This window comes from Falco peregrinus, chromosome 3 (genome assembly GCF_023634155.1).
Source record: "Falco peregrinus isolate bFalPer1 chromosome 3, bFalPer1.pri, whole genome shotgun sequence".
Classification (NCBI taxonomy): Eukaryota; Metazoa; Chordata; class Aves; order Falconiformes; family Falconidae; genus Falco; species Falco peregrinus.
Window position 1 is genome coordinate 117,685,238 of NC_073723.1, and position 115,978 is coordinate 117,801,215.

Sequence of the window (115,978 nt, forward strand, 5' to 3'; positions counted from 1 at the left end):
CTGGGGTGGTTTTTCTGTCTCTTTTCCTAAATTATAGCTGGGTTCTCATCCAGCAGCATTGCTGGTGCTAATTGGATTTGTGGTTTGTTTGGAGTTACAGCACTTCGTGCAGCTGATGCTCCGAAAGCAATGCTAATCTAGAAAAGGAATAATAAGTTATGGGAAGGGGGTATCTTTTGGATGAACTTAAGTGATTTTTTTATCTGGCATTCAAGTAAAAAAACTTTAATATAATTAGGAGCAGGTTAATTCTGCAGCCGAGTGGTGATCACACCTGAAATGGACACAAAAGGCTCAGAAGCCAAATCTGTTTTATGTAGTTAAGAAAAAGCTTTGTGTGGCACAGCAGACTTTCACTGCTGTAATACTACTCCAGGAAACAGAGTTATCCCTTTCACCAGAGCAGACAATTAAAATCCTCTCCTCCTCGAACCCCAACAACTGTACAATTCCAGTTCCCCTGCCAGCTCACGCGTGCCAACGTGCGCCTGCAGTCCTTCTCTTCCAGCCTTTCTTAAAATGGCTGCCACGATGCTGCACGGCCGCTCCCGGCAGATGCACCGAGCACAACGCAGCTGTGTCCCGCTTGACAAACCATGAACAAGCTTAGAAATCAGTGCAGACCCCAGCACACACATTTAAAATACCTTTTTTTTTTTTTCTCTCTCGGGTGGGGGGGGGGGGGGGCGGGGAAGGGGGGGTTGCCCCCCAAATGAATAGGGTTGAATACCCCGCTGGATTTGGAAGCGGGTCACTTGCTTTAGCTTCCCACTGGTGGGAAGAGGATGGAAAAACTAAAGAGTTTTTGCTGTTTCCACCTACCTCGATGGTCCTTGCCCCAGGCCCTACCTTGCCAGGGTGGTGCCGGTTGGGCAAACAATGGTCCTCGGTTGGGCAAACAGTGGTCCTCGCTTTTCTCCAGCTTCTTCACCAGCCAAAACCAGCAGGGGCAGGTGATTAGACGGGAATTAGGAGCAGGTCATTAAATAGAGGGGCTGTGCGCGACTGCTGCAGCCTAAGCTGCCAGAAGGAGCTCTCGTAGCCTTCGTGCTCCAAGCTGCTGGAGCCAGGCAGCCTTCCTTCCCAGGGAGGTAAAAAAAAAATAAAAATAAAAAATTACTAAAGTCACCTCCACCCCTGTGCAGATGATAGGAGTGATGGGGGGCACCCCTTGTGCCTTCATTTTCTCTTTGACAGTCAATCTTTGCACAGTTCTTGTGCTCTAGCATGTCTTTTCAGGAAAGAGGAGTCAAGCCTAGTCTAAGGAGACTAAAAAAAAAAAAATATGGAAGAAACCAAGCTTAAAATGGGAGTTTCTCCCATTAGCCCCCCTTTACTCGAAGGGACTCTTCCCCCCCACTCCCCCAGAAAGAAAATAAATGGGTTAGAGCTAAGAAAACAGGTACAGAGCAGGCAGCTGAACAGCAATCCCAAGGTAGCGACAAGAGGCTGGTGTGAGAAAGTCCTTTGTGGCTGTAGCTCTACATCTGCTGCAAGTCAATTAACTGCGAGCAGAACCAGGGCTGGAGTGATTAAATGCAGCAGCTGTTGAACTAAATAAGCAACTGCTATCTTCCCTGGCCCTCGTCTGGCATCCAGGACAAGAAGGACTCAAGCTCACCCATGAAGGGGTCACCATTTATTCCTTTCAAATGTTACAAGAAAGCCCATACAGCTCTTTTTTTTTTTTTTTTTTTAGAAGTTAGAAAATTGCAAATCAAGTGTTTTGGCCATTAAAAAATTATTTACAGAGAAAACAATGTTGCTTCACATTATACAGCTGGCAAGCCCCCTCCCTCCACCCCACACCCTAGAAGTTATCCCTTAGAAGCAGAATTAAACACAGCGGACTTACAAGCTTTATGGTTTTAAGCCAATAGTAAGACATTATAAAAAACTAACCAGATTAGCTTTTAAACCATCGATTTCTATAAAAAGCACAAAATACTTTAAATGAAGTCAGAACCAGGAATGTAAACTGGGGGGGGGGGGGGGCGGAAATAAATCCATTGAACAGTCCCTGGCTTGCTGGGCTTTGCAGGCTGCCAGGAGGAGAGGGGACAGCCAGGACACCAGCAGGGACACCAGGGCGCGATGGGAGATGGGGGTTCTCGCAAACTGTAAATTCCAGTTACATCCAGGATAGTCTTCCTCCGTGGTTTTTAAGGATTCAGGTAGAACTACTCCCAAGTGGTGGTGGTGGTGGGAATCCAAACCAGCTTTCTAAGAGGGAGGGGAAGAAATAACTGGGGGAAGAGGGAGGGGTGTCGGTTTTAGAAAGTGGTGTCAGTTCTAGGTGGGACAGGGAGGTGTGTGGGCAAGGCAGCGAGTCCGTGGTGTTACCGGGATGGAGAGGATGGTGTAAGAGTCTTAAGTCAGGACGATGCCAAGCAGGCTCTACTCTTCCTTCTGCTCCACCGCCGCAGCTGCTGTAGGCTCAGGCCCCGCGGGGTTTGAGGGCTCCCCCGCTTTGGCCGTATCCCCGTGGCTTTCCCCTGGCTGCTGCTTCTCTTCTTCCTTGCTTTCTCCAGCTTCTGCATCCTCCCTCTTGGGCTCGGCTCCCTGCTGCCCATCGGCAGCCGGGCTGCCCTGCTCCTCCGGCGTCCCCTCCGCCGGGGGGGGCCGAGGGCTCCGTCCCACCGGCCGAGCACGCGGGGTTCTCCTCTCCCTTGGCCTCTGCCTTGCCTTGGTCCTCCGTGGGAGAGGACCCGGAGGAGTCCCCGGCTTCTTTTTTGTTCTTCCTAAACGAGATCCCGCTTAGCTTGAAGGATTTCTTGAACGAGAACTTCTTCTTCTTCTTGGGGGTGTCCTTAGGGGCTGTGGCACCTTCGGCTTTAGCATCCCCCCCTTCGGTGGGGGGAGCAGGCTCGATGGCATCCCCACCGCCCGGCTCGCCCTTGCTCTCCTCCTTGAGGGGCTCAGCCGAGCCATTCCCATTCAGGGGGGGCGCCTCATCACCCACCTTGGGTGTCACCTCCCCGTTGAGCCTCAAATGGCCATTCTCCTGGGGGGGGAGGGGGGGAAGCAGAGCATCAAATTAGACACAGCTGGGACCCCCTCCCCAAAACCCCACACCCAGCTGTGTAAGGGGGGCACAGGGCACTGGGGGGGATGTACTGGGGGGGGAAGTACCGGCGGGGGGGGGGGGGAGGGCACAGTGCAGGAGGCACCAGGCATGGGGGGGACATGGGGAGGTGGGATGCACACAGGCATTGGTGGGGGGGTGCCCCAAGCCCTGGGAGCGGGGGGTGCTCCGGGCATTGGGGGGGCACACACAGAGAGGCAGGGGTGCACGGGCATTGGGGGGCAGGGGGACTGTGCATGGGGAGGCAGGGGTGCATTGGGGGCTGCTTGGGGGGGGAGGGGCACCGGGGGAAAAGGGGTGCATGGGGGGTTGCACCGGGCATTGGGGTGGGGGATGCGCATGGGGAGGGGGGGCACCGGGCATTGGGGTGGGGGGAAGAGGGGGTGCACGGAGAGGGGGGATGCACCGGGCATTGGCGGGAGGGGGGTGTCAGAGCGCTACCACCGGGCGGCGCCCGCGCTCCACGCCGGCGGACGGGGCGAGGCGGCGGACGGGGCCCCCGCCCGGTGCCGGGAGGGAACCCGGGGCGCGGGCGGTGCCGCATCGCTCGGTGCCCGCCGGGCAGAGGGTCCGGGTCCGGGTCCCGGTCCCCCGTCCCTCCCCGCCCCTCCCCCGCCGAGCGGCCGCCGCCTTTGTCTGCCCGCCCCGGCGGGGTGCACGGCCGGTCCCCGGTGCCGCCCCCGCCCGGTGCCGGTCCCTACCTGCCCGTTGGCCTTGGCGGGCTCGGCGGCGGGGCCGGGCGGCGGGGCGCTGCTCCCCGCCTTGGCCGCCTTGGAGCCCTGGCTGCCCATGGTGCGGCACGTCGGGCGGACCCCGCCGCGGCGGCTGCGCTCGGCGGGCGAGCGGCGCCGAGAGGAGTGGGGCGACCCCCCGCCGCCCCGTAATAAGGCGCGGGCCGGGGGCGGGCCGCCAGCGAGCCCGCCCCGGGGGCGGGGGCCGGGGATGGAGCCACCGCCCCGGCGGGGCCCGGGGGGTGCCCGTGGCCGCCGGTCCCCCGGCAGCCCCGGGTGGGGCGAGGCCAGGCGGCGGGGGGGCGGGGGGCAAGGGGAGCGGCTCCCCCCGGCCCCGGCACCCCGGTGCTGCTCGCCCCAGCCCCCTCAGAACAGGGGTGACCGCCCCCAGCCCCCTCCTCCCTGGGGTGCTGCTCCCCCAGCTCACTCATCCCTGGGATGTCATTGCCCCCGGTCCCCTCACCCCTGGGATGCTGCTCCCCCAGCCCCCTCAGAACAGGGGTGACCGCCCCCAGCCCCCTCACCCCTGGGGTGTCTTTGCCCCCAGGCCCCTCACCCCTGGGATGCCTGTGCCCCAGCCCCCACACCCCTGGGGTGCTGTTTCCCCCAGCCCCCTCACCCCTGGGGTGCCTCTGCCCCCAGTCCCCTCATCCATGGGGTGCTGAGCCCTCAAGGCCCCTCAGAACAGGGGTGACTTCCCCCAGTCCCCTCACCCCTGGGGTGCTGTTCCCCCCAGCCCCATCACCCCTGGGGTGCCTCTGCCTCTAGTCCCCTCATCCATGGGGTGCTGCTCCCCCCCACCCCAGCACCCCCGAGGTGCAGCTCATCCCAACCCCAGCCCCCCTGGGGTGTCTCTGCCTCCAGCCCCAGCCCCCCTGGGAAAGCCCCGTGGGTACCACTCATCCCAGCCCCCCCCCCCCCCCCCCCAGGACAGAGCCACGGCACAGCTTGCTTCTATCCCACCCCCCGCGGCACTGCCCACCCTGGGGTACCCTCACCCCAGCCCTCTTGGTTCCCGGAGGGTCCTGCTGAGGGGGGGGGGCAGGTTGTGCCATGGGTCACACGCTGTGCATCCTGGCACACAGACCGCTATGTTTTCCTCCTCCGGTTCTTCCTCCTTTGCTTTCCTGGAAAAGGAAAGTGGAGGAGAAAAGAAAATGAGACTAAACCGGAGTGGATGCTAACGCTGGCGAGGGGCCAGCTCTCCCGTACTGCCAGGGCCACCGGCAGCGTGGAGCCAGCGGTGACTGTGGGGGTCCTGCTCCCGGGGCTCCCTTGGCACCCAGGCACAGCTGATTTCACTGGGGGGGGGGGCCCAAAATCGAGACCTTTTTCTGCCTCTCCATGCCAGCAGCATCCCCTGGCCAGCCTGCACCCCACTGGCAGCTGCAGCGGGCCATGCTCCTGGGTGCCATGTCCTGAGCCCCACGGCCCCGGTGCCCTCCAGGCACCCTGCACCCCAATCCCACCGGAGCTGCCACAGGCAGGCGGGACCCCCCAGCCCCCAGCACCCAGCTGCGCCACGGAGCCAGTGCAGGATCAAGGCCAGCATCTCCGAGGGGAAAACAATGTGCCGCTGTGTGCGCTCCGCCAACAAGGTCATGTTTTGTCTCTGTCCTCCCTCCCCTCCGGCACACATCATCTCACCCCCGTTAGAGCAAAATTTCTGTGTTAATTAAAACAGGCGGCATCTTCCTTATTGACTTTTGGTTGCCAGTTGATAAAGCCTTTGAGCGGCTGCTGGTCTGGCCGCCCACGCCTTTGGCCAGCTGCAAGATTGAGAGTTGCCCGAGCGGCTGTCAGGGCTGCCAAGGGGCTGTGGGGGACGTACCCCCTGTAAAAACACCCGCTTTTCGGAGCGTAGCGAGGCTGTTTTGGGAAGACAAACAGTCTAAGCACGTATATTGAATTAGTCAGAAAATACGCTCCGTCTTCTCTGACTTGTTCCCCGGGGTGAGTGTCCCCCAGGCTTTACCTGCCGGGGAGCAAAACCCGGCAAAGCCACGGCTGGCGAGCCCTTCCCTCTGCCCCAGCGGAGTCTGGCGTGGGGCAGCATCTGTGCCCACCCCATGCTTCTCTTCCCACCTTCTGGGAATGATTTGCTGTCTTTCTGTCGGGGGTCATTTTGTCCTGGCTCTTCTCTGTAGGAGTGTAAAAAGTCCTCATGCTGCTGTCCCATTGCATCCCATCCCATCCCACCCCATCCCATCCCATCCCATCCCATCCCACTCCATCCCACCCCATCCCATCCCATCCCACCCCACCCCACCCCATCCCCATCCCCATCCCATCCCACTCCATCCCATCCCATCTCATCCCACCCCATCCCATCCCATCCCATCCCATCCCACCCCACCCCATCCCATCCCCATCCCCATCCCATCCCATCCCATCCCCATCCCCATCCCATCCCATCCCACTCCATCCCACCCCATCCCATCCCATCCCACCCCACCCCACCCCATCCCCATCCCATCCCACTCCATCCCATCCCATCCCATCCCACCCCATCCCATCCCATCCCATCCCATCCCATCCCATCCCATCCCATCCCACCCCACCCCATCCCATCCCCATCCCCATCCCATCCCATCCCATCCCCATCCCCATCCCACCCCATCCCATCCCATCCCATCCCACCCCACCCCACCCCATCCCATCCCATCCCACCCCATCCCACCCCATCCCCATCCCATCCCATCCCATCCCATCCCATCCCACCCCATCCCATCCCATCCCATCCCCATCCCCATCCCCATCCCATCCCATCCCATCCCACCCCACCCCATCCCATCCCATCCCATCCCATCCCACCCCAACCCCATCCCATCCCATCCCATCCCATCCCATCCCACCCCACCCCACCCCCATCCCATCCCATCCCATCCCACCCCATCCCATCCCACCCCACCCCATCCCATCCCATCCCATCCCACCCCACCCCACCCCATCCCATCCCATCCCATCCCACCCCATCCCATCCCATCCCATCCCACCCCATCCCATCCCACCCCACCCCATCCCATCCCCATCCCCATCCCATCCCATCCCATCCCATCCCATCCCACCCCATCCCATCCCACCCCACCCCATCCCATCCCCATCCCATCCCATCCCATCCCATCCCATCCCATCCCCATCCCAGCCCCATTCCATCCCATCCCACCCCACCCCATCCATCCCATCCCCATCCCATCCCATCCCATCCCACCCCATCCCATCCCATCCCACCCCACCCCATCCCATCCCATCCCCATCCCATCCCATCCCATCCCACCCCACCCCATCCCATCCCATCCCATCCCATCCCATCCCACCCCACCCCATCCCATCCCCATCCCCATCCCATCCCATCCCATCCCATCCCATCCCATCCCATCCCACCCCACCCCATCCCATCCCTATCCCACCCCACCCCATCCCACCCCACCCCATCCCATCCCCATCCCATCCCCACCCCATCCCATCCCACCCCACCCCATCCCATCCCCATCCCCATCCCATCCCATCCCCATCCCATCCCATCCCATCCCATCCCCATCCTATCCCCATCCCATCCCATCCCACCCCATCCCATCCCATCCCATCCCCATCCCCATCCCCATCCCATCCCATCCCACCCCACCCCATCCCATCCCCATCCCCATCCCATCCCCATCCCCATCCCATCCCATCCCCATCCCACCCCACCCCATCCCATCCCCATCCCCATCCCATCCCATCCCCATCCCATCCCATCCCACCCCATCCCATCCCACCCCATCCCATCCCATCCCATCCCACCCCATCCCATCCCATCCCCATCCCATCCCATCCCATCCCCATCCCCATCCCATCCCATCCCCATCCCCATCCCATCCCATCCCATCCCACCCCATCCCATCCCATCCCATCCCCATCCCCATCCCATCCCATCCCCATCCCCATCCCATCCCATCCCCATCCCACCCCACCCCATCCCATCCCCATCCCCATCCCATCCCATCCCCATCCCATCCCATCCCATCCCATCCCATCCCATCCCACTCCATCCCACCCCATCCCATCCCATCCCATCCCATCCCCATCCCATCCCATCCCACCCCACCCCATCCCATCCGTATCCCACCCCATCCCATCCCATCCCACCCCACCCCATCCCCATCCCCATCCCATCCCATCCCATCCCACCCCACCCCATCCCCATCCCCATCCCATCCCATCCCATCCCACCCCATCCCAGCATGCTGCCCCACTGCTGCAGCACGACCGCGTTTTGCCCATCCTGAGCAAGCCTGAACGAGCACTGGCCTCTGCAGCGCCTGCCCGAGCCTGACCATCCATGCAACAGTCCCGAGACGCTCCCATCCAGTACCAAATCCCCAGGGAAACCACTCAGGTGAGCAGCCCCGCAGCCCACCGCCCGCCTGCACCCCCCCTGCTGCGGGTGCTGGGTGCTGGGAGCAGGCTCTGGGGGCGCAGCCTTTGGGGTGACAGTGGCAGCCCCGCTGCAGCGGTGTCTGTTGGTTGTTTTGGGGTTGCAGTTGTGTACCCCGTGCTGTGAAGCAGCCCGCGTGCTGGCGAGGTGGTTTATTCCACAGTGGGCTGGATGAGCGGCCGAGCTGGCTTAGTCGAGGGAGGATTTATTGGGCCGGGGTTGGGGCTGGGGGTGGCAGGGGAGCTGCGTCCCCAGGTCTCTTCCACATTTTGCTGCAGGGAAAAAGTGCTTTACACCCCGCTGTGCCCCTGCCACATCGGCGGGCAGCACCGGAGCGATGGGAGGTAGATGTGATGGCTCTAAAGGGCAAACTTGAGTGTGATTAGACAGCTCAAGATGTGGACCTGCTGGGGGAGGGGGGGGGGGCACCCCCCGTCGCCATCAGTGTCGATGAGGGAAACCTCATGTGCAGTTTTCTAGCGGCTTTCATCTCCCAGGAATCCCCAGTTGCCACATCTCTCTTGATCCCAGCTTTTCTTGAAAACCCTCTTCTGCAGCGCTGCGTAAGGGATGTGTTTATAAATAGACCCGTTCCCCTGTGGATTCCTGAGCGTGCCTCCCCTCCCAGGGCCTGCCTGCGCTGCGGATGTCTGTCCTGATGGACCGATGGCAGCAGCGCCAGGAGCGGGGCTTGGTGCAGCCATGCCAGCAGCTGCCGGAGCCCCGGTGCTCTGTGGGGTGAGCGTGGGTCCCCCCCGGGCAGACCCGTGCCCGGTTATTCCAGCTCTCAACCTGGGAAGAGGCTGTTTGCCTCTTCTGCATGGCACTGGGGGTGCTGGTGGCGCGGAGCAGATGGTGCTGCCAGGCAGGCGCCGGGGCAGATGCGGCTACACCAGCAGAGTGGGCGCAGCGCAGAAGCCGGCTGCAACGGTGGGTTTCCAGCACTAACCAAACACCAACCCAAACCCTCCCAATGGAAACCAGTGTGACCATCAGCGCTGCTTGCACTGGGTCCCATCCCTCCGCCGCTGCCTCGGCTGCAGGTCAGGCTCTTCCATCCCCAGGTGTCGGGCAGGGAACCGGAGTGGGGCAGAGGATGCTCCGGCTCCACACGGGCTCTCCGCTGGCTCCCGGGGCTTTGGCTGATCGGGAAGTGACAGGGATTTGCAGGCTGTGGGCAGACGGACAGATTACGGGTCTGTCTGCTCCTCTAGCAGATGGACGGGCAGACAAATCTGTCTGCCTCTCCGCACACTGCTCCTGCCTAAAAGGCCTTGGGGATGCAAGATCTTGCGGATGTTGTTTTCCACTTTCCAGACCTACTTAAACTGCGTGCTGATTATTAATTTATTAGGTGTTAAGCGCTGACAGGCTGCAAGGCAGGGCGATGAGCGCAGCCCCTGTGCCAGGGGGTTGGAGGGGGCAGTCCCCAGCCCCTTGCCCTGCCCCTGCCACCCACCCTATTCCCCCAGCCCTTAACAAAGAATTAATGCAATTATTTATTCCCATATCTAGAGCCGTTCACCGGCCTCTGATCATCTGCTCAAGGATTTTAACTGAGTTAGCAGGGGCCCAGCCAGGGCAACCAACAGCACTGGGAATAAAGCAGAGGGATTTCCATATTGATTTATAAATAGCAAAGGAATAAGCTAATTAGATCTCTCCAGGGAGAGAATTCCTGCAGGGAGAGTGTGGGGCTGGGCTGTGCCGTACGCAGGGATGGACAGGAATGGCTTCTGCCACCACGGCAGCACTGGCACAGGAGCAGCCCTTGCAAACAGCCCTCAGTTAAAAATAGTAGCCACAGGTTAGGGCTGGGGGTCAGCCTCTGCCCGTGCTGCATGTGCTGCCCGTGCTGCCCACACTGCCTGTGCTGCCCCTGCTGCCCATGCTGCCTGTGCTGCTGTGTCCACCAGCCGTGCCTGCCTGTGGCTCAGCTTTCCCCAGCCCCGCAGTGCAGCTTCAGGAGGTGGCCACCCGCCTGGTCCCCGGGGGCCAGTGATGCTCCAGCTGTGCAGCCCACAAGGGGACTGGGTGAAGGGGCTGGGGGGGGTGCAGGCACTGAGCGATGCTGTGTTCAGCTGCAGAAGGAAATCCTGCTGAGCATCACGCCGGGGGATTTCTGCAGGGGACGAGGGCTGGCCAGGGCTGGGCAGGCAGGAGGAAGAGTGGGGCTATGTGGTGGCCAGGGGGATCTTCCCAATCCTTTGCACAGGCAGAAGTTGGTTCTGCCGAACCTGTTCATGGCTGTGCCATCACTTGGGCTGGCTGCCGAACTGGTGCCAAGTGACTCTTTGACATTTGCACCAGGAAAAAGCATCCTAGACCCAAGGAACTTCTGCCCAGGACCTTACCGGGGGTCTCCCTGCTGCCCGCACAGAGTCGGTGCTGCAACCGGCATCCCCGAATCCTTCTGACCTGGGAAAGGCTCCAGCCCGGGAGGCTGCAGCGAGACGCTGACTTCCCATAGAAACACATGAAAGGGCCCGTTCTTGTATTTGCCAGAGCCCCGTCATTTTTGGTTGTGAAGATCCCATGGCAACCGGCACCTTGTGTAACTGCGTTTGCTATTTCTAGGCTTGCTTTTCACTCCGGTAACATCCTCCCTGCATCCCACCCTGCAGGACCAGCCCTGCTCTCCCACCCCAGGACCTTTCTCCCCCTCCATCACCCCTGTTCCTGCTTGCGCCGGGGCGGCTAGGGGCAGAGGTTGGCAGCTGTGAGTCATGGCAGAGGAAAGAGAGCGCATCCCCTCAGTCTCTTATCTCGGAGACCATCTGCCCTTCTTTTTGGCCAGGAGCTGGAGCATTTGCAAACAAAGCCAAGCCAGATAACCTAAAACCCTCCAACCTCATCAGCTGGGTGAGCTGGGCTGGGCTGCTCAGGACCCCCAGCCCCACTTCTCCCCAGGGATGAGGCTGGGGACCAGCACCCTGAGGGGAGCCCCTGCATCCCCTTTCCCAGCCTGCTGGTTTCTCCCAGCTCTTGGAAGAACAGGAACCCGCCTCAATGCCCTTGCCCAGGAGCGATGCTGATGCTCTTCCCACACGCCTTATCTCCCGCATCCCTGCCCTAGCCTGCATTTCGGTGCTGATAAAGGGCTCGCTGACCCTGAGCAAGCTGTGTGCTGCCGGTTCGGTTGCATTAGGAGAGCAGGACGGCTGCCAGCGGCTGTCCGGGGAGAAAAGGGGCCACAGGATCCAGCTGGCAGCAGAGATGGGGGGGGGGCAGCTGGGTGCTAACGCACACCAGGCTCTGCTCCCCCCAGCCCCAACCAGGGATGCTGGCAGGGTCCCCCGGCCGGGGGCTGAGCGGGGAGCGTGTTTCAGGGCCTCCTTCCTCGTTATAAGGGAAGTTTATAATGGAAACAAAAGCGACACTCAGTCCAAGTGGAGCTTTTCCCGTCCTGTTTCCTCCAGAGCTGCCTGCGGAGGTGCCACGGGAGCGTGCCCGCACGCCACAGCGGGGGCACGCAGTGGAGAAGCATGCTGGGGGGCATGTGTGTGCTGAGCATCACCCCGCCGCGCGGTGCCCACAGGAACGCAGCCGGCCACAGCCGTGTCCTGGCACGGCAGAGCCGAGGTGGGTGTGTGGTGCTGCCCTTGGGGATGGTGACACCCCCCAGGCAGTGGGAGCCTGTGGTTGTCCCCAGGGTGGGCTCAGCTCCCTCCATCCCTGGTGTCACTGGTGCCATGGCTTTTCACAGCCTTGGAGATGTGCCACGCTGCCCGGGTTGCTCCGGTGCAGGTGGGCTGCTGGGGGCTGCTGTAGCTCCCAGTGGGGCTGGGGGTGTGTGGCAGCCCCACAGACATGGGTTAGACACCTGGACCGAGCTGCACAGAGTTGTGCCTGTGTGACAGCAGCGGGTGAGGGTGTCACGTCCCTTCTGCACACGTGCGAGGCAGGCAGCACCACGCTCCTTCCCTGTTCTCCAAGGGTACAGCCTTGGGCAAGCCCTGCTTCTCCTTGGGGGGGGTGCTGGGGGGGGGCAGCCTGTGTGTGCAGAGTCTGAGAGGGTCCAGCCCGTGCACGCACACCCAGCACGGCCACATAATGCACATGCACCCAGCATGGTCCCAGCCCCTGCACGTGCCTCATCATGGGTCCAGCGAACATCTCCCGTGCGCAGCCGTGATGCCGCTCCCAAGGACGTCCCTTGGCGATGGGGCATGGCAGCCCGTCACCTCCACCGCCAGCTCCCTGCAGCCCAGCGCGGTGGGTAACCCCTTTTGCCTGCGTCCCTGGGGCCGGTGGCAGCCAGCCGACCACGTCGCGGCTGGACCCAGGACAGGAAAGTGGTGCTGGGATGCTTTGGGGCAGCGGTCCCTCCCCCGGCGAGCAGCCGGGGATGTATGGGCCTCTTTTTCCCTGCAAGTCAATGTGTCTTTTTGTTGCGCTGCTGGGTTTTGATGCCTGCGAGCAGCGAGAGACAATACGTCGCATTGTTCCCTTTCAGCAACATCTGACGGGCCCAGGCAGAGAGAGGCCAGTGTGTGCGAAGGATGGCCGTGGGGGAAGGGACCGGGATGGACAGGCGGGCAGCAGGAAAGACGCAGGGACACCCAGGCCAGGCCTGGCTTCTGGCTGCCGGGATGAAGGGCTGGAGGGATGGGGAGTGCCGGAGGGGTGCTGGATGCTGCGGGGGGAGGGGATGTGGGAGAAGGGGGGGCACCATTATCTTCTTTATCAGCTTTAATGGTTGGACTTGATGATCTCAAAGGTCTTTTCCAACCGCAATGGTTCTGTGATTCTGGTACCCAAACAGCCCTAAGAGATGCAAACCTCCAGCCCCACTCATCTTAATGGACTATTAACTTTAAAGCCTCATTAGGAACCTGTAAGTGTCAACCAACCTTTTCATTGCTGCTTCCTCTGCCAGAAGATCCTGGCCGATTTACTGGGGCTGTGTGACCGGGAGGACTTGTTCCCGGTAAATCCTGGGGTGCTAGGAAAACCCTCTCCCCAAAATCCCACGCCGGTGGGATGGGGCAGGGGCTCGGTCCTGCTGCGGGGGAGCAGGGCTCAGTGGGGGAATCACAGCAGCACCAGGATTGTCTGCAACTTTCCATCAGAAATCCCCTCCTTCCCTCATCCCCTGCTCGCCCCGGCTGGGATTGCTTAATTGCCAGGAATAGAATTCCCCTCTGCCTCAGAGCAAAACCGAAAGTGTCCCCAGGGCCACCGCAGCCAGGCGGGGCTGGGCAGGAGTCCATGGGCCACCAGAGCCCAGAGACCGTGGTGATGGGCTCTGGGGGGCTGCTCTGTGCCCCAGCCTGATGCTAAGGTTATTGGGGAGCACTTTGCCTCCCAGGCATCCCCAGCCGTGCCAGTTTGGCTCTCTGCCTCTGGGGAGCTGGTGGGATGCGGGGGGGGGGGGCATGTGGGGGTTTCACACGCACCAGAGGCGGGCACCACTCTCCAGCCCCCCGCCACCCCCCAGCTTGCCCGGAGCTGGCAAACCTGCACAGCTTGCAGGGTTGGGGGAGCGTGGTGGACCCCCCCATGATGGACCCCATCCCACTGCAAAGAGGGTCTGCAGCCTCTCTACGGTGGGGGACTGGTACCCCCCGTCCACCCCCTGCTCTCCCACCACGGCTCTTGGCAAAGCTCCTGGGAGGGGGCAGCAGCCGGCCATGGGCCTGGGGGGGACCCATCGGGTGGGGGGCTGGTGCTGTGGCCCTGGCTGGCGGCGGTGCTGGAGCAGCGGTGCCCTCCCCGCCCCCACGCCTCGGCAGCCTGCAGCGGCAGATGCATTTCGCCCAGACTTGCATGGCTGTAGCCATGGCAACGGCTGAGCGGTGGTGGGATGCGGGGGGCTGCGGGCGCAGGAGCGATGGGCTGCATCGCTGCCATCGCACCCCACGGCTTGGCCTCGCCCCACTGCCCGCAGCGCGGCGGGTGCACGTCCCTCTCCGTGGCACACTCGCGTGCTGCATTGCACACGCTTGTGCAAGCATGGACACAGGCACCGGTGTGGCTGCACCCATGCATGTGCTCCTAGCGGGGTGACGGTGCTGAGGTGGGGGCGGGGCCGTGGGCAGGGGCTGGGGGGGTGGGGACGGGGCCACGCACCCCTTTATTGGGGCCGTTCAGCCATAAAGCCGGGGCTGTTTGCATTGGTGCGGCCGCACTGGCATTACCATCCCGGCTCTGCTTTGTCTCCACATTAACTTTTAACCGCGGTGGCTTTTCCTCTCCACTGTCACCACCGCACCCCGACAGCCTCGCCGGGCCCCGTGGTTTGGGGGGCTGGAGCCCCCACACCTGGCAGCCTTGCTGGGGCTCTGCAGGATGGGAACTGCTCTGGCCGCATCCAGCTCCTTGGATGCCTCCAGGGGCAAATGGTGGCTGGAGCTGGTGGGGGACCCAAGGGCCATCGCAGCCCTGGGTGGCTGCAGCCGCAGCGTCACCACCTGCCTGCCCGCACCGCTGCCTGCCCCAGCCCCCTTGCCGCTGCGGTGCGGGCAGCCGCCAGCCTGGATGGGTTTGGCAGCAAAGCAGCTCAGCTGGAGAAAAGCCTCCGGCACTGGAGTGACCCACTAACCTTGTTCTTCTTAAAAATGCATGAAATGCAGGCAGCTGCCTACAGGGACTCACATATGCACGCTCGTGCACGGGCCGGGGGCACGTTTTCGGCGCTGCACCCACGCAGCCGGCTCAGGCAGCAGCGGTGGGGACCCTCGGGGAGCCCGTTGGTGCACGCTGCCCAGATTTTGGGGTGCCTGCCTCTACGCCCCCATTGCTGGTGCGGTTTGATGCCTGGTGCCCCCCGCCCCATCCCTGGCGAGGGGTTGCACGCCCGTGGCACAGGCAGGTTTCCTGGGAGGCACCCAGGCACGGTGCAGCCCTTCTGCTCTGCTCTGCCAGTGCTGCCAGTAACGCCACGGTGGTACAAAGTCCACCTGGCATGTCCCGGCACTGGGGCCAGGAGCCAGCTGTTGGCCCCAGGGCTTGCTCTGGGCTCCTGTTGGGGGTCCAAGGACATCCCAAAGAACCGTCCCTGCTCTGGCTGGTGCCACAGTTGTGTCCCACTGGAGGGTCCCACTGCTGGGGAAGGTGTCCCATCCCTCGGCTGCCATTGCAGCCCTGACCTCCTTTCTCTCCAGCTTCTCCATGCCTTTAATACATCCCAGCCAGATGGCTGCAAGCCAGGGGAGCTGGGGGCAGCGGGGGGACCGTGCTCAGCCCTATCGTGGGGACATGGACCCTGCTCCCCACATTCGGCAGCAGCCCCCCACTCCAGCGTGGCTGCAGCTGTGGTGGGTGACACGTGCCCTGGCCCCAGTGTGGCCCTCGCTGCTGTGGTGGTACCAGTACCTGGCAGGGGACACGGCTCCACTGCCCTGGTAGGGGTTAACAGGTTTTTCTCCCATGCAGCTGATTTAATTTTGGTCTCGTTTGCATAGCTGATGGGGTGGCTGCAACACCTGGCTGGCATGGTAGGGGCACAGGGGCTATTTGTAGCTTCTCTGGGCTTGAGCTGGGCAGCCCGCAGGAGCAGCATCTGACCCTAACATCCCATCGTGGGCACCTGTCAGGGGACAGGCATGTCCAGCCTGTGCCACACACCAATGCCTTCAGCAGGAGCAGCAGAGGATTTGCAGGATTAAGGTTTTGCCTTTTTTTATATTTCTTTTTTCCAGTTGCAATCCTGTTTTAAAAAGAGGAAACAAACCCCAGAAGGCAACAGCAGTGCAGGCTGCGATGCCCATTAACCTGGATTGAGTAAACTGTGGGGTGGGGTGAGATGGAGCAGCTCTGTCCCCTGCTCAGCACCCCAGCCTGGGGAGGAGCTCGCTCCCTGGCTGGATCTAGCCACAACGTGTTTCCCATCCTCTTCCCTCCTTGCAAGCAGAGCCACGTGGCTCCTTCACCCCCAGAACGGCTGCGTTCCCACCCAGGAGGAGGGGGGAAATCACAGTGGGCGGCCAGTGAGGTGGGGAGTTTTTCTGAGCCCTTTTGGAAATCCCTGCAGCTCCCGCCGGGTTCTCAGCCCTTGCTCGTACAGCAGCAAAGTTGAGGAAGAGTGTGAATCACCTGCAGGGAACTTCACATCGCTTGTGCCATCGCTGCCTGTGGCTGAGCCCACCCTGTCCTGCCCCAGGGACGTGGCTGCCCTGTCCCTTGTCACCCTCTTTGCCTGCTCGGGGCCATCCCAGCATCAGCCCCCCGAGCCGTGACGTTGATGTGAGCTCAGCTTTCTGGAGCCACAGAAGTTCCACGTGCGTGCACGTGTGTGTAGGTGCAGGCGTGCACGAGTGCGTGGGCAGGTGTGCACGGGTGGCTGCGCACACACACACATGCACACACAGGGTGTATCAATGGGCACGCACCCAGGTGTGCGCACACACATGCACCCACACACATGTATGTGACACCCCCCCCCAAGGCCCTGTGCATGCGGGTGCCAGCCAGGTGGCAGAGCAATCAGTCTCTCGACTCCTTGGACTAATTAACATAAATTGACACTGACTAATTAACCGTCCTGGCTCATTAGATCCCGGATGCCGCGTTGCTGGGAACAGCAGGCAGCCAAACCCTTGCTGTCAAAGCACCGTGGCCACGCTCTGCCCTGCGCTGGGCACCGGGCACCCCTGATCCCCCCCACCCATCGTGTCCCCATCCCTGTCCCCATCTCTGTCCCCATCCCACAGCCCTGGGCGAGGCTGCTAGCAGCGATAACGAGATTGATTCTTAATCCACTTATTCCTGGCTGGCGCGGAGGCTGGCAACAGCCTGTTTCCAATGCCCAGCATGTAGTGAACCCCCCAGCGTCTGCGTGGGGGCTGGGGAGGACCTTGGGTGCTGGGTGAGCAGCTGTGGGGCAGGGAGTGATGCTTGGCAGCGAGTGAAACGTGTGTAAGGCCCACGGAGGGATGGTGGCATCATCCCTGCAGGGAGGGTTGGACCTGCGAAGGAAGGTGACAGTGTCAGCGTCACCTGCCCCGCAGTGGGGTGGCCCTGGGGAGCAGCAGCGATGAGCAAGCCTTGCATCAGCTGGGAAGGGAGATACGGAGCCCTTCCCAGTCCTCACCCAGTGGGATGCCTGGGGGGACACGGGAGGGCTGCGTTAGGGAGTGGGGTGCAAGGGCAGGTCACCCCAGCATGACGACACCTGCTCTGCAGCTCTGAAGGAGGAAGGAAAAGGAAAATTTTCGCTTCCCTCTTTGGGAAGGGATCCGGCGTGGCTGCCCAGGAAGCGGGGGCCTCCGCGCAGGTCCCATCCTGCCGCAGCACCCCCTGCCCTCCGCCGGCCCCCCCGGGCCTGCTGATGCACGCTGCTCCCCGCCGGCTGACTCGGGGCTGAGTCACGGCTCCGCACGCCCGACTGGTTTGGGGGAGACACTGGGGCTCGGCGTGGGAACCGCCTGACCTCGGCAGCATCGTGGCACAGAGCCGGTGCCAGCCCAGCCGAGCTGCCTGGGGACCCTCAACTCCCTAAAACCAGGCGGGGGGGCTTTGCACTGGGGGGGGTATCCCTGCTCCTGGAAAGCCCTTGCTGGTTCCTGCCAGCTGAAAGCAGCCCTGCATGCAATCCCTGCCGCCCGTGCACAGCAGATTAAAAACTAGGTCACTGGTAGATCCCCAAAAGTGATTGCAATCGGGGAATTGCTGCTCCCCGGGTGTGAGCCTGGGGGGAGACTTGCTCCGGTCAATACTTTTATCACTGAGCTGGAAGGAAACAGCTGGTGAAACATGGACCCCCTGAAATCGCCCGACTGAGCCGGGTCACTGCCGCAGCGGTGTCAGGGCCAGGTCCTGCATGGGGACTGGTGACCAGAGCATCCAGGGGGGCACAGGGTCCTGGGACAGCAGCTGGGGACACTCTCTTGGAGCCAGTTCCCGCTGTCCGAGGCTTGGGAAGGAGCCACAGGGAGGCTGGATGGTGCTGGCCTGGCGGGGCGAGCGGGGATGCTCGGTGCACGGTGGGGCGGCGGGGCAGGAGGCAGCCAGCGGGAAGGAAACTGGGCGGCAGTGCCGGGCCTGGGCAGGAAGGCAGCCGGCGGCCCTGGGGTCGGCGGAAGAGCGGCGGAAAAGCTTGGGGCCACGGTGGTGGCAGCCAGAGGAAGCCTGGCCCCGGTGAGGGTCTGCCCTGCTGCACGTGTGTCCCACGAGGGCACTGAGGCTGCAAGAGGGGGCACCGGCCGTGCCCACCGTGGGGCCGAAACTGCCTGGGTGCTGGGAAGGGCTGGATCCAGCTGGATGCTGGACGAGCCTTCGGCTGCAGATGCCTCTCCGCCGCCCGTGGGGCTGCAGGCTGCGGCGTGCCCCACAGCAGCCGCGTGCCGGGACTCGCAGCTTCGTGCTGCAGCGTGGGAGATCCTGCAACCGGCTCTGCTCCGCTGCCGGCCGGGATGTGGACCCCTGGCACCCCCCCTGTGGTGGCTGCCCTGGCGGGGGGCTGACCAAGGAGCTGGATCCCCCTTGGTAGATGGGTGCAGGTATGGGTTTGGGGGTGCTTATGGCCCCTTGGACCTCTGCGAGGGCTCAGGGGTGCTCAGCCTGCCTGGTGCCTGGGATGGGGCCACCGCAGACCCTGACACCTGCCTGGGAGGTAGGCGACCTGCTCCCCCATCTCGTCTCCAGCTCTTGGGAAACATCCCCGTGTCCCCCAAAGTCTCCATCCACCACCTTTCCAGCCCACAAGCATTTCCAGCCCAGCTCGCTGGCGTGATGCTCAGACCCAGAGCAATGCTGTGGGGAGGGGGCCGTGCCCCCTGGGGGGGGTCTCAGCCCAGCAGCCCCCAGTGGCACAATGGGACCCGCCATCCCTCCGGCTGTCAGTTCAGTGGCGGAGCAGAGGATGGAGCTGTTAAATATTGATAGCTGCTGGTTGAGCTGGTGGGGTAAAATGGCAGCAGGAGCCAAGTGGGGGGTGAGGGGGCGGCTCTGCTCCCCTGGGTCCATCTGGCCCCCTCCCCCGGGCAGGGCAGTGCTGCCAGCGGCCATCTGCTCTTTGCCCTGGCCTGGGACCACCAGCGGTGCCGGGGACTCGGGGTGCTGGCGGTGCTGGCTGTGCCCCCCGTTGCACACGTGTAATGAGTTTAGCAGTCTCGAGCGATGAGCTGAGCGCCAGGAGAGGGTGGGCAGCTCGGAATCTGGCCCCGCTGCCCCATGCTTGCCCATCCCGGCTCCTGGCTCCCCACCATGGATTTGTTCAGATGAGAAAATGAGGGCGTGTGTGTGTGTAATTGCTAATGAGGATGTGCATATGCTAATTCAGGGCTGCCAATTATGGCAGGTCTCGCTGGCTCAGGGCTGGGCCTCGTGGGCTGTGTCCTGCCCCGGTTTTGGCCAGGTGAGCCCTGGGCAAGGTCAGGCAGGGGCTGTGGTGGCCAGCTTGGCTCGGCTCAGCATCACTTTGGGTGCCCAGGCCCCAGGGACACCCCACGGCTCTGGGTCTGGGGGAGCGCAGGGTCTGTGGTGCTGCTCAGGGGTCCCTGGTTCCCAGCTCCCAGCCCAGGGGAGCAGGGATGCTGGTGGGATGGGCACGGGGGAGGATGCTCCCACCACCTCCCTGTGTTCTCCCGCCCCCCCCCCCGCCTTGATCTCACACAAAACTGCTGCGGTGTGGGATGGCAGTGGGCAAACAAATCCTTAATTAGCTACTTCAGGGATTTGGCTTTATTAACGGCATAAACGATTATTAAGGAAGAATTAAAGCTACCAGCCTCCAGATAAAGGACAACACGGCCCAGCTGGGATTACCCGCACGCATCGCGTGCCCAGCATGGGGACCCTTGGCTTCCTGGGGTGCTCGTGTGCCACCCCAGCCCCCGTGCCCCTGTCCCCACCCCAGCCTGGACGCTGGGTTCAGCAGTGCACCAACGCGGGGCCAGCTGGTGTTTTTTTGGGGACAGGGGGGAGCTGGGGGGTGTCTGTAAGGCCCCCAGTGGGGTATCACTGCTGTAGGCTCACCCAGCAAGCCGGGACCCTGGACCATCGGTGTCCCAGCACCATCTCTGCGTGGGTGCTGGAGGGTGGCAGTGGCACTGGGGGAGAAAACAGGCATTTGCAGGTTCAGGTGTGAAATCTGTGCTGGCTCTTTCTGCCCCCCCACCCCTGGGGGCAGGAGCTCAGCGGGGTGCAGACGTAGGGCAGGTTTGTGGGTTGGGGGCTGCCAGCAGCATGGTGCTGAGCAGCCGCAGCCCGCAGCGCTGTGCAGCATCCATCCTCTGGCTGCACTGAGCCGGGGTGGGACCAGCTGGATGGAGGTCCCAGGGACGGGGATGCGGGTGGCAGACATGGCCTCCTAGGAATGTTCGGATGGGCTCTTTGGGAAAAACAGCCACTTCCCATCAGCTGCATCCAGCGGAGCGATGAGGGGATTCCCCACGGGCAGCAGGAGGCCAAAGCTTATCCCCTGTGCACGTGCCCTGTTTCAGGTCTGCACAAGGGAGGGCTCAGCCGTGCCCCCAGCAGCTCTGAGCCCGGTGTAGGACATTTCTCCCTGGCTTTTTGCTCTGTGACCCCACCAACACGGCCGTTATGCTGGGGTCCCATCCTTAGGGCACCCAGGACGTGTCCTCAGCACACGCAGGCTCCTTGTCCCTGCTGCCAGCGGGGTCCCCACCGCGATGCAAGGACCAGCGGGTGCCTGGTCCTGCTTGGCACCGGCAGGATGGCTGCGGAGCTCGTTGGGCGCAGGTGTGGGATGAGCCATAATTGCTGCATTTTGATGTCCCCAACCTCCTCCCTGAGGGATCCTCGTTACCTGCAGCAAACTTGCGCCTGGCATCTGGCTGCTAATCCCGGGATTAGCGGCTGCGGGGGAGGTGGCAGATGGAGCCTGGCCAGGCCGGGACCCCCGGGGTGCCATGCTGCCCATGGGCTGGGCACCGTTTGGGTTGCTTAGGACCCCTGGGGTCACCAAGGCAGTTGGGTCCCCAGTGAAGCCACATCCGAGGAGCACCTGGCTGCTCCCAGGGGAATTCCCACCGGGGATCTCCCCTGGGATGTCATCCCCTCCGGGGGCCCTGGAAAAGCCCCTGTGCGCTCACTGTCAGATGATTCAAGTGGGGAGTGTCCCCTGAGCCCCACGACAGCCCTTCCCAGCTGCAGGAAGAGCCTTTTCTGGGAATCTCGTCATCTCCGTGCCTGGGCCAGGTCCCTGCAAGGAGGAGGGGGCCAGGGGTGCAGCAGGGTGCAGGCACCCAGCGGGGCTGGGGGGCTCTGCCTAGAGGTGGCCAGTGCCGAGGGTCATGTTGCTGGAGCCAGGGGGATTCCCAAGCCCTCCCGGTGTGACTGGGACCCTAAAAATTGCAGTCAAGGGTGGCTGTGGCTTGGCCACCCTCTGTTGGGCCACCCAGAGGGGAGATGGGCTCCATCGCCACAGGGCTGCCTGCCCTGCCCAGCTGCTGCTCACCCCCCAGAACAGCTGCAGCCACTGGGGCTGGGCAAAGGGGAGGGGGTGAAGCCATGGGGGGGGGGGGGAGAAGGAAACGGCCACACGTCTCCATCCCCAGCCTCCCCAAAGCCGGCTCCCTTGTCCCTCTGGCTGCACGGGGTCCCGACCAGGCAGGGGGAGGGAAGAGTGGGATCCTGCCAGGAGCTGCACCCAGGGCTGCGTGTCAGGGGGGGGTCTCTGCCCCCCACCTCCCAGCCAGGCCCCCCATCCTGTGGGCTGAGTGCCCCGCAGCTGCGTGCTAACCTCAGAGTCCCCGCTCAATGGGAGGAAGGAAATCCTCATCCTCGGGAAAGGCTGGACATGGCCGTTTCCTCCTGCCGTGGTGAGGAGGGGGCCAGGGCACAGGCACACCCACCCGTGGCGCCCCGACATCACCCCCCACCCCGGGCAGTGACCCCAGCCTGGGCAGTGAACCCGGGAGCTGGCCCTGGCTGGGGCTGTGTGAGCCACGGGGCAGGCTGGGGGGGTCTCTCCATCCCCTCAGGACCTGCTGGGGGGCCTGGGGGGGGGGGGGGCTTCGTGCAGCCTTCCTGCACTGTGAGCCCCTCGGCCTTCCAGTGTGGGGGTGGGAGGCTCAGCTCCGTCCCTGTCCCCTTGTGCTGTGCCCCGGGGGTGCCCCGATGCCGGGGTGTGTGTGTGTGTCCCAGCTGCACCCCAGCCCACAGGGCTCCCCGCCAGCCCTGGGCCTTGTTTTTACCGCTTGTCCTTCCTCTTCCTCACCGTGCCCCGGTAAGGGACAGGCGTGTGGCGGTGGCCTGGCTCCCTGTGGCCTTTGGCCCCACCGCGTCCCTGCCGCCACCGCTGCTGGGGCCGGGGGAACGCTTTACCGGGGGTCAGACGCCCGGGGCTGGCTGAGGGGCTCCGCCATCACCGAGACCCCGCGCCGGGCCCGGGGCCACTCGCTGCCGCGGCCGCCCGTGGGACTCTGTCCCCAACCGGTGCCGCTGCGGGCACGGGGGCTGCAGGGCCGGGCCGGGGCCCGGGGCCCCCCGGGGTCTGGTGGCCGGTTTCATTCGTGAGAATCCGCTCCCGGGGGCGGACGGTGCGACCGCGGCCCGGGGAGCGGCGGCGCTGCCGGGGCTGGACCGGGAGCGGGGCTGGAGAGGGGCTGGGAGCGGGGCTGGACCGGGAGCGGGAGCGGAGCTGGGAACGGTGCCGGGAGCAGGACCGGGACCTGGGCTGGATCGGGAGCGGGGCTGGGGCCGGGACCGGGAGCGGGAGCAGGAGCTGGAGCGGGAGCGGGGCTGGGACCGGGGCCGGGACCGGGAGCGGGGCCGGGAGCGGGAGCAGGAGCTGGAGCGGGGCTGGACCGGGAGCGGGGCCGGGAGCAGGAGAGGGAGCGGGACCGGGGCTGGGAACGGGAGTGGGACCGGGGCTGAACCGGGACCGGAACTGGGGACGGACCGGGACCAGCACCAGGAGCTGGACCGGGAGCGGGAGCAGGAGCGGGGCTGGACCGGGACCAGGAGCGGGAGCGGGGCTGCGCGCTGCGGGCGCCCCCTGGCGGCGGCGGGGCCTTGGCGGAACAAAGGCCGCATCCGGCACCGGCGGCGACCGGGAGCCCCAACCACCGGCCGGGCCCCGGGCACGGCCGCAGCCCCCGGCAGCAGGGACGGCCCCGCTGCCCCCCAGCCGCGAGGCACCCGGGTGCTGCGCTGTGCCCCTTCCTCCCCCTCCTCCTCGCCCCGGTGATGTCACCCCGCTCATGTCACCCCGCTCCCCCTCCCGGGCCCAGCCCCGGGCAGACCTGACCGGCAGGTTGGTCGGGAGCTGCGGCAACGGGGTGTGTGTGTGGGTGGGACCACCCAACCCACTGCGACAGGGCAGGTGAGAACAGCCAAAGCCCCGGTCCCCATCCCCCTCCCCGGTGGGTCCGCTCGCTTGCTGCTGCGGACCCTCAGCCCTTCACCTGTGCGGCTGCACACAGCTGGCTGCAGTTTTGGCGCAGCAATTAAACCCTCACATTTTAATGAAAGGCAGCTGGAGAGTTCGGGGGGGTCGCAGGTTCCTCTGGGATCCTTGGAAAAGCCAGGTGAGGGTTCACCCCCCTCCCAAGGAACCTGGGCTGGAAGCTGTGAGCTTCTCCGGACCTGTAATTCTCATCCTCCCACTCAGCGCCAGCACGAGTGTTGGAACGAAGCACCATTGTTAATAAATCACTCCGCTCAAACACAAACAGAAGGAGGCCTTCTCGGGGGATTTTACCAGACAACAAACACGCAAACAACTGTTGGGAGTAAAAAAATATGTTTTTTCCTTTTAATTACATCAGTTATCAAAGAAAAAAAAGCAGTGGTAACAAAAATACAAAGCTCTGAGGGTTTCTTGTTTTGTTTGTTTTGTAATAAGCTGAGCATCAGTGCAATTGTTTTAATTTAACTTCTGCTCTGAGTCTCTGCTGGCAGAGTATGAGTAGGCTTTGCCCAGCACCAGACGGTCACGCAGCAGCTTGAAGAAGGCGTAGTAATTGCTGAAGAGGATCAGAGCCAGCGAGATAGTCTGGTGCCACTTCTCTGACGAAATCAGCGAGTAAAGCTGGTAGAAGATGACGGCTCCTTCCAGCAGAATCAGGATGTTGAGGATTCTCAGTGGTTTGCTGAAAAAGAACTGTAGGAGAGACCACAATAAGTCACCGAGGAAGGTCAGACAGACCCTTTGGGATGTGTGAGGCAGAGGTCTACGACAATTCCTCTGGGATTCCCCTCTGGAGACGCAACATTCACCCATGAAGGGCTCCAGACAGAGCCCCGATTTGCAGGGGCCAGAGTCGCCCTTCTGGCAGCACCGACGGGAGATGTGGGACTAACATGAAATGCCGTGCCAAAGCCCACTTGTCCCACCACCCTGGAACACCCCGTGGGCAGCTATCCTGCTCGGAGCGCCAGCTCACGCAGCCCGAGGCGTTCAGGACAAGGGGACCGTGCCCCTGCCGAGCCACCACACCTCGGTCCCCAGAAAGGAGGCGCGATCTTACGTGAAAACGGAAGTGCGAGACGTCCGAGGGCACTGCCACGTTGTAATGACCCACAGCTTTGTACACGTTCTTGCTGTGTTTCACTAACACTCCCTGTGGCCACATGCACTCCTCTGTCCACCTGCAGGGAACGAGCAGAGAGCCCTTATTTCTATCTCCACAGCTGAAGGGGGGGGGGGTGTCTGCTGCCTTCCCACCATCAGCCGGGATAACGCCCGCGCTATTTCCGCAGCGTTGGCCTGCCATCATTTACCGGGGCAGAATCTGGCCTGCTGAGGCACGTAACTACGGCAGTGACAAACGGCAGCTACCTGTGCCCAGAAACAGCAGGCATCTCGCTAAAAATCGTATCTGCTTGCTGCGCTTGGAAGTGGACAGTACAGATAGCGTCTGCGCGCTGTCAGATGTGTCAGCCGACAACTCTGCTTTCATTTTTCTTTCTCTCTCTCTTTTTTTTTTTAAGCAACAGAAGGAGGACAAAAGATAGCTGGAAAGCTGAGCTCCCCCATCCAGCCTCTGCTCACGCCAACAAGCATGCCAACTAAGAGAAAACTCCAGCCCTAGCCCCAGGAGAGAGTTCCTTACTGATGCTGCAGCACATTGGAGCAGAGGGCTGGATCGACCTTCTGCCAGCAGCCCAGGTGTGCGGCGGCTTTATGGAGCAAGTCACAGTAGCGCGCGGGTAAGAGGTACTGCATCAGGATCACAGACGTACTGATGGAAACCAGAAGGAAGAGTTCACACGACCAGCGTTTGTCATAGTACTGAGTGTTCTGTGAGGGGGACAAGAAGAACGTGGGACAACGTGTTTGGACAGCCTCACCTAACAAAGCCATCAAAACACAAATCACTCAGGCAGGTAAAACAAGGGCTTTTTCACGGAGCTGTTCATCTGGCTTGAAAAAGAAGCGCCCACATAGGACGGCTGCTGTACAACTCCTGAACACGCCACAGCGAAACATTTATGGTATCATCACCCACCGCCAAAAAGAGGGAGATAGTTCCTGATGCTCCCCCAGCTCAGCCGACAATGGGTGGGAGCACCAGCCCCTCAGGGGAAGGGGACTTGGGCTCACCCCCGAGGTCTGACATATTTACTATGTTATTCTCACTGTGAAACATATTAGGAACTTCAATAAAACAGCTAAGAAACCTAGCAAGGTTCTTTTATTAAGGTCTGCCTCCCCTATTAAGGTCAATCCCCTTGTCCTGGAGCCCCGTCCTCACAGAAGGTCAGCGTGCGAAGGACTGGCTGGCCTGGAGTCCTTCTAGCTTCACGGGGAGGCAGGAGGAAGGCACCGCTCCCTAACAGATGGATGCACACCCTCATGACAGAACACACCTCATCAGGACAATACTATCCTCTGTTTTCTGGAGCTTAAGCACAGCTAAACCTGGTGGGTTTTACTTCTTGCTTTTCACAAAGCTTCTGTGAACGGGTTTGTGACAGCCGACCAGCCCTCCGACTAACCTTGCCCACGCTCCAGTGAAGCAAAAAGCGAGAAGCAGACCTCCTCCACAACCCAGAGCCCACCTCCCCGCAGTCCTCCCCATCTGCAAGAGCCATGACGGCCCTTGCTCACCTTCACAAACCAGACCGGCACAAAGGCCACGTAGTAGGCACTGAGCATGGAGCTCACCAGCACCTCTTTCATCCGCCAGTTAAAGTCCATTTTCAGGTATTCCACCTCATTGCGGATGAGATCTGGGGAGAGGCAGCAGGCGTGAGTGGGCATGGCTTCCATGCCGTACATCTGACGAGTGTGCTGCTTCCAGGTTTCCTTTAGGACAGTCAGGTAGTCCCGGCCCCTGGAGTTCACCTCGCCGGTCTCTCTGGGACCGATGTTGGCCACCTGGGAGAAGAGGCCTGTCTTCCGAAAGTCACAGTTCAGCTGAAGGAAGGGAATGTACATGCCAAACCTGGAGCAGCAAAGTGCAGAAAGGCGGTTACTTCCCTACGAGCTCCCCATGAAACGCCTGGCAGCGCTGTGTTCACATCCCCCTCCTAAATGGCATCTAGTACCTACATAAGCTCCAGGAAAGAGCTTCACCAGTCTGATCTCAAACACAAGCCCCACGTCTCAGATCTTTATGAGATGCTTTCTCCTGCATCTACCAGAAAGAAGGGAGCTACTTCCTCTACTGGAAATAGAACTGGCTTCCTTTTGTTAGTTAACGTGAAGCAGGGAAGCTGTTTGATTCACTCCACCTGGCAGAGGCACCTAAGAACTAAGGTAAACCGAAGACACGGGTTCTCTCAATACCATGAGAAAAGCATACAATCCTTTTCAGAGAACACCAGAAATCTAGTAATTAATGCTTTCATTAAAGCTGAAATATAGGTAAATTAAAGATATGCCCTGCCACCGAGAAGAAATGTGACGCAGCAAGAGGGAAAAGGGTAGTTTAAGTTCTGTTACCAGGTAATTGAGTGTTTATTTACTTTCAGGTTTCATTTCAACTGAGCAACACTCGCTGCAGGGAAGCAACATTAGAAATCACACACAAGTGACAGAAGAGATACTTACGGGTAACACAGGAACAGGAGATTAAGGAAAGAGTAGGTTCTGAAAAGGTGAATTATTGATCGACACAAACTCCAGCCTGTGCCAGTGAGAACAGCAAACCGAGTGATCACGAGGAAAATAGAGCGTGGCAGGGAGACTTTGCCACTCTGTGAAGCCTGTGGGAAGAGAAGAGAGAGCTGGGCAGAGGGGAGACCAATTCACTCTTCCTACAGGGAGCAAACGGCAAATGAGCAGCACTCAATCTGTAAAATCAACTCCATACGCATGAAGGAAGAGCTAGTGAAAGGCTCTGCTGGACTGCCACCAGGAAGGGGAGGCCTTCTTGTAGCTGGGAGTCTGGACTCTCCAAATCCCAGGGCCCCATTCCTCAAGCTGGAGTGAGGAGAGCTCTCAGGGTTTCTTGTTAAGGTCTCGAGTTATCGGGGTGACCAGCCTACTCTCCTGGACCTGCTCCCCGCAGAAAGCTTCCGCAGTCAGCAGAAACCAACCTACACCAGCTCCTCCTTGCAAGAAAGCTCAAGTAATTAAGAGAACAGGAGAAGAGCCAAATACTGTTCTTTGCAAGAAAGCAAAGCAGAATTACTACAGTCTAGTTGAGACAGTAATTCAGAAACAATCACAGAAGGACAGAGTCACAAGCAACGGTTTGAGGTGCTCGTTTCTGGTCTACGTTCTTCCCGTTAGAAACCGTGCCTAGGTTTTTGACTTGGCCATAGCACAAAGTTCTTTAGAAAGGGGCAAAAGAGTTTGGAACTGCAGAAGGGACACACGGCTTTACATTTTGCCTGAGAGGAAAGAACGGTTCTGAGATCTGCTTGGGGACTTTACCTCCTTCACAATAGCACCGATCAGCCGGCGTGCCAGGACGATTGTTGTCACTGTCAGCACGTTGAAGTCAATAAGATGAAAGTTCTGCGGTGACAAAAACAAAATGATTCCACTTTCCATCAGGCAGCAGAAACCCACATTCACCAGAGAAGCTCCCAAGTTACTCTCTTCTCCTCGGACTCTCTCTTCCAAGACCAGAAAGAGAATGCCAAGCAGACAGCCAGTGCCCAAAATTCGCCAAATAACAGTCACGTGAGCAACCCTCCAGGGCTGCAGAGTCACATGTGGTTTGCATCAAACATATATAGAAAATTTTATGTCTAACAACCCAAGAGACAGTCTGTGAGTATCACCGGACAGCAGCTGTCCTTTGGTGCTTACCAATGACGTGTGCGAAGGCGGATGGGAGGGTGGGTACCACCACACAGTTTTGTAGATGTTGATGTAGTGGACAAACAGAGCAACGAGATGACAGAAGAAGAGCTGGAGTTCAAACAGCACACTCCTCTCCACAGGCAGCTCTGGGATCTTACAGTGCCGGAGGGGGACGACTGTCTGAGTTGCCAACGGTGGGCTGGAAAGGCCTGTACCTGAACCGCTCCTACCAAGGAAAACCAAAAGCCTGCAGTCACTTCCCTGAGATAAACACAGCGCTGCCCTCCAGCCCAGTTGGTGGCCTAATACTGACTGAGAAACCTAAGCTGACTGTCACGGTCAATGGCTGCCACAAACCAGAAGTGCCAACACCCTGAAGATGGCTAGAACGCCTGCTACAGGCAGATGTGAGCAGGAATTTGCCCAGCGAAAGGCAGATTTGGAACCAGGCCAGCCTACAGCACCAGGTCATTCGATATTAAATCCCTTGCATTGAGTCAGGTTCAAAAGCTGTGGCTGTGTTATGCTATTCAAGGGGCAACCAGTGGCCCTCTTAATTAATTGGAAGCTTTTAGGCCTCCAGTTGCTATTTAGATTTCTAAGAGCGCTTGAACATGAAATACAGAGCAATTAAACACAAGCCCTTTCTCATTCTTCAACTTCTATTCAACGGTGGAGGAAAAACAAGTTTAGTCAGAGGTGTGTACTCCTGTGTGAGCACGCACACAATCCCAGACAGCAAACCTTTTAATCAAAGGGAAGGGAATTAATATATACTAGATATATCTCCCCTGATTTGCAATCTCTAAATAACAACAGTCAAAGGAATCTGGGTGTGGGTTTCAAAGGAATTACAGAGCACAAACTCCTATTGAAAATCCCAAAATGAAACCACAAAAGTCTCCCGAGTGTGACTGCAGAAAGACTTCTAGCCTAGGGGTGGACACAGGTGGATCAGTCCGTGCTTTTTAAAACAGAAGGCTGGCAGCCTAAAACAAGGCCATGCGTGAGGGAAAAGCTTTAGGAACCCAAGCTGTCTCTCCAAAAGCCCCAGATTCCCAAGCTGACAAGACTGATTCACCTCCTCGGGATTGATACATCCACCAATAAACTCCGCTCCTGTACACAGAGCAAGAGTTCCTGTTCTGGTCCTCCAGAAAAGGGCTTTAAATATAAATACAAAGCCTTTTCTGCTTTGAGCAGACACAGGAAATCTAAGGGTGTCCTTGCAAGAGCAGCAACAAGGCTCTCATATCCATAAAGCACTTTGGGACTCCTCAGCCTGGACTGCCATGTAGTGACGGGTATCAGAGGGTACAGCTCCGGAGAAAAATCATTAGGGGGAAAGTGGGGCATGGACTTGTACTGCCTTAGCTACTGGTGGTAAGGGCCTATATGCATGCTCTCACAGCAAAGTATGTACAAGGTGGATTGCTCCACCTTCTGTGGCCTTGCAATAACTTGTTTGAATAACTGTATCCCTGTAAATTTCTTGGCCTAGGGCTGTAAGCAGGGAGTATGTTAAGACAGATCTAACATTTTCTTTGCAGAGAGTTCATAAGGCACCTCCTGTTTACGCATTGCTGTCGGTGCTCTGCTTCTCCTTCCTCTTCTCTACCTCAGTCGCAGAAATGCAACCAGCCAGCTAGGCTAGAACCCGGAAAAAAACCACAACCAAACTCACAGCCTACACAACACCTGACCTAGCTAAACTCTACCCCAGAAATGCCTCACCTGACATAAACTTCAGGGCACAGGAGATGTAGAAGCTGAACCCCAGAGTCAGGCTTTGGATAAAAATTTGTCTCTACTCTTACTTTCCACTAAATGGTCACTAAAAGCTTTTAACGCTCCTGGAAGTCTGTCACAGTCTGCTAAAGCATTTAACAGTCTCAGGCAAATTAGAACCCACCTATCCCCACTACATGTGGCATGGACACTGCCACATACAGAAAAAGGATTTCAGCTAGACACTGGGAATTAACAAACTGCTGAGCCACTGGAAAACCAGCAGTGTGTGAGATGGGGAGATACAGGTGGCCTCACACCCGCCTCGGAGAGGAGCAGCTGGCTAGATGTGAAGACGTGGAGAGCCAAACGTACCTGGTGCGTGAGCGCACACCCGTGACGGAGGAGCTCGTGGAATGGCCGGAGCCGCCAGCGGCCCCAGGTTCACAGAGGGGATTTCGGCAGTAGGAGGTACGGTTAGGACCCCGCCTTCCCCCTGCCATAACAACAGAGGGTGCGAAGGCCTGTTCTTCAAGGTGGCTTCTCTGCTGTTCACTGCGTGATTATGTCTTCAGTCCTTAAAACTGAAAGGAAAAGATTTATCATTTAAGGCTCATCCTGCTTACCACACCCTGGTGACCGGCAGTAACCTATCGCTCCCTCTGCCAGCTTGCAGCACAAAGCAGAATAATGCAACTTTGCTCAGCCCTTTTCTCTATCTCTTGTATTTGCCAGAGGCTATAGATGCGGCCCCAGATAGCCCCTGACGCTCCTAGGACATGCAGCAGCTTGTTAAGGTACTGCAAATTCATCGAGAGTTTAAAGCCTAACGTATGCAGACTTCCACGGGAGCAGGAAGAAGCTTTTCAGGCCTCCCTCCCAACCCAAGGCAGTTTACAAAGAATTTAATCTGCCTTGCTGTGGTGTTATCCCTGTTTTACAGGCAGAGCGATACACTTACCGAGATGCTAAACACTTCGCTCAAAGGATTCGGTAAATTGGGGATATTACCTAAGTCCCCTTTTGCCCAATTTTGTGCCGGAATCAAAGATTCACAGCTCTTTTAAAGGGACGCTGCAAAAGCGCACAAAAGGCCTTCTTTTTTTTTTTTTCTCCTTTAAGACAGGGAAAAAGAAGCATTTTTAGGGTATTTGTTGTTGCTGTATGTTTGCATGACACAGAGCTCAAGAGGACGTTAGCCCAAAGTTAGCTTTTCTAGAGCTTGCTTGCCACAGTGTAAACAATAACACGAATACCAAGGTTTTAAAAACCTTCTCTGAATCCTGTTAAACTTTAGAGGAATCTACACAACTTAGAGGAACGACAGGGTGATGACATGCCATTTACTAGAAGCGCAATCTGAGCTGTGAAGGATCTCGGATCAGTTCGTATCAATTGCTTAACATTTTCTGATCACTAATTTCCAGTTTGCATCACGGAGCAATCAGCATCTAGAGTAAAAAAAATAAATTGCTTAAGGCTTAAGAGACTGTGCTTAAAGAAGTTTTAAAGCTTATGCTGAGCTCCGGAGTCCTCCAGCAAACTGCTGCACTAGCGCCAAAGAAAGAGGGACAGGGAGCAAGGGGGCTGCACCCACAAAAAGCAAAGATACCCCAAAGATGGGTGCTATCACACGGGCCAGTGGGGCACAGCGGTGGCTGCAGCACTGGAGAAACTGGTGGGGACAGAGCAAAGGGCAGAAAGCCCAGTATGTGTCACGGCACACGGAGCCCTTGTGACACAGAGGTGCTGGCAAACAGGGCAGGCTGTGCATGGGGGGCCCCCCCAGGGTACGACACGGGCTGTGTTGGGGGCACCAGATGGGCAGGACTTTGGAGGGAGGCGAAGGCAGCGGGTTTGAGCCCAGGACACCAGGAGAAGAGAGTCTGACAGGGAAAAGTGGTAGGATGCAAGTGTCGGGGCCGGGAAGAGAGCAGGGGAGCAGAGCCGGGAGCTGCAGGAGCTCCGAGGGGGGCTCTGATGGAGCAGGGGCGGCTGTGGGGGCGCAGGCCAGGGGCTATGGGGTCTGCAGAGGCGCTGGCAAGAGCCACAGACCCTTCAGGGGCGCAGGCACAGGCTACAGGGGACAACTGGGGATTCCGGGGGCACAAGTGGCTACTGTGTGGGGGCCGCAGGGCCTCGGGGGGGGCAACAGGGTAACGGGGGCTATAAAGGCCCCTGGGGCGCAGGCCGGGGCTGCGGTGGAGCTGTGGGAGCTCCGGGGGCGCCGAGCCCCAGCAGAGCACCGGGGGGCTCTGGAGACCCCACCGGGGGTCCGAGAGAGCGGCGGGGGCACACGAGGGGCTGGGGGCCGGGGGTCCGGGCCAGGCCGCGGCGCGGAGCCGCCCCCCTCAGGGCGGCGGGCGGGGCCAGCTGCAGGCTCCCCGGCGGCCGCTCGGCCCTCTCCCCCCCTCCCCTCCCCCCGCCCGCCCCTCGCCCCCGTCCCGCCGCCAGCCCCGGGGCCCGGCTCCGTCCCGCCGCTCGGCCGCCCTCACCCATCTCCGGCCGCCGCTCCGCCTGGCGCCGGGCACAATATGGCGGGCGGGGCCGGCGGCGCGATGGCGGCCGGTAGCGGCCAAACCTCCTGCGCGCCGCCCGGCCCCGCCCCGCCCCCGCCGGCCCCGCCCCCGCGTTTCGAGGCTGCCCCCCCCCCGGGTACCCCCCCTGGGGCACAGCACCCCCACCCCCATCAACGCCGCAACAGGGAGAGAAGCAAGGGGAAAACCTGATGCCGTTGAAACCCCACACCCCAAATTAAAAATAAATAATAATAAAAAAAAATTCAATGCCAGGCCTTTATTACAGGGAATGACTAATCACTTTCAACATCTGTCGGATGCTTCTCGCTAAATACCAGCTGCAGAAGGGCTTGCCAGTTTTCCTAGACAAGTTATTTTAACGCCGTGATTCACCTTGATACGTTTTCCCCGCAGCATCCTTCCTCCATCCCCTCCGCTCGTGGGTGTCGGTACGGATGGCGCGTTACACAATCCCAGATCCAACCTGCCTGGGCTGGAGGCAAAGCTGTCTCCGAAATGGATGAACCTTCACAGGGCTGATCTTTCCATTTCCTACGTCGGGCAGGAGCCGTCAAAACCCAGGAGCATCCGGGCACCTGCGGCTTTAACAGTCTTCCAGCAATAACAACAGAGGTAACAGGTGGGATGTAGTGATGTCAAGTTAAAAACAGGTTTGTGGAACACCATGTAGAAGCCTTTGGTTGCATTTCGGCCTAAAACCAATAGTAAAAGTAATAGCTTCATCAGAAAACTTTCTATTTCACAAGAGTTACTGCTCTCCAGCGAGGCTCCGGTGTTCCAACGCTCAGCCGGAGCTGGCAGGTTCCTCCCGCCCATCCACAGCAAAGCCAACGGCATCTTCACCAGGTTCCTTTATCAGCTCGTTGGAGATTCATCCCGCTTTGCAAAAGGAGCAAAACGAGTGTGGAAACAAACATTTCTATTAAAACATATGGTAACGATGGAAGGCTCGACTGAGCAGCAAGAGCCAAGGTTTCTGTTCTGTGCTCACAGGAACGGAGCTTCCCAAGTCGAGAAAGAGGAGGAACATCCACATTCGAGACGGGAATTCCCACGGGCCCTGACTAACCTGCAGGAATTCCTCCCCCTCAAAGCTTACAAATGGGGCACGTGTCCAACATCTCATCCGAGACGCTATAGGTTTATCAACGAAAGAAGAATTTCCCCCAGCCCTGCCTTCCTCCCCAAAAGCACCACATGTACTTGCTCCTCGCAGCCCAGCCAGGAGCCGTGCGAGCGGCAGTGTCTCTTTTCCCCTGCGTCTCCCAGCAGACAGGGCACAGCTGGTCTCCTCTCCGCTGGGATCGCTTGGAGGGTCTATCGGAGACTGCAGGACCCCCCCCAGCCCCAGCGTTCTTTAGGAGAGCAGCAGCAAGGGAAGACGCATACGTTTAAACTGTTTCTCTTGGCTCTGTTCGTGATAGATGCTCTCATACAAATTTAAAAACTCATTCTGTACAAAAAGAATCATCTGCTGTAACAGCCGAATGGGGAATCCAGCTGTGCACTTAAACAACTTCCCAAATACGGCATTTTACAGAGGGTCACATCAAGGTAACGTTTTAGTCTTACTGGAAGTGTTTGAAATGAAACATAAAAACACCATAGGTTAAGTTGTAAAGCTTGTAGCTACTTGCTTGGTTTAATAATCTGAACAGCAACTTGAAACCAGGGGTGAGGAATGGGCAGGGTAGGACAGTCTCCTGCCAGGAAAAGCTGCTGGGGACATCTCTGCAATACCAGCTGGAGCATTTTTCCTACAAGCTCCGTTTCACACTCCTGTTGCTGTCCAAGCTACTACGGACCGCTACGCATGGCGAGACCTCACCGAGGAGGTGTAAAGTCCAGGTCTGTACCAGCTCCAAGCAGGGTCAGCCTGAATATTTATAGCAAAGGGCTGGACCAGAGGCTGAAGCAGCTGCGGCCACTCGGAGCAAGGGCCGGAGCAATGGGGCTGCTGAGGCACGGAGCGCTCTGCAGCAGGAGGATGTTTCTAGAGCCAGGCTTCTCTTGGGAGAAACGGTATTGTTGGGGAAACACTTCCACAGAGGAGACGTGACTGCTGCTGTACATCACACTGTGCAGGACAATATGTTCTTTACCAAAATCCTACAAATAAGATAATGTGGGTTAGCCCTTTGGGGGAAATCAGGAGATGAAAGGTCAGTGGCGCTTGCGAGCGCACAGCCAGCAGAATACTACCTCCAGTGGCTACGTGTCAGCAGAAAAGGGAAGGTTATTTAGGTGACTCAGACTTCAAGTACTCAAAGGAATCTCTACCCCTCACAAATTTCAGCGAGCCCTGTGTCACCCCTGGAACGTCTGGCTAATTAGAGCATCTTTGAGAGACGTATCTGACGCTGATGGCTATTTTGGGATCTCAAATTAGCTTTTGCAACACTCTAGGCTAAAATCTGAATATACTAACGCTATGAGAGGGAGGAAGATGTTTGATGCAGGGCATGTTTTCAAAATACTTTTAGCATATACAGTTATTTCAATATATTAAGATTTACATTCCTCCATAACATTAAAATCTTTCACATAACCATGCAACAAATGCAACGCACAAGCAAGCTGTATTACTCCAAAGGCAGTGTCATAAGATCCGCTTCTACTGGTAAAAACCTGCATCATAATAGATGATCTCTATCAAATCTTTTCCACTTGATATAAAAGCTGTGCCTATTAAGAAAGAAATGGGAAAGATTGGTATAACACCATATAAATTGATGTTCCAATTACATTGTAAATGAAGATGCATTCAATAAACAGGCCACAAATCCAGACACGCTATGAGTTCCCCTAGCAGAAAACTACGGATCCAATTTTCAAGTTATAGTCAAAGAACCGAGGCTAATCTCACGCTCTTGTGGCATTTCCACATATTAGCACTTTCTCGTTCCTCATACTCCTAAGATAAGAGAAGCTCGTTTGGTAGCTTTACAATTCCAAATAAAACAAGACTTATGTCCTTCTATGTCCTACGCCCAGGGCCTTTCATGGCTGTCTTTTGAAGCCATTAGACTTCTTCAGCATTGCAAGGGTTTATTTCTTTGTTTTTTTATTTATGGAGCTCAGACTTTCAGTGATCTCCAGATTCGAGAGAAAGTGATTAGCTGTCCCCAAAGGAAACGCTTATGGCTGCTGCCTTTGGGCCTGGAGGGAGATGTGTCCTTGCTGTGTAAGCAGGTCACTCCACCGATGCGTGATAATCTCCTCAACCAAGGTACCACTCGGTTTGCAAGCACTGGTGTGCGTTTTTTAAGGTATTGATTGGAGAACCAGCCACCAGTGGGGCCACAGCAGCCGCCAGAGGGAGCCCCGCTGCTGTGGGTGCTGATCAGCACCCATAGGTGCCAGGGGTCCATCACCCCTGCTGGGGGTCCATCACCCCTCCCGAGGGCTCAGGGCGTTCACTTGCCATGGGTGCTGACCTGCACCCAAAGGTGCCGGGGGTCCATCACCCCTCCCGAGGGCTCAGGGCGTTCACTCGCTGACACCAGGCACGCAGCCCTGCGGGGCTTTGAGCTAAATGTGTTCCAGCCAGGATGGCGCGACCACAGATGGAGCCACGTCAGGCCACAACATCAGACAAAAAGCCATAAAAGACCAGCCAGTGGCCAGATCACATTTCAGAGCCCGTCGATGGGGGTGTGGAAAGGTTAGAACTAGCAAGGTCTAGCTGGGCAGCATCTGGTCTAAAAATCTGTGGTGTATGATTTTAATGCATTATGGACTCATAGAGGAATTCTTATTGAGCCATTCCTTGAGCTGCTCCGTTTCTGGAGCGCTGGGTAACAACTTCGACGCTACTCTGATGCTGAGAGCACTCTCATGAAGGTCAGCACCCCAAATGGGAATCAGCTGCAAGAAACACATCTTACTACATTTTCCTCCTCAAATCCACTTAAAACCTCCTTCTCCGTGGGCTCTCGGTGGGAGAGCTCTACACAGGTACATACTGAAGCCTCCTCCACACCGCGACCTCTGCAAGAGCGTCAGTCGTGCAACTTGCCTTTCGCAAGAGTAATTTATTTGTGCGTCTATAAAGAATGGCTTCAATTTAGCAGCTCAGATGGTGCCGCCCTTCACTTCCCACACAGAACATGTTAGCAGCTTGCAAGGGGTTGCAAAAATAAACAAACTCACCCACTTCGTGTTGCCCCTGCTCATCTTCACCCAAGTGATTCATAGCGATGTACTCTTGACTCCTGCAAATTGAAGACATTTGTGAGTCTCCTTAATGCAAGCACAAATCAAAAGAAAAAAAAAAAAAAAAAGAAAAAAAAGATTCCTGCATGCAATTACACAGGAAGGAAAACATGCAACTTAAGCTGAGCTTTGAATATTTCACAGTAAATATCAATACTGGGGTCTAAAAAGGGCCATCATTTTACATTTTTAAATAACTGAGCAGAATTTTTTTTTGGCAGTAGCAGGACTATCTATATTCGTTGTCATTTTACATCTTTTGATATTTAAGCTCGCCGATTCCTTTTTGCCCACATTACATTACAGTGCATTTTCAAAGGGCACATTATTAAAGTTATTGCTAATTTATGCAGAAGCATGTTTTTTTTTAAATGTTTATTTTAAACATTTTTTGCAAATTTTTACATTAAACTTAACATCTGAAGAATTGTTTCAATAAAGTTTATGCAAGTTGCCGTCACAGTTTATGTAAAAGAGAAATGTGCTATTAAAATCAGACATTTAGGTTACCTTTTGGGTTTTGCGATGCATGTTAGCTTTACACATCCTGATTCTCCTGCGATAATTTTCCTTTAAAAGGGGGGCAATAGGGTGATCTTTTCATCAAGCAAGACATTATGCCCTGAAAGCTGACTCCAAACCATTGTTGAAAATTCAGTTATTTACACTTTAATAACAATCTACAAATACAACTTTTTGTTTTAAAAGTATTCCCCTCAATCATGCACTGCTACGAGCAGTTTGGCTCCTAATGCTCTATTTTTCACCCCCGAGCAGTTTAATTCTCTCCCCCTAGAACGCCAGATTCACCTGGCAGAAGGGAAATACAAACCATTTTTCATGTCTCTCTAAGAAGCAGTTTACTTTAAACTATTATATTATATATCTAGACATACACACCCTCTCAGAAGGATATGAGGAACAACTGCAGCATCCTTCTCAAACAAAGATACGTTTTTAAAGCGGCTTTCCAAGTAAAGGCCACCGTAAAGTAGGAAGGGCATCATCTCAGCCAAGGGGGTTAGGGGTGTTTACATAAAGCAGAAAGCAAGCTTCCTTCTCCTCCTGGTGGCAGCTAAGCCGGGGATTTTTTTCAGCATTCATTTTGTCACGCTACGTTTAAACCAGCCATTTCAGACTCAATCTGGAGTCTGCAGCCTGGCGTACACTGCGAGGCCACCTGAAATCTGAATCAGTAATTCAGCAAAGAACCATAAACACTTTCCAGCAGACTGAAGTCAGATTTCTGCCACAGTCCAGGATCAAACTGCTTTCAACAACTTCCAGGGGGTGAAAAACAATTTTGCTTGCCTTTTTTTTTTTTTTTTTTTTTTAAATTAAGCTCATCCAATGACCTTGATAAACTTTTTGTGAGAATTACAAAAACCACCATTTTTAGAATGTCTCCATGTTTTAAAAAGACAATTAGCTTTAGCATTAATTTAAATTTATTTGAAAAAAAATTGCTATTTTATTGCTCAACAAACAAAATGACAATTCATCACATTTACTTGGATTAAAAAAGGACTAAACTTTATTGACAAACTGCGGCAGACATTTTGACAAGTTTTAGCTACCTATTTAGGCAGACTTACACATGTAGCATTTAATCTTCAAGAACAGAGTGGGAGGACAGTGTACAAATCCAATTAGGACTTTATCCTATGTACAACGTGAAATTTTTCCTCTTTTTCAGCTGCAGTGTCCCTTTTTATGCAAAGCTAGTGTTGAGATACACTTGAACAAGTCAATGGGATTGCTAATAATGACAATTTTTTTTTGTCAGTTTTAAACTTGCACTGTGTTATCTGCCCCAAGCACTATAAAAATGAGAAGACTGTAATTTTACAGAGTTCAGACCTACTCACGTAATACTCTGTTTTCTAATATCAAACACTGGGCAATTAGAGCCATGCTTTAATTTGTTTTTCCCTTAAAAGTTCTTCATATAGAATCAAACTAAGAACCCCTTTACACTGAAACATCTGCTTCCCAAGCATCTCTCAACACCGCATGTTCGGGGCTAGATTTCAAAACCCACATAAGAAAAGTCAATTTTACAAACCTAATTTTTTTTTTCCTTTTAAGTCAATTACCTTTAAAAAATGCTATTTAATTTGTTTGAGGATCCTTTGTATTAAAATATAAATTTAAGATTCACCAGCAATCTGCTTTTAAGGAAAGTTTGACATCTGAGGTTACTTTTAAACGGTGGCAGCTACTACCGTTACATTATGATTTTAAATTCTTAAAAACAGCCCTGAATTTTGAAATGTAGCCTACTTTGGGATTCTGCAACTACAACTTTTATGGGTTCCTTAAAACCAAACTTAATAGGTTAACAAAACCTTAATTTCATAACTGCTAAGCAAAGCATGTCACTTTTGAAACTAACATTTTTAACTCAACTTTTTTTTTATTAAAAAAGGTACAGTTGTGTTTATCTAAACAACAAAGAAAGAAAAAGCCATCTACACACTTAGAAAAAAAAAATTAAAAGTCGGTCCTCTAAATCTATTTAACTCATTTTAAGATACTACGTACAGAAGCCAGAATGCAGGGTGAGGATGGAGTGGGAGAAAAAGGGCCACGAAGAAAAACAGTTAGACAATTACTTGTCTGGTGTGGGTAAAGCAACGGGAATCCTGGGAGATACAAGAATCAGTAACAACTGTTTGCTCATAACTGATATTTTTCCCTCATGTTTGTTTTTTAATAACGTCCGTATGGGTGCTCTCTGTAGGCCCCCTTCACTGGCCTGGCCGGCGGGGCCTTCAGGGAGGGCCTGGTTCCATTCCAGTCATCTTGCCCTGCGGAAAAGAGAGGGATAATGTCAAGGATGCGCTGTGAGCCCAGGGGCACAGAGGAAGTGGTGGTGCCGGCCAGGCTCCCCTCCGGAGTCGACGCAGAGATGTGGGACATCTTCACAGCAGTTTCACCCCAAAACCAGTCTGCAAAACACTCCGCTGTCCATCAAAACCTGTCATTTCCAGCACGTCTGATGTTACCAGAGAAAAAGCCCCTTGCGCGGGATCCCTGGGAAGCGTGCAGCTCCAACAGCCCGGCTTGGTACCAACTTGGACAAACCCAGTGCCTTTCAGCAGTAATTAATTTCAGCAGAGCTGAAGCCAGTTCACGGGGTAGCTCTGGCAGCCAGGCACGGCAGGTTGCAGCAGTCACGGCCCCTCAGGCTAGCAGCCAGCAGCACCTATAAGCCCGGGGTATGTATGGCTGGGGGGGGGGGGGGTTGCTACAGGTAGCGCTTCTCTCCTTCCCAGGCGCCCAGCAAGGCAGCTCCTGGATAATTGTGCCAAAATAATTAAGTGCCTACGCTGCTGTAGGATGGCAGTGCGTCTGACTGAACTTCTGACCTGTCTGCTTTCTGACTGTGACTTGCTGTTCCTTCACCTCCACGTTTAGAGAATCAGGAGATTTACAGCCGCAGCTCACGTAGCACCTGCTCATTTCTTCGGAGCAGACATCACCTGCTAGTGCTGTCCCAGCATCAACTCCTGATGGGACAAAGCGCTCGACAGGACAGCCCAAACCCTTCTGCTACATACAACTGCCACCGAAGCAAATGAAGTTCACACCCCTATTGTCCCTGAGCTAGCTCAAGCCCCAAATATCCAAGCTCAGCTTTCATTACGGCTTGTGCTTGCAACATTCAGACCTGCATGCCTGCCATTCTCTCCAAGGTCACCAGTTTACGAAAGCAAGTGTCTGAAGCCCAGAAGACAGCCGAGCCTGTTCCTACCACCATGGAGCACGTTTCCATTTTCTCAAAACTGTCTCCAGCCTGGCTCAACAATTTATTTCGCTAATTCTGTTTTCATGAAAGCAGAGACCAAAGGAAATTACTGTGGATAAACAGATTAGCTGTGGCAACTTCATGCCAAGTATACAATGAGCATTTTGGCCTTCATATCCCAGACAACACCACCGCTCTCCTACCAAGTAGGAGGCACAAAAGCCTCTTTGTGCTGCGTGACTAACACAGGCAACAAACCAAGCCATTGAAGGCAGGAAAGATAGCCAATGTTACTGACAGCAGCTGTCTACTCAAATGCATCTTGCATTGGAAAAGCATCCCAGGTTAGGCACCTGAATTTGAACTTCTCACGACTTAATCCCAAAACAGGGAACACCCTGAGGCTGGCACAGGAGACAGGCACCATATTAACAACTCTGCTTCCCTTTTACCGGCATGACACAGCAGAGGGTATTCCCAGTTCCTGAGGATCCCAGAAAGCCCCTCCAGCTGGTCATTACCTTCACTACCTGCATTCATTCACACCTTCAGGCAACTGACACTGCTAAAGGGACCGTTTTCAGTCCTGTGGATTTGCGTGCCATTAAGCAGCTCGCCGTAAAGCTTCCGTAACTTGTTTATAGTTCAGCTTGTTTACAGAGAAAGGCAAATGAATCTTACTCCTTGCCACACACAGATGTCATTCATAAGCTGGGCTATATGAACTGGCTTTAAAAAAACCCACATGCAGTCACCTAATCCTTTATTGCCAGCACCTCAGATGTAAGGCTTATTGTTTTCAACAGTTGGTGATTTACACAGTTCTGGCTAAGCCGGTCTCCCACACCCCTTAGTCTAGCCTAAATTGATAGCTTTACATAATTCAAATTAGCTAAACTTCATAGAACACTTCCAAGTCATATTGACCAAAATTTTTCCACCTAGTCAAAGGGAGGCCTTCATACAACATTTAAATCCGTTTTTCAAGCAAATGCATAGTGCAGAGTCAGTATCAGCTAGTGGGTTTTTGAGGATAAGGAAGCAGATGGAACCATGCACTCATCCAGCTCAATGAAATATAATCCGTGAAAACCAGACTGCAGCAAAAGTAGTGCTGTGGGTGGAAATCCAGAGCTCTTAAAATATTCTAAAGCTATAAGGAAATTAAAAGATAGTTCCTTAGTTAAAAACCGGAATTTTAAAAGTGTCACCTTTGAGACAATCAAGCTAGATAAGAACCAAAAAAACCACAGAACGCCTTTGGTTTTTCAGACCTGGATAATCTGTAGGGTAGAAATTTCTACCATGAAAACTACTTGAGGCCCTCCTCAGTAAGTTTTTGCTCGGAGGGTGGTGTGGCACTGGAAAACAGCTGGTTGGCCACAAGCAATTCCCAATTATGTGCAGCCCCCTTCCCTGTCAAAAGAACAGTATTCCCAGACATACCATAAGCTTCATAGGTTTCCTGTGCCTCCCCGTGTCCATAATCATAGTATTCTGTGTTCCTGGAAGAGTAATTATGTTGGTTATATTCAATGCTGAAATTGTATTCTTGAACTGACACAACTTGCAGAAAACACTAGAAAAGCAAAAATGCCCAATATTGCTCGTGGCTGTGGTGTGTCTGACCGCTGCTTTTACAGAACTGTCAAGGACACTTGGACACTCCCAAAAGTTATTTCTCAGGCACTCCTGGATTCCAAGAGAATAGGGCACTTTCCCTACAGCTCAAACTGAGAAATGAGTGCTTCCATTCCCTTATAAGAAAACAGAAAAAAGATCATGCATAATTTTCTCAGTAACAGACAGGAGACAAACTTACCCTTGGCCCTGGCTGTAGTAGCCTTCATACCCCTCATAGCTCTGGTCTGCATATGCATCATCATAGCCCTGAAATGGATGATGACAATAACGGCGTTAATGGAAGGACCAAAGCATAATGCCTGACCATGAGTAATGGCAAAACTGAATTCTGACTACAGCAGCTTTCAGAGGAGCCTGTGGCAGCAAAGGTGCTCAATCGTAAGATCTGCTTGTGTCCTGTGGCTAGGGAGGAATGAATATTTACATACTAATATTTACAATGCATTTGAAAGTCATTTATGTGTCTAAGGCTGCAGTTTTTCTGTGGTACAAATCCATGTGCCACGAGGCCTGTAACTTAGCTAAAACACAGATTTACAGGTAGGCAAAACCCAATCTATTAATTTATGATAGGTTTCAGTGGAAAAACTAGGAAGTTTTACCAAGAAAAGAAACAGATTCAGAGTATCAGTATTTGTGATGATTCCTAATAATGCTGTTGTGCATCAAACAGTTGTCTTGTTTTTCCTTTAGACTACCAAGAGCACAGATGCCAAGATAAGCTTGGCAGGAGGGTGGTGCTTAGTTCTGCGACTTGAAACATCATCATGTTAATTAACATAATTACTTCAAGGATTTTAAGGGAAGTAAGAAACTTTTGGTGTTTCTTGCTTAAAGAATTTTCTTGCAGGAAGAGAACGCAATGAGGACTACATCCATCTTTGTGATGTCATTTTTCTACCATGACAGTTACAGCAAACTTCAGTCTTGGGGCACATTTCAGCTTTATAAAAAACACCCCTTACCCTGTTTTTAGGACACTAGCAGTTCCCCTCTTTGAGGGCTGAAGAGGCAGAGCAGGTCACCCACCCAGCACCACAGCAGTGTCTGCACCAGCAGTCCCTTCTTCAAAGTGATCTTCCTGTGGTCACCCCTTATTTCAATAATGCTGAGTATCTAATAGATGGTCAGCTAGCTGGAATTCAAAACCCCAAAGATAGATAGTTTCTTACATATTCCTCGTAGGTTTCTGGTGCGGGAGGAGGAGGAAGCGGTATTCTCTGGATGCCAGTGGCACGTGCTCTGGGTGCAGGCGCACCCCGTACTGCTGGGGGAGGAGGAACTCCGCGGGCTACGGCAGCTCCCCTGGCAATGGCACCCCGCACTGGGGCTCCTCGCACAAGGGCCCCCCGAGGAGGAGGAGGGGGAGGACCGACACCACGCCCCCTGGAAAGGAGATGAAAAGGATTGTGAACAGCTACGGCCGTGCTGAATACTGAGGGCAGCGCATACGCTTCTTACACCTGCTTTAAAATGCAACAGCTTGATAAATAAATACAGTTACCAGCAACTAAGCCACTTCATCAAGAATGAAAGCGCAAGAATTCGTAGCATTGTTGTGTCACAGGATTTACAAAACCTCTTCTGGTATGAGAACTCTACTGCATTAGATGTTGTACAGACAAAGAAACAAATCTGATACAGAACTCTGGGCAAGTAATTTCTCAGAGTTCATTTTAAGCAACCCTCTATCACTAACCTGTAATGACTGCCAGACCTCCAGAACTGTAAAGATCAATGATGAGATGAGCAGGGATGCTTCTGGGCTAAACACTCAGAAGTAAAGACTTCCCCTGCATGAAATAGGTAGTGAAGCAAGAACTACAGTAACGGAGTTTTATCGCCAATTTATCCCAACACCTTGACAGCAGTGACAGAATAATGCCACCCTATAACTTTCAAGGGATGGTCAGTTTAAACTGAAAATGCTTATTCTGCTGAAGGCTACAGAAGCAAACATGACACATCTGCACGATTTTGTAGGCCAGTTTCTGATAGATTACTTTGTGAAGCTACCCATTTCAAACATCAAAAATAATACAGGAGGCATTCACCGTGCTAGATCGCACCTTGAAACATGCAAAACATTTGATGCCAGCTTGCTAAAAGCAAGCCTGCAACACAAGGCTAGAAAGCCTTGGCCAAAAGCCAAGGTCAAGGCCAACAGCTGATATGTAAGAACAAGTGGCTTAACCTCATCTGGCAGGACGACTCTGAGCAAGACACAGCATTTCCAGGTCCCTGCTTTTGGGAAAGGTACCTTGGAACAGGTGGAGGCGGCGGTGGAGCAGCTCCCCTTCCTCGCACGGGGACTCCTCGGCCGCGAGTTGGCTCTGGTACACCGTTCAGATAGGAGAGCTCCAAGAATTGCTCCTGACAGATATCATCCATCATATCCTAAGAAGAGGAAAGAGTAAACTCCAAAGAACAGCTAACTAGCCAGTCTGTGCTCCTGGATATGACAGGCTACCGTGCTGGAATCAAAATAACCTGATCGTCCTAAATTAAAATTTGCTGGTTAGTTTTACTGGGATTTGCTCAGCAGGCAGCACTGGACAACTTCCAGCTTTCTCCAAACTGGCCAAGACAGGCACATCACCTGCATGTCCAGGAGCTGCTGTGAGCTCTACAGCTGGTTCCTGGGGAGGAGACCTCTCTCATAGGTGCTCTAGAGGTACCTGATATTTGGCATCCCAAGGGCGTCACCAAGATTTATTTACAAATAGGTGAAGTCAGGCAAGATGTATCTCACCTCAAGCATCTTACAGCTGCCATTGAAAGGCCAGCAACTGGCAAGAGCCCACAGGAGGTAACAACAAACCGCTGTGCTCCTGACACACTAAAAGAACAGGGTAGGATGCAGCCTGACGAAGAGCAAACACCCATTTGCAAATCCAGGTCGTCTTTTCAAATTCTTAGGAATGCAGTATGTTTCTGACTCGGTGTATTTTTATGGTCTCAGGGGGATCTAGCTTCAGGAATTGGTACAGATCTCTGGTGACCCCACAGAAATCATCGCACCCCACCCCTCCCCTCAACACACAGGCAAGCTGAGCCTTGCACCAGCATCTTCACGATGCCATGGCAACACTACAAAGCAAGGAGTCTCCTACCAGATGTGTCTTCACAGCACTGCTGGCTTCCATAGTGACTTCTCTGTCAATTTTCACAACTTTAACACATTGTTTGAAGGCAGTGATAGATAAGACACTTTAAATAGCAAGGCCGCACACTTGCTTTAGCAGGCTGAGGTTCTGTACATCCCAGTGGCTCCTTGAAGATGACCTCTTTCCTTCAAAGACACTTCACAGCAATCTCTCCTCCTCTCTGTCTCAGACTCACAGAAATCACACAGTACCCATCCCTACTACCCACTGCTCTCAGGTTCCACCCGCCCCTGGTACTGCAGGCAGAACAGCTCAGCTCTCCAGGCTCAGCTGCAGAGCACGGTGCCAGGGTATACTCAGCTCTCTACCTGCCAGGTCTCTGAGCCAAGCCAGCCAGAAGCAGGGGGCTCTGTGCGCTTCTTTCCCATTTTGTTTTTTCCTAATTTAGCGAGCAACACTGTTGTTTTAATAACCTGTGAAAGACTCCTTCAAGTTCTGCAGTTCTTGGAGGGAATACTCTAGCATTGTCGTGTTACATACTGGCACAAAACTGACATAGATTTGACCACAAGGTCTTACAAGGTTCACCACTAGAAGACATCCCCAAACAGATTAACAACCATCATTGTATAAATGCCTGGTTAGCAAAAAGAGGTTCCTTCACATTACTCATGTTTAAAACGGTAGAAATACTGATTTAACAGGTGTGTTTCAAAATAGCTACAACATGGAATACTACTACTGAGCTGCCTGGGCAGTCACCCACCTCATCTTCTCACCACCCCTTCAGAGCAGAGCAAACACCTCTGTACTTAGCCTCTGATCCGACCAATGAAGTTTTCTAGCCAGATTTCTACACCGTGGGTCCAAGTCAGAGGCACCCATCCACGAAGTCTCTTCTATGCCAGGCACTGCTAAACTTATTCTCCTGCTAAAACCGATGCCCAGAGCCATACAAGCTACCCACCCTCCAGTGTCCACAGCTAGTACTGGGTGAGAAACACCTGCTTCAAGTGTTCTATACAATCACCCTGTAAGTGTATGTCTTTCTACTTACGGTTAGGGGAATAAGACATGCCTTCATGCAAGATTAACGGGGTCATCTTCAGCTGCCACACACACTTAATACTTCAGGCTTCTTTAACTACACCAATTCCTGTAGCACGAGCACTGCGCAAATCCTACCCATCCTTATAGCCAGATTCCCAACCCATCCACGTCCCTCAAAAAGGAGAGAACACCAATATACATACTGGAACCAGGAACTTCTTGACTTCTTCCATGGCGTGAGCCATTAGAGCGTATGCTTCGCAGGGGGGTCCAAAAACTTCAATGAAGACATGCAAATCCATATTTAGATGAGCATATTTAGGATCTCCCCCTTTACGCAGTTCTTCCTCCTGAAACAAAGCAGATTAGATTCCTAAAGCTAAGTAAGGTGCAGAGAAACTATTCTTCTTTTACCTGTTTTCTAAGCCTTTACAGGAAACGTCTGTAAAAGCATTTTGGCCATGCCTGGACACAGATCATGGCAACATACGATGGACATGAGCATATAGTATTTTAAAAAGCCACGTGCAATCTATATCTTCCAGCCTTTTATAGCTGCCTTTTCAGGTAACCGATGTTTTCGCTAATGCATTGATGCCAGCCACTTTTTCCAGAAAATTAAGCATATTTAAGCAGTGTTGTTCTTCCTCTACACCACCTTTCTGCCCGAGGTGCTCTGTAGCTACCATCTAGTGAAGTCTAATCATAGAATGTCACGGTTTGGGTTGGAAGGGACCTTAAAGATCATCTAGTTTTAAGCCTCCCACCACGGGCAGGGACATCTTCCACTAGACCAGGCTGCTCAAAGCCCCATCCAACCTGGCCTTGAACACTTCCAGGGATGTGGCGTGCCTGAAACAAGCCTGCTGTGTAGCTCTGCTCTCAGATACCCATGATATTCAGATGGCTTCAACCAGCTACAAATACGCTAGAAATGTAAAAGCTTTTATTCCTGCTTAAGTAAAAAGCTGAATTAAGTTACAGGTCTGTTGAATGTTAGCTCAATTTTGGAAGTAAGCAGGAAGAATAGAAATTATTTTCCTATTTTCTGTTAAAAAAACCTCCCAGCACTTCGTGATTCACTAAACATTACCAGGAAAATACTGCTCCAACATCTTCAGTGAGCCACGAGAATTTAAGGATTTCACAGGGAACAGCTGGAAAAAGGATACTTTTTTTTTTTCCCTTTCCCTGGAGGGGAAACGTATGCCTTTAGTGAATGACTTTTCACAGAGCAGCTGGGATTAATTCTTATTTTATAAACTTGGTACTTCACCTTTCGAATAACCTACCTCTGCATTCAAGGGTACGGGACATCAAAAGATGACGACAGATCTCTAAGACAGTCACAAAGCATGCATCACACTTCTGCCCCCAATATGAACAGAGCAATTTCAGAAGCATGACTTCCTACTACTTTTCCTTTTGGATCTTAATGGTTTAATCTTTTGAACCACCATTTCTCACAGTGATATGAAAAGCATTAATACATTATGTATGTTCTCAAGGGTGACACCCTTACCTTTGCTTTATCTCGCATTGAACCCTTCCCAAGCACAGATATCTTAGCACCAGTTTCTTCCTGAAGTCTCTTGATGGTGTTGCCTTGAGGTCCCAAAATCTTTCCAACAAAGTTGAACTGTAAATGAAGGAAAAAAAAAAAATTATCTCCAGAGCTCAGTAGCCTTAACAAAAGGTTTTCTGAAGGTTATGCGGGCTGACAAAAAATGTAGCCACTCCATTTTCTCTTCACCTCAGCAAAAAATTCAGACCAAAAAATACAGAGGAAAATTTAAGTTCCAGAACATTCTTTTCATGTAGAAATGTTCCACCAGAAAATCCAGCTAAATTGACTCATATAAAGCATTTAATTCTAACATCTACTCTCCAGTAGTTTTACAGGCAGCAAGTCTTAAAAGAGTTAAATGAGTTTTTAACTGTAAAACACAAAGCTCTACAGATGGAAGTATCTATTCTAGTAATAAAAGATCACAACTCTGCATCGCCATTTAGCTTTATCCCAAGACATTCTAGAAATGTAATATATTAGAAATAAGATCCTGCAAGCTTGCATAGGAAAAATTCCATAGCGATCGTGGAACACTGGTGTAACTCCTGATGACACTTTGACAGCTACTGTCTCAAAGTCAGCCATAAAATCCACAGAAAATAAGCAAATCACAGAGATTCAGTAAGCTATTTTCTGGCCCTCACCTTGGGGTACTGTTTGACAGGTATCAGAACTCGTTCTTTCAGTTTCATATTCTTGTGGGAAAATAAATCCAGGTAGTTCTCTTCCTCATCCTTCTTTGTTGTTTCACCCTTCTGCATTTTTTCAATTTCTAAACAAGATAAAAATAGGGCTGCTTATATTCCTCAAACAAGCATCATTTTAGAGTTTGAATTATGACAGGACATACCACCCTCATTCTCTGTGAATATATGAACGTTTCTAATTGTATTAATGGAATCTGGACAGAGGCTACCTCTTTATAGTGCTAGCCCAGCTTGCCTCTTCCTCCCTTCACATCTAGGATTCCAGAAGGCCAAAACCAGGATAACAAACAAAAATAAGAACAAACAGTAGAGAATGCCCTACAAATAACTTCAACAGGTAACAGTAGGAAACTGCCAGTACAGTTCTGCGTGTCGCTTCTGCTGTGTCTTCCCCTGTCAGTCCCCAACCTCATGCCTCCACCGCAAACACAGCACCCACGTGTAGGCTCCTAAACCTACAAAGGAACCAGCCCCAACTACGCTTAACTGCATATGCCTGCTCTAATGCAGCAGCCGTCAGCAAATCAGGCAAGTTTTTAATCATTCAAGCTGCTGCACTATTTGAAATCTGTAATTTCATTAGCGGTGCCAACACGTACTGACACTACGAATTTCAGTGACGTTGAAAACATTCCTAATAAACAGAAGCTCAAACGAGTGACATCCTAGAGGATGGTCTGGATTATGAAATTCTTATAAGCTGCATTTCATTCCATGAATGCAACTTCATCACACAAGCAATTCATAACAGGGTTTTTAAGTTGTAAGCCTGAGGCACATAGCCATAAAAACGTGTCAGAAGTCCTTAACTTGATGCAGGCGATGCAACTACAAATTTTCGTCTCTCAAAATAAGGTTCTGATTTTTAATTGTATATTGTGAATTACAGAATCTTGGAAAAACACTGATGTAGCGTGACTGAACTGAAGGCATGCTGCAGCCTGAGGGAGATCTGGAACAAAGTCCAAATAACCTTCTGGAAGTAGGTCATTAAGGTAGGCCAATCAGGAACTAGTCCACAAACACCTCAAATCTGGCTAGAAATTAAACTTCCACTGAGAGATGGCAGGAGACAGTTACCTCATAACAGACAACCCAAATGGAGAAAAATGAACATCATCTTCAAGGCAGGCTCTTACAGTCATTAATGCACTTTCCCTTGTACAAGAATAACACCCAAAATTTTTCATAAGAACATAGCCCATAGCTCACTGGCTTTTCTTTTCCAGAGATGTCTGCTCATGTACAGTTTTTATTTAATGGCCAACAACTAGATGACAAGTTCCCCCAAATTTGGAGCCAATCCATTATTACCGATTCCAAATATCTGATGAACCATTATGCACTCTTTGGTCCAACTAACAAGAAGCTGTCACACCATACAGAGCCATCACAAATTATTATTTACAGATGCTTATTAGGAGAGGAGCGTGACCCTTCCTTAAAAATTAAACTGTGTCATTTCAACAGCAAACCCAAGAACTATAAATATTTCTTCTGAGTCGAAAGTGCTCTAAATACAACTTCTCACATCTCAGGGGAAAGAGAGACACTTTCACAAGATTACACACGTAACTGGATTAAAGCTGCAAGACAAAACTGAAACTGAAGACTGCTTAGTCATTACCAGAATTTAAAGAGGGCAGCTGCAATATCTTGTGTTTCCTGTGACTTCTGTCCATGTCAGAAACTATATGCTTCAGACTAAACATTCATGTTTACAGTCTCGGAAGACCAGCATATCAGATAGTTGAGGGATTATCCACCTAGTAATATTCTGGTATCATCCAAACAAAAATAGAAACAATGGGTTACCATCATCCTTCTGACCAGACTGCCAAACACAGCCTCAGGGGCTGAAAAGCATCTTTCAAATAATGCAGATCACAAGGAAGTCAAGCGACTAGAGGTGCAACCAAAAAACCCCACCACCTTAAGAAAACACCATCAAATGATCAATGTTTTAATTTTTCAGTTATGGACACAGTAATATAAATTGTTTTTTAGAGATCTAAATATAGAACTTGGAGATCGTGTTGCATAATTATGAAAAAAAGCCTAAATTTTGTATTTCTACTTGCAACAGTACTTTGGCTCCCTTACAGAAGTGTTACCATGACTCCTTAGTTTAAAAAAATTACCGGATCTAATCGCTTTGAAAAAAAGATGGCTTGATTTTTGCTTTAAAAAGAAATGATTTCCTGAAGACACTGCAAAAATGAAAAACTCAGAAGTTCAAGCACTGTCAAATTTATAAAGTAACCAAAAGAGCTGGCTGCCTTGGTTAGTTTTTTGTAGCTCTTTAATTTTAGCTACAAGAACAGATCAGAGAATCAAGATTTGGAAGCTAAAGATTGCACTGGTGGCCTCATCCTTTGGTTTCAGGCATAGCTTTAGACCCTGTAATGCAATGCAATTACTTCACAAATATTTTGGTTCTCCAGAAACAGTGAGTGAGTGAATTTCCGAAATTGCATTCTGCATATTAACAAGAAGTGTTTTCTATGCACACATCGAGAATAAAACCACCCTAACACTTTCTTCCTGTAAATTAAACTACCCAGAGGCATCTTCTACCTTGTCAAAACACAACGCAATCAGATGTAAGCCTCTGCAAATCAGTGAATCACAGTTCACACCAACCACACCACAAAACCCATTTTGCCTCCTGCAACAGTAGCAACGACATCTGGGAATCTGCCTGCAAGGGCAACAAATAATTAACCATTTGCTAAAAATATAATAATAATAATAATAAAAAAGCATTGGATCCACCATCACCACGTCTTCAAACGAAATACAAAACACAGGAGAAGTAAAAACCCTGCACAGCAGAATAGCTCTTCAGTTCTCAATTTAGGTCAGCGCGGGTGACCTAGCAGTCCCCTTCACACCTTCAGAACAAACTCCAAGTCTGGAAATAGGTGTGAAGGAGGACTGAAAGCATGCCACTCGTGACGTGTCCTACTGCTCCGGATTCCAGCGTTATCTGTATGCATTCTGGCTACGCAACATGAAGCAGTACTGAATGAACTGATGAGTGGTAGCAGTTTGTCAGACCACTTACTGATATGAAGGAGAAGCGTACGTATACCTTGAGGGATTAAGCATGCCTCATTTCAGTGCTGATTTTTTAAAGCCGTGTCAGAAGTGCAGCAGAAGGTTACCTTCTTGCCACGGGGAATGTCAGCAGTCTGGCGGCATGTGTGGCAGTGGTTTCCAGGACTTCATGTGGGGCAGTGATTGCATTGTCTCAGAAGAAATCCTAAGGGGTAGGTAAAGGGGGTTGGTAACACCGCTGCTTCACAAGGAGGAGGCTAAGCAGCCACAGTGCTACTCCTGATCTAAGCCCAAGCTCTTCCTTAACAAAAAATAAAACATATTAAACATTGTCCTGCAGCACACTCGTGCTCTGTAAGCAGAGACACATTCCGTTTATTCATAACACTGCGAGTATTACCTTAACGGTACAATAATACTGACCCCGTGCCCGCCCTCCCCCCAAAAAAACACCAAAACCCCAAAAGAGTTTGGGGATGGGAGCCTCTGGAAGAAAGCCCCCTCTCTCCTACACTACTGCTCCGCAGCTGGTTCGATTTCACAGGAGAGGAAGCAGGGACCTGTTCCTGGATGGACTCTGCCAACAGTGGAAGCTGTAGAATTTGGCAAGCCCGACCCCACTGCTTCCCTCCCGCTTTCTGCTGAAATACCCTCACCCTGCTCCAGCCTGTATGCTGGGATTCATATGCAGACAGCTCTGCTTTGGAGCTTTTGGCTGAGAAGAAAGGGGACTGCCACTAGCACAGGGAAAAGGGCCACGGGGAAGAAACGAAACACTGCTCAAGCATGAGGCAGGGAGGAGAAAGCCTGGAGGTGAGCTATGAGAAATGGCACAGGTAGTGGAGGCTCCCGGGAGAGAAGTGGGAGGAGGTAGAGTCACAGCAGTGACAGGCAGGCTAGCATCAGCATCAAATAATGTTTGCATGGCTTAGCAATACATACATTCAAAAATGCAACAGCAAAATGGTATTAGCATATCACAGTCTGCGACATCTGGGCACAAGTTCAAGGCAGCAGTTACAGCTGCTTGGAGGGGGGGGGGGGGGTAGGGCATACACTTGGAAACACAGAAATTCAGATAATCTTCTCCATTTCAGGCTAGTCTTAACTCCACGCGCAGCAAACTTCAGGACATTGTATCGCTTTGGGTTACAGGCAGTTTCTCATCACCCCTGTGACCTCAGCCCATCGCTAATCCCACTATTTGGTTCCTTGGCAAGTCACTCCGGCAAGGCCACCGCCCCATCCATCTGACTTTCCCATGCAGCCCTTTTTCCTTCCTAGGAACACACACAGACTGAATGAACCTGGCACAAGAACCGACACGGTCAGCGGGGGATTCTGTTTAAGAGTCCTCCAACACCTCAAGCTGCTCCCTGCTTTGCAACATGTTGCTCGGCGCTCCCTCCCTTCACGGGTCCTGCTCTAATACCCTACCCACGGCTCCAAATCCACCCCTCGCCACCCATCTCCATCCCTCACGGCTCCATGCATCTGGGGATGTACGGGGTTGCATTTAACATCAGGATCAGCTAGATGCTAGCTATATAGAAACTTGTTAATGGAATGACATAGCTCACATATCTATTTGCAGCATAGGAAGCTCAGAGATGACCAGCTCTTTTCACTTGGAGTTTCCTCACGAAATAAAAATAGCTAAGATTACCACAAGAATTTAAAAAAGAACCCCTACGCCTAGCTAACTCACTGGTGAATGTCACCCGTCTTCCCAATGCACGCAAGCAGAGAGGACTGTGCCGTTCAAAACACTGGCATCTCCTCCTGCTCTCCCCGCAGCAGATGGAGGGCATAAATCACAGCGAGGAAAAAGGGGTTTCTTGTTCCTATGGAAGAGGAAGGTCACACAGCCCCCAAATCACAGGTGTGAGGAAACATGGATCACATTCTAAGGTGCAAGAAATCCCAGTTTTCAGTTTCTGTTCAGGGTGCTGGGTAAGAAACCTTAAAACATAGCCACTTTACTGCCTTTTCATCACACAGTACATCTTTCAGGAATCAGTACCACATTGCTGTGCTGCCCTTCACCTCACTCCTAAATAATGCTAATTTTCTCTAGAAACGCTAAGAATGACAGAAGTATTTTGAACTACTTTTACAGATTGTTTTAAAAGAACTTTTCTTTTCAATGTGGAACTCCCGTAGGGCCCCCTCCCAGAGGCAGGCAGGACAAGCAACTTGCACTCCTGAAAAAAGGCTGGAATAGGAATACTGCTGATATTGGATAATCAGTCATTTCTTCGTCTGGAAGTCATTTTGCTTAAGTTGTGCTGGCCATATGCATCACAATCTTTGGCCCAGAGCTAAATTCCAAAGTAAGTTTTACAGCAGTTTCTCCAACATGACATCCCCAAAGGGTGCCATGGCAGTTGCAGAATTCTGAACAATTCAGATCAGTTTGGGGTCATCTGTGCAAAAAGATTTAGTCACCGAAAACCACCGTATTATGCCATATTATCTCTCATGAGCTTCCTGCTCAGATCATCCTGAATTCGGACTGCTAGTGAATGCTCCCAAAGGACAGCAATTTCCAAAATATCCCAAGCAAGCACAAAACATCTGGAGCTCTTCCAATGATCAATTTTAAGTCTCATGAAGCTGCAGTCTACTATCAGCAATTTTCAAATTAATGAAGAAACCTCATAAATCCTTGTTATGCCACTCAAGTGAACGAAGCTTTACTAAGTGGGCTGAGAACACTGTTCTTTGTGTGGGAATTAGCAAACTCCTTATGTTTCATTTCACTGGAAGGCATTATCACTGAGCTGTCGAGCATCAGCTGGCTAAAGGGTTTTTATTAATGAAAAACATTAATTTGATTGCAAATCGGATTATAAAACTAATTTATTTAGATCAAGATGTCCATGAGTGATGCCAAGTTACCCATGATGATATACCTCAGTTCCTTGCGCAATGGGAGACAGCAATTCCTAGGAATGATTTCCTCCATTAAAGGGCGAGCTAATAAAGTATCTAGCACTGCACCAACTATGGCAATACTATACATTTTAAAGACTTGAAAAGGCAAAAAAAATAAATCATTTCAAAGCAGAATGGTAAATACCAGAGCGCGAAGCACTCTGCTCATCTGCAGATTAAATTCCTGCGCTAGGTACCTCCCAGCTTCCCCCTAGACGCACATAAAGCAGTAAGTGGTGGCAAATATTTTAACTCCTTTCCATTTGAAGCTGACTACGGTGTCTTGAGGCAGCTGAACCTACTTGAGAGAAGCACCGACCGTGGGTGCACAGTGGAGACAGGGAAGAATCAGAGCTGCCAGGTGACTGGGCAGTGGTGATGGGGAAGGAGAAGGCCAGTCGGGGCACAGAACAAAGACTGCCATTTCCATTCCCTACTTAGGTTCATCAGAAGCATGAAACAAGCTCTAATACAGATTACCAGAGGAGAAAAATCAAAGAGCTCAGTACCCGTGCCTCACAGGGGCTCAAGCACACACAGGTAGAAAACCCCGGCTGCACAGTTCTCTTCAGTCCCCTCGCTCCCCAGGGATGGGAACAACCAATATAACCGCCTACCGCGTTTTAAAAAGAAACTTCTGGGTCTGCGTTCAATCCGGCCCAGGCCCTGCATTAAGCACTGGGCTAAAGAGAGATTAAATAACAGAAATATCTAAGCTTCAACCCCCCGGGGTCGCAGCTCGCACCGGGCAGGGCTGCCAGAAAGGGTCGGCGCAAAGGCCGCCCCAGCGAGGGGCTGCCCGGGGGTCCCTCTCCCCTCACAAGGGGGTCCCTAGGAGCTGCCTCGGACCCTGCCCGCCCCAGCGTGCACGGAGGGGGGCCCTGCCCGGGGGTTCCACCTTGCCCAGTGCCCCGTACCTGCTGTGAGAAGCTGCATGGCGTGCGTGAAGGACGGGTCGAGGCTGTCCTTCTCGGCCATCAGCTCGGGCAGGTACTTGTTCTCCGGCTCCATCTTGACAGAGGCCCCGGGCAGCAGCGGGGTGGGGGCGGCGGCGGGGGCCTGAGCGGCCGAGGCGGCTGCCGTGGCGCTGGGCGGCAAGAGCGGAGGCGGCTGCGCCCCGGTGGCGGCCCCGCGGCCCCCCCCCGCCACGGGGCGGCCGCCGCAGTGGGGGTGCCCCTTGCCGAGCGCCGCCGGGGCCCGGCCCCCGGCCCAGGCGGGCGGCGGGGTCGTCGCGGCGCTGCATGGGGCGGGGGGCGGCGGGCGGCGACGGAGCGAGCAGGCGCGGAGCGGAGCGGGCCGAGCGGCGCTGCCACACCGTCCGCCGCAGCGCCAGGGCCGGAAGTGAGGGGCCGGAAGGACCGCCCCCTGCCCCCCCTGCCGGCTCCCGCGCGGCCACCTCGCGCACCTCTGCGCCTGCGCAGGGCGCCGCGCGGCCCGCCCCCCACGTGCGCACGCGCGCTCCCCCACGGCGGGCTTCGGCGGCGCCGCGCTCCCCGGGCGCATGCGCAGTGCTGGGCCCGTGGGAGAGCGAGCGAGCCACGTGTGTAGGGAGCACGCCCGCCGTTATTCCTGCGCATGCGCAGGCCCGCCGGCGTGACATTAGTCACAGGCTGGTGCGAGAATGAGCCTCCGGCCGGCTCACGGCGCCTGCGCGTTGCTGTGGCGCATGCGCGGCGGCTGCCCGCGCCAGGCCCGGGAGGCTGCCGCGCCTGCGCGCCCCGCGCTTCCTCTAGGCGGCAGCGCTGAGGCATGGAGGGCGCTGTGGGGGCTTGGGCCGGGGGCGAGAGGGGCAGCGCTGCCCCCCCGCCTGGCCTCCGCAGGGACGGTAAGCCAGCGCGGCCTGCCTCGGGGGCTGGGCCCATGGCCGGCCTGTGCTCGCAGAGCTGCCCTGCGGTACGGGGTCGTGGCACCACCCGTGTGGGAGCTGAGTTTTCCCCCTCCGGCCTTCATAGCCCTGCCCTGAAGTACAGGGCCGTGGCAGCTCCCGTGTGGGAGCTGAGCCTTCTTCCTCCCCTCGTAGCCCTGCCTTGTGCTATAGGCCATGGCAGTGCCTGTGTGGGAGCTGAGCTTTCCTCTTCCTCCCTTCATAGCTCTGCCCTGCAGTATAGGGCCGTGGCAGTGCCTGTGTGGGAGCTGAGCTTTCCTCTTCCTCCCTGCAGGGCTGTGACAGCACTGGCTGGGAAGGCAACCCCTTGGCGTACATGTCATGTTGGCCCTGTGCTTTAGAGAGAACAATTTATTTCTGTGTGGCAGGTGATATCACACAGTGTTGAAGAGGGAAGAACAAGAGTCTTACCAGCTACAATTATTGGAGGTTAAGGAGCTCCATTTCAAGATGCTGGGGTGGAGCTAGTCTTGTCTGAAGTTTTGAAACCCAGCAAAGTGGCATTGAACAGTTTTTCAGTCAGGGTGATTGCAAATGTGAAAACCCTAGTGTGCAGGCAGCAGTTATTTAACTGGCATACAGGATACATTTCAGGCACTGCAGCTCCTTAATTTAGTATCAGATGTGGCTTTTTGTTAGTAATTTGACAGTCACAGCACAAGAACATGGGATAATTTGTAAAATTACACATATGCTTTAGCCTGCTAAGGAAGTGTGTGATTCTTATTTGATCTTTCAATATCTTGTGACAGACCACTGCTGCAACAGCCCCTTCTTTGCAGAGCTGAAGCTGATGTTCATGGACAGATGTAACCTCCAATGTCATCAGGTAATGGCCTGAACCTCGCCCTTGTCCCTCTTGCCTCCAGGGTGCCGTTTCCAAACGGCCCCCCCCGAACCTGTGCAAACCTGTCACTCAGTGGTCAACGGCTGCACAAAATGACTCCCCTGTGTAAGGAAGCTCCTGCTATCAATAGCTTCAGAGCAGCGTGTGTCCCTGCTCTGTGTGCGTGATCTGCTCCTCCTTTGTCAGTTCCCTCCTCATTCACATACTGTTTCTTTTTCCTTCACCCCTGTTGTGTACCTTCAATGTCATTCTTGCATATTTTCCACTGAGATTCTTTCCCTGCCTGCCATCCCTGTCTCATCCTTACTCACAGCTGCGTCACTTGTAAATGCCATGGCACCTTCCCAGAGCTGGGATGAACAAAGTCTCTTTCCTGGTAACGGGCTGTCATTGCCCCAGGGTTTCCACCTGCTGCCGCAGCCATGCTCTCTGAGCCCACACAGCTCCCATCTTCCCACCACTTCTACTGTGCTCACAGAGCTGTGGGTGGCAGCAGTCATTAGCTATTTGATTTGGACCCATTCCTCAAAGAACTTCAGAAAAAAAAATAAAATTTGTGACTCCTTTAGAGTGTGTTTCAGTTTTTAGAGCTGGGTTGCCTGCTGGGACCCTGGACTGGAAATTAGGAAATCTGGGACCATTTCCCAATATTTCCCAGGCTTACTCAGTGAATCTGGACACTTTACTTAACCAGTCAGTTCACAATCTGTGAATTAAGTAACTTCTACCATCATTCTTCATATTGTCTGGTCTGCTCAGGGTGGAAAGGGGCTGAGACATTCCTTTGTTATTACCTTACACAGCCTACAGAGAGAGCAGCGAAGCCCTGAGCTTGGCCAGAGTCTCCAGCTGCTTCAGAAATAGTCACTGGGCATAAAATGGACACGTTTTCCTTCCAGACAGCGCCAGGCTGAGGGCAGAGAAGTGAAGTGTTTTCCTCTAGCTGAAAATAGGAGATGGTGTGTGTTTTGGGCCGTCCTTGCTTTGTCTTCCCAGTGTTTGTTCCTCTGTGAATGTCTTCTGGGAGCAGCTGATGGCTGGTGTGGATGCAATTGCTTCTGACCGGACTGTTCATCAGCTCTTGGAGCAAATGTCTTTGTTTTGCTGCAGAAGAGGAAGAGGCCCAGCAGCCTGGAGCACTTGATATTGTGCGTTATGCAAATGGCTGTGCGTCAGAGGCAGGGCTGCCTGCTCTGCTGCTGCCTGCTCAGGCGAGAGGCCCTGCGGAGGGCTTCCCGTGGGAGCAGAGAACAGAGGAACTCTTGTTCCAGCTCTTGCTGGTGCTGCTTCCAGCACAGTTGCCCGCTTGCTGGGCTGGGCCAGCAGCAGCAATGCCCGTGGGAATGGTCTATGTCCCGTGGTTCTGTCCTTTGCTTCTGTATTTATCTCAGCTGGCTGAAAAGGACACGTTAGTCCGTGGCTCCAAATGAAGGTACTTGTTACAGGGGATTAATAAACGGTAACCTCAGAGATGCTAACCCTGCTGTTATTAGGGATCTTTGGGAGCCTCAGTGATTTTCATCCCATGGCTAAATGTTTCTTCTCCCAGGAGGCCGGAGCAATTGCAGAGCCAGAGCCCTGTGCCACGTCCCGACACTGGGGCAGGCTGCCGCGGTCCTTGCAGCCACTCTCTGTCAGCGGGGCAGCTTTTTGGGGAGAAAACATCACTCCGTGCTCAGGAAAGCCTTGCCTTGGCCCAGCTGAGGGGGTCTCCGTGCCGGCTCCACGTGGCATTTTGTCGGCCTGCCTCTGCTGGGTGGTGTTGGTTCCCCAAGCACGGTCGCACCCTTGCCGAGACAGGCGATGCTGGGAGGGGCCCGGGGCTGGCACCTTGGGTGGCCCAAGGCCACGCAGTCGGGCCAGTCTTCGGCCAAGCGTGGGGCTTCCAACGGGCCAGCATCCTGCCACCACCACACTGAGTCACCGTGTCCGCTGCTCCGCCCCGGAGCAGGGAACCGGATCAATAGGGCATTCACGTAGTTCGGCCCCGAGGGCCCGCTCCCCCTGCGCTCTCAGCCGTGCCGGGGCTGTAAACGCCGGTGCTTCCGCCAGGGCTCCTTCCCCCGGGACGCTCGGCCGCCAGCCCGTGTCCGCCGGTGCGGGCAGGGGAAGCGGAAGCCGTGGGAAGCGCCGGGCGGGCCGAACCACTGAGCGAGGCGGGGGGGGGGGGGGGGGAAGGGGGAAGCGGCCTGTACCACTGCTGCTGTGCCCTGGCGGGGAGGGGGGATGTGGTGGGTTGCTGCCGTGGAAGGGTCCGCGCGCACGTGCGGCCGGAGGGCTGGTCCAAGTGCGCTGGAGCGGCGAGGGGGGACCGGGGTGTACCAAGATGGCTGGGGACAGTAGGGCGGCGCGGTTCGCTTCGTGCCGCGGTCGCAGCCGGGGGCGGGCAAGTGGGGCAGGGCGAGCCGCCCCCGGGTTCTTGGGCCGTATTAGGAAGGGCCATACCAATGCCCAAGGGGGGAAAGAGGGCTATACCAATGCTGCCTCCCTCGCGGGGGTGCGTGGGGATGTCGAAGGCCTGTTTCAACAGCGCCGGGATGGAGGAAGCCGTTCCCCGCAGCGCGGTCAGGACCCGGCTGCTCGCACGGCAAGCCGCGGCAGTGCGGAGCGAGGCCGCCCCAACGCTTCTCACGCCGCGGTCGGCATACCCCCAGCACCCCCGCTGCTCTGCGGGTGGACACGCCCGGCGCGTTAAAGCGGAGCGGGGGGAGGGGGGGCGGACCGTACCAATGCCGGATGTGGGTGTGAGGCGGGCCGTGCCAATCAGCTGCAGGCGGGCCGTACCACGGGGCGCGGGCGGGGAGGGAGCGGCCTGTGGGCGAGGAGCCGTCTGGCGGCGCGCGGGCTCTCGGCTCTCTCCGCGCGGCCGGGCCGGACCGGGTCGAGCGCAGCCCCAGCCCCGTCACGGGCCCCGCCGCCGCCGGGCCGGGCCCGCCGCCGCCGCCGCGCCCCCCTCCCGCTCCTTCCCGTTCCTTCCCGTCCCCCGGCCCGGTGTGTGGGAGGCGCCGGGCCCGCTCGGAAGAACGCCGACGCACTCAATGCCCAGGGTGAGGGGCCGCGGTAGGGAGGAGCAGGGGGGCTTCGGGTGAGGAGGGCCCGCGGGAGGCTGGAGCCCCCGCCCCGGGGCGGGCCCGGGCTCTGGAGGGGGGTACTGGCTTCGGGGCGGCCTGTGGCCCCCCCACCCCGCGGCGGCTTGGGAGGTTTTGAGGGGATCCCTCGGCCTGTGGGGCTGGTCTGGGGGGATCTCCCTGGCCTGGAGAGTCTCCTTCGGCCCTTTGGAGGGATCTTTCGTGCTCTGGGGGTCCCGCCTGGCCTGCGGGTCTGGTTTGGGGGGGTCCTTGTTGTCTTTGGTCTGGGGGGCTGATTCGCGGGGGGGGGTGGGGTGGGTATCCCCTGGTCTGGGGGGGGTTCCTGACCTGTGGGGCTCGTTTGAGGAATCCTCCCTGGCCCTGGGGACTCACCTGGTCTGAGAAGCAAGCCTGGGGGCAGCTTGTGAGCCTGGGGGGTCCCTACTCTACTTTGGGGGTGGTTTTGGGGGGGATCCCCCCTGCCCGTGGAGTTGGACCCCTTGACCGGTAAGGCTGGTTTAGGATGGTAGCCCTTACCTGCAGGATTGGGCTGTTTTGTGGCGTGTCCCTTCGCCCTGCATGGCTGGTTTGAGGGGTCCTCCCCTCACCTGTGGGATGGGGGTGACTTACAGCTCCCACCCCCGGGGCTGTATGGCTGGTTTGTGTGAGTCCCGTCCCCCCCCAGCTGTGGGGCTGAGATGAGGGGACCCCAAAGGGATGGTTGAAGGGAGGGAGGTCTGGCTAGTACCTGGACTGGGGGGGTGCTGAAGTGGGGGGTCATTGCCCGTAGGGGTGCAACAGGGTAAGGGGACTGCAAAGGGGTTGGTGTGGGTCTCGCTTGTACCTGGTATGGGGGGCATTTGGGGGGGTCTGTTTGAGGAGAGAAGGTGTTACTTATTGTCGTGTGTATCTACGGATGTGGGAAAGAGTTTTGAGAAAAGACGGGAGGGTTGTTTTGTGGGAAGGGGGGGCCTGCCTTGTGTTAGGCCTGGGGGTCATTTGTAAAGGGTGAAGAATTTTTCTGGGGTCTGGGCTGGAAGATGGAGGGGGAAGGCTGGGAGCAGTGTTGGGAGGGGGATCTTCCTGGTGCTCGAGGGGGGCATGTGGAGCTGGAAAGGAAGGGTGACCAGGATGTGGTGGTTTTCCTGGGGTTTCAGTGGGGGCAGGGTTGTGAATGCTGAGGCCGGGTTGTGTAGATACAGGGCTGCCCTGTGGGATTTGGAGCTGCTGGGGCTGGAAGGGGAGAGCTGATGAAGTCTGGCCTGGCCAGGGCAGCGGCTAAAGGAAGTACTGATGGTGCTGAGTGACCTGCAGGAGGGCCTGGGAGAGGGAGTGGTGTGCTTACTGGGAACGGCTGTGGTTTGCTGCTTCGGGCATGCTTTAGTGGGTGAGGAACCCTGGTTATTGAGAGCGGGAGGTTGGGATTAGGAGCGCAGGCGAGGTTGCAGGTTGGGAGGTGTTACGGTATGGGGATGGTTGTAGAAGTGGCCTCCACTCAGTTGCCGTGATGGTTCCTTGGTGATTAGTCACAATGTGCTTTTTCTCTCGGGGCAGCTGTGTGCTTGTTGGTTTCAGCGTGAGGAGGAGTAAGGCAGAAAGTTGGCTTTTAAAGGCTACTGTATAAATGGAAACTCGCTTTAAACTCCCAAAATGAACCAGTTGGGTTCTGACTCAGAACTGCAGTTAGTATTTAAAGAAGAAAAAAGATAAAACCCACCAGTAGCAGCAGCCAGAAAACTCTATCTTCTTATGACTCAACGTGTAGAAATACTTATATTTAATGAACTCAACTGCTGGAAAGAAAAGATCAGAGTGAAGGTAGGAGTACGTATCTGCATGCATATTGGATTGGATGCACTGCTAGGAGCGTAGGCTGCCTTATATAGGGTCCAGTTGTGATGCTTTTACGTACATCTCTTATAAACATAGATGATTGACTTCAGGTTAATTACCTGCAAATATCCACCATTCTCTTCCACACAGCAATACTCAGATGTTCTTCCTCTATCAGAGCAGAGCTGAACTGTGATCGAAGGCACTTTCCTTGCTCCTGGACTTTGCCCGGTGTGGAATGCCATGTTAGTTAACTGTTGTGAGGCCTGGGAGGGAGTGTGCTGATGTGTAGCCCTGGAGAGAGCCAGGTGATGCACGGATCGGAAAGGCTCGTTTCTGTCCTCACTTCAAGGATGATCCACAGCTGAATACATAGCTCTTGAGATACTGTAGTGCAAGCAGATAATTTTTGTTAATGGTGTAGGTTGTGTATTTTGGAGGAGAAAACATGTTTTCAGTGATGTACTGAAGGAGCAGAGAGGAGCTCTGTGTTGTCTGTTGTATTTGGATTAGTTTGACAGCTTCTTTGCCTGTTAAAGAGTTGGAAATTTAAACCAGCTCTGTTCAAACATTGAAAAATAGACCTAATGGGTTGAGAATCTGGGCTAGAAGTTACTCTTTGACACATGTGGATTGCAGTGCTAGATCAGGCTGGCACCTATTTAGGCCAGTATCTGGCTGATGCGTGTCATAAGAGAGTATAAAATACCTTTATAGTGGCTGTTGCCTGGTACCACCTCAGGGCTCATTTTGCTTAATTGTGAAGGGGTAAAGAAGCCTTAAATCTCTTGATGCTTTTTTCAGTTGTAACACTTGAGATGCTGGGTTGCTGTCTTGATGCAGGTCACTGTTACGTGTACCTTTTTTTTTTTACCCCTTGTTTTTCTCTGTTGTGTACTGAAAAGTTAAATTCTCCTTGGTCTCTTACACTGAAAGTCTAGCTCTGCTTGAAATAATGGACTGTGGATTTTAACAATTGAGACTTTGTGGATGTGCAGTGAAATTTATCAGTAAGCTTCAGTTTCAGTTGTCAGACTGAATTTAACTGCCACAGGAGCATGGAAAAGGAGCCAACTCTCCACTAAGTCATTTTTCCGGCAGAGGTATATGGCAAATTCAAATAAACGAGATGAGTAAGATGCAAGTAATTCAACTCTGTAATTTCACAGAATAATATCCCTGTTGCTGTGTGATTTGAAATTGCTTTTAAGTCCTGCTTGACTTGTTAATGGTTTTTTGGTAGGTTTGGTAGGTTTTTTTGATACCTCATCTTAAAGTGTGAGAATATTTAGTCTGAGTTGTCAGGGGAGCTGATGATCTAGCAGGACTGTGTTTTTTAGAGACCAACAGTTGATCCAGCTTCGACAGCTCAGCATTCTGATTTTTAGGAATGAGTTGTTAGTGTCACGTACCGTGAACTGTTGTCTAAAGTAATTTTTTATTTTCCTTAAATATAATTGTGTGACTTAAACAGGATAATAGCTTAAGTTTCTTAGCAGGGCCTTTTGGTTTTGACTTCAAACACTTTTAGTTACTTTAAACTTTTTGGGCATGGTATGCAAATAACATTGAAATGTGTCTTCTGAAGGGTTTTTAAAAACTAAACGGTGGGTGGGGAAGGTGTTAAAAAAACTCCTGTGTCAGAACAGCATTTTTAACTACGAAGCAGGTTCTAGTTCACAGAAAAGATCTGAAGCATAAAGCCACGCATGCCTATCAGTTCTTTCTGAAAGAGCTAACATGGTGTCTAATCACTGCCTGCTGCCAAGCTCACCAGGACCATGATCTCTGTGTATCGGTGCCTGTGTCGGATATGGTGGTTTGACCTCACCCCAGATTCCGGGATGGCAGCTAAATTTCTTCTGTGCAGTACTCAATTCTGAGTTTTGCAGCAGGATTGTTCTCTTGCTGAGTAGCCTTGCATGGTATGTTTGGCAATTCTTACTGTTTCCTAATGTGTCACTTTTAAGTTGAGACTTCTTTCATCTGTGCTACTTTTTTTTTTTTTTTTTTTTTTTCTTCTTGCTAAGGCAGATCTCTATCTGCTGCTCTGGGTTTTACGGCCGAGGATGAAGGAGAGTGACTGGGTTAGTGCAAAAGGAAACGAATGAGTCACCCGCAGAACTTGTCAGCAGGCTGGGAGGGAGCTCCGTGGCGGGGGTGGATAGGGTGGAACAGTAAAATTTTTGACCTCACCCCTCTCTAGGCACGTGTCATTCTGAGCAAGCTTCCTTCAGAGAGTGTTCAAGAAATTTTTCCAAGAATGTTAGTTCCAGAGTTTCTTTTCTCTTTACACTAGGAGACTGTATTTTAGAAAAGATGGTTGCTTTGGTTCTTGCTAACATCTGTTTCCACTGTTTTAACACTCGTTTTGGAGGGCTTGGTGAATTCTTTCACTTGAAAAGCACCTTGTGCTCCAGATGAAATGGGACATTTTGATAGCGTATGGATAGAATGTGGGTCGTGCAATGGGGCAGTGCAGGAAAGGGAAGTGAAATGTGACTTACAGAGTGTCAGGAAAAGCCTGGCTGGACTGGACTGTCGTGTCTATCAGGATGGCAGTTTTTAGGGGATCGAGTTGCGAACCATCAGCATGCTGCAGTGCTGATTTCACGTGTGTAAATGCAAACTGCAAGAATGAGGTTTTATAGAAGAGGAAAAAGAGGGAAGTTCAGCAGCTCGTGACCTGACTTTATTAACCTCGAATGTGGATTCCCACTTACATGAACAAAATTAATTGTGATGGCTTGAAAATACTGACCTTCAAAATACTGAAGTATTCTTTTAATACTGACTGACAAATTAGCAGGCTTTGCTGTGCATCCTGTGCACTGGGTTATTTTGAAAGGTGATCCAAGTGACCTTTCCAAAGGTATCCATGTTTTGCAATCTCTGGAAGCTGCAGCTGTTGCAAGCTGTTTCGCTGTCTCAGTGTAGCTAAGGCAGCACTTTTACCAGTGTGTTTTGAAGGAGATGGTGGAACTAGGAATGATGATATTACTTGTTTTTCATTAGCTGTCTCCCTGAACTTGCATAGGCTCAATACAGAGGAGCGAGCGACTTGCCTTATTGAAGTATCTTAATTTGGGAGTTAATGCAACGACAGATGAGGCAGCTGCTAGAGATGAGTGTTGTAGGTGTGTTGGATTTTTGCTAGAGGTAATCTCAACTGAAGCTGCTGTCAAGTTACTAATTCATTTAGCTGTTCTCTCTTAATCACCCTGATTTATATATTCTAGTTAATACGACTGCCTCTTGCTTATGTTTTAAGCATATTCTTCCACGTTCACAGTATATCGAAAGACATTCTTCTCTTAATTGGCTTCATTAGGCTTTATCAAGCTCTCTTGGCATGTGTGGTTGTGTGAGCGCAAGAGGTAGGAAGCTGAGTGCCGTTAGTTATAACTTTAAATTAGTCCTGTCTGTAGGTGCAGAGACTGCCACAGCTCACTGAACTTGGTTGTATAGGTAGGCATCTTGATTGATGATTATTCCCGGCTAATTAAGTTGAACAACATCAGGAACTGACTCCCAAGCAGATCTAGTGCTTTTCAGATGCATGTGTGGTTATTGCTTGGTGCGTTTGTCCTGCTGTCTCTGCTTTTTTCCCCTCCTCTGGTTCCTGATGCAGCTATTGCACCTCATTCGTAGTGTTGACGTGTCGGAGACTTCTGCTCCCTTTCTGAGGCCAGCCGCATAAAATGTGTTGTAATGTTTGGTTTCTCTCCATGTGCTATCTCACTTTCTAAGTATAAAAAGTTGAAGGTTAATTGGCTGAAAACTTATTTCTTGTCTAAAGTTGTGCACAGAGCTGGTTATTATTTATTGTCAGCAGTTTGATAGCGCTCGGTTCTCTTGGGATTTTGAAGTGCAAATTTGGTTGCTAACATAGGGAGGAAGAAATTTGAAAGTATTTACTTGAGGAGATCAGAAGTTGTAGACAATAGGGTTTTTCCTGGTTTTCATTTTCTTAATTAGAAGTCTGATTTTTCCTTTTAAACTTCAGCTTAACAGCTAGCAGTTGAAAGTCATGGAAGGAAGGGATATGTGTGTTAGTAACCAAAATTTTAAAAATAGGGTTGTGTGCTACGTAAACTTCTTATCCTTCTGGAAATAATTTTTCAGACTTAAATACAGTGCTTTACATTTTTAATCACTCCTTAGCTAATAGCTAATTAAATGCTTCAGTAATATTCCTTTGGGAAAGGTAAGATGGTGTCATTCCTGTTCTGCAGAGGAGTTGAGCTACTGAAAGTGGCTTGGCCAAGGTCAGAGCAGGAGCAGCTGCAGATCTGAGAGTAGGACTTGAGTTGGTGACTTTTCCCTGCCATATTTAATTTACTGGAACATGTCATCTCCATGTGTCCTTTCCTAATGATTTGGTAAATGTTTTGTAAAAAAGACTTTTAAAATAATTGAATTGAAATTCCCTCTTTGATTTGCTTGAGGGAGGAGAAGTGTAACCATAATGACCTGATTTGATACAACTCAGAGTGCACATAGCACTGGATGAGGCTCTTCCAACCAAATTATTGGTGCTGAAAAGAAAAATGTTTAAAAGGATTTGTTTAAATATGACACAATAGCTCTTCCCCTCACGACAGTGTACTTTGTAAAGCTGTAAGCCTCTGATTCTCTGGATCCAAGTTTTGATCTCTTATGCCAAGATCTGTTGACCACTTTTTTATTTAAATGACCTAGTTAGGCCCTCAGAAGTTAGTTTTGAAACTGTTCCTGTAATGTAAGTCTGCAGATCACTCTCCAGGATGTCAGATGACTGGAGTGTGTGTTCAAATGGGGGAAAAACAGGCTAGTGTTTGCCTGAAAAAAGGCTTTCTTGCATAGAGTTTTACAGGTGTTGGACACATGTGGCTGCTGTAACTCTAGTCATTCTGTTCCTGGTACATGATAGCTGTAGCAGACTGTAATACATTTTAAAAAATCCTTTGCTTTGAGATTCTGTACTATGTACGAGAGAGTTATGACAAATGTGCAAGAATTGACAAGTGTAAGGACTTGAGTATGATGTGTTTAGATGGGACTCTTCCATCTGGGGTGAGACTTAATCCTGTAGTCATTACACTGATAAAATATTCCAGGTTTCATTTTTGAAATTTGTATTTCAGTCACTCAGAGTAAAAATTGCGTTAGGGTCGGGGGAGGTTATTGAAAACATCTTTGTTCTTGCCTCTGGCAACCTAATTAATGTATTTTTTTGGCATTGAAAGCTGTTCTTTAAGGAAATAATTGCTGTTCTTTGGGTGATTTTTGACTTCATGTCAGTGAAAAAGGTAATTTTATAGTACTTAATTTGACTATTTTACAGTGAGGATCTCATTAAAATGTTGAGCGCACCAGACATTTGGGGTGTGAACTTCCATGCATGTGTGTTTTTCACTAATTGTATTCACTTGAGTGTGCCATGCTGACCTTTCTGCTTGAGTTGCAGGTTTGTGACTTCTGGCTGCTAGTTTGGATTTTATTCAACTGATTTGAAACTTTTTCCTTAAAAAAAAAAAAGTGTTAGTAGCGATTCTTTGGCTTCACGCAGTTTAAATGCAGTGAAAAGCTGTGTTGCGTATTTAGTATTTCAGCCTTAAATGAGTTGAGCTAGTTTAGGTTAGCTCCATTTTCATTCCCCTAAAGTTTATAGTAGAATTACATCGTTCCATCTTTTATTGCTGTTGCTGAAACAACCGTATTTTGAATGCTGTGTGTTAGGGCTGGAAACTGCTGCTGTCTTAGTGCCCTGGTCTGTAAATAGAGATAAGACAGAGGATAACTAAAAGCTATTACTGCTAAATGACCATTTGGTTGCTTTTGAAATGACTGATTTTTGGAGGCTATCGCCCTGCGACTGTTGGGAGTTTGGTGATACAACAGGGTTGGTGAAATTTATCTGCTGGTGAAAGCTTGGCTATATAGCCGTTCAGTTATACTCTTATTTCTGCTTGTACTGCCTATTTTGTTCAGAAAATAAAGCCATGCCAACAATATTTTGTACATATTTGAGCTTAAGCCAAACAGGTATGACTGTACCAACAGCCGTTTTCAAGCATGTCCTTAGCTTTGTGCTCTTTTCTTCTCTTCTAGGGCACCTGGGTGGGAGGGAGGGGCTGCAGTGAGCACAGAAAGGTTTCCTTGTTCTCCGTTCCGGTGCCTGGCTGCCAGGAGCAGCGTTTACCAGAAGTGCCTTGTCTCTGGGCTAGAGCATACTTTGTGCCAAAAGAATATTTGGCATTACAACAATCGGGAGTCCAGTGAAGGTTGATTTTTGTTTAAAAACCAAAACAAAACACCACACACACACCCCCCCCCCCCCATATAGTCTTACCTAGTTTGAGTTTCTCTGGGAGTGTCAGTACTTGGTGTTTCTGAAAGTAGAAGCAACAAATCCTCTGACGTGATATTTTTCTTCTCTTTAGGTGTTCTGTTGGAGTATACGTCGCACATTTATGGCGATTCTGAGTGTGAGGGCAGACTTCTGCCAGGCCCAGCACAGCATCCTGGCTGACAAGTGAGCTGAGTGCAGGGGGTTCTACGTGCCATAATTACTTTGCCTTGAAGACTCCAGACACAGCGAACACACTCAAATATATGGGATATCTTCTGCACATTGGAAGCATATTCCTTTTACTGACTCTAGCAAAACTAAGCATCAAGAAAACAAAGTGGAGAGAAAATCTGCCCTTACTTTTTTGCCTCACCAGTGCCTAAATGTAGAACAGGCTGCCTAGTCTTGTGTGTAGTCAGAATTTTTGGAGTCTGAAGGATACCACCTGCAGTAATTGAGGCTGAAGTTGAATTCAAACAGATTCTGAAGCAAACCTGCTTTTCTAGAAGCAAATTCTTTAAGGAACAAACACGTCAAAGCAAGCTCTGATCAATCCCAGGCATTTTGGTGGTCTTTTTAATGTTTTCTGCTGTGAAACGTTTCCAAGGTTATTGATTTTTTTTTTTAATTTTTTTTTGGCCCCTTACACATTTTGTTTGCCATTATGAACCGTCCAGCCCCCGTGGAAATTACTTATGAGAATATGCGTTTCTTGATCACTCACAACCCAACCAATGCAACCCTCAGCAAGTTCATAGAGGTAAGGCAGTCAAATAAAGTATCATCCTTCTTCCCCTGTATGCTCATAGTTTCTGTACGAGTACTGAACAGTCATTCTTCACACCTATTTCTCAATGCTTTGGCTATGTGTTACATGTTTCTTGAAACTTAAGGTATTTTATCTTTAATATATTGTTTACATTCTCTTGACAGTATGAGAAGAGAATCCACATTTTCCAAAGTCCTGCATTTCTTTAATTGCAAGAGGCTGGATGAGCTTCCATTTTAGAATATAAACACGCACCCGTGCTGTTCTTGTCCTGGTTTCTGAAGGACTGCTTGTTCTGTGATTCTAAACTATTTTTCATTAAGTAATGCAGTGCTTCTAATACATTGATCTGTTGCTCATCTTTTGGCTTTTAAAGAAGTGGTTAACTGAGTTGTGACTGATTTCTGACCTTTCTTCTACCTTGGAGTAGGATTAAGTGCAGTGCTTAACGCATCCTGTCAACTAAACCATCAATTTTATCAAACAGCCCTACCAATCCCAGGATTGTCAGAGATTTTAGGTGTCAGAATTCATTTGTGAAAAATGACATCTGCCTGGGTCAAACTAGGGGAAATCTCAGTTATGATGGGCAGTGGATCACTCTGTTGCTGAAACACCAAGACCTTAAATACAGCAAAACCTTAATATTAAAGTGTTTTTTTAAAAAGTAACAGGTGGTATCATCAGAGAAGCGTAGTAGTACAGTGTATGTCTGCATTCTAGTTTGCTCCAAAACTGCTGTATCTTTGTGCATTTCTATCTAGAGGACTTTCATCTTGTGTATGCAGGTCCTTTTCATTCCAAAGAGATCCTGTCATCCCATACTGATGTCTGACTGGCTATTAACAGACTTCCATCACTTAGCAGTGTGCTCGTCACCATGAATCCACTCAGATATTAGTGGTTAATTCTGTCTGAAAGCCACATTCTTTTGGTCTTTATATATATATAAAAACAGAAATTATTTTCCCCATTATTGTGGATTGTCTTCTCTTTCAGGAGTCTTGGACTCTGGAATAGATGTTATTGCTAATTGTTAGAAGTTATAGTGATTCAGTCCAAACATGAGAGGAAATTCTGCTTGCTGTATGAACCTTCAAAGTCAACTGGAACAGCTTTTGTTTGATCTTCTGATTATTTATCTAGCACAATGTGCTACTTAATAGTGCATTACAAGGAAGCTAGAATATGGTGGTGTGTGTGTTCTCTTCCTCCCTGCCTCAAAATGTCAACACTGGCTGAAGCAAACAGTTCCAGGCTTTCTATTTAAAGAGAAGAGGAAGCTGCTTGGAGAATATAAGCCTATTTTAATTTTACTCTTATATATGCAATTTTTTTCCACCTTGACATTTCCCTAGAGAAGAAGAAATCGGAGGTGTTTCACATTGATTCTTGCCATTTGTAACCCTTGTCCTAATGCAGGCCACAAACCCCCTTTCTGTGTGGGCCCTTGCCCCTTCATTGTGTAGTCACCTTGGAGCTGTGCAATAGTCGCGACACCACTGACTCTGTGTAAAATGTTCAGTTTTGTAGCTGCTGAGAAAGTTCTTTAATTCTTCCCACTGTTGGTGTGCTCACATGTTTTCCTTTCTTTCAAAGGAGCTGAAGAAGTACGGAGTGACAACCTTGGTGCGAGTTTGCGATGCTACTTATGATCAAGCTCCTATCGAAAAAGAAGGAATCCAGGTTCTAGTGAGTTGCCTTTAAAACTGTCTAAAAACGAAAAATGACATGTCTAGAAGTAGTGGGGTTGGCCTTCATGCTTTGGGTGACAGTTTATGACTGTGTCAGCTTGGCCAAAAGAATGTGATCCCCAGCATTGGCTAAAGCCGCTTTTGAGAAACTCCCTGTACTTCTATGAAAGATACTTGCTGATTCATTACTGTTGCCTGAGCGCTTTAGTTGGAATAGAATTGTCTGTTCCTGGATTCCTGGATTTGTTGAGATCCTTTGATTGCCTTTTAGTGCCTAGTTCGATACTACTCCAGTATTCAGCCTTACGGTTCACGCATCTCGGTTTGGTCCTTTTCTCTCAAGAACAGCACTTCTTGGCTTTATTGTTGACCTTCTCAGGATGCAGATAAAACTCCCTTCTCTCACTCTTTCAAAAAGTGCCACCTCTTGAGACTCTAGCTGACATGTTGATAGAGGCGTCCATGGAGTGGCTGTAGCAGGGTATTGATCGATAGCCTCATCACTGCCTACCTCTAAATGGAGCCTGGCTGCTGGTGGCTTCCCTGTTCAGCAGGTGGAATTTCTTTAACTGCTACTCATAGTTAACATTATGCAACGGCTGTCTGACTGCATCGTCTAGTATTGCTTGGTGTTTTAGTGGAGGTTTTTTTAATAGGTGTGTGCTCATACTAAGCTTGCAGGCAGTATTTTTCCAGGCAATACTTCTAAATTATTATAGTGTGTCAGATATAATCAGTTTATTTTACTGGAGTGAGTAATACTCCGTTGTGAGGCCAGAAATTGCATCTTACCTTCTTGTTGCAGGTAGTCAGTCTTCTATTGCCTCTTGATTTTTATGGCTCAGTCAGAGGAAAACTTCTGCAGTTTTCCATTAGGAGAAAAAACTTGTATCCTGGCATATCTGTGAAAACTCCACGTACAGGTCAGTCAGGTTTCTTGGCTTCTGGCCCTAGTAAGCATTTACTCCAGTTCCAGGCAGCCACGTGTGCCTCAGTGTTGTTGGAAAAAGGAGTTACAGGGCTACCAGTGCTCCTAGGGCTGTGCTGTGGAATAGCATTTTGTTCAATCTAGAGCTGTCTTGGGCTTGGACATCACAGTGCTTCCACTGCGAAACCTCTAGTTGTGATACTCCTAAGGCTGCCAGAGACTGGAAGGATTAAACTTCTGGTGTAGAAGCCCTCAGAGCCCTGGCTTAAGCCGGGGCTTAAGAGTATTTCTGTGTTCCTGTGCCAAAGCAGAGATCAGAGTTCTTCCTAGAAGATTTAGGAGAGTTTTGTAGGTGTCCAGCTCTGCCAGGGTGGCTGCCTGGTGAGGCTGGCTGACCTTGGCTTCCGCAGCCATGAGCGAAATCCACCTTCCCCCTGCCCATGGCCGGGGCCCCCAGGGCAGCTGCAGGAGCTGTGAAGTTCTCTGTGCTCTGGAGCCTGCGCTTCTGAAATAGTTTGGGGATTTTGGTTCTCAAGAAGTTCTAAGAAGTTGGTGTTGGCCTGGTTTGAACTGAAAGCAGTTTTTTTGAGGAAGCTTTTCTGAAAACTGGAAATGGTGTTTCTGCCAGCTTTGCTGAGCACTGTTCTGTTGGAGAGCCTTTCACTTTGAGTAACACATGCGAGAGAGCCTTGTGTCTGTACACATTTGCCTCAGCTAACAAGCCTCTCCGCATTTGGTATGTACCAGCTCTTAGTATTCCACTGCTGCTGCAGAAAAAAAACAGGAGGGAGCATAAATCCACCAGGCATCTGTTAAGGGTAACAGAAAGCAGGAGGTGACAGGGAAGGCTTGCTGCTAATGTTATCACTGATCCTGATGATCCCAGTCATGAGGTTGTCTTAGTAATTTACTATATTGCAATAGTGTTTTGCTATTTGAGATAAGCTTAACCAGTTACCGACACGACCACCTCCTGTATAGCTTTTCCTTCTATGAATGCGTGTTTTTTCAAAGCAGAGTCCTGTTGCTGTTCAGAAATGGTATTGAATTACCAGCTGGCTGAGAAAATAACGCGTCACTATTTCAAGCTAATATTTGCTTGCAAAAATAACATTAAGATTAAAAACACAGCCTGAGAGAGATTAGTGTCTATTTAAAAGCTGTTGAGGTCAAAAGCTTAGTGAAACCCCTGAAAATGAGAGCACTTCAGCAAAGCCTGCTCTCATGCTGTGATACAGGATCATGTACTGGCAAGATGGGTAGAATGTGGCAGCTACAGAGTTGCTTTGGCAGATGGCATAGTGAGAAAGCAGAGAATTAGATGTTCTGTGTTTGAAGTAGTACTATTGCATGCGCATGTTTATCAACAGAGATTAAATCCAGGAGACAGGAGGTGGGGACAGATTTAGTTTCTGTGGGCTTCTGCAGTTCTTGCAGTTATGTTCATGTGTAAGGTATTGTAACACAGAAATGTTCCATCAGAAAAACTGGTAGGGGTTTTTTTCTGGAAGTTTTTTTGCACTGGCTGGCAACCAAGGAGGCTGCGGTAGTTTTGTTCATCTTTAGGATCTAAGATGTGTTTCATTGTTCTCCTTCTGTCAGTCCTTCGTTTACTGTTCATCCCTGGATCAGACTTTCTTTACGCTCTGTGCCCTCCAGAGTGGCCACCCCCTGAATGCTTAGCAAGCTGTCGGGATTTGCCTGTGTTAGAGATGTCACTTCATTGTCACCTGGTATTTACTGTAGCACTGTGGGTTTTGGTGTTGAAGGTGGGAAGATTCTGTGCTTGTGGCTGCGATCTCATCCTGCACAGATGCAGGCAGTGCTGGGAGCGTTTTGCTGCTGTAATTCAGTGTGACTTGCCCATGGGTTTTGAAGAAAGGGTTCTTTGTCACCTTAGAGTCCTGTTACTGCTTCTTGGTCATCTCAGTTCTGCATTGCCAATGCTGCAGTCAGACAAACCCAGAGCTGTTCTGCTGAGCAAGGCTACTCCAGACAAAGGGTAAATAAGAATAACCCTTTCGTGCCTGTCACCCTTCCCAGCTACTGCAGGGTGGCACAAAAGAGCTGTATTTTCTGTTTGTGCAATTTCAGTGCACCATCCTGGTTATTAATGACTGTTTTGCCTGTGGAGCTTAGCAATTTGTTTTCTGTCCTGTCTGACAGGAATTCAGAGGTGATGCTGGCAGAACTCAGGAAAAAAAAAAATACAAACCTGCTGTAATTACTCCTCTAGTCCCAGAATTATTCTTGTTCCTTATTCTGGGCAGTGCCCTGTGCAGCAATGTTTTATCAGTGCTAATTTAACGTCAGTGGTGCACCATTCCCCAGAAGGTGATGCTTTGTGGGGAAATGATGATTGTGATTAATTTAGGCCAGCACAAGAGTTGTGTGGACATGATGGTTAACATGTAAGCTAAAGCAATGTAGTAAGCTCATGTACTTGATCTGAAGGAAAGGATTTAATTTAATCTAAAACTAGGACACAGAACTGACATGTAAATCCTGTTCTTTGCAAGGCAGTTTCAAAAGAAAGCATCTTGGAATGGGTAATGCCTCTGCTCTTGGCAGCCTATACATCTCTTCCTGGGATGGCGGATGACACTAGGCCTAAAATAATACAGCTTGCAGTGTGTGATTGAGTGGAAAATCTCGTAAAAGCCTTTTATTAGAAAGAACAAGTTTTACTTTATGATCTTGTTTCTATAGCCTTTTATTTTGCTGCATTGTCCCAGATTTTTTTAATTTCCCATTTGCTTGAAAAAAAAGTTCTCTGTACTCTTCAGACTTTGCCTATCTTTCTGAATTAATTACATGTAAAGTTATTTCAGTAACTTAAAGCTTTTTGGTTTTCTAGTTCTGAGACACAGATTTCTACTTTGCAGCTTTTCTAAGTGCCAGTATAAAGATGCTCTTCGGCTGAGGTCTGTGCTAAGCAGTGCTTGCTCTTCAGGAAGTATTAGGGTAGCAATAAGTGCATTCAAAACTAAAAATCTGACCTTTTTTTTTTTTTTACTTTTGCTTGTGCTTGTTCAGAGTTTCTGTGTGCTTCTTTCATATGACTTCATGTTAACCTGTTCTCTAGATAATACATGAAAGTCTCGTTTCTAGCCAATGAGGGAAGAAGAGAGCTCCTTTCAAAGCAATTCCCTACTGTTTGGAGAGGTTCTTGAATAATATGAAGCTCTTGCTATGAGCCTCTCTTGAAAAATGCCAGTTGTCTAATTAAAAGTGCTAAATAACTACTAAGTATTACGTTTTCCGTTGCAGCTAAGAGTGCTTTTCTACAGCACTCCCTGTGTCTGAGAAGGTTATAAAGCATGTGATGATGTGCTGGGTCCTGAAATGTAGGACATGGAGTACTCCACTTAGCACATGTTCCAGGAGAGAGCTGTGACCTCGGGAAAATGGGAAGCTTCTGACATATAATTTTGATTGATGGCCATTTGATGATATTAAATGTGGCTTCAGTAGTTTAAATGCTGGATACTCACTTTAATAGGCAGAAATGTGAAACGCTGCTTAGCTGTTGACTTTGCATTTGTTGAAGCACTCTTTTTGCTTGTTTTGTTGGGTTTTTTTTGTCTTGAAAATACCCGGGTAGTTTTAACTGTCTTGCTTATTGGATTCATGGCAAGCTGATCCATTTGAGTTGTTATGAAATACCTTCGCCTCTGATCCCCTTGAATTGTTATGAAGTACCTTCTTTGTGCAGTCTGAAGTACAAATAGCATTTTCAAAAGTTGACACAACCATAGGCGAAAGTCTACAGAGTTCTCATCTTTCAAATGTTTATTTGAAATGTCTATTGATTTTTACATATTTTTAATAAGAGATTTCAAAGGCAGCTATTTTTCTAAGAATTCTATACTACAAAGGACTTAGTGCAGAATTTTATTGCAATGTTATTGAAAAGTGCAATTAAATGGTTGTTAAATGTTGTGTTGCATTATGATATTGATCTGCAAACTTCCGCACAACCAGAAAAATACTCATGGAACTGTTCGTGTAATATATACTTCTTGCTAAATGCAATATTTTCCTTCTCGCAATCATGGTTACCTCGCTGTTGATTATAGATTGAAATCCATACAGCTAATGCAGTTTTCTTACTTCAAAGGACTGGCCATTTGATGATGGAGCACCACCCCCGAATCAGATAGTTGATGACTGGCTAAACCTGTTGAAAACCAAATTTCGTGAAGAGCCTGGATGCTGTGTCGCTGTTCACTGTGTTGCAGGGTTGGGAAGGTTAGTATTCAGTTAGTTTATTTGTTTGGGAGGTACGTCATGGAAGGTGTTAAGTAAATGCCAATTTCTCTGTTTTCTCCCAAATAATGCTTTAAAGTAGCAGCATCAAGTTTGTGTCCTTAAAGCAAGAGAGACTTATTGCAGCTTAAAAATAAGTAATTTCATAACGCTGATCAAGGATGAGAGGAAAAACTTGGAGAGATTGTTGAGAATACTTCTGTCAGTCATGAGCAACAGGAGCAGTTAGAAATGCTATTAATTTGAAAGTATGTGTCTTTCTGCTAAAACAACATCATCTCTTGTGCTTCTTGACAAATGTGCTATACATCTATAGAACAATTGTTGTGTTTTTTTTAATTCCCTCCTGTTTGCAACTGATATACTATTAAGCATGTGGTAATAAAAAAAGCATTTAGAAAAACTGGTTCAATTACTTTCTTACTCTGAAGTGGCTTTGCTTTAGTTTCAAGAAGTTAGGCTTGTATTTCTTGCTCACATGCAGACATGTTTCTTTCCTCACCACTCAAAATAAAACTTCCTTCTTTGGGAAGAACTTCCTTTCAAGATGAAATTTATATATATATATATAGACTGATTCAGAAAAGCTAAATGCTACATTTGTGTTCTCAAATGTAATCTCAGAGTGTTGTGTTTATCCTGTGAGCTAGGAGGAAATGGAGCTTAAATGTTAGTATTCTTACAGTAACCATGGGACTGTTAATATTTAAGGATATGAATGCATGGGCAAGAAAGGTGGCTTAAAGAAGTCAAGTATGTGCAGGGCTGGAGCGTGTCTAGTTCTTAAATTTCCACCTGTAGAGAAGATGATGGGGGAGATAGAGGTAGGGGGAGAAATGGCCAATATTTAAAGACAGAAGAGACAACCCCCCAGGCAATTAACATTTGTTTATCCATTTCTGCTCTATTTTTATCTGAGGAGCATCATTAAGAAGGTGGCCATGTGTAACTCAAGTGATTTTTTTTCAGCTCCTGTTTCTTGCATAATATCAGGCTTCAATCTGGAAAACTGTCCACTTGTAGTAGGGAATTGAACTTCAACTATAGTAAAAAGTGCTTTTTTTAATGTTATGTTGAAGTGGCTTTTGAACTTTTGAATTGTTTCCTTTGGAAAGTGACTAATTCTGTTTATGCAGGTGCGGCATGGCAGCGATAGTGACAGTTGTTTCTCCTGAACTATGTTTTTGTTTAGCCAGGAGTGTAAGTTTTCCAATTGCTAGCACCTGTTTAATCCTTCACTACTCTGCTGTCAGAGGTGCCTGTTGCAACTGTGTGTTTAGTGGGGTGAACATCGATCCAGGAGAAAGTCATTGTGTGCTGTGATTTCTGCTTGTTTGAAAAGCCAGCTCTTTACACTTAAGAGATTTCCAAAATGTAGACCCCAAAATAGACAGTTTTACTCTGTCCCTGGAACGCCCAGTTCCATGTACAGCATATACGTTAAAAAAAACCCACCCAAACTATGTAAGTCATCTGTTCAGTGCTTCATAATCTGTCTCACGTACTGCTAAATCTACAGTGTCGTAAGAAGCAAAATGCATGCGAGAGGTATTACACACTTGTTTTAGCAAAGTGGAAAATTAGGTTATCGTGAAATGAGAAAGCGTAAAAATCTAGAATTATTGTTTCATGCCCTAAACACTAAGGAGCTATTGAGTTTTATTTGTGTGTGTGTGTGCTGGAAGCAGAGCTGTCTGCTAAAAGAAATTTTACATTAGGTACTCAGCAGGCAAATGTCTTTCTGTAGATGATACTTAAAGAGAAAATACTTACGCTATCTGTTTATAGATTAATCAGATGTATTTTGAGAGGTTCAATATATTGTTTCTCTAGATCTTCCTTAAATATTGATTTCTCCTTTAGGGCTCCTGTACTGGTTGCACTTGCTCTCATTGAATGTGGAATGAAGTATGAAGATGCAGTTCAGTTTATAAGGCAGTAAGTTAAACTTCCCCATTCTCAAGAAATCTTTACACTGTATTTGAACAGCATGCATCTTCGGCAGAGTTTGTTGGATTTCTGACTTCTTTTCTAACAGCTGTATCCTGACAATAACGGGCATGACTTTGACATTAATGCTGAGGCTTGTGCCCTTTCCAGTGTTTAGAGATGAGGATTAAAAGGTGATTTCTCTCCTTTTTGTTAAAAAATCAGGGCTTATATATTAAGCCATTGACCTAATATGCAAAGATTTTGAACTTGGGAGTAAAAAAATCTCTAGGCCAGGGCTGTAAAAATCATGGATGAATTGAATGTGGACTAATTGCTCTTAATTAAAAATAAAAAATAGAAAGTTTCTAGTGAGGTTGTGCCAGCAAGTAGGTGAGCACCAGCATTCCTGCAGGTGTTGTGGGTGAGAGTGTTATCCACCCAGGAAATGTCAGCAACCACCCTGTCTGGAAAATAACAAAACTGGTGAAGGATGAGACTGCAGAGCTCTGTTGGTTTAGTGATAACATCAGATCTTGAAATGAAGCCCAGCAGGTAAGATTTATGTTGAATGAGTTCTGCCAAAAGAGCAATTCATCCCCTTATGGATTCCCAGGGTCTTCAGTTATCTTTGTGAACTGTATTGCTGTCAACAGATTTTTTCTGAATTTTTCCTTTCTTAAATTCAGTTTTTCTCTTCCTGGGTACGGAACCTTTTATACTGGGAAAGTCTTTTTAGAGAACCCCTTACATATTTTTAACTAAATGTCATGATCTGTCTTAGCTAATACAGTAAGTAACATAGGCATCTGCAAGGACAGGGTGACCTTGATGTTGGTCGGTAACTACTGCTGGCGATGGACAGAAACTCTCCCAATCCAAGAAAATATGCTGAAAGCTGCTAACTGGATTTTGATTTTAGTATCAGCATGTAGGTGATGAACTGCTAATGCTGGCCTGGTTTTTCCTTCCTCAGAGTGTCAATGAATCAGAACCAAACCAAAATGCTGTTTTGTAGATCCAGAAAAGCTTTGAAATGAGGACTAAGCTGCCTCAGAATGTATATGGTGATTGAAGCAGTACTTTTTCCATTGATATTAGCCTTCATTCTCTTTGTTTTAGGAAAAGGAGGGGAGCTTTCAATTCCAAACAGCTGCTTTACCTTGAGAAATACCGACCTAAGATGCGATTACGCTTCAAAGATGCCAACGGTCACTGCTGTGTTCAATAAAAAAAAAAAAAAAAAATCTCAAACGAAGGCAGAAGTTAGCTTGGCTGTTTTCTGGACTCTTGGCACCTGGAAATGTGAATCTGGAATCAAACTACGTCATCAAATTAGTGGTGGAGTCAGTGCTCCTCAACCTCTGTCCTAATGGTGGTGATGATTGAAAAAAATAAAAAAATAAAAAAAAAATTGAGAAACATTTCAGTGAAGGATTGTTTTCTCCTTAAGCTGCAGTTTGAACATCTGCAAGGAGAAAATCAGTTTCTGAACCTTCTGTATTTTTAACTTTTTAAGAAAAGAAATAAAGTAAATTTTATGTCTAAGGAAAACCAGCAGAGCACTGGCTTGTGCAAAACCTATTTTCTTGATTTGAGGAAAGTACCCCACAGTTAGGGCCTGATACATTAATTCCTATGGGACTCTTTTAAATGGAGTTGCCTTTTTTTTTTTTTTCTTCCTTCTTTTTTTTAAACCTTGCTGAGACCTGGCAGAGGGACATAAGGAGGAGCCTTTGTTGCTGTATGGGAGCAGTCTGACAGCCTTAAGCCCAGCCTGGGCACAGTCTAGAGATTCGGTGATGTCTGTGTTGTATGTCTATGTGGTGTTCAGACTCTGCAAGTGTGGAAAAAACTTCCTGCTGGGCTTTAACAGAAAACTCACTGCCTAATATCTTTGGTGAATCTGCTAAAGGCCTTTTCCGGTTGGTAGGAGATGGTGCTTTTAACTGTGTGAGTGCGTGCGTGTATGCACATGTGTGTGATGTTGTGTGTGTGTGAGTCTTATTTTTCCAAAGAATTTGGCTGAAATGTTAATTGTCTTTCTGTTGCTAGATAGAAAATCTGTCCCGGCAGAAGACTGATGTTCAAAAGTGTCCTAGGTGAGCAAGGGGCAATTCAGACAAGGACTTTAATTTATCTGTCATAAGGAAGAAGAAAAGGCTTTTTGCTGCTGTCCAGATTGTCTGCCTTGCCGAACACAGTCAATCAGGATTTGGGCGGGGGGAGGGTCTCATTTGTATCATATAGGAGGTAAAGATGGTACACACACAGAAATGCGGTCCATGAATAAATGTCTAGTGTGGGTATTTTCCCAGACTAGCCCTCATGTACAGTTCAGTTTAACCACTGATTGCCTTGTTATTTTTTTATTCGGCTTTTTTTGGAGGGAGAATCTCTAGTTACACACCAACATGCCTACCGTGTATTCACCATTGGCAGACCGTAAATATGCTGGTTTTTGGAGTGTGCACTTGCACCACGTTCTCTCTGAAGGGCCATTGGTGTTGTCTGTGAATTAATAAAGTCATTTTTACAGCCTCTAATAAGCAGTTTCAGCCAGGCTACTTCTACCAAACACCCGTTAACTTAGTGCCCTGCCCCAGTAGTGACCTCGTGCTTTCAACTTGACGTTATGTCTGTAATATTCAGCCACTGAAGGCTTTGAATACAGGTTTAGGGTCATACTCTCCTGTGATCTTTTGCTGTGGAGCACCAAAGGCTTTTGTTGGTCCGTGCCTGTAGGAGGTGTGGACTGGTACCCGTCTTTTACCGATACCTCAGCTGCTGGCGATGGGAGCTGCCTTCACAGGATTTCTTCCTGTTCCAGACTTCTGCTTTTAGTCTGCCGCTTAACTGCGCAAACATTTTCAGAACACAGGTAATGGGCTTTTAGTATTCGATTCCTGGAAGGGATTTATAAATATAAGCAAAAAATAATTGTACTTGTTGAGCCCCTCACTTTACAGATACGCCAGCAGACCCGTTTGAGGTCCGTGGCTAGAAAACGCGGCGCTCCACAAAACTCGGTCTGTACCCTGACTCAAACTGTATTATTGTACTGAGTTCCTTCCTCCCTTTAAGATGTGTAACGTTTCTGATTTCTTTAATAGATAAAGGAGACGTGAAAGTGTTTGTGATGTCAATGCCTACATTAGGGAAATAACGTATCTGGTAATGTTTGAGTCCATGTGGAAGGTAGATGATGCTGCAATTACCTAATTCTGGCCTTTACCTTCCCCTTGCAAACTAGAAGCCTAATGTTTTAACTGTTTCTGCAAATTAAAATGGATGTTCTTTGTAAAATTAAATACTGGTAGTTAAAGCTGATTTGACAAATGGTGGAAGTCAGATTGGAGGGGAAGTTGTTAAGCTGGATTAAAAACCAAACCCCAAGCCCTTCTGAAGAACAATAAAAAAAAATGTACATGCTATATGTATAACTTTGCATTCTTCCCCCTACTTTTACTCTGATTTATAATGTACTAATTATCATATACTATGACTCTGCAGCCTTAATTGAGGAAAAAGAGTGAAAAGTGCAGACTGTCATATGGTGTGGACACAGACGGGGGGAGTGTAATGGTGACCGATGTCCAGTAGGCACAATACTTGGTTCAGCACTTGAACGTAGTGCAATAAAGTTCTTGCAGTAAAATGTCTTCCCTCTGGCTCTTGATGAATTTATTGCAGCTCATTAATGTTAAATGCTCTTTCATCTGATTTGTAAAGGCCTTCGGACAAGTTTGTCCGTGCCCCCTTGTATTACTGATCACCGTTGGGTACTCCATGGCTTGGATTTGCTGGTGGGAAAGGCTGTTCTCCCTTTGAGAAGAGGGAATAGTGCTGGAGACAGGAACAATTCTCTTCCTTTCAAATTACCTGTTTTAAAAGAGGTAAACTTACCTTTAAACTAACAAAACAACCCCCCCCAGGCCAAATGACAGCTCTGAACTTTCCCAAGAGCTGTCAAAGATCTGTTGCAAAATGCTGTTGTGCCCTGAACAAGACTAGACACCATGCCACCTGGCAGAGCTTGAATGGGGTTATTGTTTTGGGGTAACAATGTGTGAGATTCTAGAGTCCTGGATCCCAGTCAGTTCCCCTTCCTCGGAAGTGGAATGCCACTGTGTTGATCTGTGTAATTTATTTAAATAATACTAAGGTGCTGTCTTCTGGGCTTCACAGATAACAATCCAATCAGCTTTGCTTTGCTGCCATCAAAGAAATATATTACTTGCAAATCTGTATCGTGTTTCTAATATTTATCAGATTTTCCCACTAGTGTACTAGAACAAATTTTTAGTCCCTGTTGGCAATGAGATAATAAACCACTTTGACTGTGAGACTGGCAGAAGTAACTGTGAAGTTCCATCTCCTGTTTGTATTTGTATAGGGTTTTGGTTTATGTTTTTTAACACCAAACTCTTGCTTTGCTTGTTTCTCAAAGTTTCTTTTTGGTTGCCACACACGTTAAGTGAAATGTCTTGCTAATCAAAGGCTACTCAGTATGAAAAATACCACGTACTTAATTGGAGCTGAGAGATTCCTGTATGAAGTGAGTTGTTTCTCTTGTTAATTTATGTTTTCGCTGACATCTAGGTGGCTTCGGATACCGATGCTTTGAACTGGAGACAATACTTAATCACATGCATATTTCTGTCACTTAAGATGCTACTTTTGGAGCAATCAAAAATCGTAAGCAGAGTGGAGTGACTCTGCATGGGGAAAGAAACTGCAGGAATCATGGTTGGCACTTCTATAACAGCGTATGTTAACTGGAAAATTATAAATGGTTTAACTTAGTCTTAACACTTGCAGATAACTTCCTGCGAGGATTTTTAAGGACACGTTTCTTGAGGGAGGGGAAGAATAGCTTCTTGTCAGTAAAGAGATCTTGAAGTAAAATGTGAAGGTTACTATCAAACTTGTTGTCTCTCTAGCTTTGTGTAGTGTCACCGCTCTAGGCTGCGATGTTCACGTGTGTGCTAAAGATGCCAGAGCCTTGGCTCTGCGTTGTGATGTTCTGGAGCCTACATACTCGGGCTAAGGCACTTGGAGCACCCAGTTATTTGCGGCTGAGCTCTACAGTAAGTTACTAAGCTCTGGTAAACGGATTACCGTATTCATCTGTAGATCCTAGAGGCTGGCTTGGCTGAATTTGTGGATGTATAAAGTTGGGGGTATGAGGCAGTCCCTAGACACTTCTATGAAAGCAGAGGTGTTGAGGAATCCTGTCTCCAAAGGGATTTATGTCTGATTAACTGCCAAAGAGACACGAGAGGTAATGCTTTCACAGGTGTATCGGGAACACCTTTCACTTTAGGCTGTCCAAAGGCTGTGTAGACATCATTACCTTGACAGTTCTATGTTATGTATTTTTTGCAAAAGCCAAAACCTTTAGTATGGAGCTAAATCTTAGGACCTTCCCTTGTTCCGCTTGTGTCATCAGAACGTAAATCACCATCGTCGATGAATGAAATGATGTAAGTGAAGCCTTAAATTGTTTTTCACGCTGTATATTTAGCCTAGATCCTGCTACTGGGGGGACAATGTTAAAAAGATGACTAGGTTGTCTCATGAAGTTAGGGACAGAATTCTTGGTTGGTGCAGCTGCAGCACCTGGGCTTCTGCGCTCTGGACCACTGAGCAGATCCTCATGGCAGGGTTGTGCTTGGCACCAGGTAACCGAGTGCTATGGGGGGGCAGTGGTGCGGCTGGCAAGGAGCTTGCCTCTGGAAGGAACAACTGTGGGTGAGATTGAGAAAGCTGCTAGAGAAGCTGCTTGCTTTTGGCAGTGGCTGTGATGATGCTGGCAGGGTAGCTAGAGTTTGAGGTGGCTATGTCTGTGCCCTTTCTTACAGGGCTTAACTCTGTAGATGGAGACTAACGAGGGACACCAGGAGCCAACACCAGAGGAAAATCCCTGATCCAAAGCTGTGGATGGATTAGAAGAGCTGAAGGCGGGGGAAAGAACCAGGTAAGGAATTTCTTCTTTTCCATCCAGCAAGGGAAACCAAAAGCTCTGATTAATAACATGTGACTCCTTTAGGGCTGGATGAAGTCAACGGAGGGAGCGAATCTGGTCCCAGGATGTGGGACATCTTCTGTGGGTCCTGAGGCCGTTTTGCTGGGAAGCAGGGCTGAATGCAGAGCCTTGTACAGAAACAATTCTCTCACTGACAAGCACCCTGAGGGGCTGCGCATGCAGTGAGCTGGAGGATAGGATGTTGTGAAAGGCCCCCTGCTCCCAGCAAAGCAGGGAGACTGGGGCTACTAACAGTCCGCAGGGTTTTGCGGAGAATGGAGAGCACAGCGTGAACCCCTGGCTGAAATAATATTCAGAAAGCCCTTGGGTTGTCTTTGGCAAGGCCGTGCATGTGGAGTTTGTGACCTTCCTGGGCTACTGTTTTGTTTCTGGTTGTTGGTTTTTTTTTTAATTTTTTTATTTTATTGTCCTTGTTGTTATCCAGAGGGCTGTTGGATCATTAGCGTGCTGGGTGGCATAGTCTTGCTGAGCTGGTTATTCCGATTGACTAGACTTAGTGCTTTGGGGTACCTTTTGCTGCAGATAATTCTGCATGCAGGCTGACTCTTGTGCTACTTTGTGATTTATTGCCATTTCAGATTTCAATTTCCAACAATAAAAGGGGGGAGGACGTTCTTCCGTGGAGTATGAACGGCTTTAGGACTGAAATCAGACATTTTCCTAGAGCGAGGGGCAGTGGAACCCATCAGGCTGGTGCTGAGTGGGGTTTGGGGGAGAAATGTTAAAATAGCAGCAGCTTTTTTGACATCTAATCCTTGCTCAGCCCTGCTGCCTGCGAGCTTGAAGCACTAGGAGTACAGGCAGAGCCTCCTGCTTTTTTGAGAGCTACGATGGGATCGATATGTTCCTGCAGAACACTTCAATCCCATCATCTCGGCATTTGGCAGGGAGGGAAGCATCTGTTTTGCTGGAAGATCTTTGACTAGTCTTAATAACGAGACGGTGCTTTTTTGTTTCTGTTGCTTGGGGGCAGTAAGTGAGTCAGTGGGTTTCCTGCCTTTGGATCGGGCACAGGGCAGGAGATAAAATGCAGATTTGTTGGACTCTCTGGGGATGGGGGGGTTGGCTGGTGCTTTGGGGGAGTCAGCTGGAGTGTGTTGTACCACAGAGCACCTGCTGCGTGACCCGTGCTGGAACAGCTCGTGATGGGGTGGGTATAATCCATAGATTTCTTCCCTTCTCCCTAGACACTGAAAACAAGATGAAGGGTAACAACATGTCAGGCTAGCAGGAAAAAATCTGGAGGAAGAACTGCATAACGCACAATTAATGATAATTACAGTCTTCCCAACTGTTATTTCAGCTTCGCCACTGCTGGTCACACTGCAAGCCGTGTGGGACAGGGACCTCGCATTACGAACCAGCTTTTGGGGCGTTCCTTTTCATGTAACGCTCATTCATATTTGGGGAATCTTTGCCCCTGGGTTTGAAAGTCAAGCCTGATCTTGCAGCCGTGGAGTGGGGCAAGGAAAAAAAAAAAGGTTCTATTAAAAAAAAATAAATGTTGTCAAGGAAACTGCTCTCACAGTACCACTGTGCGCAGCCAATACGGCACAAAGAAAAAGTCTCCCCACAGTAGAGCTGCGTGCAGCACGGGGTAGGCTCCACAAACGTAATTGAGACAGCGGGAATTCGGTGCTAACTACAAAGCCTTGTTTTGATTACTGTATGGACTCCATCCCAACCTGCTGTAGTTAGTCTTTGTACCTTCATTAATGAGCCAGTCTTGCTTTCCTTTTCTGTAAAGCTAGCCAGAAATTTTAAATAGGCGAAGGGGTCAGGAGGAAGGTGACAGAAATTACTTCAGACTTGCTTTTGGTAGCAGTATTCTTCCTGCAAGGATAATTACTTAAAGCAAGACGAATGCTCTGCATTTCAGTTAACTCCTCTCCAGCCTGCGTTAAATCCATTACAGGATGCCTTGCGTTTGACATTTGTGTCTTTGTCCTTAATGATGACAGTAAATTTAAACACCCCAGGAGGGCTGTGGGTAGCTGCCAAGTCTCAAGATGCTGCTGCTGCTGCTCCGACTCCCTTTAACGTCGCCCCACTGGGTGAGGCTGCTGGAGTTGCTTGGCCCGAGAGTGATGAGAGAGCTGGTGTCTCCCACACACTCGCATCATAGGTGAAAGCTGCGCTCGCAAAACCTAGATGTGACACTGATAACCTGCGGTTGCTTCCTGGTTACTAGGTAATAGCACTGTCCCAGGTGAATCCTTCGTGCCTGCAAAGGTAATTTATCATACGGCTTTCCTGTTTGTGTTCTGCTAAGCTGAATCCAAGCCTTCCATTTATTTCAGGACCTCGATAAGAAATCAAAGCAGGGTTGCCAAAGGGCAGCAGAATTAAACTGTTTGCCTTTGCTTGGAAATGGCTTTAAATTAATTCTGCTGCTCGCAGAGCTGATTCTGCTAGTGATAGCTGGGATGGGAGGCGATCCTGGGCAGCTGTTTTGCAAACAGCACTTGCACTTTTCTGCCTTCCCCTGCCCCATAGTTCTGTAATTGCTACAGAGCCAGAGCCCCCCCCCCCCAGCTTCTCTAAGTGCAGACATGCATGAAACTCCTCTGGGTGTGAAGAGTCCAAGGCTCTGCCGTGCTGCTGGGGCACCTCCCTGCTGACCCCCAAGCTGGGTGGTCCGCGGGGGACCTGGTTTCCAGCTGCTGTGAATTCTGCCCTCGCATGCTGCGGTACCAACAGGGCAGTGACAGAGCTTTGTTGTGAATTCGAGCTGTTGTCGCTCCTAAACAAAGCAGCTCTCTAAGCCAAGCCTTGCGGGGCTGTGAGATGATATGCCGTCTTTCCTCCAGCTCTCATGTTTATGTATATGTGCTGTATACACTGCCATTATTCCACCTGTTTGGTGATAATGGGTGTTTGGGATAGAGCAGCTGCTAAAGTGCCACACGGGGCTGACCACATCAGCAGGTGACATTTTTCACTGGGTTTATCTTGGAGAACAAGCTGGGCCTGCAATAAACTGGCTGCTCCTTCATTTACTGGAGGACAAAGCTGCCATTATTCAGGGGCAGAAGAAAGTGAAACCCCAGGAGATGAGCTGAGTGCGTGTGTGATATCCTTGTTCTGCCTGTGTGCAGGCATTAATGCAAGAACTCAAGGTCAAAGGCTACCCAGCTCTGAGAGTCGGAGGCAGAAGGGGCCTCCAGAAGGAAGAATGGTCTATTTCTTTATCTCGTGGAGTCATGTATCAATTATCCATGGCGTCTAACAGCCTAGGAAGGGAATAGATTTTCTGCTTTTTAAGAGAGGTTTTTGCATGTACCATTCATTTGCTGGGCAGTGGATTGAAACTCGGTGCAGCTCTTGAGGCAGGATGCTAAAAGCAGAGGCATTGCAGAGCCTGTGAGAGGGGAAAACCCAAAGGGCAGCAGCTTTCCTTTTAATCTCAGGTGGTCCTTCTGTCATTCATGAAGCAAATGGTGCTGATAATGTGAATTAGGGAAATCTGCTGTGCTCTGTTCTAGAGGGATTGCTGAGAAATTGAAGAAGAAATTACCAGTCCTGTGTGGCAGAGAATTGTTGTAGGGTTGGAAAAAATCAGATCAGCTCAAAAGCAGAGGGATTTGAAAAGCAGTTTTACCCAGCTTTTACAACAAGAAACTGCTGCCTGCTTGTATCTGCTGCAGTATCGTATCGTGATGTGACCGGCTGCCAGCCCCCTGACACCAGGCTGCTGCCCAGCTGCCTCGGAGCCCCTGGGGTGGCTGTTCTGCAGAGCAGAGCTGCATCCTCTCGAGAGGATGCTCCTAAAATGATGCTCCTGCACCTCCCTGGTGATGAATCTCGGTAAGGCCCTGTTCGCTGCCGCCTAACAAGCCAGCGCTGTGGCAAGCGTTTCTGCTGAGCGGAGCAAGTGCTGAGCGTTCATCCCAGCCTCGGCTTCTGAGGGGGACCCCGTCAGCTGTTGTGCTGACAGGCGGAGGAGAGGATCCTGTGGAATACAAATGGATCTGGGCTTCAGCACATGCATCCTGCTGCCCGGCTTGCACTTTCCCTTGCACCCAGCCGGGGCTCTGCTCACTCAGCAAGTCACCGGGCCAGCTTTCCCCTGGCAGCGGTGCTCGCTGCCAATTCCTCCTTCCCCTAGAAACACGGGGGGCTAGAGAGAGCTGGCCTGGAGCAGGAGAGGCTCTGAGGGGTACCTGGCAATATGCTGGAATCTTGGGCCTCTCTGGGAGAAGAGGAGACTCTTTCCACCTTCAGATCAATTGAAATCAGCTCCTTGTTTGGGGGAAAAAACATGTTCTGTTGTCTCATGGCCTCAGTGGTGAATTGATTACAGGAAGCAGTTGCTGTAGCATGAAAGAAATGCCTCTTAGCTAGACAGCAATGAGCACATTTGTTTTACTGTCTCTGCGATCCGCATACGTGTTGCTCACCTCTGTAGATCAAGGCATCAGAAAGCACTCCAGCAGATCGCAGCACTGCCTGCTTTGAGCACCCTCCCTTGCCGCCTCCTGCCCCTTCCAGCTCGGCTCTTTGAGCTCCGGCAACGTGTTTGTTTGGAAGCAACGTGTGGAGCAGCCCATGTCAACGGGGAGGGAGCTTTTTTGCTTGCTTCTGAAGCACTGGTGTTTGGGGGCCGGGCACAGAGAGCTGGCTGGGCACCGCGGCAGGGAGTGAGCTGTTCAGCCCTATGCTCTCACCTTGGTCTCCTTCAGCTTCGGTCCGGTTTCCAAACTGAAGCCAAGCAGGAGCGATTGAAGTCGGAGGGAAGATTCGGACAGTCGCCGCGCAGTGCCACAGCAGCTTGTGATGTCCCTGGCTGGTGGCAGTGATGTCTGCCCAGGTCTCCTCCAGCTGTGAGCACCTCTGCTCTGCAGAAGGAGCTGGGCAGGAGGTATGTGAGCTGTGGGTAGATTGGTGCTAGCCTGGGTCATCAGGTTGGGTGAAGAGCATTCACACGAGCTCTGCAGCCAGCGGAGCCGTTGTCTCTGCTGGCAGCACGGTGTGAACAGCGAGCTGTGAGGCAGAGCAGGGAATGTCTCAGCCTTTCCTCCAGCAGCGCTGACTGTCTGCACCCTCTTCTGTCACCCACTGGCACCTCACCTTTGGTTTTCTGGTTTTCTGCAAAGCGTAGGAGCTGGTTAGGCCATTCTGCTGACAGCCTGAGCTGGGATGTGGGATCTGCAGCTGTCCCTTTACTTGTTTTTGAACATACATGAATTATTGCCTTTAGCGCTTCCCAAAGCGTGGCATTCCTGACCTGTGTCTCAAGACGCTTCCCTCTGCGAAGGCGCCATCTCTGCATGCATCAATGACGCCCTTCTGCTTTTCTTCACACCCTTCCCCTTCTTTGCTTTTTCAGTTTTACTCCTTGAAATAAGCCTACAAAATCCCAGGCAACGGGGAGAATCATCAGTCCAGGCAGATGGAGGCTTTGGATCACAAATCTCTTGCATTTCCACTGCCTGTGTACTGCAGTGTGATCCAGCCTCCCCAAGCCTGAAATTTGGCATGAGATGGGAGTGGGTTCTTTGGAGGATGCTCTTTGGTGGTACCCAGTCGAGCAGCACATCTTCTTCTTTTGACACCTCTTCAGAATTATTATCTGGCCGTGTTTATAATGTGCTTTGTAAGGGGCTGGCAGCTCCCTGGAGGGGGGGCCTCTTCCCTCCTGTGTAGCGTGTCCTTACGGCAAACCAAGGTCTCCGTGCTGCTCCGTCCCATTTTGCTGGGGTTATTTGCAGATATCCCCGTGATGCCCTTGCTGTCCAACTGCTGGGGCTGTCGTTCATCCAGTTAGCAATTTTTGATGATGGGAATAAATGTAACTTCTTAAAGATCAGTCTCATATTGAAAATGCAATAACACAGAAAACAATTGCTCTTTGAGTCAGCCTTTGAGGGCTTCTGACTGCTGCCTGCGTGGCTTAATGCAGGAGGGAGCGTCCTCCTAATTGATGAGAGCTCTCTGTTCCTCCAGAACACCGATAGCTGATCAATACGCGGTAGAAATGGAGCGGCATTAAATCTGTACCTTCTCAGGACCTCCCATGAGGAGTGGAAGAAATATATTTGCAGCCTCGTAAAGTGATTTCCTGGCTGGAGCCTGGCAGGGCACGCGCCTGCCTGCAGCTCTGCAAGGCTGCCTTCTGAATCCCGTCCCGTCGCTGCGTTTCCATCGTTACGTCGTATCTCCATGCTTCATAAAACTTGCATTATAAACTCCAGTCTCCCTCGTGTTTGCTGGAGCAGAAAACAGATGAGCGTGGCTCCGGGAGCTAAAGGCTGGGGGAATGTCTCCCGCTCGCCTGGAGTCCGGCACTGCCTCACGAGTGAGAAAAGGGTCATAAAACACCAGGGGTGTTGATTTAATGCGTGTTTCGCATTCGGTGCGAGACAAAGAAGGGATTTTAGATGGATGCCTTGGCAGAATTCAGGCAGGAGATGATTCTCGTTCCCTTGACGAGGCTGTTTCAAGGGCAAACAGCGATGCTGAGGACAGTGACCTCCTAAATCCATGCTGTAACATCTCGAGTATGTGCAGCGTTGGGGCTCCACACAAGTAATGCTCATGAAGAGCTCTGGCTCCTCGCTCTCTGCAGCGATGGGGCTGTGCGGCTGGGCATCTCCCTGTCCCCTTGCTTGTGATGCTGTGCTGAGGCCGTCAACCTGTTGCACGTGGGGACCCGAAGCGTGCCACGGTGAGATGCTCTGCCAGTGCCGGGCTGTGTACGGCAGGGCTCTCGTATGGGAGCCAGAGCGCTGGGGAGAGGTGAAGCGATGGTAATTCTTAGTAGCTGAGGCGGCGGGACCCTCGGTTGCAGACTGCACCTTGCAGAAGCTTGCAAAATGTGCAAGCTTTCGCTGTTCAAGCAGCAGCAGGTTGTTTCTGTGTTGGTGAGATTCTCCCAGGGTGGCCCTCGAGCCAGATGTCGTTGCTGCTAGAGCAGAGGTTTCAGAGGCTGCCGCCTGATTTCGCCGGGGTGCTGACTCTTCCACGGCTCGATCTTTGTAAAACTCCCCTTATGAGCCACGGGAGACGTGTCACAGATCAAAAGGTATTTTAATTTGGCTGCCTTTGTTGCCCTTAGACTTGGAGTGTAATTAGAAATGTAATCCATCCCCTGCATGCTGGGTGACATCTCAGCCTGTCTGAATTCTGCAGCTATATTTTGTGATTTCCAGTGATGTAGATGCTATTCCTGGTTCAGCTACAGCCTGACTTTCCCATCTGCTGTCTGCCTCGCACGATCTGAATGAAATCCCAGAGGGGGACGGGACGTATTTGTCACCTAGCTGAGCGTGACAGGTCCAGGCCACCGAGGTCTCTAGATGTCCCTTCGTGGGATGTCTTTGCTAACTGAGATGGACACAGGGGTGGCAGAGGCCAGCGCAGGTGGGTTTCTGGCTCAGAAGAGAATATCCCTAAATAACTTCCCTTCTTGGTCATGGTCCAAAATGGTGTATATCAAACTGGGAAGGCTTGTGGGCTCACACTCCTTTGGTTTTCATGCTGGGTACAGCTTTAATGTTGTTGCCATCTGGTAGAGCACCTGCCTTCGCCTTGCCAAGGAGTGAAGAGCAGATTCCTGTGGTGCAGCACCCTGGGATTTAGCCCGGTGGAGCTGGGAGAGACAGGGACTGAGCCATCCCAGGGGATGGAAAGGGATCACGAGTGATGACTGGCAGGAGCCGGGGCTGACCGCCGTGCCTGCTGCGCCTGCTGCGTGTCCTGCTGTGTCCTGGTGGAGTGGGTCTCCTGCTCCGTGCCAGATGGAGCCGCACGTGCCTGGGCTCGCGGAGCAGGGATGGGGAATGAGTGATGGGCTGTGGTTTAACAAGCTGCTGCTTCCCTGCTCTGCTCCCTGTCCCCTCGCTGCCGGCATGGGGGAAGGCACGTGCGTGCTGGTGGTTGTCCCGGCATGGCTGTGTGCCCTCTCCAACCCTGGCACCTGTACCCTGGGCTTGGCCAGACCTGGGGCAGAAACATAACTGCCCTTCCTAAAGCGTGGCTGTGCTTCCCAGACCCCATCCGAGGGAGGCCAGGCTGCTTTTTCCTGGGCTGAAGCAGACTGCTTTGCAAATAGCTTGCAAAACTCCACAAGGGAGAAACCTGAGGATTTTATGACGCTCTCCCTGCTTTTCCAGGAAGGACTCTTTGCCAAGGCAGGGACCGCTGGGCTGCAGCAAAATGGGATTTTTTCAGGCTAAAATGTGTTTCTGGGAATCTCCTGTCCTGGGAGAGAGGAGAGCAACTCATCCGTGTTACTGCGCGGTGCTGCAGCTCTCAGCTTTCCTGCTTCCCACTTCCCGACTGACTTTAAAAAACCTGTTAAAAACACTGGAGCGTTTCTCAAGTCACATCATTGTACTTCAGAGAACACGCTGGAGAGTTCGTCAGCCTGAAAGCGTGATGGGAACAAATTGTGAAGAGCTTTTGATGTGAGGGGAAAGAGGAGAATTGGCCTGCGTAGGAAGGGTCCTTGGCACTGCAACACAGAGAACTTTTTTTTAAAAAAAAAAAAAATCTGCAATTTGTTTAGCCGTTTCCTACCCAGTTTTCTCACATTCCTAGAACTGACTCATAAACCTGCTGCTCTGCATTTCTGATATTCAGCCTGAGGGCCTAATTCATGCAGTACTGGATGTCTTGTAGCTCTGCAGCCTCTCGGTATTGTTGTGGAGCACATGGAAGAGCTCAGCAGAAAGTGCTCTGTACCTTACAGGATTAATCTCAAGGACTCCTCGTGTGTAGGAAAGCTTTTTTTGCTTGGAAACAGCTGATTGCCATTTAATTAACAGCAGTTAACATGTTTCTGGAGCGTTTGGGAAGTGGCCAGATGAGCTTTGTTCCAGGATGCTGCTCTCTGTGGTTTACCCCAGGGCTCAGGCGAGTCGTTAATGGGGATTCAGACGCTGCCCTGACTGGGTGTGTGCATTAAACTCCCTCAGCAGTGATAGAAAATATGCTTTGAAAGTTGGCCTGGATAATCTATAAATACAGAGGAAGCTTCAGCAGGGTCAGAAACAAATCCGTGACATTTTGCATCAGCAGGGAGAAAACAAAATTTCATCCAAGGCTTTATTCAATAGAGAAACTGATAATAAACCTTCCTTCCTCCAAACGGTCCATTGCCATGGCAACCGACATGACATGCCAGGATGCAGGGATGGATGCAGAGTGTCACTGTGAGGAGGGCTGCTGCCTTAAGCGTGGCATTAAATGGCTTCATCAAGGCAAAAACTACTGTAGAAGCAGCAGGGGGGGTGGGGGGGTGCACAGGCTCACTCCTGCCGTGCCTTGCTCCCGTCAGAGGGCTGGGGGTTGCTGATTTAGGCTTCAAGCAGCAAAGTGCAGATGGACAAAGTTAGATGAGCTAAATTGGCAGCAGCCTGGCAATGCCAGAGCGGCTTTAGCCATCGTGGTGGCTGTCACTGTGCGTGTCCCATCCTAACAGAAGAGGAGAGAGCCTCGTGCTCTGCCCAGCTCGGCTGCCTGCTTTGTCAGCACAGCAGTCGGTGGGTCCTTGGGCTGGTGTCTCCTGTGGGTTACAGCTGAAATAACTGCAGGACTGAGACAGCAGGTATGAGATACCTGTGAGCAGACTGGTGAGGTTATAATCTCTGTTCCCCTTCTGTTCAGGGAGGAAGAAGGTGCTTTGGTTCATCAGTCACATGCTGTGCAACCCACGTGCATTGCTGACGTTTGGGTTTGGTGTGTGGGGTTTTTTTTCCCCACCCCCAGGGAGAGCAAGCGGTGGTGCTTTGAGGTCAAACCCAGCACTTTTAAAATCTTATCGCCGTGAACAAGAGCAGTCATCTGATTCCAGGTAGCCAAGAGCATCGAGGACTTGCCTGGGGTGTGGATTCAGGTCTGTCCCGTGAATGGGACCCCAACGCTTGCTTCCGTCGCCCTTGGCTGGCAGGGCAGCATCGCTGATGGGGAGACTCTGAAATAGTCACTAGGTGAGAGACTTGCTTTGTAAGGCTGGAAAAGGCTTTAGGAACAGCTTTTTTCCCAGGGCAGGGCTGCTGGGAAAGCAGCAGGAGGTGGAAGGGTGCCAGGTTGGACCTACCTGCCCTGCCCAGGGACGATGTGGGTACGGCAGGGAGGGCAGCAGGACCAAGCCAGCCCCTTCAGGCTCCCCGAGAGGGAAGGCAGCTTTTCTCTGGCCCTTGTTTTTGCAGCTTTTCTGCGTGTTAAAACCTGGTTTCTCCTCCAGAGGCTGGCGATCGCAGAGCCTGCGGGGGCTGGAGCTCTTGTCTGTGCCTGTCACCTGCCTGCTCCAGCGCTCCGTGTCCGTCCACCTGCACAGGAGCAGGTCACTGTGGACTTCAGGATGGAAAAGAAAATCTGGAACGGGTTGAATTCCTTCCTTGCAGGGGGAGATTGTAGGTCTCCTGTCTCCTTGGGGGCATGTTGATGAATGTGACAGACGTTCCTGGTCATTATTTCATAGCCTGCAGGCCTCCTCGTGAAAGCCATCATCCCTGTGCCTGGTGTCCTTGTTGGTCATCGGGTTTGAAGAGCGAATCTTTGTAGTCCCCAGTGTGCGTTAGGGCAAGCGCTTTGCAGAGGAGTTGTTTTATCTCCTGCAGAGGCAGGCGCTGTCATTTAGCCAGTGTCAGGAGGGAGAGCAGATGGTGACCTGTTTTTGCCAGTGAAAGAATGAGGTTGGAAAGGCACCGATGAAGTGAGGACACGGGGAAGAGGCTGCCTGGCGGTGCCGTAGATAAACAAGACTTCATTTTCGCTGGCTGGCCCCAGTGTGAGACTGGAGACCTGCCTTTGGCTGTGCTTGGGGAGGAAGATGTGCCTTGGGTGAGGAGGTGATGGCTGAAAACTTAGATCCCTGTGGTCCTTAATTTTTAACCCGTGGTGTTATGATTTACTCTCTTCAAAAGATGCATGTGATAGGATGGGAAGAGTTTGTCCACCATGTGTCTGGTCTCTAGTTGTTCACACCAAGATCTCCAGAAGACCTCTGCTAGCTAGACCCCACTGTCAGCATTTCAGCCTGATGCCTCATAAAAATTTGTCCCAAGCAAGAAGGATGAGGTTGTTTTTCCCTTTGTTTTCCTGTGTGCAGTTAACTATTGTAAGATGATTCACTGTTATGCATATAAACATATGCTTCTTCTTGGAGTGTTGCTAATTTCTTGGCTTCAGCAGCTTCTTCTGGGAGTTTGGCCACATTTGGTTCGTGTCGAGTGAACAAGTGTTGTTAATGCCTAGTGCTTTGTGTGGGGTTGGGCTGCGGGGGAATTGCAGGCTGGAGCTTGGTCCCTGCTCGGCATTCAGCTCCTGCCTTGAAGATAGCTTCATCGCTGGCAATTTTTGCTGTAGCAGGAGGAGCCTGAGGCAGGGTGGGATGCCCCGAGCAGGAGAATTCAGAAATCACCTGTGATGCAGAGCTGGGAGGTGCTGGAGAAATTACCTTGGGGAGGGATTTGCTGATTTTTGAAGAATTTGGGGGACTTTTTCCCCCTTTGTGATCCACAGCAGAAAGACGTGGCTGTTATTTCCCCACGGGGAATATGAAATAATGGAGAAAGGATTTGGAGGGTGGATAAACGAGCCCTTTGCCTCACGATGGTTCATCCAGATCCATCCAAGGTTCCATGTTCATCAGAAAGTTTCCAGCTGCTGAATCCTGTGTGCAATGGAGGACGACATTCATCCCACACAGGACAATGCCCCACGTGAGCTGTGGGGCAGGGGGGGCTGCCCCCCATGCCACTGGGATCCAGCAGCTGGGGAGCCCCACAGCACAGCTGCTCGGGAAATCTCAGCTCTGCTGGGACCAGCCTGGCAAGGGGTGGATGTCCCTGGATATAACAAGGGTCCTATGTGCCGGCCAGGTATTTGGGGAGGTATTAATGGGAGGGAGAGAGTGTTTCCAGGCCTGGGGATGTAATAAAATGGAATTTTATTTCCATTTTGGAATGGTCTGATGCAAAACATGGATGTGCAGACATACTACGAGTGAGAGGCTGAGGAGTGTTACGGTAATTAGGACAGGGGATACAGGGAGGCAGATGAGTCACTGGGAGATTAGGTAAATCTCAGCAGGATTATTGTTATTATAAGGGAAAATCCTGCAGATGTTGGATCTCAACAGCTTGAGAAGTCACCTTGAAAAGGGAACTTTCCAGGGCACTGACCTTGGAAAAACGCATCTCGGTTTAGTGGGGATTTGGGTGCAAAGCTGTGGCTCGTTCTGGCCGTGCCGCTGCATCCCTCTGCAGAAGAGACTGAAACCCCTTTGCCGCTGGCGTGTGGGACAGATGGTGCGGCACAGAGGAGGGGGTCCGGGTGGCCCCGGGTGTCCGGGTAGCCCAGCTGTCCCTTGATGCTCACCACGGCGGGTCCTGCTGCCGGTTGCAGTTGGCTGTGGAAGGCTGCTGGGGTGGAAATTCCCGGTGGGGTTCCCCTGGGACAGCACCGTCAGCAGCCAGGGATGCTGGAAGCAATGCTGCCCTGGGGACCCAGCACCCATGGCTCTGCCCCAGGACACCTCGGGGGTCCTGGGTGACAAATGCGGTGCAGCTGTGACCCCCCTCTGTAGGAGAACCCCTTTTCCAGGGGAGTCGAGCCCTGCCGAGGCTGGGCTTGGAGCAGGGGGGTTGCTCGTGGGGGGGATGTGATGGGGAAGGTGGGTGATCCAGGTGCTGGCCCACCTTTTGATAGTGTGGTGGGACATTCCGGTGGCTGGGGCTGCGAGTGCAGCTGCTCCCTGACCCTGCTGCCTGAAATAGGAACTTCAGAGCATGAAATGTTTATTAATCAGGCAGCAGTATTTGGGCATGCAGCCGTGCGAGGCGACAAATAGTTCTGAGACAAGAGAACTGCCTTTTTTCTTTTGCCCCCCCTTTGCCCCCCCTTTGCCCCCTCCCCCCTTTTTTTTTTTCCTTTTTTTTCCTGTTTGTTTGTTTTTCCCTTCCTTCTCTTTGGTCCTTCTTTTTCTTCTTTCTTGCACTCTCTGGATCCTCAGTTCCTCTCGGTGATGCCAGGGAGGAAGGGGCCAAGGGCTGCCAAAGGTGCCTGCCAGGGAGGGTCGTGCTGCCATGGCTTGGCTGGAGGGCGGGATGGTGGCACAGCACTGCGGTCCCTCTCTTTCTCCCCCGAGGCTGTGGCTTTGCCCGGCGCGGGCAGGGCACGGTGGCTCTGGTGGCCCTGTTAACAGTGGCTGCTCATTGCCAGCTCTCTTTGGAGCTGCCAAAACCATCCCTGGAGTAGAAGCCATCATTTCGAGGTCACAGCTGAATTTTGTCAACTGAGCAGAGCCTGCGGTCTTGCCTCCCGGGACCTCCTGGCAGGATGGCACAGACCTGTGCTTGGAGGCACATCACCGGCGGAGGCTGCAGGCAGCTGGTGACCTCTGCCCGCTGCTCCCGTCCCTCTGAATTAGCAGGACCTTGTTAGCCCACCTGTGCCGCCCTGGCACTGCCCTCCAGCCGGCAGCAACTCCGTGCCAGTGCCACCGTTGTTATCACTGAGCTGGGCGAGCGCATCGGGGTGCTGGACTCTCCCAGCACCGTTACACACCTGGTGGGTCGAGCTGAGGGTTTTTATTCTTGCTCCTGCGGCTTCACCGCAGTGTAGGGGTCACAAAGGGGGTTTCTCTGCTGGCCGGTATCTTACCCCAGCTCTGAGAGCGAGCTCTGCCTCTCCCTTTATTGGCTGACAATAAAAATGCCGCAAGCCGAGTGGTTTCAGTGCAGCCCACCCTGCCCTTGTCCTTTGTCTCCTGCAGGGAAAACAGGTGTAAAATGCTGATTTTTGAGGCTGGCTCTGCAGGCTGGCCTCATGGCAAAGGGTCCCCTGGCTTGGCAGGGCTCCCTGTGGGTGCTGGGCAAGGGGAGAAGGAGCACACCCCGCCCCGCGCCCCCCCCCCCCCCCCCCCCCCCCCCGCCAAGACCTTCAGTAGCGAGGTGCCTGCATCGCCTCGGGTGCTGCTGGTGTAGCAGGGGGTGCAGGGGGATGCCTCAGTTTATTTGAGCTGTCTGGCGGTGGGGAAGCACTCCCCACGGGGGCTCGGTGACAGCGCCAGATTTGCTGGCGGTGCTTCTGCCGTCGGTCTCTCGCACCCTGGTCGATGGGTAGGTGACCTTTGTTTTATTTATTATGGCAGCCCCGTTAATTCCCCAGATAGCAGATGAGCAGGGGTCCTGTCCTGAAGCGCAGCGCCTTGGCTCGCTGTAAATCGATTCGACCTCAGTCCTAAAAAGATAAAGCAGCACTGCTACCGGGGCAGACGGATGCTGGGGGGGGTGGGAATTTTCCAGCCTGTGGAGTGGGAGGATGGAGGTGAGCATCGCTGCTTGTCACATGAAGCCTTTAAACCTGACCCGGAGCGTTCACCCTCTGCGTTTTGTTCTTTTAACTGCATTTAGGTGCTCTGAGATGCCAGGATACATCCCGGTGGGGCAAACATAGCCGGCGGTGGGATGTGCCTGGCAGCATGGGGGACATGGCTCTGCAGTCACCTGCAGTGATCCATGTGGATGGTGGGTATCCTGACCTGGAAAAATAGGAAAGGATGCGTATCCACAGCAGATAATTCCACCTTGTTTTTTTGCCACAGGCTGCCGCTGCCTCTAAATGCCGTGACGCAACCTGAGGTTTCCTGTTGTGTGGAATTTGACTTTAACAACCTTATAATTTAGCAGAGTGATGATTTCTTTCTTTCTTTTTTTTTTTTTTTTCCCCATGCCATTTCCCCCAGCTGTCATTATCCTGACTTTAAAGACAGACTCAAGTTAATTGCGGGTCGGCCCCTTCGTTAGGCACCGCGCAGCGTTGTGCTGGGGCCAAGGATGAGGAACGAAATAGTTAACCTGGCAGAGGCAGGAATTAAAATAATGACAAAGATAGCTGGGTTAGCAGGGTGATGCTCTGTCCTCCTCTGTTTTCAGCAAGTGCACGTATTGAATAGCCACCTTGGGCAAGAGTGAGGGCCCTTTGTGCCGCTAATGAGAAGCTGGTGTCACGTCTATGGTGAGATGGTTGTCTGCACCTCCTGTTTTGAGGATGATTTCAGGCAGAAAATGATTTTCTTCTGTTGTCCACATCAATACGAATGGGAAGGGAGGTTTGGGGAAGGCAAAGGAGAATTTTTAATTGGATGCTGGAACTCAAACGGTCCTTCCGTAAGGAGATCTGAAGAGCACCTTGGCCCTGTGCTCCCACTCGGAGGATGCTCATTGCTCGTGTATCCCTCTCGTTATTGGAAAGGAGGGCTGAGGTTGTCGGCGCTGGGCTCTGGTAACGTCATGAGGATGAGCAGAGGAGGCAGGGAGGCATCTTCTGAGGAAGTTTTGGTGTCTGTCCGTCGGCAGCCACTCTCTGAAGAAGGAGGTTGGGTTAAGGGCACAAGCTCTGCCGGGGATGGTGTGAAGAAGGTGACATGACCCATGGGTGAGAATCGTGGGGAACGTGCTGATGTTTCCCAGGAGCTGGGTGCAATTACTGGGTAAAGTGTCACGTCTGATGCCTCTTTCCCTAAATGAGCAGGCAGCGAAACCCTGGTTTTGGATGAGATTGCCATGGTGTTGGAGAGAGCTGCTTTGGAACAAGCTGTTCTGAAACACAACAAACCTACTTGTGTTCTCTCCGGGGAATTGGCTCACGCTGCGAGGAAGTTACTGTACCTTAAACTCCCCTGGAACCTCCGGCTGCATCTTCTTGGAGGATGAGGCAAAACTCCTGCTCCGCCGGTGTCGTGTCCTCCTCCCTAGGAGTCAAAAGCAGGGTCCCCTTGCTGGGGAGCCCACTTAGGTGGGACCTCGAGGGTCAGGAAAGCCCATACAGCCCAAACCGCTCATTGCACTGGGTGTCCTTGGGGCTGGTGTTATTGCTGCTGGGTGGACACATCCAGCATGTCCCTGCTCCAGCGAGCAAAGGGCTGGGGCTGCCCCCGTTGGGTGGCACGCTGGGCACGGGGCTCGGGGGGGTTGCATCGCAGCCTGGTTTGCTCTGCAGCAGGGTTCCCCAGCTCCGCCTGCAGATGGGACCGAGCTGCTCGGATGTTTGGCATTAACAATGTCCCAGCTCTAATGCAGTGGGGGAACATGGACCAAAGCAGACTTCTGCTCCCGAGACGCAGGGGAGATGGGGTTCAGCTCAAGGAGCTAGAGGAGGGGTTTTCCCACGTGTGAGGTTTTTTCCCCTTGTGTGCCTTGCTTAGAGGGGCTGGAAAAAGCCTCCCGGCAGCTTGGGTTAAGAGCATTTCACTTTCCAGTGTTTGTTTCTGGTCTGAGAAATGCAAAGCATGTGCCCCAGCCCGCAGGAAGGCCACTTTATAAATGTTAGAAGTAAATAATAGAGATTAATAGCAATAACAGTTTCGGTATCGTATTGCCTGCATGAGCCTTGAGTGAATTTGAAGGTTATCAAATAAATAATAATGATAATCTTGTGTATTTTTGGCTCCTTTGGCTTTAAAAGCCAGTTTTAAAAAGGTTTTGTAAAGCAGGCTTCACCCTGCAGACGCAGTCAAGAGGCTGTGTTCTCCCCAGGGATGCCGGGGATTATTTTAGAGAGCCAGCCAAAGCCGAGGTGGCCTTCAAAGGCTCTTGCTTTTGGTGCTGAGGAGCTCCTTGGACAAGGGACAGTGACAGCAGCAGAGGAGGTGGCTCGTGCTCCCCATAACACCCAGGGATGAGACTGATGGCTCACGCATGGCCGAGGTGTTGGGTGGCTGCGGAGCCTGGAGCGGTGCATGAGTTTGCAGCACCCTTTGACCAAACCAACTTTGCACCTCAATGGTGCCCATCAGGGACTAATCCTGCTCCTGCTCCCAAACCCTGGCTAAAAAAAAATCAGTTTCCTGTAGTGGTTTTGTTTGGGGCAGTGAAGGGCTTTTAGCCTTGGCTGGGAAAAGGAAGGCTGATGGCAACTGAGTTATTGGAAAGGGCTTGTGTTTTGGTCTTTCCAGGCAGCCAGTAATTCCTGCCACAGCCCGCAGTGACTGAAGATTGCAGCTCATCCACAGCAGCGGTGCCTTATTTTTAGCTGTGGTCAGCCTCAAGTCACAGCTGAGCTGCAGGGACATGTTTGCATGCAGAATTAGTTCATCTCCTCATTTAGAGTCATTTAGACAATTAGTGTTTGGTGTGTCACTCGAAGGAAAACAATATTCCCTCTCCAGAGTGATGGGCTCTTCGGATGCGGCAGGAGAAACCCTGAGAATAGCATCGGTGCTGGAAGCTGTGGCTGCAGCTTTGGGCGCAGGGGATTTGGCTGCCCAGCTGGGAGCAAGCAGGGTACCCAGCATGGGTGGGGGGCCGGGGGGGCACAGCATCCCCTCGTGTGCAGCTGGCATGGCAGGATCACGCTGCACCAGGCAGCACCGGGGCAATGCAGGCTGCGTGGCCAAGCCCCTCAGCCCGTTTGCAGGCTGTGCCCTGTATCCGTGCTGGTGGCACTGGGGAGCGCCGCTGTCGTGACGTGATGGTGATGGGTGGCAGTGAGGCGGATGGCAGCTAGAAAATGCCATCGTGGTCAGAGAACACGGGCTAGTACTGTGTGCCTGTTTAAGGGGACACGGATGGGTTGTCCCCACTTGTTTCTGCAAATGCCGTTTACAGGGAGCATACAGCAGGAGAGCAAAGAGGTCTCATGTGTTTATCTCCTCCCGGTGATTCAGGCTGGCTTTTTGGACCGCTGATGGGGGATACTCAGCCCTGAGGTCAGGTGTTTGCTGGTGAGGGGCTTTGCAGGAGCTGGAGACAGCAGGAATAGTGGGGGGGGCTTGGAGCCCAGCACGGGTGGGTGGCCAGGGACTGACTGCGAGGTGAGATGGGGAGCAGGATGCTTTCTGCTCACTTGGCTTCTTGCAGCAGCTAAAAAATAACTATTGACTGTTTCCCCAGGAAGCCAGGAAAATACCCTGCATTAACCAGGTGGAGCCTGGCCTTGCTGCAAAGGCGCCTTAGGTATCCATTTAGAAACAGGAGACTGCTGAGAGGAAGGGATTTAAATTTTAATTACAACTGGCATGGGCGCAGGTTGAAGTTTGGGGCTTTTAACGGAGGTTTTTTCGATGCCGGTTTTAGTGCAGACACCAGATAGAGGGGGATTTGCTGACTTGCACAATGTGATGCAGACCTGAAGGTTTTAACTCTCTGCAAAGCCCTTCCCTGGTGGTTCTCCCACCTGGGAGCTGGTTTTTGCTAAAATCTTGGAGTAGGTGGAAAAATAAAACCTCCAGATCTTCCTGGTGCCAGGCACTGCTGCTCAGCATTGGCACTGCCGATGTATCTCAGAAATACCTGCCGGATTCTCAAACGCTCTGGGTAAAGGTCAGCCTGATCCCACGATAGCTGTCACGACAGAACCCCCGTGGCTGAATCCTTGTGGGGTTTGCAGGGTTGTGTCCTGACCCACACACGAGGGATGGCTGGCTGCATGCACTTTGGGAAGAAAACTCCAGGATCGCTGCTCTGTCTGTTAAATGCTGTGCACATCCTGAGGCACCCCTGCCCCGTTTTGGGGCATCCCTGCTGCCAGGAGAGCTGAGGTGTGGAGCCAAGGGGGAGCGGGAGCACGTGGGGTGATGGTGCCCACCCACGCTGGAGCCCATGGGGCAGGACATGCGCTGTGGGGCTCAGATGAACTGCCTGTGGGAAATTGCCGTCCTCTCCCTGGCTCTGCACGGAGTTTCCCAATTGCTCCTTTCGCTCTCGTGGCACTGCAGCACAAGGTGCTGGGTGATCTGGGTGGCCACCCAAAAGCTGTACCAGTGCTGGGGGATTGCAGGGCTGGGTGCCTGGGCTGCCTAGGACTGCATTCCCCATTTCTAACTGGTGTTCGAGCCCCAAACACGTGAAGCTTTTGCTGCCAGTGCCAGGCTGGACACTCCCTGGCTTTGTCCCTGACCGAGCACTGTCACCTCCAGCTGCTCTGCTGCAGACCTGCATCTCGCAGGAGCAGCAAAGCTGCATCGCCCGCCTGCATGCATGCATGCATCCACCCTGCTGGGCCAGACACACCTGGGTGCCCCTGCCCTTGTCTTTCCATGTAACAGGGTGCTGTCTGCACCGGTACCCCCCCAGCAAGCCCAATCCCACCCTCCAAAGAGACTTTGCCTTTTATCGCTCCCTGGAGCGCGATGCGTCTGGCAGCCTTTTATCGCTCCTGCAGCTGAGGTGAATTTGTGTCCGGACAAGGTGTTTCCTGGAATTGCCTTGGAGATTTGCTGCTGTAACCATTGAACGTGGAGCTGGGCTGCATGTGGGGAGCAGGGGGGTGAGAGGTGGATCCCGTTCCGGCAGCAGCGGGGCTTCATCTCCTTCCCGCGGGTGACCAGCTGCCTTTGAACGTGTTGGGGAAATTCTGCGCCTCTGAATTTATCTCATTTCCTTGTACAGGATCCAGATGGCACGGGGCTCCCTGTCCTCTGGTAGTAAACACAGCAGGCAGCCTGCTGGTGCTGGAAATGCTCTGGCCGGGTGTTCAGCGCGTCTTGGCCACAGTCCTTGGCGTGTTGGTCCTGGTCTCCTTCACCTCTTGCCTCTTTGGGGGCTGCAGCCGTGACCCCATGTCCAGGCTGTGCTGAGCACCCAGGGTGCTGCACCCGGAGCCCACCGGCTGACAGGGGCTAGCACTCGGCTCTGCTTGTGTGCACGGTGTTGCTGGTGCTGCTGGCACGGGGGTCTGCAGCACGGGTGAGGTTTTCCCGGGAGCCAAGGGGAGCAGGGCACGGGGAGCACCCACTGCTCTCTTGTTCAGCCGTGGGTCCTGCTTTCGGAGCTGGAATTTGGAGAATTAGGAATTTGGAGAGAAACTGGCAGCCTCAGGGAGGGTTTGGCAAATCTCTGGCAGAGCTGGGGTCTGGTCCCCAGGGTCCTGAGCCCTTTCACCAGCCGTCACATCACCAACAGTACCTGCTGGCTGGCTGCACGCTGCTGGGTCACTGTCACCGTTGGCATCACCCAACCAAGAGCATGTGCTGGGCTCTACGTGGGCTGGCCTCTCCCAGGTGTCCCCATGGCTGATGGGGGAAGCAAAGCCAGGAGTTTGCCGCTCCTCATTCAGCGGAGGCCAGGAGTGATGGGGAGAGCTGCCTCCAAGTCCTGGGGTGCAAGTGCTGGAGGCCCCCAAGGAGGACGTCGTGGCTACCAGCACCTGGGACGGGTGGCCCCATGTCACCAGCCCTGGGAACAACAGCATTTTGCTGCCCTCTAGTGAGGTCTGGCAGCCGGGCTCCCTTTGGGGTCCCCACAGCACTGACACCTCCCTTTGGGGCCCCTCGGGCAAGGGCACACACAGCCTTTGGGGTCCCCAGGGCATCCCTGTGGGCTGGTGGCACTTGGTGGTGCGAGCTGCCGTCCCTGCGTGGCTGCCCCGCGTCCTGCTGCAGGGTGACTCACCAGCTTAAAACTAACTGACCCACAAAGCAGCTGGGCTTGGCCCCCCCTTTCCCACGGCCGTGTGGGACCCCACCTTGTCTCCCTGCCGTGCCCTGGGCTGCAGGATGCTGTCACCGAGGTGTCAGCCCTGGCCACCCCTTTCCTTGGGGACCTGCTCTTTGCCAAGCAGCAAGGAGACATTTACCCTGACTTCTGCCCGGGCAGCTGTTGCTGTGTGTAAATAATACAAATTAATTAAAAGGAAAATCAAAACTAGGCACACTTATAATTAGATAATCCACAAGCCACTGGTATAATTAATTACGTTAATAGGGCCGCCTGTACCGTGAAGGCTTGCAGGGCATCAGCGATGCAGCACGGCGGGTTGCGGCGCGGGGCTGGCAGCCAAGGGGCTGCATGGTCCAGCCCTGCCTCAGCCGGGAGTGCTGAGCCCTGTTCTCCTGCTGCGTGGATGCAGCTGGGACCCCTGTCCCTGGCGTGGGGCTGGTGTCCTTAGCCCGTTGCATGGCTCTGCATATGGAGCCCTGCTCGTGATGCTCATCCCCATCCCAGTGGGCCTCAGCTGAGGGAGGTCTCCCATCCCCAAGGTGGTTTATCTCCTTGCACATGGTGCCCCGAGCCCAGGCTGGTCACTGTGCACCCCACCAGCTCTCCTGCATGCACCGGGAGTCCCCCAGCACCGACCTTCTCCTGCCCATCTCCATGGCTGATGTTTGCAGTTAGTCCCAGGGCTCCCAGAGTGCTCTCATGGGCTCCCGCGGAGCATCCCTGCCCTGGGGTGCTGGAGCATCCCTGCCCTGGGGTGCAGAGCCAGCCCAGGGCTCACACAGGAGCAGGGCCATGATGGGCAGGCTGAGGCCAGGGGTCCAGGCAGAGGGCAGCTCTGTCCTGGGAGGAGGATTTCACTGGCAGCAGCTCGGGGCTGCAGAGGGCAGCAGCAGGCTTGGCACGGCGGTGCCCACTGCATGCAGCTGCAGTGGTGCCATGCAGGTTGCACCTAGCCGGGGTGTGGGGTCAGCACCTCGGGGTGCGGTGGGTTTCAGCTGCTGTGCGGGCTGTGGGATGTGGGGTGAGCACCTCAAGACGTGCTGGTTTTGTGTTTCCAAAGCCCAGTGTTGGAAGTGGTGCGCAGGGGATTTGTGGCAGGTGAATAAGCGAGTAAGTGAATAATTCAGCTTAGAGAGCGGAGCACTTGAAGTGCGTGACTGCACAAAACCGAGGGTTAGAGCTTCCCTCCGCTCTGCCCTTGGGGGTCTGATCCATCCCCTTTCCTCTCAAGGAGGGATGCTCAAGGGGCACAGTGGGGTGCACAGGGTGGCTGCCAGCCTCTGACACCACGCGTGTGCTACGTCTGCGCCTGTGTGCAGGGGCCGGCGGGTGCTGAGATGAGGTTTGCAGCCCAGCACCATGAGGAAGAGTCTGTTGCATCCCCGGGGAGCCCCCATCAAAGGGCCAGGTGGCTTTGGCTGGCAGGTGATGCTGGGGATGCTGCCAGCACCTCCATCGTGCTGCCTCACTGCCCTCCCCTTTCCTTCCTCCTTTTTTTCCCCTTTTCCACCCGTGTGGGCAGCAGCATCCCCAGCTCTGTCAGCGGGGATGGCTAGAATGGGGCTTGGGGTCTTCCCTGCCAGCCTACCCCCTCATCCCTGCTCCCAGCGCTCTGTGGCTGCCTGTACCGGTTGGCAGGGGACCCAGCACAGCTTCTTCATCCTGCGTGACAGTCTTTTATCCTCCAGGCCTCTGGGGACCCGCGGGGAAGCGCGAGGACAAGGACATCAGATACGTATGCACGGGCTGTGAAAGCTGAGATGGGAAGCCGTCCCCCCCTGAGAGCAGCTGGGAAGGTCCTGTCCTTCCCGGGATGGAAAATACACTCTGCCCTGGGCTGCGGATGGCTGTCACCATCCCTGTCACCTGCAGGGCTCCTGGTCGGGCTGGGGAATGGAGGTGACATTTGTGACAGATGCGTGGGACAGCACCATCCGTGTGGGAAGGATCAAAGAGCTGGCATGGAAATGGGATTCACCAAATGGCATCCTGGTGTGACGGGGAGTTTAATGAGGCAGGGCTGGGTCTGAGGGGAAGATGGAACTTATTAACAGGCAGATGAATGGAGGCTCCTTCCACAAGTGCCACAAATCCGGGAGTTAAATGGCCACTGTCAGTCAAGATTAGGGCTGACGCTTAGAGCCTGACAGGGGAGATGTTGTTCGGAAACCTTGCAGGGCTCAGGGCGTGCGAGTGAGTGAGTTTGTCTTTCGCAGTGATACAAATCCATTACCACCTGGGATGCGCCTGCTTGTTAATCACCACGCTGGCTGCGGCTTTTCCCCGGCACTGGGCTGCTGGGGCAGGAGAGAGGCACGCACAGCCCTGTGCTGAGCTGGGCTCTGCGCTGCACGGGCAGCGGTACCCGTGGAGGCATGTACAGTGTGGGTACACACCTGCATGGGCATGCACAGCATGTGTACACACCTGCATGGGCATGTGTGCCCTGTGTACATGCTTACATGGGCATGCACAGCATGTGTACATGCCTGCATGGGCACATATGCCCTGTGTACATGCTTATATGGGCATGCGCAGCATGTGTGCACGCCTGCATGGGCATGTGTGCCCTGTGTATACACCTGCATGGGCATGTGTGCCCTGGGTACATGCTTACATGGGCATGCACAGCATGTGTACATGCCTGCACGGGCATGTGTGCCCTGTGTGCACACCTGTATGGGCATGCACAGCATGTGTACACATCTGCAGACATGCATGGCCTGTGTACATGCTTGTATGGGCATGCACAGTGTGTGTACATGGCTGCACAGGCATGTGTGCCCTGTGTACACGCTTACATGGGCATGCACAGCATGTGTACGTGCCTGCATGGGCATGTATGCCCTGTGTACATGCTTATATGGGCATGCGCAGCATGTGTGCACGCCTGCATGGGCATGTATGCCCTGTGTATACACCTGCATGGGCATGTGTGCCCTGGGTACATGCTTACATGGGCATGCACAGCATGTGTACGTGCCTGCATGGGCATGTATGCCCTGTGTACATGCTTATATGGGCATGCGCAGCATGTGTGCACGCCTGCATGGGCATGTATGCCCTGTGTATACACCTGCATGGGCATGCACAGCATGTGTACACATCTGCAGACATGCATGCCCTGTGTACACACTTGTATGGGCATGCACAGCGTGTGTACATGGCTGCACAGGCATGTGTGCCCTGTGTACACGCTTGTATGTGCATGCAGAGCATGTGTACACGCCTGCACGGGCATGTGTGCCCTGTGTACACACCTGCATGGGCATGCACAGTGTGTGTACACGCCTGCATAGGCATGCATGCCTTGTGTACATACCTGCATGGGCATGCACCGCATGCACACACATGTACAGGCGTGCCCCCTTGCTGGGGCACCATCCCTTTGCCCATCCATTCCCCACGTGTGGCTTCCTCCAGGGGTGAAGCTCATGCAGACCCTTCCCTGGGGCTGGGACCTGGCCAGAGCAGCGCTGTCCTCAGTGAGACCTGCCCTTGGTCTGAAAAGGCCCTAAATAAATGGGGGTGTTGGGGGTGCGCAGCAGGGCATTGGCTTGGGGCAGTGGGTGGCTGCTTCTACCCCTTTATCTGCTTTCTCTGTGCTTCACATAATCCTCAGGCAGTCTGAGAGCTGAGACAGTATAAGCCTTGGGGACACCTTGAATTAAAGGGTAATTATTTCATATTTTCCAACTAACTTTAAATAAAATAATAAAAATAACCCTCAACAAACCCAGCCTTTTGTACCAGCCTGCCAGGAGATTTCAGCACGGGGACTTTATAGTCCAAAACACCATAAAACGGAGCCTAAATTACCTAGCTCTCACTTGAAACAATTACAGTTTTTATCTATGGATATTAAAAGAGATGATTGTTCAGTGTAGTTAAAAAATCTTTTCCTTTTTTTTTTTTTTGTAATTTAATCTTTATGGACCTGGGGAGAGCAGCTGTGCGGCTGTCCTGCCAGCCTCGCTGGGGGCTGGCGAGGCTCCTGAGGCTCCTAAAGGATGGGGATAAGGGTTTGGGGGAGATTTGGGGGTGCACAGCTGGCGGAGAGGCATGGAGGGGCTCAGGCAATGCCCATCCTCGGGGCTGGGAGAGCGTCGCTGCCTCCTGCACCCCTGGGCTGATGTGCTCCAGCTCCCGCCGGGCTCCTCCAGAGCCGCTGCTTTCCACCGAAATTTGGGCACTGTCGGAGGGGCTTGGCGCAGGGTTTGGGCTGGCTGCCGGTGGGAAGCATCATTCCCCTGATTCTTCATGTGGGGGCATTTGCTCCTCTAGACCTTCCCCCGTGCCGGGGGGAGAAAAGGGCTGGTATAAAGTTTGAGGGGTAGGAAGGAGCCCGGGGTGGCCACCTCAGCTGCATCCCTGCCAAAGCCACCCCGGCTCCATGGTGCCGCTCCCGGTGCCCAGGCACCGCTGCCCTGCTGCTGCCGCTCTAATCCCAGGTAATTGGATTTACAGGGAGTGCTGTATCCAATTACAGAATCCTAATTAACGGACCAAAGTTACAAGTGCAATGTGTCTTGCTTTCAGCAATTATGATTAATTTTGCCAGAATACACATGCAGGCGTTGATTACAGGATCTGCGGGCAAACAGGAGCTGAATGCTGATAATTGAGCCGTCAGTGAGGAGGGACATTGCGGGCTCGCAGGGGTGACAGCCACAGCCCTGGGAGCAGAAGGTCTTGCTGCCACCAGCCCAAGGACCACCGGGCAGGGCTGGGTCCCTGCCAGCTTCTCCGTGGGGTGCGAGCACGTTCCCTCTGGCTTTGGGAAGAGATGCAGGATGCGAGGCATCACCGGTGCCCTGGCCCATGCGTGGGGATGTGTGGCTGCTCCATTCACGGAGAACCAGCCTGCAGCCCCGGAATTCCCAGGGATGCCCTAGGATATTTTATGCATTGACAGCCCAGACATGGGGACCAGGAGCAGCATCCCTGTGCAGTGCATCCCCTTTACTGCACCGGCATGAGCCCCTCACCAGGCTTTCCCACTGCAGGAGCTGGTCTGTGGCTGTTTATTGCTTTGCCAGGCTCGAGCAGCTCCAGCTCTGCTTGGGCTGAGCTGTGCTGGCAGCAAGGTGCAGCCGAGCCGTTCCCAAGGAGGGCTGGGGGAACACCAGCCACGTGTTGCCTTGTGCTGTGACAAGTGCTTGGCTGGGAAGCTCCACTGCACTGCTGCTGCAGAGCCAGGTGCCTGCCCTGCGGCAGGGAGAGGTTTCATTGCATTTTCTCTCCTTTGAAAAAACAATAAAACCCACCCAACCGCCCAAAAGGACCAAGGGCATGAGAAATCACCATGGCTCCAGCGGTCCCTGGGCTTTGCCCGCACCTGAGCCCTTGCTGCAGCATCCAGCATCGTGCCTGTCCCATGCCAAGGGACAGCTGGGGCTATGTGCTCCCCTGCCAGGCATCCTCCCTATATCTACGGCACGCGTGGCCCTGGCAAGGGCTGCCCCGGCCGGGGAGAGCACTTCTCTGTGCTGTGCCGTGCCTTATCGCTCTGTTTGCTGTTGCTTATTATCTTGTTCCCAGGCAGCCGTGAGTCCCTGGCTCGGGACATTAATCCAGCGCAAGGCAGAGGCTTATCCAAATAGGGAATCTGCCTTGGTGATTTTTAAACAAAACTTGATAAATCCTTCATGAAAGGAGAAGAGCTTTCATCTCCAAAGGTCCCATCTTGGAGCTGATGAGTGATAAACGCTCCGGCACTGCACATCTTCATTTGCTGCACGTTTTCTCCCTGGGAGCCCGGGCTGCACACATTTACTCTTGTTCTCGCTGTGTTTTTTCCTGCTATTGCAGCTTGATAGAGAGATCCCAGCCCAGGGACCGGCCCTGGGATGCTGTGCCCCAAGGCCACGCTGCTGGTTTTGGTGTCCCTCATGAGCCAGGATTTGGTGTTTGGGTAGGGTCCTGGGGACCTGCGGGTGGCCCTGATGGGCAGGAGGGACCTTCCCTCCACCTGCACCTGGTGTGACCCTTTGGTCCCTTCCTGGGAGCATCCCCGTGGCTCTCTGCCTCCTGCCAACGTGGCAAGAGGGGACACCTGCCCATGTCCTCGCCAGCTGCCCTTCAGCCTCAGCCCTCCGTCCCCCTCCCGTTCCACTTGGCCCTAAGGCTGCTCTGTGGAGCCTGGATTCAGGAGTGGCTGGGATGGGGTGGTGGTGCTGAGCGCGGTGGCTGGCACCAGCCTGGACCTTTCCTGGCTGCCACAGTGGCCGAGGGCAGGGGGGCTTGGACCACCCTTGGCCCCGCAGCCGCTTTCCCCTGATTGTCTGCTCCTGCCCAGGCAGCAGGGAAGCGTCAAGCGGAATCTCCAACCAGCACTCGGAGCCACATCTCTGGCCTCTCCATCTCCTTTTGTTCCCAGCCCTTGCTGCCTTCCTACCCTCCTTCCTCTTCCTCTCCTTCCTCCAAGTCCCCCCAGTCCTTTGACACTCACGTGGGGCTTTGATCTCCTCCGGAAAGCCCCTTCCTCACACTGAACCGACTGCAGTGCCTCAGCAGAGACTTATTAAAATAGATGAAGAGCTCCCTTTGATCGCCGTGGTGCTCCAAAGACCTTTCCCCACTGCGAGGCTTCAAGCGAAGCCGTCTGCCTTTCATCCCAGCGCTGGCGAGATGCTCACCAGGCTGGAGACCAGGAACTGCCGGGGCCGTCACTTGCCTTCCAGGGAAAGGCTGGGGGATCCTGGCCCTTGGTGAGCCCAGTGTGGATGGAGCGGAGCTGCGGAGCATCCCTGGCAGTTTGGTACCCGCTGCAGAGGGATATCGGGGCATCCGGCAAGGACACGGGCTTATAGAGACGCACCAGGGAGGAGTGTTGCTGAAACGCTGGGGAAAACAGAAAGGAAATGACAAGGTGAAGATAAAAACAATTCTGGGGAAAAAAGAGAAAGGGTTAGAAAGCAAAAGAGAAGGCAGCCAGGGTAGCTGCCCCCCTGGGCAAAGCAGGAGCTTGTTAGACCTTTATAACGATATGTCTGAATTTGATAAAATCTGAATAATTAATCCTCTTCCCCCTCCCCCGTGGATCGGGCTCTCTGTGCACTTGCTGCTGCCGAGCTGATAAATGTGGGAGGCCCTGCCCCGCGTGGGATGCAGAGATGTGGGGGGTGACAGTGCTGGGATGTGGGGATGCAGGGATGTGGGACGTGGGATGTGGGGATGCGGGATGTGGGATGGCATGGGGGGGTCCCCCAAAGGAAGCGGCCGGACTTGGGAGCCTGCCTTCGCCCCCATGATGAGGGGGGAAGCGAAGGTGACAGCCAGGGCATCCTGCAGGGCCACAGGAGACCTCGGGGGACATCAGGGGCCAGCCGTGCTCCTGCTCTTTCCCACGCTGGCTCCTCCAGCTCCATCCCCACAGGAGCCAGTGTGGTCTGCAGGGAGCCAGCATGCCAGCGCTCCCTAGGCAAATATTTGCCCAGACTGCTAAAATGAAGCGAATCCTGCTAATTACAATTAATTAACAGCCAAGCAGGCAGCCGTTGCCCCACGCTCCATGGCCCTGCCGTGGGCATGCTCATGCTCAGAGCCAGCATGGTAGCTGCTGCCATCCTGGTGAGGACTGTCCCCAAAACCTGGCGTTGTGCACGTGGCGTCTGCCCTCCTGGTGAATGGCAGTGCCGAGGGTGGCACCGTGGCACCGAGGATGGCACCGTGCCACCAAGCATCGCACCATGCTGCCACCCAGGGAGGGCCACAGCCGGCAAAAGCCCCGTGAGCCACATCAGCCCTCCGTCCCACCACGGTCCCGGGTGGCAGACTGCGCTGAGGCCTTAATAAGACGTGATTCACACACTGTGCTTAATTAGCAATTCAGTTAACGGTTTGTAATTCAGGCACGACCCTGATTGCATCCGAATGCTACTTTATTTCTTCTCTGCCGCTTGCATTCTGAGCACTAATTATGCCTCTTTGGATGCTAATTGCTTCCCAGCCCTCTGCCGCTGTCTTTCCCGAGCAACATTTATTTTTCATGCGTCCATGTGTTTAAACTAAGAAAAGCTGCGGGGGGGGGGGGGGTGGTGGTGTGGGGGGTGTGGGAGAAGGGAGCTGCATCAGTCCAAGGCTTCGCCAAGATCAAACATGCCGGGAAGGTGAGCTGGGACACGCAAGTGCTGCTGCTGCCTCCGTCGCATCTCCAGTGGGAAGGAGGGAGCGTGGGAAAGAGGCAGGCTGCCCTCTCCTCCTCCTCCTCCTCCTCCAGCCCTGGCTCTATCCTGCATCAAACCCCTCTGTCCACAGGCTAGCCGGGGGTCCTGGAGCAGGTGGTCCACCAAGGCTGGTTGCTCCTTGCAGGCTGCTGGCCCAGATGGGGCTTTCCAGCATGGATGGAAACCCCCTGTGCAAAGAGCCAGGCTGGGTTAGGGATGAACATGTGCATAAGGGGACCGGTTCCCCAGTGTGGGGCAGGCAGGAGGTGTCCGTGGAGGGTGCAGGGTTGAGTGGCTCTGGAGATGACACGTTGGTGAGGCTACGGGCTGGTCCCCGTGGCATGGGGACAGGGCTGGGCTGCAGGCAGATGGCAGGGTGTCATCCCCATGGCGTGGCAACAGATCGGGGATGCCATTGCGGCGGTGAGCCAAGGCAGCAGCTGGGACTCCTGATTTTTGCCTACTGTGCACGGGTGGCAACGGGGATGGAGCAGGGGGAACGTTGTGGGGACCTCCACTGCCCATGGCCCCCCAGGGTGACCCTCCCCAGGGCTCTCTTCAGACTCATCCCTCCTGTCTCTGCGCGGCTGTGCCAAGCTCCTTAGTGAGGATGGGCTATTAATGAGCCACCTGAGCGTATGCAAGAGCCTCTCCTGCTTTGTGCCAGCTGGGAAGTGTCCCTGCAAAGTGTCCCTGGCCATGCAGCCCCTGGCCACAGCCCCTTCATTTCCCGTGTAGGTCCCTGGGTTCCCTGTCTGTCCCAGCTCCTTGCTCCAGACTGCTTTGAGGGGGTGCTACTGGCAGGGCTTAAATATTCCCCAGCTTGCACCCCTTCCCCAGGGAATCCTGCAGCAGCTGGGTCCCTGCATGGGGCCAGCAGCCCCAGTCCCCCCACTGCGTTGCTGTGGGGCTGTCCAGCTGCCTATCTGGGTGGGAGCTAAGCCCTCTAAATTCACTGCACACGTGCTGGTCAAGGTTTCAAAGCCAGCTAAGGGCAAAGCAAAGCGGCGGGGTGTGTGTGTGTGGGGTGTTCACTGGTGTCTGTTTTGCCAAGCTGCTGGGCAGCTGGCTCTGGCAAAGGGGGTTCTGCTGCTGGAGAGGGCAGGGAGCTCCCACCGAAGGGGCACAGCCCCCCGGCACCGGCAGCATCCCCGCAAAACCCCAGTGAGGGGTCCCAGCACACAGCCCGTGGCTCTCTGGGAGCCCACCTGCACCAGGGCAGCAGTGATGGGAGTGTGAGGATTAATTGGGTGGGTAATTAATTCCCACTGCTCTGGCCACCAACACACCTGAGCATCAGTTAGGGTTAGGGCAGTGGCAGGCAGCTCAGGGGAGCTGAGCCAGGCCTCTATGTCATCCGTGGAGCAGCAGGACCAGTGACAACCGTGGCCAGGAGGGGTGAGTCCAGACCGCTTTGTGCTTTATCTCTCTGTGCCTCAGTTTCCCTGATACCTGAGCACTCCCCCCCCAAAACTGGGGGGAATCTCCCTTTAGGAGCAGAAAGAGCAACTCTGCCAGGACCCAGATTGCAGCACATAAATGGTGCCAGGCAGGGTGAGGGTGAGCAATAGCATCCTGGCGGGCAGGACCCCCTCAAGCACCCAGCCAGGGCTCTGCAGCCTGTACTGGGGGTGCAGGATGAGTCCCCCCTCTCCCCTGGCTCAGCCTCCTGATGCATCTCGCCGGTGAGATAGAGGCATTGCTTTGCCTCGGCGTGGGTGCAGCGTGGCCACCCGGGGCATGGTGCTTGGTGCTCACCAGCCGTGCCTGCAGCCGGCTTTGGGTACGGTGCGTGTCGTTGCTGGGGTCACCCACCCTGAGGAGGAGCTACAAGCCTCCTGCTTTTCCCTCTTCATTTATTTTTTTATGCCTGTTTTGTTACGGCGAACAGAACTGGCTCCTCAGTTTGGGCTTTTTATCTCGCTGGGTGTTTCTTTCTTGCCTCTGCTTTGCATTAGTGCTCAGGGCCACGGGTGGGTGGGGAAGGTCCCGTTGCTCCCGCTGCCCCACGCACGGGATGGAGCGGAGCTACCGACAGCCGCCCTGTGGCGCGGGAGCTGCCAGTGTCAGGATGAGCCCACTGCCCACCGGGACCCCGGACGAGGAGTGGGGGTTGCAGGTCTCCGCAATTCTCCCCTGCTTGCTGAGGTCCTGGGGCACGGGTGGGTGGGCACCCACCGATCCCTATAGGATTTGGTGGCACAGGGGGAGCTGGGCTTGGAGTAGAGGCTGGGGGCTGCCGGGACGGTGGTTTTGGGGACCCTGATGGGGCCACCCAGGTTGGTGGCAAATGTCGTGAGCACGGGGCAGGGGCACGCGTAGCACACGTGTGTTGTGTGCACACTGGCACTTGTGGGACCCAGTCCAACCTGTGGGAAGCCATGGGTGCTGCAGGGAGCTCTGCTGCAGGCATTGGGCATGGTGCAGAGCAAAGGAGCCAAGGAGCTTAGAGGCAGCTTTTATTGCCCTCAGTAATGACTTTAGCGCTAACAGGTATTTAATTAGCTCAGCCACTCTCATTAATGGTATTGCAGGGCCGTGAGCTGTGGTTAAGACAGCCAGCGCGGTGCAGGCGAGCGTCTGGGTGCTGTTAAGGTGCCTGCAACAAGCAGCAAGACCTGGCTGCTGCCAGTCCTCTTGCCCTGCCTTTGGGTTGGCCTTGTCCTGCTCCGTGCCTCAGTTTCCCCATCGCTGATAGAGCACGGCCACGCACAGGGGCACATTCAGGCTGCAGGGCCAGCTGGTGCTGGGGGCAGGGGCTGTTCTGGGGCTGTGCCGGGGTGGCTGAGGACTTTGGATGCGTGGGAGGGTTGCAGTCACCAGCCAAGGTCACACCACCCGGCATCACACCATGAGGGGGGACCCCGCCATTCATCCTCTTGCTCCTGCCAGCCCCTGGGTGCCCCCAGCACCCCATGGATGAGGCCTGAACCAAGACCTCTGTGTTTTCACACCTCTCCCAGCATGGACCCCTGGTGCCGTGGGAGGGTGAGGGTCACTAACGCCGCCGGTGCCAGAGGATCTGCTAACCCGTTAGCATTTTGCCTGGTGTTTCATGAATAATTAATGGCGAGAGAACCCACAGAAGGGTCCCGCAGCACCACCAAAAGCATGAATATTCATCTGCTTGGGGAGATGCAGGCAGAGACCGGCTGAGTGG

General features: G+C 52.2%; 5 protein-coding genes across 8 annotated transcripts; 2 read left to right on the plus strand and 3 right to left on the minus strand.

The window, feature by feature from the left end:
• Window positions 1-1,624: 1,624 nt before the first annotated feature.
• MARCKSL1 (MARCKS like 1) lies at window positions 1,625-3,952 on the minus strand. The gene is made up of 2 exons (XM_055798171.1): window positions 3,787-3,952; window positions 1,625-3,004 (listed from the first exon to the last, which is right to left on the minus strand). Exons 1-2 carry the CDS (start codon window positions 3,874-3,876, stop codon window positions 2,438-2,440), a joined length of 657 nt encoding a protein of 218 aa, XP_055654146.1. The 5' UTR covers window positions 3,877-3,952; the 3' UTR covers window positions 1,625-2,437.
• Window positions 3,953-23,871: 19,919 nt separating this feature from the next.
• Window positions 23,872-33,125, minus strand: TMEM39B (transmembrane protein 39B). Of its 4 annotated transcripts, none has more exons than XM_055798169.1 (9): window positions 32,987-33,125; window positions 30,450-30,658; window positions 28,353-28,572; window positions 27,972-28,055; window positions 27,144-27,298; window positions 26,256-26,535; window positions 25,201-25,388; window positions 24,616-24,736; window positions 23,872-24,248 (listed from the first exon to the last, which is right to left on the minus strand). In XM_055798169.1, exons 2-9 carry the CDS (start codon window positions 30,575-30,577, stop codon window positions 24,012-24,014), a joined length of 1,413 nt encoding a protein of 470 aa, XP_055654144.1. In that variant the 5' UTR covers window positions 30,578-30,658; window positions 32,987-33,125; the 3' UTR covers window positions 23,872-24,011. The 4 variants fall into 4 exon arrangements, with proteins under 4 accessions (XP_055654144.1, XP_055654140.1, XP_055654142.1 ...); XM_055798165.1 differs by having other exon boundaries at window positions 26,199-26,535; XM_055798167.1 differs by lacking the exon at window positions 32,987-33,125 and adding an exon at window positions 32,570-32,673 and having other exon boundaries at window positions 26,199-26,535.
• KHDRBS1 (KH RNA binding domain containing, signal transduction associated 1) lies at window positions 32,856-56,007 on the minus strand. The gene is given in 10 exon segments (XM_005239788.3): window positions 32,856-39,639; window positions 42,027-42,085; window positions 42,403-42,470; window positions 43,397-43,610; window positions 44,485-44,621; window positions 46,585-46,731; window positions 47,904-48,020; window positions 48,596-48,723; window positions 55,573-55,798; window positions 55,800-56,007. Coding segments are annotated over 10 exon segments (1,293 nt in total). The 5' UTR covers window positions 55,899-56,007; the 3' UTR covers window positions 32,856-39,541.
• A 380-nt stretch (window positions 56,008-56,387) lies between these two features.
• LOC114012795 (uncharacterized PE-PGRS family protein PE_PGRS54-like) lies at window positions 56,388-60,082 on the plus strand. Its single transcript, XM_055799944.1, has 3 exons — window positions 56,388-56,480; window positions 57,293-57,369; window positions 57,701-60,082. Exon 3 carries the CDS (start codon window positions 58,859-58,861, stop codon window positions 60,080-60,082), a length of 1,224 nt encoding a protein of 407 aa, XP_055655919.1. The 5' UTR covers window positions 56,388-56,480; window positions 57,293-57,369; window positions 57,701-58,858.
• Window positions 60,083-60,156: 74 nt separating this feature from the next.
• PTP4A2 (protein tyrosine phosphatase 4A2) lies at window positions 60,157-81,873 on the plus strand. The gene is made up of 6 exons (XM_055798172.1): window positions 60,157-60,434; window positions 68,714-69,382; window positions 70,991-71,083; window positions 76,134-76,264; window positions 78,146-78,220; window positions 79,334-81,873. Exons 2-6 carry the CDS (start codon window positions 69,287-69,289, stop codon window positions 79,440-79,442), a joined length of 504 nt encoding a protein of 167 aa, XP_055654147.1. The 5' UTR covers window positions 60,157-60,434; window positions 68,714-69,286; the 3' UTR covers window positions 79,443-81,873.
• The last annotated feature ends 34,105 nt before the right edge of the window (window positions 81,874-115,978 follow it).

Bases quoted from the DNA above. Each gene is read 5' to 3' on its own strand.
- MARCKSL1 (XM_055798171.1), bottom strand. From the start codon at position 3,876: ATGGGCAGCCAGGGCTCCAAGGCGGCCAAGGCGGGGAGCAGCGCCCCG. The intron at 3,005-3,786 runs GTAGGGACCGGC...CTCCCCCCCCAG, and splicing joins CCGCCAAGGCCAACGGGCAG to GAGAATGGCCATTTGAGGCT.
- TMEM39B (XM_055798165.1), bottom strand. From the start codon at position 30,577: ATGGCAGGGGGAAGGCGGGGTCCTAACCGTACCTCCTACTGCCGAAAT. The intron at 28,573-30,449 runs GTACGTTTGGCT...TTTCCTTGGTAG, and splicing joins GGTGTGCGCTCACGCACCAG to GAGCGGTTCAGGTACAGGCC. The intron at 25,389-26,198 runs GTGAGCAAGGGC...TCCCCCTCACAG, and splicing joins TGCCGGTCTGGTTTGTGAAG to AACACTCAGTACTATGACAA.
- LOC114012795 (XM_055799944.1), top strand. From the start codon at position 58,859: ATGCTAACCCTGCTGTTATTAGGGATCTTTGGGAGCCTCAGTGATTTT.
- PTP4A2 (XM_055798172.1), top strand. From the start codon at position 69,287: ATGAACCGTCCAGCCCCCGTGGAAATTACTTATGAGAATATGCGTTTC. The intron at 71,084-76,133 runs GTGAGTTGCCTT...CTTACTTCAAAG, and splicing joins AAGAAGGAATCCAGGTTCTA to GACTGGCCATTTGATGATGG. The intron at 78,221-79,333 runs GTAAGTTAAACT...TCTTTGTTTTAG, and splicing joins GCAGTTCAGTTTATAAGGCA to GAAAAGGAGGGGAGCTTTCA.